This window comes from Peromyscus leucopus, chromosome 10, assembly GCF_004664715.2.
Source record: "Peromyscus leucopus breed LL Stock chromosome 10, UCI_PerLeu_2.1, whole genome shotgun sequence".
NCBI classification, from domain to species: domain Eukaryota; kingdom Metazoa; phylum Chordata; class Mammalia; order Rodentia; family Cricetidae; genus Peromyscus; species Peromyscus leucopus.
Window position 1 is genome coordinate 22486254 of NC_051071.1, and position 144179 is coordinate 22630432.

General features: G+C 45.0%; 1 protein-coding gene and 1 long non-coding RNA gene across 21 annotated transcripts; one reads left to right on the forward strand and one right to left on the reverse strand.

Moving 5' to 3' along the window:
* Positions 1–17555: 17555 nt before the first annotated feature.
* Ikzf1 (IKAROS family zinc finger 1) lies at positions 17556–113735 on the reverse strand. Of its 20 annotated transcripts, none has more exons than XM_037208981.1 (9): positions 113531–113735; positions 98078–98131; positions 89479–89598; positions 55518–55577; positions 45436–45696; positions 39875–40042; positions 35276–35401; positions 31669–31803; positions 17556–20801 (listed from the first exon to the last, which is right to left on the reverse strand). In XM_037208981.1, the coding sequence occupies exons 2-9, from the start codon at positions 98115–98117 to the stop codon at positions 20098–20100; spliced, it is 1614 nt and encodes a 537-aa protein (XP_037064876.1). In that variant the 5' UTR covers positions 98118–98131; positions 113531–113735; the 3' UTR covers positions 17556–20097. The 20 variants fall into 20 exon arrangements, with proteins under 20 accessions (XP_037064876.1, XP_037064870.1, XP_037064868.1 ...); XM_037208975.1 differs by having other exon boundaries at positions 113508–113735; XM_037208973.1 differs by lacking the exon at positions 113531–113735 and adding an exon at positions 112934–112981 and having other exon boundaries at positions 31699–31803.
* On the forward strand, positions 22725–28822 carry LOC114702516. Its single transcript, XR_005092321.1, has 4 exons — positions 22725–22981; positions 23380–23578; positions 25007–25176; positions 26667–28822. It is a non-coding gene; the product is annotated as an uncharacterized LOC114702516 (long non-coding RNA).
* Positions 113736–144179: the final 30444 nt, after the last annotated feature.

Consider the following 144179-nt stretch of genomic DNA (forward strand, 5'->3'; position numbering starts at 1 on the left):
CCAATTCTGACCGGAAGAGGTCAGGGCTGCTGAGATTTGGGGCAGCAAGAGGGCTCTGGGCTTCAGAGTGTCCCCTTGGCCGCCTAGCATTAAGAGTTTATACAAGAATTGGTTTCAGTAGACACAGTTGTTGAGTTCTTAAGGTAATTTCAAAATCAACCCACAAGTAAAGGACGCTGACAAGAACACTTTTACCAAGGGGTAACCCTGTGCCGGCCCCTGACTGTCTGGTGGACACTGCGCTCTCCCAACCTTTAAGGTTCTGTGGAAACCGGTGCTCAGTGAAATCGGCTTCCTGGTCTTGCCTGTCGTTGCCACCAGGGGGCGAGCGCCTCTCAGATTTTCTCCGCGGCGCAGCCAAGGCTATGGAGTGATTCTATATATCCTTTTGTGGGAAAAAGTTTTGAGTTTGGTACCCTCGCAAGGAATTCCAACTCAGATGTTAGAGCATTTCTGCTCATTGATTTGCTAAAAAATCTCAGGTTTGGGGATTTCTTCGTATTTTAACAGTGAGTTTAGATGCTTTAAAACTCAAATAACAACTTTAAAAAATAACTTTGTCCTTTCAAAATTCTATACATTTAAATAATGCATTTTGATTAGATGCACCCACCGTTACCTCTCTCCTACTCCCCCTGGTGGCCTTCACCCCATCATCCTCTCAGCTTCATGTACTCCTTTTTGTTACTGTTATATTTTGATAGCTCCTGAATCCACTCAGTGCTGTCCAAATGCAAATGGGTGTGGGTCATGTCTGTAGGTGCTCCCACTTCGGCAGCCATCAACTGCTAATAGCGCCTCTGCTAATGTGGGACGTCGGGGGTGTTGCCCTCATTCATGCTGGAAATTTTTTTTTATTATTAAGTAATTTTCTATTCATTTTACATACCAACCACAGATGCCCCTCTACTCCCTCCTCGACCCTCCAGCCTTCCCCCCCAACCCGCTCCCCATTCCCACCTCCAAGGCAAGGCCTCTCATGGAGTGTCAGTTGAGGCAGGTCCAAGCCCCTCCCCCTGCACCAAGGCTGTATAAGGTGTCCAACCATAGGCACTGGGCTCCAGAAAGCCCTCTTGTGCACTAAGGACGGATCCTGATCCCCCTGCCAGGGGTCCCTTATCATGTTGGAATTTTTACTGGCTTGATTTTGTGTAGGTCTTGCACAGGAAACCATAGCTGCTGTGAGTTGGTGTGTTTGGCAGCCATGGCATGTCCAGAAGCCAAAATTTCACAGCTCTCCTCACCCATCAGCTCTTACATTCTTTCTGCCCACTCTTTTGTGATGGTCCCCGAGCCTTGGATGGAGGAGGCTAATATAGGATCCATCCACAGCTGAGCCTAAGAGTTACCTATCCATGGCACTTTGATGAGACATGAGAGTCGGCATTAACCACTATTCACTGCAAAAAGAAACGAAAGTTGAGAGCAATACAGATTTCTGGGTTCAGAACTGTAGTAGCATCTTAGTTGATCTTTCCTTTAATGAGTGTGACTTGGCCCTCCTTATCTCATCTGACTAGATTTGGTCTGAAGTCATTCTGTCAAATATTAGAAAGCTGTTTCTTAGTTCTATTTGCTTGGAATTCCCTTTTCCATTCCTTTACTCTAAGGTACTGTCTTTTTATCTTTTTAGACAGGGTTCCTGTGTATCCCTAGCTATCCTATAACCTCTTTGTAGACCACGCTGGCCTTGAACTCAGAGATCAACCTTTCTCTGCTTCCCAAGTGCTGGGATTAAAGGCATGCACTACCACATTCAGCTTGGTAATGTTTTTACTTGATGGTGAGGTGGGTTTATTGAACTAAAGTTTTCCTTCCAATATCCTCTGTAGAGTTGGTTTGGTGGTTATGTATTCCTTTAATATGTTTTTATAATGGAAAATCTTTTTACAGTATATTCTTTAATTAGTTTGCAAACTAGTGGACTTTCATAAGGTTTCTTCATACATCCTTCTCTCATCTCCTCCATTCTCCTCATCCCCACTTAAAACTTTAACCTGGAGTATCCCTGTTATGTTACCTTTGGCCTATTATCCCTTCTGATTTTATTTTATTTTTTCTTTTAGAAACAAGGTCTCACTAAGGAGCTCTAGCTGGCCAAAAACTCATAGAGATCCGTCTGCCTCTCCCTCCCAAGTGCTGGGACTAAAGGTGTGTGCCACCATACAGGGCCTAATTGTATTTTCTACTTAGATCTTAAGATCACAGGTTTCCATCCAGCTTTTACATTCAATTTCATTTTGGCAAACTTTTAGTGCCTGGCGGCACAGGCCTGTAACTGCAGTGTCTTGGTGGGCTGAGGCAGGAGGACTGCTTCAATGCTGATGATGCAGAGCACATGTTCAAAGCCCAGATGCCATCCCTAACACCACGCACCTTGTATTTACTGCGTGTGAGATTTCCATCTGGGGTGCTTTTCCTGAGGTTGTTTCTATAAATGTGAAAAGTGCTTTGAATCCGGTCCAAGTGAACTGTTCTCTTCCAGGTCAAGGGGACACAAAGGGATTGTGCAGATTTGGGAAGGAGGGAGTGGCCAGCTAATTCAGCAAACACAAGTTCAAGGTTTCTCTGTCGTCACAGTCCTCAGCACACAGACAAACTTCACTCATGATGATGCTCGACAAGACTGCCTTACCCTGCCGGATGTTTCATGAGCACTTCCTTCACACCTCAAGAGGTGGAAGGGTCCTGTTTTCCTGTAGCCTGAGTGTATTTGGTGTGCTTTTACCCATGAAAGAAGCAAGGGTCTCATTAGCTACATGGGCGCTCTCTGCAGCCCATGGGCTCTCGAGGCACAGGCTTGGGTTAGAGAGCAGGCTTTACTGATGCGGTCTGAGTAACTAGATTGGTTTGACTTTCTCAGATTCCTTTGCTGCAGGACCCCGAGAAACCGGCGCCATTCGGGGATGCAGGATGTTGTAGTCTTGAGCCTTAAGATGGAACCTTCTAGAGCCCCTTCCTGCCCACCTCTGTAGCCCAGTGGAGCCAGAATGCTCTGTGAAGGACCTGCTGATTGAAGTCAGTGTGACTTGCTCTTGATTTTTGTCTTCTAGCAGAGCTGACGGGACAGCTGAAGCTTCTGGGACAGAGGGAGACTGGAAATGCAAATGCCTCTGGGAGGCCGGTGGAGTCCACAGAGTTTGAATGTGTGGAAATAGTGGCTTTCACAAGGAACATTTCTCTAGCTGCAGAGGAAATTAGGCAAGCAGTTTATGTAGGAGAAGCAGAAGCAAGTGGAAAGTGATTTGCCTTCTTTTCCTCTTTCTCTCCTGGGAGGAGGATGATCCTGCAAGAACTGGCCAGGAGGGTGTAGCCCGTTCTTCCCTATTTCTGGAGATCGCACCCTCTGCCTGCTGCCCATCAGAGTTTCTGTTTTGCAGGTTGCTAGCTTATGGGAGGGGCTGGAGGTCACAGGAACCCACCAGGGCTCAGACTTCCAGGGAGTGCAGCACTCTGAGCTGTCGCAGGGCCACCTCCATCATCAGCACTTTGAACTGGATCAGGCTGAACACCCTGACAAAAGCACAGGGCCTTAAGTGAATGCCATTTTCCTCCCAGGCCGAGTGAAGGGTCTGTTCACAAACCACGCAAGTTGCTGCAGTCTTTGAACAGTGCAGGTATCCATTAGGATGCACACAGTAGCCCAGGATGGCTTGCTGGGAATCTCACTGAGAGGGCATGGAAACTCAGTTTCCGGGAGGAAACTCAGGCTTTACAGGTACAGGTACCTCCTGCACCACGCACGGTGCAAGACACTGGGGAACCCCAAGGAGCAAGGCAAATAGCTACCTGTCAGCATTGCCTCATAGAGCTTGCTGCATGGATGGGAGCGCTCCTTGTTTGTGTGATCCAGTGTGGATGGCAGCCAGAGCCATGGCCAAATCCAGCTTATTGAATACCCAGAATGTTTGCAACCAAGAGGCTGAATTTTCTGTTTTAATTAATTTTAATTAAGTTTAAATAGCCACAGATGGTTTGTGTCTGTGGCACAGCATTGTTATAACAGAATCTCTATGTGGGAAGGAAATAAATATTCTTTCCTGTCATTCTGGCATCCCATGTTACAGTGGTTGGATGGATAGCATCTATATCTTCCAGCATGTAGTCAAGAAATAGGATTGCTGTTTGCTTCTGCCAGGCATGAGTTTCTAGGCTCTTTTTATTTTATCTTTCTGTGGCCTCAGAACACCCCCAAGGGGCATGTATGTACCTTGCATGTACTAGTGACTAATTGTTAGGGTGAGAATCTTTCACCTCCCCCCACTTTGATGCTTAACACAATCCTGCTGACATTATCATGTGTCAGGCTGCCCACTGGGTCCTTGGGGTGGTGAAAGGTGGGGCTTCCACTGCATGGGGGAGCTCAGGTGTGATCCTCTTCTCTCTGAGGAACAAGGTGTAATAACTCCCTTGTCATTGAGTTATTGTCATCATTGCCACGAAAATGTTACAGTTCTCTCTGGGCCTGTCCCTTGCAAATGTTCCTGCTGTGACTGCATCATTGTCCACAGGGAAGGGTTCGGATCCTTTAGATAATAAGAGGGCAGGTTCATCCCTGGGCGAGGCTGTGTAAGGAAGGCAGGGCGCTGAGAAAGGCTGTGTGACCACTGCCGGCAGTGGTCCGGCAGCTGGCTTTTTCTCATCCTGGATATTAGGGCAAAATCTGTCTAGGATTGGGTGTGATTTTGTTTGCAGCCACACTTTTTATTACATTATATTAAAAATAACAGAAAAACTGATTCTAGGACATGATTTAGTAAACACTTATAGCAATTTTATTCTGTGTGAAGTTGAAAAGTGTAATTCCTTACAGGATACAGGGAAGAATTCTGGAGGGCTTTAGTCCCATTCAACTTTGAAAACTAAAGCATGTTTTGGCTTGTGTTGGCACATAATTCTTGTACCGATTGATGGGGCACAGAGTGACCTTCTAGTACGTATATAAAGTAAGTGTGTAAGGGTCAGATTAGGCCTCAGACATTTGTCACACCTGTGCTGGGAACTTTCAGACTGCTCTTTACTGGCTCTTCTGAAATGGTCACTTTTATTTGTGTGATTTTTACAGTGTGTTGTCATGTGCAGGAGATGACTAACTTTATCCTAAGGGTAGATAAAAGGTTTGTGTGATTTATCGCAGGATCTCTCAAAGAAATTCTCCTTAAATTTCTGAACCTCACTTCACCCAGGAAGATGAATTCTTGACATCTTATCCTGTGTATCATTTGATACTAAAAATAGTCACTATGGTCTGACAAGTACAGAACCACTGAAGTTTTCCTGTGTTGTTTTTCTACCCCAAATACAGCATCTACTCCATCTGAACAATCAGTGTTATTTTGCTTTCTGTTGCTATGACAAGTGTCAGGACTAAAAGCAGCTTGAGGAGAGGAAAGGGTTTATTTGGCTCACACATCCTCACCACAGGCGACTGTTAAGAGAAGTTAGGGCAAGAACTCAAAGAAGGAATCTGGAGGCAGGGACCGAAGTAATGGCCATGGAGGAACATTACTCACTGGCTTGCTCTTTGTGGCTAACGCAGATCCCTTTTTTAAAAAAGCTAATCCAGGACCACATGCCCAGGGGTGCTACCATCCACAGTCGATTGAGGCCTTCTCACATCAACCCATTAATCAAGAAAATGCCCCATAGACTTGCTTTCAGGCCAACCTGATGGAGGCATTCCATTAATTGAGGTGCCCTCTTCTCAGATAACTTCGGTTTGTGTCAAGTTGGAAGAAAAAAAAAAAAAAAAACAACAAAAAACCAATCAGCATGCCCACCTTTGCTTCTCAGAACATATCCTCCTTCATCTGTTAGAACTCAGACACACAGCATTGAGCATGTCACCCAATCTCATGTCACAGGTACGATGGGGCACTGCTTCTCATGTAGAAACACAGCCATAGTTCTTTACCATGTTTTTGTTTCGCCAGAACAGTCTGTTCTCACCTGCTGCAACTTCCTCATACACAGTATTGTAAGTAGGCTTGGCACCACCCAAGTGAAACAGTTTTGTGATTCGAAATAATTAATTCTATGTTGGAGAGTCTGCATATTTTCACAATTAAACCTGAATCCTAACGAGAGGCATCATGTTTAAGGAGTGTAAACTGGAAAACAGGAAATTGATTAACTCAAATGATACTCTTTCTCCTCTAATTAAAAGTAACTCTAGAGATATCATTAATACCTTATACCACCTCAGTGCTGATATACTGGTTTTTTGTTTTTTGTTTTTCTTTTTGGTTACTGTAAAGGACATTATCCTGCCAATCAAGGATGCCTATTTTGGGAAAATAACTTGTCCCATCTGAGCCTTAGCAGTCTGCATTTGTAAGTGGGCACAATAAATCATTATAGATAGGTTCTAGCCTGGTGCAACTCAACAAATGCTAGTGTTTCTCTTTCTTTTTTATTCTCATCTCTAAGCATGTCTAGGGACATGTCTAAGTGTAGAATAGAAAACATGTAGCAATGATATGTTGGTGCTTCTTGTGGTCAGCTCAGATATTTAGAACTTCATCTGTTTTGAGCTAGTCAGTCCCTAGGTCAGGTCTTCAGTTTCAATGTCCAGCCCAGATATAGGCAGAAGTCATAGGTTGCTCTGCCTCTTATTCCCTGTCATAAAGAGAACAAGCCTTAGGAGCCTTCCCAGTGGCTATAATCTCAGCTTTGAACTATCCCAGCTTTCTCACTATGGGTTGACAAATGGGCCCCAGAAAGCAGGAGACAATTATGTCTTCAACCTCTTGAGAACAGAGATGCCAAGTAGCCCACAGATAGAGTAGGTTAAGAGTCACCTGGCCTTACCCCAACACTGGTCAAGCCATTCTGTGAACAGAGCCTGTCTTCATTGTTGATTCAGGGCCTGGTGCTCCCCGAAGGGAGCAGCCATGCTGAGGACCTTCAAGTCTTGAGGGCAGTAGTGTAGGACTATGCCAGACTTGGAAGATAGGGTCAGCCTGCAGTGGGTCTGTCATGGATCAAGGCTCTTCCTCTAAGGCCCTGTTTACCTAAATTGTTTCCTGCCTGCAGTGACATGCATGTTGAAAACATTTAAAAACTGTCACAGGGACTTTTCAGACTAAATACGTTTGAGGAAAGCTGCATTAAGTAAGTCATAGTCCATTTTCCTCAGGCTTTCACAGAGACATTGTGGATCCCCACGAGGGGACAAGAGTGCATGACTTTTCCTGAGACTTTTGGCCTCATTCCTCTTTTTTGTATTGTGCGTTATGAGCTTTAGGAAATGTGGCTTAAGGGTGACTCCCTGTGACCTTGACCAAGGCACTCTTCTTCCCTGGCCTTAGTTTCACTACCTGAAACCAGGGATCACACCCATTTCCACCCTTACTCCAGGGGCTGTGCCACCCAGAACAGCCCAGCAGCTGCGGTACAGGCCAGGGCCTTATCTTTGGCTGGAATGCTGAGAGATGCTTCTGCAGCTGAGCAGTAGCTGCCTCTTCTGGTCTTGCTCAGTACCACGGAGGCCAGCAGGCCTGGCAAGCATACCCACTCCAGGCTTACGACCTGGCTTACTTGAGCACAGTAATCCAGGTCCAAGCCGCACAGGCCCCTCTGCCTAAAATTTCCTCACTATCTTTCTTTGTCCAAGTCATTCTTATTTTTCAGATTAAGTACATCCTTAGTGATTTCCAGGCTTCTGAATCTGTCACTTCTTTTTAAGGAAAAGATTTGAGCTGGCAGTGGTGGCACACATCTTTAATCCCAGTACTCAGGAGGCAGAGACGGGCAGATCTATCTCTGTGGGTTCAAGGCTAGCCTGGTCTACAGATTGAGTTCCAGGACAGCCAAGGCTACACAAAAGAAACCCTGTCTTGAAAAACTGAAAGAGAGAGAGGGAGAGAGAGAGAGAGAGAGAGAGAGAGAGAGAGAGAGAGAGAGAGAGAGAGAATTTGAAGATTACATTTACTTTCTTTGTTTCTTGTGTATGTGTGTGTGTGTGTGTGTGTATGTATGTGTGTGTCTGTCAAAGGACAACTTTCAAGAGCTGTTGTCTTCTATTAAGTAGTTCCCTCCATCTTGCTGGCCTATACTTTTTATAGAAGACATAAGAAATAGTTTTTGCATTTTGTTTTCTGTTGTGTGTTTTGAGGCTTTGTTGCTAGGCATATAGATGTTCAGGATTGTTAGATTTTCTAGGAGTACTGACTGTTTGTTCATTATGTGATGCTCTTCCTAACTCCCAATAACTGGCTTTACTCTGGAGTCAGCTCTGTATGACATTACCATAGTGACTCCGGCTTTCCATTTATGTTTTCAAATTAACATCTTACTTCTTTCTCTCTTTTTGAGAGTTCATGCTTTTAATAACAAATAGAAGGTACAGCAAAAATGAGCATGCTAACATGATGGGGCTGAATTAACTCTGTCCTCAAAGGTCTAATACATTTCTATGATGTTCTGCAGCTTCTGATGTTCTGATGTATAGGCTTTTATTAGTTTAAGGTCAACAATTTTCTTTAAAATTTTTTTTGAACATTCCCCTTTTTATCATTTATTCACAACTATATACATATAAATATAATACGTACTTTGATCATATTTCCCTCATTATCCGCCTGTCCTCACTCTCCAAACCCTGTCTTCCCAACAAGCCCCTCTTCTCCTATTTTCATGTCCTTGTTCTGTGTGTGCAGGAGCCACTGCATTTCATTAGGGTTGCTCGCAGAGACATGGGTGGGGATTATGTCCCCACTGTGGAACGTGGCTCCCCCTCTCCTAGCAATCATTAATTGCCTATGGCTCCTCAGGGAGAGATGGGGCCTGAGGAGGCTCTCCCAGCCCCAAAATGTTAGGTTGAGGGGCCCAGTCAGGAGCAGGTCTTGTGCAGGTTTAGCACAGCTTCTGTAAGTTTGTGGGTGCAACAAGCCCGTCATTCCAGAAGAGAGTTCCATGGCACTTCTCTCCATCCTCGGGTTCTCTTTGTGCCTCCTCTTCTAGGGTGTTCACTGAGGGGTGATTTAGATGTTCCACTTAAGGCCCAGAATGCAACAGTCAATAATTTCTAGTGGTTTGACCAGTAATGAATTTCTGCCTTTATTTCCACCCACTGCAAAATGAAGTCTCTGATTGAGACTGAAAGCAGCACTACTCTGTAGGTATAAACAAAATCTGTGGGTATAAACACATCCATTTGGTAAAATACAAGTTCTTTACTAGTTCTTCACTAGGGCCTATTACCTCCTTAGCCATTGGCTGTTGACCAGGCATCTACCCCCTCTAGTGGAGGAGGCCTCAAATCCAACCAGAAAATAATTGATTATCACCATAACAATCATGTCACTATTCAGTTGGCACATCTTGCTTGGCAGGTTGCAGCACATGGGTCCACAGCTGGGTAAAACCATTGGTGACTTTTCTTACCTAACATTCTATATAGTACTCTCCAGCACTATGAAAATAGCCCACGGGGAGGAAGCTGTCACCTGAGTTCTCCCTTAATTCCTCTGTGTCCTATAGACAAATTATGTTGTGTCTTTAGCAATAGGGTCTTACCGTCTAGTTCTTGTGGGTAATCAAAAGCAATGGGATTAACCTATATTGTTTTGGGGGGGCCTTTGGGGCCTCCCTAGCAATTCATAGAGAAGAACCTTACTCCTGGCACTGGGATTTTCATGTAACAATTGATGGCTTCTGGGAGCAGTGTATGCTCCATACTTTTATTCAATCAAAAATCTTTTCCTTCCTTCCTTCCTTCCTTCCTTCCTTCCTCCTTCTCCTCCTTTTTTTTTTTTTTTTTTTTTTTTTTTTTTTTTACTTTTAACCTGTATGTTATGTCTAAAGTGAAGGTCCTATGGACAATCTGTAGACAAGTCTTAGTTGGTATTCATTCTAATAGTGTCTTTTATTTATTATTATTATTATTATTATTATTTTGAGACAGGGCCTCACTATGTGGCTCTAGCTGTCCTGAAACTCACTCTAGACCAGGTTGGCCTTAAACTCACAGAGATGCACCTGCCTCTGCCTCTCAAGTGCTGGGATTAAAAGCATATGCCACTGTGCCCAGCTAGTGTCTGTCTTTTTTTTTTTTTTTTTTTTTTTTTTTAAAGATTTATTTATTTATTTTGTATACAGCATATATGACTGCAGGCCAGAAGAGGGCACCAGATCTCGTTACGGATGGTTGTGAACCACCATGTGGTTGCTGGGAATTGAACTCAGGACCTCTGGAAGAGCAGTCAGTGCTCTTAACCTCTGAGCCATCTCTCCAGCCCCTAGTGTCTGTCTTTTAATTGATGTTTTGTTTACTGGCACTTAACATGATTGTTGATATAGGTTGATTAGCTTTTCCTACATATGCCACTATTTTCTTATTATGCCCTTTATTTGTTCCTTTTTCTTTTTGTCTTCCTTTCTATTTGGCACTTCTGGTTTTGATTATCTTCTATGCCTCCATTATTCATTCTTTTTGCTGCCTGTTTTTCAAAAGTTGGCTGAGATGCACTTGGTCTGTGGATTCTGACTGGTTGCTGGCTTCTGTCTGTGCAGTGTTGAAGCTGATTCTGAACACCTAACTCAGCCTGCAGTCATTGGCAAAACTTTGGCATTGATCTGTTGTCCTCTTGCATCTCCATCACTGGCCTTGGGTCCTGAGATGTCAACAGCCTGCTGGGTTGTTCAGAGTCAGTGGGAGGAAACTCACCCATGCTGTAGGACCTCATTATACCACTGTACTCTGGTAGGAATAACAATTGCTTAAGTTAGAAAGCCAATCCTTGAGTTACAGCTGCTCCCCTATACCTACTGCTCCAATACCTAGCTTCTTATTTTCAAGGGGCTGCTCTGCCTCATGGCCCTTCTCTCTGCTTTTCTCATGCAAGGCCACTGCCCACTTCAGGATGAGTCCTTGGATGAAAGCCTGAATGCCAGGACAAGGAGAGGCCTCTTCTGGAGACTCCAGGGCAAGTGCTGCTGCATTCACCCCTCTCCAAAGATGAGAAGGAGCTTCCAAAAGAAAAGTCAGGAGCTAGGGTCCAGATCATCACCTTATGCAGGACCCGTCTTGGAGCCAGGGAGTCTAGGACACTGGGAAGACCCACATCACTAGATACCATTATTATGAAGTGGGTATCTGGGAAGCCTGCAACCAGCTCAGCTCCCTCCTTCTAACCTCACAGTCTGATGGGGAGAGTCCAGCACTTAACACCCAGTACCAGGAATGCTCAAACTCCAACTTACTTAGAAACAGACTGGGTCTTGAGGAAGCTTAAAACACTGGGTGCTGTGACTTCTGTTTTAGCAGCCAGTGCAGTGTGGGAAAAGTAGGGGGTCAAGCAGAGCTCTTGTAGTGGGACTGTGTGGGAATTAGGTGTGGTTTAGTAGACATCTGAAGAGATGGCTTGGGAACAGGACTGTCATGATGGAGAGAATGGGTTTTCCCTGCAGAAGAGCCACCTTGCACTTCATGGTCCCTGAGATTGTGATGTTGAACTCATAAGAAGGTCTGCTTTACTTTTGTATTCTGTGATATTCTAAATTAAATTAAATGTTTAAAAAATGGAGGCAAGACAAGCCCATTTGAAATCATTTGCATCCACAGTCACAAGCTAAATCAGCAGGAGCAACATGAAAGGCTTTCATTTTAGTGCGGAGCTGAAGCGTCTGTGTGTGCTGATCAATCATCAAGGCCACTTGATGGTCTGCTTTTGGGACCAACCAACCTGGAAGAGATGCAAGCTCTCAAGGTCTAACCTCCTGTCCCAGGCTATGCATGCCTCACATTGCCCTGTCCTTATTATCTGTAGAGAGTGTAGGTTTATGACTCCCTCTCACAGATTTTGATATAAAACACAGTGGCTACTTAGGGGTATGTATGTGGTGGGGGGCAGTTTTAACACAATCTAGCCATCTTGTTGCTGGCTTAGGGAATGTGTCTCAGGGTAGTCTTTCCTTTTGCTAGCATCTGAACAGATCTATAAATGCTTTAGAATATCTGTCACCTCAAGATTTGGTAATAATATCAGTGGATATATAAATGTACAACTGCCTTCCTGTGAGGTGTTATAAAATTAGTATTAAAAGCTAGCTTATGATGCTTGCAGAAGTGGGAATTTATGGGGGCAGTAGGGAGTCCCTGGAAGGGCTAGAGAAGGGCTGTACCCCATCTGTGGGTGGGGATGAGGGTGGTACCATGAAAGGAGGAGGCCTGAAAGGGGAATGAAACTGGGGAGCCCTGAAACCACACACCCTTCTTACTCTGGGACTGGTCCACCCTCTGCCCACAGACAGCCACAGGGATAATGTCAATGAGGAAGCTCAGGCAGGCTCCAGGGAAGCAGCAGAGTGAGGTAGCATTGGTCAAGTATACAGCAAAGAGGCAAATGACCACTAATGCTGTTTGTGGGTCTGGAATATCACATGCTTGTGCCCAAGGTAAGAGCATTTGGGTGTCCCCACTTGGCATGTGCATGGGAGGGACCGAGGGAGTGTCAAAAGCTCACTTTGGGCACAAGGGAGTGGCAGAGTGGAGAGAGAAAAGGCTTGGTACTGACTCCTGAAGTTAGATAACAGTAAAGATAAAACAACACCCCTAAACCTTTGGACAAGTCACGCACTCTACCTCATATCTAGTTAGTTTGAGAAAACATGGGAAAGAAGAAGTGAAATTTGTGAACTATACTGAGATCCATGCAGTTTACTTCAGGGGACAGTTTTGGTACCAAATTATCCCTATTATGCAAATTTCCTCCCCTCATGGCTGGTTCCCGGTTGTGCCTGGGGACCATGGTAGGCACATCTGCTTCCCTTGGTGCCGATTCACTAGTCTCCAGGGCCTACATGCTCTGTCCTCGGCCACGTGCCTGCTGATAAAGGAAGCACAGGCCAGGGGCTCATGGCTGTACAAGGGCCCATCCGACTTGTTCTTTGAGGTGGAGCTTGAAGCATCCTGCCAGAAGCAGCCCTCTCCCCAGACACTTGCAGAGTCTGTAGTCGTTGGAGAGGGAGTCAGAGGTCAAAGGATGTCTACTTCACTCCTGCTCTCGGCCTGTCAAAAGCAGAAAAAGCCAGGAGACATCCACATCCAGTGAGGCTCTCTCTCTCTTTTTTTTTTTTAAATCTGGCCGAGAACTTGGCACCAGCTGAGAGTTGGTACCATGTTGCTGGAGCCCTTGTCTTCTCTGTTAGGTGCCCTCTTGAGGTTGGAGCCTATCTCTGCCCACATGATCTCTAGATCATGTAGATATACATGAAGGTAGATATACACTATCTACCTTCAGTGTCATTTGGGGCATCCTAGACATCTGGGTCAGAGGCCTTCCTCAGCTGCTGCATTCCCCATTTGCTCTTCTTCAGACTTGTAATTTATAATTTGGTCTCTCTTTTTTTTTTTTAAGATGAAAACTGGGGATGCCTGCTCAACTGGCTTTCCTTCCTTCATGGATGATTATTTTCATTTCCTTTGCCTCCTCTTTCTGTTCCTCTCCCCAGTCCCAGAGCTGTTTTCTATTCCCTAGGAACATCCCCAGCACCGTTCACAGCCTCCATTACAGTCTGGGGTGGGCAGTGCTGCCCAGACACACCCCTGTGCACTGGAGTCTAGAGATGATCCACAGCTGTCATGATTCAACAAGACCTGGCTATTTCTGCCTCTGCCCATGTTCTTTCCTGCTGTCGGCTCTGTGAGTCAGGATCCCGGCCCTATGCCACTTGCCCTGTTGCTCTGGGGAAGGTCTCAGGGATAGTGACTCAGTGAGGGCAAGACTGAGAAACAGATGTAACATGTAACCTGGGGCGAATATGGTGAGGACCAGGCTGAGGGCTGCTTTGAAGGCACGTTTCTAGATACAGGTGTTCTCCCTCTCTGGGAGTAGCACTGTGGCTCAAGAGCATCAGATTTTTACCCATTTTTCCTAAAAGGAACATCCCAGATGAAGCAGGAGCCAGGTGGAGAAGGGACCAGGGTCAGGGCCAAGGCCTACAGCCGTATCTGCCTCTGCCCAGCACCTTCTTTCTGTAAGAATTGAGCTCCCAGGTGAGCCCTGGTATGTTGTCTTTCATCTGTCCAGTAGGACATGACCCTGCACCTCCCAGGGCAATTGTGAAGACTGGGGTAATGAGAACTTATCAGTGCAGCTGGGGTTCCAAGGGAGGAGAGGCTTGCTGCTTCCTGACTACAGCTATCTGGTCTCTGAGATGGAGATACAGATGGACTGCTGGCTTGCTTGGTTGTCATGGAGATGAAATAAAATATGAGGGAGAGGACAGTGTATATAAATGTCAGACAAAGTAGGCATATTTGAATGACCCAGCCCTTTTCTCACATTTTTTTCAGACACTAATGACTTGAGCCTCACAACCCTCCAGCCTTCAGTGATGAGGCAAGGGGCCTCAGAAAGCCTGGGCCACGTGTCCACTGTCACACACCTTTAGCCTGCAGTGCAGACATTCAAACACAGGCTTGGTTGCCTCCTGAATCCTGTTCTTAACGACCAGACCATGCTCTTGGGGGCATGCCCAGAGGGATGCCTTCTAAGAAAAAGCCCACCTCAGCTTTCCAGCTGAGGAAACCATATTCCACGTTGAAACTTGAGTAGAATCACTAGCGTTCTATGGGTAGGGACAGTAACTTGGTCAGGTCCCCATTTTCACAAATCACTTTGGAAACCCCCTAAAGGTCGGACTGCAGTAAGCAGACTCAGGAGGCAGGAGGACAGTCACAGAGACCAGATTGTTTTACACAGAATTATTCGGGGAACCCATGATAGCTGGCACGTGGCCTTCTGTCCCTGTCAGATACACAAGCAAAGCTCTCCACTAGGGGAATGCTGAGGTGCCGAGGGTAGGCTACGTGAGTCTCCCATCCTGCCTGCTCTTGAAGGATGGTCACAATTTGATGCCTGGCTTTTTGTGAGTAGCAGAATAGACATTTTGATTTCTCACCTGGTTCTTTCTGTGTCTAAGCTTTTTCAAACCCATGTGGGAAGACATTGTTCCTCTATCCAGACAACTGTGGATCCAGGCTCAGGAGAGTCAAGGCTATAACTGGTCCTCAGTGACCTAGGATTGACTGGTTATCTGCTTAGCATGCTGGAGGGCTGGCCCCATACCTCATGGCTGGGGAAAGGTGGATTGTCCTGTGAATTCCTCCAGCTCCAGAATGTTCAGTAAGTGACCCCTAGAAGCTGCAACTGAACAATACAGGGAGGTGGATAGGGTGGTATCTGAGATGCTTCTGAGAGACCAGTTCTAGGACACATGGGAGTCTTGATACCCAGCAGGGCTGTGGTTGATGAATTTGGAGCTGGACCTCTTGTGTGCTAATCCCAGAACTGTTTTGCTAAGGGGCGGGGGTTACTAGTGGACAAGAGAAGCCAAAGGGATTGGGTGCTGGTCTAGGGGCCATGGGAATCCCTTTTGGTTTCGTGAGAGGTGATATGTGTGCTGGGTGGAGGAGAGTGGCCTGGGAAAAGACAGAAGAGGAGGATGTATGTGGCAACATCAACATTTGACCCCACCTCTGCATGGGTCTGTGCCAGCTGCTTGCTGTTTTAGATTCTGGTGCAGAGGAAGAGCCAGAAGTTTCCAGAATGATGGAGGAACATGGAGTTCCCACTTTGGTTGTCTGAGAACTTCCTCTGAGTCTCACTAATTGCTCAATGCTGTATCTCTTTTGCTCCTAGCTCTGTGTCTTAGTTGAAGCCATGGGAAAAGGCAACATTCAGAAAGAGCCAAAGTTTTTTTGTTTCTTTCTTTTTATGAAACAGGGTGTTAGGTATCAAAGGCTCCCTTTAATCCCTATGGAGTCAAAGAACACCTTCAACTTCCGATCCTCCTGCCTCTACCTCCAGAATACTGGGAGTATAGGTATGTGTCACCACATCCAGTTTATGGGGACTGAACCCCAAGATTTTGTGCATGCTAGGGGAGCACTCTACTAGCTGAAGCATATCCCCCCAGTGCACAGAATTTTGTGTCTTGAGAATCTGAAGAGGTTTGAAGAATGCAGGGAGGATTCAACCAGGGAGTCATGATATCTACATCATTTTATGCTGATCGACAATATGAATGAGAAACACTGGAAATGGGGTCAGGGGCCTTGGCTCCCCAACCCCTCAATGCTGATTTCAGGCTCACACCAAAAATAGAGTCCAGTGTTTGCATTTACATGCTCCTTAGAAGTGAAGCCTGTAGCAGTTTCCTAGCAAGCTCTTCAGAAGAGAAGCAGGTGAATGAATAAGAAAGCCTTGTTCCACAGGGCCAGAAAGTCAGGCTGAGAAGGGTTCTTGTGCTTATTTCAAATGGAAGGGACGTGAGAGCTGTCATTCTATCTCGGGTTTTGGATGCCCCTCTTTTAACACCACCTTCACGTGACGCTGGGCTCCAGGAGGCTTACCAGTGACTCTCACCTCCTGGTCTCTACAGCAGCCTCCCGCATGGGCGGGGCTTCATTTATGCTTGCGTGGGCTTCACTGGATAGGGTCAGACAGAGTGTTTGTAGAATTTATTTGTTCTCTCACTACAGAAGAAGCACAAAATGTGTACAAAAGGATACTCCACGCTTCCAGTGGAAATCACTTGTTCACAGCTAGACAGAGAGTGTTTAACATCACGATGGAGCCAGGGCTGCAGAGGTGACTCCATTGTCTCACAGGTCTCTGCATGCGCCTGCCAGCAAGGAAGTAAAGGGCTGCAGCTGCAGTGGTACATGGAGATTTGACCTCAACAGTCACCACACACAACATTAGAAAAAAGTGTATTAGAAAGGACTTGGAACAATATTGCATATTAATATCTGGTCACACTTGTTCACAGTGAGTGCTGTCGCTCCAGATGCACGTGTGCTTCTTGATTTTTGATGCCTGTACATCTCAAGTCTAATTGTGGCTCACTTTAAAGTAAAAAAGAGAGAAAGAAAGAAAAAAAAAAACCTGGATGTTAAATGTGGGAGATTTGGGTTTTAGAGTTTATCCATTCTTATTGCTGGAACTGAAGAAGAGAAAAACAGATGATACGTCATGATATGTCTACACAAATTCAGTTCATTTCAAGTTTGTTTTGGCAAGATGAGGTTACAAGAGTCAAAAACAAACAAAAGAAGAAAAGAGCGCAAAATATGACACAAGCATAAAACACCCCCCTCCCCGTCTCCATAACAAGTGCCTCTGCTTCTCAATGAAGACTCTAATGGTTTATTATGTGGTTGATTCTAAACTGGAAACAGAGTGTGCTGGTATCTGAAGCAACTGGTGCTGGGACATGTCCTGGGTGATAATGCAGTGGTAACACAGTGATGCTCATCGGGACACACACACATACACACACACACACACACACACACACACACACACACACACACATTAATCACAGAAGGGACCTGGGACAGGAAGCTGGGGTAATAGGGAGGAGAGGGAATGAGAAATGGTGATTGCTAGCTGTCACTAACAGGTCAGCCTGCTCTTAGGAACCCTCCTGCCTCTGATGGCTACTTAAAAGACAACACGAAGGCATGGAGTCTCAGCACACTTCGTCGTCACACAGCAATACTGAAGACACACACCATACAACAGAACAAACCACAGAACAAAAAGTGAGGTCATGCAAAACCCTACTTTACCAGCTAAAGAAAAACATCATCAACTTTGGATACAGAATATAGCCACCTTCAAACATAATTTAATTACTTGTGGACATAATATGAAACCTTATCTTAAATACAATAGTTTCAAAAAAAATGCTGTTACAATATAAAACCACAACAAAAGGTGTGCAAATAGACATTTATATCAGCTAAAAAAGGCAGTGAGAGGGAGGGCAAAGCATTCTAGAAAACAGCTCCTGAAGCCACTATTTACAGTTCTGCTTTAACATCTGAATGCTGGTGGCGGGAGGCGGGGGGCTTGGAGCCGTCTCCTTTGGACCAGCTGACCCTGTAGCTCTCATGGATAAGGACAAGAGTGAGCAGGAGCTGCCAGCCAGCAAACTGGAGGCTTGGAAGGTTGTCATCCGGAGTATATGAATTTGGGTAAGGCCAGCCTTTCTCTGCATATTGAACAAAAGCTCTTCACAGCTCTAGTTCCTCAAATTCTCCCTTTACTCAGTGTAAATCATTATAGTTGCAATTTTATTTTCACTTTCAAAATGCCACATTGTTCTGGAAGCAAAGAAACCCACACTTAAGAGTGATACCTTCTCGAGCTTCACTCTGGCAACTGAACTCGGAAGCTCTGGAGGAACTGTATTCTCAAATGCGCATAGAGAATTCACCTACTTTCCAAAGAAACAAGCGCAGCTGGAAGCAGCTGACCAGGAAAGGCTTCAAGGGCTTTTTGTTTCCCACACTTTCCACCAGTTTAAGATTTAGATCCGTGGTTTGCCCCCATGGAACACCTGGGAGATAGTTTTGGATATCAACTAGGATGCTCCTGGCATCAACTGGACGCCGGGGATACTGCTAAGTAAGCTGCAATTCCGAGAACAGTCCCCACCAGTGATGATGAGCCCCGTGTGTCAGGAGGGCTGTGACTAAGAACCCCTGCTTTACCCTAAGAGCTGCTATAGACAGTCTCCCCTCCAGTTCTTTGGAATCACCTCAGATTTTCTGTGATTTACAGACAGTGCTGTAAACATGGACAGTTCTATGCTTTTGTTTCGTTGAGGTGGTGGAGGGTAATGACCCTAATACTGACCCTTAAGAGAGGCCCATCCTGTTGAGAATCTCCAGCTAACTGACTTAGCTTCAGTGTGGCATTCCTGTCTTGCTGGACCAGATCTCACCTCTACCACCTCACCTGCCTCTTTCCTGTGATATCTGGTGGGCATTCCTCTCTGGGAACCTGCACTGGTCACATTGTGGCCCCAAACATTCCAATATCTTAATACCTCTACCTGATAAAGGATGCATGGTCCCTGGCCTGTTTATGTGAAAACACATGCTGCTTGGTATTGTGCCGAAGAGCTTCAGAATATTTAAAAAATTTTGTTTAAAAGCAAGGATATTCTGTGTTTTAGCCACTGAGATGCTGGGCTCATATTTCCTAAAAATGGTCATTCTGAAGAATGATTTTACAGGCTTTCAAACAAAAACAACATACAGTGTGAGTAGGGAAAGATATTTATCTGACTAAGATAGCCAGGTCCATAGCTATGATCAGAACAGGGATTCAATTGGAATGAAGGGATATGGTTGGACTTGGGTGGGATACGTCCTGATAGGTGCAAACCAGTCCAGGGAGGAATAGAAACCCAGACAACCGAGAGTGGGGCTTGAAAGAAAGCTTTGGCTTCTGGGGAATTTTACAGTATGAGAAGTTTAAGGTCTCAGTTTCAGGATCGGAGTCTAAAATGTAACGATGAGCTTTGGGACATTAATGGCACGGGAGTGGCGAAGGAACAGGGCTACCCAAAAGTGCCCACAGGAGCACTGAGCTCATCTCACTGGGTGTCAAGCCCCAGGAGGCTGGGTGTGATCAGAAGAGGACTCTGCCAGGCTCTCCAGTCCCTTCCCTTCTTTCTCAGAGGAGTCCCTCCGCACAACTTAATCCAGACACCATGTTTCCATGCAGTATATGACTGAATAGCATCTTTCAAAGTTCAGTCTTTGGCCCTGGTCTTCACACGGCTGCATTCTTGCTCCTCCCCAGCTGCCTTATGTCTGGTCCTGTGCCACCCTGCGGAGCTCCCTGAGATGGCCCCACCCCAGTGGCTATGGTGTTTTGGGGGATTTGGAGAATCCATTGGGCATAAACTCTGCTTAGGGCAAGGTTCACCTTGCTCCTTCTTGGATAATTCTTTTATTCAATTCTCTGAAAATTCAGGCTGTATTTTTTGGGGTGGGTGGGTGGGTGGGTGGGTGCGTTGGATCAGAAAGCCATTGGTCACAGAAATCTCAGCTAGCCATCAACAAAACCGTCTAGAAGGGTGGATGTCCTGAATGCTCCCGATGCAAAGCAATCCTGTCTCTAACATTAAAACCTTGTCGTCATCTACCGCAAATCAAATCCCAAACAACCAACAACTCAAAGGGACAAATGCTGCCTGCAAGTCTACACCAAACATTGTCCACTGTGGGTCCAGCTGCCAGGAGGGAGGCATAGGCAGCTGTATTTGTGCTTCTGTGGGGCCTGGCTGGATTTAGTTCAGGTGGTAGCGATGCTCTCCCCGGGTGATATGGGATGAGAACTCGTACCTGTCCCGGCTGTGATAACCACACATGTTACACTCAAAAGGCTCCCGGAAGCCATGGCAGCCCATGTGGATGGTGTACATGACGTGATCCAGGAAGAGCACGCGGCAGTGTTCGCACTTGTAGACCTTCAGCTGCTCGCCACTCGTGCTGACCACGCGGATGGCATCCTGGGAGTTCTCTGAGGCCGCCCTCAGCACCTCATAGGCCCGCTGCTCCTCCTTGAGGGCCAGCCCGTTGTGCACGTGTGGGGTGATGTGGTTGGTCAGGTAGATGAGGCCACTGCGCTGCTCCTCTGCGTTGCTCTCGGTGTCCGTGGAGTCTTGGCAGCTGTTGCTCGGGGAGGCCTCCCGCTCCGATGACACAGACTTGGCCTTGGACAGCAGCAGCAAGTTCTCCACGGCGCTGTCCTGCGCCGAGTGGTTGGACCGTGGGGGGCCATCTGCGGGGGGCTTGTGCAGCTGGTACATGGAGCTGATGACAGGCACCACCTCAGAGCTGCCAGGGGGTGTCTGCACCAGCGGGCGCAGGGACTCAGCCCCCAGGTAGTTGATGGCATTGTTGATGGCCTGGTCCATCACATGGGATGTCATCATCTCGTCCTTCTCATAGCTGGCACTGTCATAGGGCATGTCTGACAGGCACTTGTCTCCTGTGGGAAGTAGGTGACCATTAGTAAAATCTATACCCAGGGGGTTGGAAGGTGTCCCTACTGTCACAGCGGACAGGACACATTTGCCCAGGCACAGGGTGGAAAAAGGGAACATCCTGCCCAGGGTCGTACTATAACATGTGCTTTGAGAAATCCTATTTACCCATGAATAAGGAAACTAAAGGTTGTCCATGTCAGCTTGAACTGTGCATGTTTCATTAAGTAAGGTAAAATTAACACTATTATATTGAATTTAAGTATTTTAAAAGAGTTTTCTAAATGTATACTATTTAATTTATCCTAAAATTATTTAATTAAAACACACAGCCATGAATTAATTCATGTAATAAATTTAAGATACTATATTACATTTATCATTTTAATATAGAAAAACTTGTACTCAAAAACATGATTACATATTACTTATAATAAACTAAATATTTCTTAGTAAATATTTCAAAAGTAGATGAACTCCAGTGCATGATGAAAGCAGAATGGATACATTAACACAACTGTATGCACCCTCGCTTCATAGTTAGCAGTAGTGAATGATCTTAGCAGAAACTGGAAGCGGGAAACAGAGAAAATCCATTGGAGTAGACTGGGAGGTGGGCACCATTCACTTACTATTACAAAAATGCCTAATACTAAAGATGAACGAAACTGAGAATTCAGTGGTGACTTGTTGTGGGATAGAGTGCTTGTTTAACTCTGTAAAGATATGTTACTTTTGCTTATGCTGCATTTGTTTAATTATGTAAAGATGTGTTTCTGTTTTACCTTGCCTGCCTAAGGCACCTGATTGGTCTAATAAAAAGCTGAATGGCCAATAGTTGGGCAGGGGAAGGATAGATGGTGCTGGCAGGCAGAGAGAAAGACCCCAGCTGGGGGCCGGCCAGCCAGCCAGCCACGGAGGAAGCAAAAAAGCAGGATGGACAGTACATAGATGAGGTAAACGAGCTTCTGGGCAGCACATAGATTAATAGAAATGGGTTAATTTAAGTTAAAAAAGCTAGCAAGAAACAAGCCTAAGCTAAGGCTGAGCATTCATAATTAATAGTAAGTCTCCATGTCTTTATTAGGGAGCTAGTTGGTGGCCCAAAGAAAACCCCAACTATAAGTGGCACCCAAACATAGGGCATGCATTTTTACATAGGGCCTGGGAAAGCTGGAAAAAAAAAAAGAAACCAACATGGCTTCCTAGTAGCCTGGTGCTCGTAGTGTAAGGTGACCTGTACAGCAAGCACTTGAGCAGCTGGCGTGTTAACCAGAAACAACAGCTAAGTAAAAATGCCCACCATAATGTGGGCACCACTTCTTAGAGCTGAGGTGATTAAATGCAGCTCCCAGTTAAACTCAACTCTTGGTCAGGCCTGCAGGGCATAAAGCTCAGCTCTCACAGACCCGAGTGGGGTGGAGCCAGCTGTTAGTGCAAAGTCGAGCAGGTTGGGCTCATATGGTCAAAGAACACTACAGGTACACAGTAAAGCAGGTCCAGACAGGAAAAAAAAAACAACCCAAAACTCTCATTAGGTTACAGTTACAACTCTAGTTTGAAAATGTGCATCGGTGCTTAAGAAAGAAAAGAAAATGGGTGTAGATGGTCATAGGAAAAAATAAATAGTTTGAAAATAGTACAGTCTTTAAAGAGAGAGTGAAGTAATATAAAGGAAAAAAGTCATGTAAAGATGGGAAATACACAGGGAGTCTGTGGATCCTGTCTGGTGTTGTGCTGACTTTGAATTTTTTGAATGCTAATGAGTGAACAATAGCTGCTGAGAGACATAGGATTGTAACAGGGACTGCTGAATTAAAACAGCCTAGATACTTTAGGGATGTCTTAACTTAAAAATGGAATTCAGAAAACGAGGTTATGCTTTTGTTTCCACAGGAAATGAAAGGCTGTGGATTCCTTCAATGTTAGTAGAGATCAGGTTTGATTGGGGAGACCTCCTGAAAATTTTGATAATAAAGAAATAAACCAAGAAAAAATACAAGACGGGTGATGTATATGCTAGTCCTTCTGCATGGGAACAGCTCTGAGACTGGACAACAACTGTTACAACTAGTTTTTCCATAATGTGACCATTGTCTCGGTTTTCTCAGGGTGCCTTGGAGATACTGTTGCCTCCAGACAACGGGGAGCGGTCTAGAGAACACAACACCCACACTCCCAAGAGGTGGGTGATTATTGGTCATTTGGTGGGTTTTGGATATTTATCATCATTTAGGAGTGATATAGGAATATAGGATAAAAAGACAACTATTAACCTCAAATATTTTACAATGGTATGGATTTTGGTATATTGGTACAAATTTAAACTTGTTTTTGTTATGCTGTATGTATATTTCTATTCTTATCTGGGGTGTTGTGCTTATATAGCTCATTTAAAAATGTAATGTATAATTAAGAAATGCAGATTAGTAGTTAGTCATCTATAGTAACCAAATTTGTAGCTATATTAGGTATGTTTTCAAGGTTAAACAGATATATTTTAGATAGGTGACCTTCAAATGCTTCAGAAACCTACAGATATGGCATTTAAGATGTTTACTAACCTAAGGCTTTTCATGACAGTGAGACATGTCTACTCCTGGCAGCACCAATCTACTTCATAAAAGAATGATGGGCATCCAAGAACCTCCATACAGAGTTTGCTTTCATTGTGGCAAGGTAGCCATTTGGGCAAGAAACTGTCTTTGCTTCGACAGCTGACCATCCAAACTGGACATGCAGGACACAAAGGAAAGAGACTGCCCAACTGTGTCAGGACAAGGTAGGACAGTCCTTTAAGATTCTTGTTTTGTAGAAAAGTCTGCCAGATACTCTAGGCCTGTAGGCTGAAGATGGATGCCACAGTGTTGCAGAGGAACCTTGGGTGACTGTCCAGGCAGCCAGATGTCTCTGTTGTTTTTATATTTTTGGAAGTTGCTTGCTCTGCACTTCCTGTTTACTCAGGTAATAGCATATCCTTCTGGGGTCTTTGCAGGAGTTGAAGACTAGATAGTTATAGTTACAGTTTTCCTTAGTTATGAGAAGGTAAATGAGGTATAGAGCTTTGGACTCATCAAGATAAGATAGATAACAGAGTGATTTCTCCTAATTTGGCAAATGCAAAAAGACTGGATATTGTAAATGTAATTCTTACTTAATAACTATTCTTATTGTATATAGTTTTACTATGTTAAAGTCAAAACCTTTCTTCTTATTTAGAAAAAAAAGGGGGAAATGTTGTAGAATATTTGCTTAACCAGGCAAAGATGTGTTACATTTGTTTATGCTGCATTTGTTTAACTATGTAAAGATGTGTTGCATTTGCATTAATTAAATACAATTAACCTGGGCGGAGAGGGACAGGGTTAGCAACTAGTGGACAGGAAGTAGCAGGGAGGAGGAGAGCCTGGGTTGTTTAGTTGGGGCAGTGTGGAGGGAGAGAGGCTTCTGGGGACACCAGCTAAGAGAGAAAGTTAGCCAGGTGCTACTCTGTCTGAGCTCGCACCTTTTCACCCTAGCCTTTGAATCTGGAGCTTTATTAGAACGATAGAGATTTAGTTAAAGCTACCTTTAGTGGCAGCAACAGAGCCATTGTCCGGGGGAACAGAATTGCCCCCAGGCTATGGCCTGAGCAGATGGGCTGACAGTAGTTTAAAGGGCAGCCACCACATAAAACAGCTAGCTCTCACCTTAGCTTTTAAACTACATGAACTCTACTACAATCTGGACCTTTGATGTTCCCAAAGGCCCATGTTTTCAGGTCTTGTCCAACCTGTGGCCCATAAGCCAGATGTATCCCAGTATATCTATGAATGTGCCTGAATCCATTTGTAGATAATAATGTCTTATCACAATGTCGAAGAAGCTTGGTGACTACCCAGGGACATGCTGTTGGGAGTTCTGGACTCTTTAGGGAAGAAGGGCTGAAAGGGAAGACCTTAGATTTTGGGTGACTATATTCTCAAAGGAGATACTGAGACTCTGACCCTCTTATATTTTCCTCTTGCTTCATAACCACACGGCAAACTTTTTTTTTTTTTTTTTTTTTTTTTTTTTTTTTTTTTTTTTTCAGTTTTTCGAGACAGAGTTTCTCTGTGCAGTTCTGGTGCCTGTCCTGGATCTGGCTCCGTAGACCAGGCTGGCCTCGACCTCACAGAGATCCACCTGGCTCAAACATTTCTTATGACCTACTTATGCTTCCCTGCCACAGGTCCAGAACAACAGGGCCAGTCTTGGAGAGGAACCTTTCAAAGCTGCAAATTCAACTTCTTTTTTAACAAGTTGAACATCTCAGGTATTTTTCTTCAGTGATGGAAAATCTGGCTAACACAAACCTCCATCCGCGGTACCAGTGGGAGACGAGATTAGATCTGGCTTCGGGTAATTAGTTTTGGAGTAAATGTTCTAATAATGAAATAAAATGAATTTCTTTAAAGATTTATCATCTAGCTGGGCAGTGGTGGCACAAGCCTTTAATTCCAGCACTCAGGAGGCAGAGACAGGTTGATTTCTGAGACTTTGAGGCCAGCCTGGTCTACAGAGTGAGTTCCAGAGCAGCCAGGACAACAGAGAGAAATCTTGTCTTGATAAACCAAAAAAAAAAAAAGTTTTATCTGCTAAATGTTAAGTCTAATATGAACTCATGACTCAGACAGCAAATTCATTCAAGCAATTGTTTACGTTCCTCTTGGCAGGCAGGGATAGCCATTTGTGGACCTTCTCAGTGATGGTAAATGAGAACACACGAGGCAGCCTACAGAAGCAGATGCAATCTTTACATTTCACCTCGAACCCTGCCTCCCTCCTCTTCAACACATCTGGCTCGACAGTGGGACCAAAAGGAAAGGCAGTGAGGACTGTCCCTATCCTTGGATGCACACAGCTCACAAGAGACACACACTCAATAGTCATGGCAGACTCCATCCCCATCTGAGAAATCCCACGAGCACAGGAAGGCTTGCCTCCAGAGTGTCAGACAGGCGTCTCACCTCATAAAGAGCCAGATGGGGGCATGAGCGTCTGTGTCCATGGCTGGGGGCAGCAGCAGTAAAGGTGCTGAGGGTAAAGGGAGCCTGGAGCTTTGGTAGGACAATGTGGAGGTCTAGGGGCCAGAGCTCCAGGAGCATGGGCAAGGTCCAAATGGAAGCCAGGATCATATCCTGGAACCTTAGCAAACTGGATTTGTTTAAATAAAAAGGGGAACTGGTGAGGGGTCTGAAGAAAGTGACCTACCCAGCCACAGTGAGACTGAAGAGGTACAAAGATGAGGGTGTACCTGAAGGCAGCTGATGAGGGTGGTGGCAGAAGATGATCCCAATGTCTTTCACACCGACATTGAGGTCATCACCTTCCCCAAACTCTTTATTTACAGTAGGACAAACTATTCCACAATTCATAACTCTACCCATAGTCCTTGAAAAAACATTAGCAACCATTAAATAGTAGGCCAGGATTGTAACAGTTGTGTAGCTTGGTCTACTTGAGGGACTCTAAGCAGAGTGAGAGCGGGGTCTGTCCCTGATGCTTTGGCAGGCTCTTGGGAACCTACTCCTCATACTAGGTTGCCTTGCCCAGCCTTAATACAAAGGGAGGAGCTTAGTCCTACCTCAACTTGACATGCCATGCTTTGTTGACACCCATGGGAGGCCTGCCCCTTTCTGAACAGAAACAGAGGAGGAGTAGATGGGCAGAGGCAGAGAGGAGGTGGGGGGGGGGGGGGGGAGGGTGTAGGGAATGGGAGAAGAGGAGGGAGGGGAAACTTTGGTCAGGATATAAAATAAATGAACAAATTTAATTCATTAAAAAAAAAAAGGTAGCCCAGGAATGTATCCCACATGTTTCGGTATCTTTCTTTGCGTTGTGTTTCTTAGTTACTCCGTGTGTACCACATGACTCCTTGGTTTCATTGATTACATCATCAGAGCAGCACATCCTCTGACACTGGCACAGAATGGTCCTCAGACTAAAGAAAGCAAACGTGTATATGGCCAGTTATATCTTCTCAGAGACTGGACGGAACAAAAGCCCTGTGTGGTGGATGGTAGAGACAACGAAGGGATGTCTCTCTCCATTCCCAGGGAGGTAATTACGTAGCATTCCTAAAACCAAAGATTTTGTTCCTGTAATTTTTTTTTTTTTTTTAATCAAGGTGCTAACCTATCTGGCTACACGGACAGAAGGAGCTTGTTCTCGCTGCCCTTGCATCTCGCTAGCTGCCGGAGCCTAGCCCTGGAGGAGGGTGTGGGCCCGGGGCCCAGTTCTGCTAGCTGTCGAAGTGTGTGTTCTCGCACCAAAGGTGGTGCTTTCCTGTTTCTCCCCAGAGTCGTGGTTCTGTGGTTTTCTAAGCAACCATTGAAGCCTGCTGTTTCAAGAACTGAGTTTCAACAACAAGTGGGTTTTGCAAAGAAAGCAACATAGATTCTAGATGAGCATGGAGTGACAAATCTACCTGTAGAGTTTCTCTACCCATATGTGAAAAATGGAAAGCGACGAAAGTCCCCAGTGCCTCAAAGAAATCTATTATCTATCTGTCTATCTATCTATCTATCTATCTATCTATCTATCTATCTATCTATCTATCTATCTATCATCTATCATCTGTCTGTCTGTCATCTACTACTATTTTACATTCGTCTATTTATGAGCAAGGAAAGAACAGAAAGTTCTTGAAGGAGTTGCAAGACAAAGCTTTGGGTAATGTCACTTCTAGAAACAGGTGGGGTCAGTAACATTTTCAGCATGCCCCCCAACCCTCACGCTGACAGGGAAACAGTTAAATAGGCTGATTTTTTTTCCCCTTTTGTGATCATGGAGCTGAAAGCTCCTCTGGCAGGAAGTACGTGACCTTAGCATGTGGGCTGGCTCCCCTGCCTGGAAGCCAAGGCCTTGATGAGCTGTACTGCAGGGGAAGTGAAGCCCTGAGATGTCCCCTGTGGAGACAGGAGGCACCATCTGCTGGTTTAGGGCTTTAACCAAATCGGAAAAATTCAAGAGAGCTCTCAAAGGGAAACATTTTAAGACAAAAGCCACACTTTGCCTCACTTGAACTCCCCCAACACCATCTTTGGCATTCTTTCAGGATTTAAAAAAGTCGTAGTTCTCATAGGAAAAAGTCTCAGATAAAATGGGAAGAACATTGAAATGTCAATCAAGCCCCATTAGACCAAGTACAATGAGCAGGCTGAACAGAAATGTCATGGTTACAGTGAAAATATTTTTTGGCAAGAAAGGAAGTAAGACAAATCAGTAAGTCCATCCTAGGGGAAAAAAAACTTAACTCCAGGAAGAGAGGAAATGCAGCACAATTATTTCATGATATGGAGTAAAAAAATTTTTTTTAGTTTTAGCTATTTTAATTTTTGGAATATGCAACCAGTCAGATTTAGAAAATATTCAAAGACAATACTGAAAAAAAAAAGACAACAGAATAGAGGAAGACTTCAGATCCCAGGAAACAAAATGAAAATCAATCCAATAAACACTTATTTCGTGAGTTAGAAGTAGCCAACACTAGAATAAAAATGACTAGAACTGGATTTCTGACAACACAGTGTTCAAGGAAAAAGAACCGTGTGGGGAGAAAGGTAAAAGCATATTAAAGAAAAGAAAACCAGGCTGAACTTAGCATCCCAGCACCATCCAACAAACAATGTTATAAGCAATGAATGGGGCATGCTCTGTCAATCGGAGAAGGAAGAGCGGCCCAAGGCCACACACTCCAGCGGGACTCCTCAGGGACAAAGGTGACAGGCAGACATCCTCAAACTCAAAGCAACGGTGGGGATGGGATGTCTACAGAAGGATGCCTGAATGTAAAGTCTCCTCGATGAAAGGATTCATCAAAATACACAGAAATGATACTGAGACGCCTTGGTCGGACTCTTCAACCTGTTAAAATACATGGTGGTGAATATCTAAACTATGTAAGAACAATGATTATTGACTAGAATGTGAATACTCTAGAGATGTACAGTGCAAAAGCAAAAAATAAAAATGATTCATAGCTCTTAATGTCTTTTACAATAAATACTTTTATTCTGAGAGTAATTCTTTTTAAAAAGTAGAATCCCCTCTGGGAATGAATATTTATTTGAGGATTGGTTCCACCTCTTAAAGTTTAAGACATGTTTAATATGCCATGGTCATTTGAGTCTGTTTCCTGTACATTAGCGATGTATAGGAACAGGTTAAGCACACAAACAGATACATCCATCCCCAGGAAAAACAGTTGGAATCTTTCTGAGGCAGCATCTTTGGAAGCTTCCAAAGGCATTTACTTCACATCTCTATATTGTAATCCACCTATTATTAATCCTATCCACATGCATGGCCAGAAGATATTTAAAATGATGTTCATCTAATTTAGTACTGGTAATGTCTGGATGTTGGATTTGGCTAACAGAAAGATGTCAAATATTTTCATCAAAATTCACAGTAGCTAGCTATCATGTTAGTAACACAATAATATATTACCCTCAATGTGGAGAGGAGCCTTTGAAGGCCACCTCTTTCTGTTTAGAGATGGAGAAACTATGAGACAGTAGAAAGCCATCACAGGACAGTGAGAGGAAGGCAGGCAGGCATGTGAGACAGAGCAGGAAGGGGCACTGGTTAGGACATGAACTGCCAATCACCTCTGGGGAACACCAGCAGAACACAGCTGCTGGGAGCTCTTCCTGGCACACTCACTTCTGCTCTCCTGGTCCTCCCGTTCCCACAATGCCACTTCCTCCTGGGTTTAACCTCTCCCCTGGAGAGTGCTGTCTCATCTCAGCTTTGCTTCATCGATTCTGTTGTTCCCTCTCACCCAGAAGCGTGTGAATCAAGGCAATGCCCATCCACCCAGGACAGCCATGGTAAAATTTCAGATGCTCCATTTGGCTTGAAGTCCTCCCAACACTTTAGGCCATTAGTAAAGCAAGGGGTATTCTTCAGGTTCCTAATCAGAAAGAGGAAGTCACACCCTGCCTCCTGAGGTCAGTAGCTCTTCACAACCCTTGAACACACTTGCTGCTTCATCTCTGCCAGTTTCCCTGGGCAGTCCATGAAACTCTCTCCACAATTCCAGTTCTCAGTGCCCGCCACAAGGGGGAGATAGGGACCCTGCGCCTGATACTGTCTAAAGTCTCAGCCATCCAGCAAGAAGGATTCCCTCCTCTGATCAGGAAACCAAGTCTCCTCCCTTGTTTCGGTTCACAAGCTCACATTTGCACAGACAAGTCCACGAACAAAATTTCCAGTAAGTGGTTTCTGTTGTGTCTTCTAACAGTCTTTCTTCCCCTTCTTCTTCCCATGAGAAACCTCTATTTAATCAAGATAAAACTGGAGTCCTACTTGTACTTGTAAGAGGAAGGCTGTTGCCCAAGAACCTGATCTCTTTCTTTCTGGCTCAGTGTAGGTGCTCTGGTGCTCTGGTGTGTGTGTGTGTGTGTGTGTGTGTGTGTGTGTGTGTGTGTGTGTCACCATTTTTTTAAGTTCCATGTTTTCTCTAGCATAGTTTCCATGGGATATCCTTATCAGGGTGACATTCTTGAAAATAATTACACCAAACCCTGAACCCTTATTTTCCAGACTTGGTTTCGTCTTTTCTGCAAATGGCACACTAAGCAAGGAAACCCACAGTTTCCTTCATCAACCCCACCCTAACCTCCATTCCTTCCTCAGTAAAGCATCCTCCTCTTGATTGCTACCCATATTCCTGCCATCTCCTCTTTCCAGTTAATTCTGACCCATGCTGTATTTACATTCAAAGCTGCTGCTCCCACTGAGAACATACTCAAGATTTTTCTGTGATTCTGAATAAGACACATTGCACTTAATGGCAATCAAGACCATTAATACTATAGTCGAAGCTTCCTGGGACAACTTCACCCACTGCTTCCCCGTGGGTACTTGGACAAAATTGGGAACACACCTGTCCCTCCATCACATCCCACTGGCCCTGTTCCAGACCCCGCCAACAGCATAGTTTTTTTTTCTCCTCTCTGCCTAGACTCCATGACTCCTTCAGTGTCTGTCTGGAGAGGTGCTCAAGTCTTGACTCTTTCTCAAAGTCCATCTCAGCTTCACAAACACTACCTCTTCTTTCCTGGACATAGCTTTCCTCTCTTGACCATGATCGTAGCTGACCTGCACACTGAGGGCTTCTAAAAGTTTTCACAGCTGTAGGGGCCTTTTATGCTCACCATTGCTCTATGGGACACATAAAGCATGGAACCCAGCTTGGGAAGGTTGATTTATCTTCCCAAGGTCATAGAGTTAATGAACATCTCTGTTCTGACCTCAGGCCTATCTCTGAGGCTAGAGATTTCTACTGAGGCACCTGCCTCAACTTTGTCCGTGTCCTTACAGTGTCTGCCCCAGCTGGTGGGCAGGAAACACTTGTTTATGTCTACAGTAGGCAACAGAGGTTCAAGGAACAAGGGCTCACTCTGCATTATTCCTCAGTGTCAAGGACAGGTCAATGGTCAAAACAGCAATCTAGCTGCAATACTCCATCACTGGAACTTCTGAGGGGCCATTCTCTGTTCGGTTCCCATTAGCCCTCACAGAGGGGAGTGTTGCATAGGCTTCCTGGAAAAATGTGATTTGAAGCTCTGTGAGGGTTGATCTACCTGTCATCAGAGTGGCCACAGAAACACCACACCAAGGGCTCCAGATGCTATGAAATCCTATCTAATTCCTGGTGAAAGGTTTCTGAGTTTGAAGGAAATCATTAGAGAAAAACTTCAATATTTAAGAAATATTAATCTTATCACTTTCTTTTCAAAAAGGGAGATTTTTTTCTCTCCCTCTACTTTCAGATAATTTTCATTTGAGTCTAGAACACCCACATAGTTGTAAGTTAAGAGACAGCAAACATTTAACTCTTACCAAGAAATTTCTGAGGCATAGAGCTCTTACGTTTGGCGACGTTGCTTGCCAGTCTGTCCAGAACAAGGGACCTCTCTGCTCCTATCTTGCACAGATCTTCTGCCACTTCACTGTGGTTAGTTTCTTCCTTAATGACTGAAGTCAAAGACAGTTAGAAAAGCTAGTTTAGATATGCTTGCACTTCAAGATGCTGCTGTATCCAGTATCAACTTCACATTAGTAAAGTGCCAGCAAGAGCCTACTTCTCATCTTCCAGCAGACCCAGGGACTAACTACCTAACACCCCATCCTCCACCTATTCAACCCCACAGCAAGTTACTTGTCCACCATCCAAGGTTGGACAACAGAGAATTAACTGTGTCACTTGGGAGGGTCCTTTCTCAAGATTGCCTTAACCAACTCTAACAATAACCTTGAGAACCAAATATCATCAGGTCTAGAAACGATCGAAGGGTCTGAAGTCACAACTGTATAGGGAACAGTTCCCATCCACACAGCAAATTCCTAATCATCACACAGGGTAGGGAGCCTAGCAGTCATGAAGGGAAATGCAGAAATATGGGCTAGTTCAATCCATCTCTTTCTCTCTCTCTCTCTCTCTCTCTTTTTAAAGATTTATTTATTTATTGTGTATATAGTGTTCTGCCTTCATGTACCCTTTCATACCAGAAGAGGATGCCAGATCTCATTATAAATGGTTGCGAGCCACCACGTGGGTGCTGGGAATTGAACTCTGCACCTCTGGGAGGTCAGTCAATGCTCTGAACCTCTGAGCCACCTCTACAGCCCCGATCTCCTTCTCTATAACAACTCTTCCTATCCCTTAGTGAAGGTCCAAGCCTGTCTTCTGCATAATCTCACCCAGCTGCCTTCTAGTTTGCACGGGAGGGATTTCTGTACTGTAATTCCTTCATTCCCCAAAATGCACCCTACTATTTAAGGAGCTGAAAATGTAAAGTGATCAGCTCCTGCTTTTTAAATCAGCTCTTCCAACACTGTTTCTGTCCTGTGCATTTTCCTTCTCAGATAGCTCCTGTTGATTTACCCTAGGTTTACCCAGTTCTATGCTGGCTTATCTCCATGTTCTTCAAAAGAGTTCCTTGAGCCAGGGCTACATCTTCATGTAACTCTAGTCTTGCCAATCTTCTGATTTATTTTTTTCAGATAGATTTTATAATAAATGACTACCAAATGCTAACAAGATGCATAAAACAATTTTTGTGTTTTAACCATGCCTAGATTTGGGAGGGTGTTCATGGATGGACCAACTCTCTCTCCTTCTTTCATCTTCTACATTTCTTCCTTGCCCAGGACAACCAGGTAGCTTTCTGCCCCTTACCCTGTACTCTTCATGCCAACAGCATCCCTAGCATTTTATATCTTCACTGCCATTGTGAATGCCAATTTAAAACCTGCATTTCTAGTTGAATATGACTTCTGCATAGTCTTTTAGAGGTGGATTATAAATGCATCTTGTTAAATAGCTCAACGTTCAGCCCACAGTCTGATTAACTGGAGGAAGTACAGAAAGTCATAAAACCTAATTCTGAAAGTCATCATACATGTGCTCTATCAAGCTAATATGCTCATTTACATACATGTCTTTCCTTCTCCATGAACTAGGCTCAGTCACCAGCCCAGGCACCCCATCTCTCGGGTAAGACCATACCATACCTCTGAGCTCAACACTTTTTCTCTGTCTTTTGTGCACGTGAGGCCCAGGAGAAAGTTCTTTTTTCCCATGATGATATTAGCAGAGTGTAACAGGTGACCTCAATCATTTTACTAAAGAAAACTTTGTTCAGAAAAACAAACTTTTTCTTACATCTCTCGAGCTAGGCAGTTTTTACTTAATGGGCTCAATGTAAATAAGTCTGGGGAGTTAATGAAGTGACCTGAGGGACATGGAGGGTCAGGAGAGGGAGATGAACAAGAATGTACAGGTTTATTGGCAGGACTTACACTAAAGTTCATTTCTGGGACCTGTCAATGCCAAGGTTCTTAACCCAGCACTCACTCCGTGTCTACAAGGTAGGTGTTGGAGGGGTAAAATAAATATGGCCTTGGCAGCTCCAGTTTGGAACTGGAGTGGCCCACAAAGGCCCAAATGTTGGAGTCCTGGGCTCTAGGGTGATCCAAGTAAGAGGTCCTGGAACCCTTGAGGGTGGAGTCTTGGGGGAGGTCCTTAAGTCACTGGGATCTGTTCTCAAAGAGGAGCATGGGTGCCCAGCCTTTTCTTTCTCTCTTTTTTTCCTGGCTTGTGAGTATATCTCCCCCCCCACCACCCGTCCTCTGCCCCGCTCCCAGGCAGGGGATTTCAGTATACCCATGCTTCCAGCATGGTATGCCCAAAGCAAGGTAGCCGACCAACCATGGGCTGGAATCTTCAAAATTCCAGGGAGAGGTGTCTTCCTTTTATAACTGGTTGTCTCAGACACCCATTACAGCGATGGAAAGCTGGCTGCCACTGGCTCAGGGGTCTATGATCGTCTTGTGTATCTTAATGTGGCATAAGGCAGAGGCAGGAAGAACCCAGTGTGATTAAATGCTGGTGTCTGCCTCTGTGGCTGTGCTGAGGTCACATCGCTGCCTCTTGCTAGAGTCATTTCTCACTTCTTGAGAAAGAACTCGAGCATGAAGCCATCAATCACTTGGCCAGCAGTCAGGACACACCAGAAGTTCAGGGCGAAACTGATTCTCACAACAAGGTAGAGTTTAGTGTACATCCCGGCACTCTTCCCACAGCCTCAGTACCGATGACAGTCAGGGGTTTCCAGCAAGCTCTGCCCTCATCTGTCCAGTACGGACACCCAAAGTCACCCTAAGTTCCAGCCCATCACTTCTCCTTTGATGACCTCAATGAATAGCTAGTTTTTTTTTTCTTTTTTAAAAAGACTCACATCTTTTAAAAAAAAATTATTTATATTATGTATATGAGTTCTCTATCTGCGTGTATGCCTTTATGTCAGAAAATGGCATCAGATCCCACTATAGATAATTGTGAACCACCATGTGGTTGCTGGGAAATGTGGTTGCTGGGAATTGAACTCAGGACATCTGGAAGAGCAGTCAGTGCTTTTAACCACTGAGCCGTCTCTCCAGCCCAAGACTCACATCTTATTTGGACTTTTAAATGCAAAGAAGCAATCACTACACTATTCTAGCTTATTTTTAGTACCCCCCCCCCCCGTGTGTGTGTGTGTGTGTGTGTGTGTGTGTGTGTGTGTGTGTGTGTGTTGCTGGGGATCAAACTCAGGGCCTGCTGCATACTAGGCAAGCTCTGTATCACATATCTATTGCTCCAGCCAATTTCTCTTGGTTTAAAAATCACTCCCTCCCCCAAAAATGCCCCAAACCAAAAACACCCCATAACACAGAATCTTATTAGGGCTGCTACTGGTAAGGGAGGTCTTAGGACAGGCTACGTCTGGTCACTGAGAACACAGAAAGTAGAGGAACACAATGAGTTGTCCCTTGTGTAGCTGCAGTACTACTGGGCAAAAAGCTCCTCTTGGACAGCGTGGCCAGAAACCTGCCACCGAGCCCCGTCCTGACCCAGGTGCCGGGAGGGGAGGGGTCCAGCTCAGCAGGGAGCCTCCATGCTTACCTGGGTACATCGTGCCTGGAAGGCCCATGCTTTCCAAGTAGTTGTGGCAGCGCTCTTTATGTTCCTCTAAAGAGCTTCGCTGCTTATAGCTTCGGCCACAATATCCACATTTGTGAGGCTTACCAACTGCAGAAAACACAATTGAGTTTAAGACTCCAATTACATATTGGCCTTCTGGGTAATGGGAATGCATGCAATACAGTTATAACAAAAAAAAAAAAAGATTAAAAAAATGTACTCTCTGAGAGCTATGACTGTTATGGACTGAGTCAAAATGAATGAATTTAAAAAAGGTTAATGCCCAGGTGACTCATTGATGGCACCAAGAATTCATGACTCTAGTTGTCTCTTAACCCACCACTCTGACTACCAAACTCCTTTCTAAACCACTGAAGTGTGTCCTGTGATGGGAAAAAGTAAACCATCGCAGGGCCGCAGTGTGACAGAAACCTGAGGAGACTATAGAGATCACCTCCAGGGTGGGTCTCTGCCCAGGTTCGACCCTTCATTGGGACAACATCTAATGGAATAAAGTGATAATAAAGTTCAGGAGGCCAAATGAGGTCACTCAACGTCTCTAAGAAACCATGGCAGGAAAAGGCTTTCATGAAATGAATATTTCCAAATGGTATCTTTCTATATCATACAAATGTACTTTACATTTGTAGTACATACTATCTTACTTAAGAATATACAATATGAAAATACAAAATGAAAAGTGATATGGATAAACCAAACTGCATTTTCATGTACATGGAGAATATACACTGTATTTTGCATAGGAAAATGCATTGGAGCCTGTGGAAACTCTCTGTTTTATCCCCAGAGAACACTAGGATGATAAAACTCCCAGATCAGCCCTGTCCATTAAAACTCACTATAATGCTCTAAGTGTTCTCTTCATGTCTGTTCAGCGTGGCATTCACTGTGTTGTTCAATGTGGTAACTACCAGCTACATGGGACTATGGGACATTCCAAGTTTGGCTAGTGCCACAGAGGACAGGCATTTTAATTTTGTTTAATTTTAACTTACTAAAACTCAAGTGCCACATATGGCTAGTGGCTTCTATGTGGAACAATATTGTCCTATGTGAGTTTAGCCTTCCCTGTTTTTTTTTTTTCCTTTGAGTATTATTTCAGGTGAAGACTAGCAAAGGGTCCACATGACACCTATTTTTAAAGACTTCAGTAAAAACAAATTTTAGAGAAAATATTCTCCAATTACTTGATGAGGAATATAGATTTTTCACCCCCATGTCAACACTGCATTTCTCATGCTACAGGACTTAATATATTTCAAAGTATGATACAAAGCCATGCAAATAGGAATGCTTGGTAACTGGTTTACAGCTGAGGTTTCTTAGCTCTCTCTTTTCTATTCTTTTCTTTTCTTTTTTCTTTTTTTGGTTTTTCAAGACGGGGTTTCTCTGTGTAGCTTTGCGCCTTTCCTGGAACTCACTTGGTAGCCAGGCTGGCCTCGAACTCACAGAGATCCGCCTGCCTCTGCCTCCCGAGTGCTGGGATTAAAGGTGTGCACCACCACCGCCCGGCTTAGTTCTCTCTTTTCTAAGCGATCAGATGCTATGAAGAAGTTCTCATGGAAAACAAAGCTTCAGCTACCGAATTCCAAACAGATTTTTATTTTAAGTGTACAGATGTTTTTCCTGCGTGTATATCTGTGTACCACTTGCATGCCTAGTGCCTGCCTTCAAAGGCCATGAAAGGGAGTTAGATGCCCTGCAAATGGAGTTACGGATGATTATGAATTGCCATGTGGGTTCTGGGAATCAAATCTGGCTCCTCAGGAAGAGCAGTCAGTGTTCTTAACTGCTGAGCCAACTCTCCAGTCCTTATAGAATTTTTGTTGAGAGATAATGATGCACCCCAAACATTAGGAAATAATGATGAAGTATGGAATGAATGCTGCCCCAAATTACATATTTATATTCTATTTTTGTAGAAATTAATACAATGTAAATACCTACTCCATGCCCTTTCCTGAAAAGTTTATAACTTTAATGATTGCACCCTGTATAAATGGTATGGTGTCTGATTTGTCTCAGTGTTTTTTTTTTTTTTTTTCTCAGCTAGAACACAAAAAACAAACTGTCTCTAACAAAGCTTGGAGTTTCCAAAGAAGTACTAACCCCAATATCAGCACAAATTCCCTTACCATACTGGAGTCTAGAGCCTCAGTCCACTGTCAGATGCTAGGGAAAGCTATATGGTTGATCTCACCTTTTAATGGAATATGAGTATGGCCATTCACAGAGGAAGAAAATGTGTTACCCTTTGCTAGCCTTTGCAGACAAAGGCTGAAGTCTTGTAATCTAGTAAAGAAAGAAGGAGCAAACACAGTTCTTCTTTTCTCCCAGAACTGTGGCATCAAGGGCATTTTCAGACAATACAGTCATCAACACCCCAGGTCTATGATGGCTGTCTTTACTAGCTCATTGGTGATCCTGTGCCAGAGATAACCTGTCAGGAGCCCACCACCTGTTTTATGTAACTGCTCACATCATTAGCCCCACTGAGAGGAGGAAACCATTATGCCTCCAATGCAATGGGCAAGCATGGAAAGCAAAACACAATCCTGCAACAGTTTCACCAGATTTCATCTTGCCACCTTACAGCTTAAGAATGGCGATGTAGAAAAGATTTATATTGTAAACCAGGAATTAAAGGGTGATAATGCTGGTGTCAGCCTAAAAGTAAGTCTTTGCATTTCCGCTGGCTTGGGAAGCTGGGCTGCTGCCAATCTGAGAGCATGGTGCCTGTCAATTGTGCTTATGTGACTTTTCATAAATGATAGATGGGCAGCTGCTTTCTCTTAGTCACCTGCTAGCATGGCGTGGACTGTATGATCTTCACACCTGACACCTACACACAGGTCTGTACATCACCCCCTCCCTGGCACCACCCTCACTTGGTGGGGCGCACATACTCATCACTAATACATATAGACAATGTTACCCCATCTCAGGAAGCCATCAGTTCTTCTCATTTCTTGCAGAAAACCCATCCCAGGTCTGAGATAGTGTCTCATCTAGGACAGGGAAGCATTGATCCCCTGCCTTATCCCCTGAGAGCGCAGCTCCTCAGTGGAGGAGGGTAGCACCTTCTTGGCAGTGCCAAGAAACTCACCGCAACCATAGCTTTCTGCTATAAGCTTTTGTGAGTCTCCTGCATGGTCACTGTCAGTCAGGGAGGAGAGCAGACTAGAGGGGAGATGACTCTTGGCCTTGGCTCCTTCCCTTCTCTACAGCTGTCTGGTGAGTGCCCATCTGGAGGGGACCACTAACTAGAAAAACCAGTTCTGGCCAGCACCCATTAAAATGTGCACCATAGTCATGTTCCACTCTCACGTGTTTAGAGTTCTTCAAAAGTGAACTCAGTTTGGGCTGAACATGTTTTCCAGCCCTTCTGCGGTGGGGATCTCTCCCGATCCTCCTGCTGGGACAGACTGTCTTTTCTGTCTCCTCCTTTGGAACTCCTATGGTGTGCTCTACCATGCTACATGTGCATAGGATGCTGCTGAAGGGCTTAGGAAATGTGGGCCAAGAGATGGGTAATTTGCACCACGAACTGCATCTTTCCTGTTTGGGAAGAGGTTAGCCGTGGGAAGGATGTGGACTGAGGAGTTCCTGCCTGCGTAGCTACTGCCTTAAGGGTGCAGCCGCTGCTCAGAGAAACCACTGAGCAACGACAGAGTGATGGGTGGTTAAGACAGGGCATCCTTTGAGGGCAGGGACAAAGCCCAGCGACCTGGTGCTCCTAAAGCCAGTGTAGCACATGACACCATGCGACAGGGCGGAACAGGGGCAACCTGTGTACGTTACATCGTGTTGACTACCTTTCAAGCAAACATAATACACGTGCTGGACACAGTCTCTTTCTCTCAGACCTGGAGGCTTGTGGGGCTACTGAGTAAGAGGCAGAAGATGATATCATCTAATCAAAGACAAGTCTGTGTGACAGGCTGAGAAGGTTTTGACAGTTGTCCAGCATTTATTGTAGATTGTGTTCTGAGACTCCAGAGTGTCTGGGACATCCTGTCTTTTTTTTTTTTTTTTTTTTTTTTTTTTCTGCCTGGAGTTTGCTGAGAGCTCCAGACTGGCCAGTCCCATCAAAGCCTCTGCTGGTTTCTGGCATGGGAACTGCTCTCTGGCTAGGGCAGTGTGCCCTGGGTTGGTATACTCTGACCAACCTGTCTGTGCCCTCTTTGCAAGGAAAATTATGTCTATTGCTGCTATTCAACATATTCACACGAACCAGTGATACGTGTGTCGTAGCAATGAAACTAAAGAGATGTGTTTGGAAAGTTAAGGGCATGAGCAGTGCCCTTTAGAAAAATCCCACTTACCCGATGTGGTGGGAGGGAGAAGGCTTTTTTTTTCTGAAATGCACCAAGGAGGTGGGGCTTCCTTCTGTGTTCATTCCCCCACCCATTTCCTCTGGTTCAGTGGGGGAAAGCAGGTCATCCTGTAGAAGGCCAACACCCCCAGAGGGCCGTGACTGGGAACATGGAGCCTATGATCTAGGGCCCCTATACTGAGATGGCCAGGACCTGGCGTCCCTGCCATGCCCAGGAGACCTACCGGAGTGCGTCCTCAGGTGGCCGGTGAGGGCGTCCCTCCGGCGGCAGGCATAGTTGCAGAGGTGGCACTTGAAAGGCTTCTCGCCCGAGTGCAGCTTAATGTGGCGCAGCAGGTTGCCCTTCTGCGTGAAGGAGGCCCCGCACTGGTTGCACTGGAAAGGCCGTTCACCTGGGCGAGAAGGGAAGAGGGGAGCCTGGTGAGAACAGGAGCGAGGGCTGCTCAGGAAGGACGGACGCAAGAAAGTTGTTTCCCGTGGGCTTGGTGACTTCCACCGGCTGCAGGTTTGATAGAACACGAGGCTTTTAGACGCAACCTGCCAGCTGCTTAACGCTTCACTGGCTGGGTCAATTTGATCTGAAAATCTAATTTTTTTTTCCCTAAATCAGAATGGCACATCACAATGCAAATTCAAACTCATTTAAATAAAGTGACTGCAACATTTTGTGATGAGGAGTCACTCTTCCTGATCAGCAGTTTTGGAATAAACCAATATCCAATTTTGCGTGTTGTGGCATTTGGTGGGGTTTTTAATGTGGCTTTTTTCAAAGGGTCTTTAAAATATGCCACTGAAGCAGCAAAATAAAAAGGAAACTCATTAAAAATGCATTTCAGGATCACAAGTTCATTTCAGCGTTACATTCTTATATTTAAATGAAAGGCACTTCATTATAACAGTTATAATAACTTCTTTTCATTTACATTTTCCCTGTATTTTCCCTTTCAATTTCTTCTCCATTACCTGTCTGTCCCTAAGCAGGCAAATCAGGAGAGAGACAGCCAGAGAAAGTGTGAGGGTGAGAGGGAGATTGGAAAAAGATTGAATAAAATGAGAAGAACCAGGGCAGCTACGGCCTGTCCTCCGGAGGGGATCCCAGGCTCCTGCACTGGGAGCCGCCTGGAGACTTCCTCCTGTTCCCTTCTTCACAACGTGGAAACCCTTCATGTTCGTTTTTATGTCCAGACTGGACAAGTCCTATTTCAGGTACTGATTTCGCTGCCATTGGAGGAGTCTTACAAGGAGGCCACTCCGGTTGTGACTGAACTAGTCAAGCTAGCGCCCCTGCAGTGTCAAGAGCGGCAGCTTACGCCCTGGGTCTGGAGAAGGTGCTGGAACGACTGCTTAGGAAGAGGGAGTGTGTGACTGTCCTGCTGGGCAGTCACAGGTCTTAGTACTAACTCAGCCTTTAACTCTCGGGAAGATGACTTGTCGGGTTTCTCATAAAAGCTTCTTCTGAAGAACAGATGCTACATTTAAAAGACCATTATGGATGAAAACATGTGTCCCGAGACATGTTTCTCTTAAAAATACCTAATTAACATTTTCCCAACTGGGTAATGGAGAAGAGACTGTTTACCATGGTGACTGAGGAAGAGCTCAGGCTGTGCTATAAAACCCAGGCCAGGCGATGTTTTAAAGCTTATACTGGCGCTTGAATTTCCTAATTACCTCTTGAGTCTTTTTCAGTGGGCAGTGCAGACACAAAAATTAAAACTAATTTACAGTGGCATTTAACGAATTGTAGGCCAGTCAGAGGGGTCTTGATACTAATCAGTATGTATTCAGTGTTTCCCAAAATTCTTGTTTGGATTAGATTCAGCTGAACAGAACGATGCTGTTTAAAGTCAAAGAGATTGGAGAGGGATAATTGAAGTAGCTCACCAACTGTCACTAAGTCTGCCAGTCCCAAGTGCACACTCAGCTGACATTGTGTTCACAAAGTGCTCAACTCCAATTGGATGAATGGACCAATGTATGAAGAAGACCCAGCTCCAGAACGGGAACATGCCTAATCCCACAGCTCAGCTCTTACTCTGAGAGGGTAGGCCCTCAGGCTGTGTGGAAAAGCCCATGTCACAAAAATGTTCAGGAGACCTGGGCGGTGGTGGCGCCCACCTTTAATCCCAGCACTTGGGAGGCAGAGGCAGGCGAATCTCTGTGAGTTTGAGGACAGCCTGATCTACAGAGTGAGTTCCAGGACAGATCTACACAGAGAAACCCTGTCTCGAAAAACAAAAACAAAAACAAAAAACAAACAAAAAACTGTTCAGGAGACACATTGCCCTTCTAGAGAGACCGCCTTCTCACTCCAGTCCATGCATCTTCATAGGGACTGCTTGCCTGGTGTCTTAATCCCTGCCACAGGGCAAAGTAAGGCAGGCTTACTGTGAATCCACTGGTTTCTAACTGCTTGGGCATGAATGTATAGCCCATGGTGGGGAGTCTTGAAGACCACGTTCCCCAAATGGACCACACACTAGTCCACTCAACAGAGGTGTTACACATAAGGGAATGTGTCCAAAGAGCTGGCACAGCAAGACACAGTTCATGTCCCTCTCTGTTGCCAGTGATCATGGCCTGTTTCCCAAAGGACAACAGCCTGATACTGTATCTGAGTTCAAGTTTCTCTAAGCTTGTATCTACTTACATTTACCTGGGATGAGGAACTAGACATTGCACATTCTAAATTTAATTTTCATCCCACACTCTAGACTTTTCATAAAGAGGTGTTCTGCACAATGTTTGAGACCTTTTAGACAACTTACTTGGGTAAATAAATAATATCTTTGTGTGTGTGTGTGTGTGTTTTTAAACTGGTAGAACCTTGGAGGGCATGTCTGCAGAAGGTAGATACAAGAATAGATGTGCAGCTACCACGCCCGTGGCAGCGCCTGTTGGGCTGGGGACCACAGTGAGCCAGAGTCTTTTATTCTGCTCGGGTCACTCTTTACTGTTGAGAATAATAATGTTATGGGCGGGGCCCTCTACAACTTCCTGCCGCTTTCCTACCACCTCAGAACAATTCTCACACTCACCCTAAGATGCTGGTGGGGACACGGAGGCTGTGACACTTGAACCAGCTATGAAGCCAACTGGGCACCCGAGGGGAAGTGACACACTGGTGCCCACGAACCATGTAGGAAATGGCAGCAGTGGAGCTTGACTTAGGGAGAGGAGCAGAGCTGGAACTTCGCCCCTGCAGTCTCTGTTTACCAGAGAAGGGGAAGGGAAGCCATGGGTCCCGATGGTTGGGTCATGGGCAGTGGGAAGAGACACCCTGGTTTGTCCCCCGGGGCATCACAGCCTGCATAACTGAGAGGCCACACTGGTGGTTCTGCTCATTGTCTGTCCCTCAACAGAGTGTCCCCAGAGACTTATCATGCTCCAGGATCCACGTCCAGTGTTCTTGGGGCACTTCTTAGGAATGCCTGCTCTCCAAACTCTCCTGGGGGCTGAATTAGAACCTGTATTTTCTCAAGATTCTGAGTGACCCACAGCTTCTTTGAGGCTGGGGGTGTATTCTAACTACCTGCTGTAAATGTAGGAATGTAGAGCACAGACTGTTGCTGATACATTCTACCTGTCTATCCTGTCTAGTTATTCAAACCTAGTTGGCTACACAGTGTCTTTATTTCTACCTGTGGCTTTGTGTATTCCCATATACGAAGATAGACTGTGGAGTCAGCCATGAGCAAACTCGGAGTGTGTGTGTGTGTGTGGGATCTCTTCCTGTTTTTAAAATGAAGGACTAGGCAAGACTGATTCAGTGGGTGGTATGCACCTTTCTGGAAGTTATCTTTCCTATAATTGAAGAGCTTAGCATATGAGGTCTTAGTCACTATTTGTTGGGGAAAGTATGTAGCAAACATCAGGCACCCTCCCAGATCTGTGCCTGGCGGGTTTATTCATTACGTCTCCCCTCCCCCTGCCCCCCTCCCCCACCCGCTTTTAAATCAAGGCAGGCAGTCATATTTTGGCAATTTGGTATTCCAGAACTTGGTTCACTAATCAGGTATCTATCTAAGGGAATTTTCATTGCACAGCCTTAGATGAATTAGCGGGAAAGCGATTCACTTGAGGTTCGCTCCTCTTCAGGAATGTATTACTATAGGCCTTAGACTGGCTGAGTGTCCGTCACAGTAGTTTACCTCCATGTTAATTTCCACCGTATCACAGGAGGCAAGAGCAAGATTACCTTCACATTTGCTTTTCTTAGGACTGGGTGTGCCAGGTCTATTTCAATGGGTAATTTGAGGGCTAATGGGTCCCTTCAGAAAAGCCAAATTTGCCTAATTTTAAAGCTAAACTTTCATTGAAGACAAACCTCTACTAAAAAAAAATTCACCCTATATATAATTTCCACATATATTATACATGGAACTTATCATTTTTAGAAACTGCTTCTGTTCATATATCAAATCACAACCTTAGAAATACCTACATTCCTTGATGGCAGCATTTCTGCTCCATGCGTGTTCTAGCCCTTGATTACTTTTGGATAACACACACTTGCTGGGCCCCATGTAAGAAAAACACAAGGCTGTCATTTCAATCCCTCTTCCTCACCTTTCTGAGATGTCTTAGAAAACCTGCTGTCAGTAGTTTCTGTTTGTTTTTCTTCTCCCTCCTGGACACTGCAGTAGCAGATGCCAGCATTCTCATGCCCCGAGAAGCCAGGGCATAGATAGGGATGGCTTAGGGTGTCTAAGTTTTACACGTAAGCTTTCTGTGGCTGTGAGAGTTGGTGAACCCACCGGGTTATATCTGCCTCTCAAGAAACTTCCACGGAAGGAAGAGTAATGTTTCTCTTTAGTTCTAAAGAAACCTTATGGCATGCAAGACAAATGCACTGAAGGGCATTAATGTTTTATACGAAGCCTCTTTAGTGCCCTTAGTGATGGTGGTATGACAGTTATGTTGAAGAAGTAGCTGACTGTTCATAAACATGATTGTTTATGAGGTGGAACAGGGGTAGTGTAGCCAACTGAAGCTGGGCAGGCTTCCCACATTGCCAATGGCAGGGGTAGGCACAGCTCTTGAACACTGGAGAGTCCACATTTATTTATTCACTTTTGAACAGACTATTTCCTTCTCTTCCCCCAAAGCCTCCTGCAAACCTCCCACTAGAAGAAGAGTCTGACAGACAGTTCCTTCCGGCCAGCTGACCCAGAGATTCCGATTGCAGGGTGAACATCTCAAGCTGACCAGCACCCTTTCTGAAAATGCTTTTGGCCACTACTCACTAACACCTCTGAACAGAGAGCCCCGAGTATCAGCAAGACCAAAACAAGTATTTTACTTATAGTTTCTCAATGGGAAATTTGTCAGTTTTGGTCTGTCTCTAGCTTTTGATCTGATCTTGTGAAGGATGGACACTTTATACATGAAAGTCAACACTGTGGCTGAGATTTTTTCAGTGAGTATATATCAGGCCCTCAGAAGGTGGTACACATATGTTCTTAGCCTTCCCTTTTGTTTAAGGGGTTGATTAGCCACATGAGGAGGATACCTTTCAGATACTGCCCTAGAACAAGACAGCTGTGTCTCAGTACAGCTTGGGGGCCAATTATGTGCAACAGCTGCCTTGCTGGTCAATTGGAAGCACGCTTCAAGACCGCATTCCCCTCCCCACCCTCCTCTTGCACTTTGAACTTAGGGACTCGCGTGTGCTAGGCAGGTGCCCTCCTACTACGATGCATCCCCAGTGCTTGACAGTCCAATTTGCTCCTTCAGCACCCACGGGACCTCTGGAGAACTAAAGGAAAACTACGCCGGGCCTTACCAGTATGACTTCTTTTGTGAACCATGAGCACATTGGGCCCGATGCAAATGATCCCACAGATATCACACTTTAGTTTTCCGTTAGGAAGTCGAATGCCTCCAACTCCTGACAGAGCCGAGCTGCCTTGGTCCCTGTGGGAGCCATTCATTTTCTCTCCTGAGGCATCAAGCATTCGTAAATCCTCTGCACATTCTTCCCCATTCATTTCACAGGCACGCCCATTCTCTTCATCACTCTGAGTCTCTACTTTAACATTACTGGCTGAAAGAGATAACACAGGAGGCCCACTCAGTGGCATGGCAAAAAAAAAAGTCAGTCACAAGACAGCAACACAGCAGTAGCAAGTCATCAAATAGACAGTCGGGGCTTCCGAGCAGTTCGGAGCCTATACCTCAGGGCAGGGAGCCTGGCTTTGCACGCGCTGGGCCTCCAGAGAGCGTGAGTGGAAGCTGCGGGATCACTGGAGGTGCAGGGACAGAGGCAGGGCTGGACAGGGAGTATCTGGTGAAGCAGGAAGGTCTATTTATAGAGACGTGATACAGTGGGGGGGGGGGGCTGTGGGACCTTGGAGGTAGGTGGCAGGGAATCCTACGGGTTCACAATGAGAACCCCTGGCGGTAGGTAGGGACTGGATATCTGGTCACACAGTCAGCCTCCCTAGGGCTGGTGAGTATCAGCACAATTCGTAAGAAGTGGTTTTCAAGCCCGGAAAAAGCCCTCTTACGAGTATGCCCAATGAATTGAGAACGAATCTTTGCTGTTTGGAGCTCTGACCCCAGCTCCCATTTCCAAGTTCCATCGTCTTTGCACTTGACTTCCCTTTTATCTTACAGTGGCATACCTCCACCTGTGCCCTGGGGTAGCGGTGTCCTCCCTCTTACATCTCCTTCATTTGCTAAAGGGTTAGCTAGAACAGTCTTTGAATGTAACAGGGGAGAGTTTTTCAAACAGAAAGATGATTGTAGGTTAAACAAAGATAAAACCAGCTTTGGGTCCTGTATCCCTGCATACGTTCCGTAGTTTTATTATTCACCTATTTTTTTTTTAAAAAAAGAAAATATAACACATTGCCTATACATTCTCCTGAATCACTAACAGTACAGTGATGAATCCCACATGTAATGGCCAGTAGAAACCGTAGTGATGTCAGAAGTTATAATTTCTTACGATGTTTTTACAGGCTTGTAAGAGTTAGGGAGGTATGTTTTTTTCTGAGTAAAATAAGCAGTGTGGTGATTATCTAACATAATTAAGAAACACTTATTTTGGTTTTCTTTGGTGAGTATGCAGGAGTGCCTGCATATATGTATGCATACTATGAGCAGGCTGTGGGTCATCCCTGCCGAACCAGGGTTAACAGGCTGTTGTGAACCACCGAAGATCGGTACTTAGAAGTAAATCTGGGTTCTCTGCAAGAGCCTCAGGTACTATTATTAACCATTGATCCATCTCTCCAGCCCCTACTAACATAATTTTTGAACAGCATTTTCAGTCAAGAATTCTCAAAGTTTGGTCCTCAGAAAAGCAGCCAGGACACGGCCTACGAGAATGTCTGAAGTGTGTACTCTTGGATTCCCCAGCCCTGCTGGCTCCTAGATCCTGGGATGAATTCAGCCATGTGTTTGAACGGACTCTTGATGGATCCAAGGTCACTTTACACTGGAGACTATCCCGTTTAAGTAGCCCACCTGGTTCACAGACTGCTAGATGATCCTTTTTGCCAAAGTCCTCTTGACTGGGACATTTGAGGTCCAGACACCAAGAGAAAAATGGCTGCCTGGAGGCTGGGCTCCTTTACTTGAAGGTGCAGAGATCTAACATCACCTAACTTCTCTATGCCTTGATTATTCATCTACAAATGCAGGAACTATCATAGTCCTGGCCAGCCCGAGAGAACCGAGGCAAGTAACAGATAACTGGATTGGCACTGGGGCACAGCAAGCGCCCCCCTACTCCCCATACCCTGGTTCCAGAGCACCAGGCTCTGCCTGACCCCAACACTGTGTTTGGCACTTACCTTGTACGAGACCTCTGGTCATTTAATGGGCTTGCCATATAACCTCACAAGAACTCAACAAGGGCATGCCATCACCATTCCATATTTTGTAGGGGTTGAGGTACAGTTCAAAGACCTTGCTATGGTCCCACAGCTAGAGAGTGGTAGAGCTGGGAGGCAACGGCCGCCCAGCGGTCCCCAATGCCCACTAACTGCCAACATCATCCCATTAGCTCTTCGGAGAAAAGACTTACTGACAGATATGGAATGTGATGCACAAACCAGAACATGGGCTCCGAGGTCCTGGAAGTGAGAGTGTCCTCTGAGGCTGAACTCAGCCCATGCGTGACACCGAGAAATTCTGTAATGGGGAATTCTCAAACACACTTTTCCCTACAAGATTCTGATCTGAGACTTTGCAAATCAGCAGTCCTTCTTACTTCCCTCAGAGGCCAGATCCCATCTCTGTGGCAAGAGAGGAGCAGTTTGCTGCTCACACCATGGTGTGTAGTGACACCGAGCTCTGGAGTATCAGAAGTCTTATGTATCTCCTGGGGGTAGAGTCAAATCTACCAATGTCTGTATCCACCTTGCTGTGGGTTGGGTAAATACTTCCCCAAGGCTCATACATACATTAAAGGCTTGGTTCCCAGGGTGAGGACCTGCTCTGAGGCAGGACTTAGCAGGAGGTCCTTAGATGGCTGGTGGCATCCCCTCAGAAAGGACCGTGGGACTCCATTCTCCCAATGCTTTCTGTCTAATTGGCTTTGACATAGGCTCCTCATCACCACTGGCTGTTCTCACCAAAGTCCCCCCACCTTGGCCTGGAACCCCCAGAGTGGGAACTAAATACAAATTTCTCCATCAACTCCTTGTCTTGGGATTTCACTTAGTCATACAAAGCTGACTACAAAGTGTTCTATCAGACAAGGAAGACAGGCCTAGGCTAGAATGTGTGCCCTGTCTATCTACATAATGCCTTGGATTAGTTATGGAGCAAGAAGACCCTTACCAGACGCAGACACCACACTCAACTTCTCATCCTCCAGAAGTACAAGCTCAATTAACTTCTATTCTTTATATGTTCCCTAGCCTCTGGAATTTTTGTTACAACGACAGACCACAGACTACATCAAACGTGCTCTCTTGGGAGCATGATAAAGCTACAAAAATCTCAATCTCTGGTTATTTTGCAATTATTCACCTTCCCCCTTCCCCTGAAGTAAGACCAGGTAGTTAAAGACTCCCTGGAACATATCATAGCTTGTGGTGGTAAGTCCTTCCGCCATGACAGCCAAGACACAGGGGTGCATCAGTGTATAAATCAGAAGCACCCACAGCTGGACAAAAGCCACCCTGCAGAAGACACATGTTGGGATGATGCCCTTAGCATATTTCTGGCCCGGCTGGATTCCATGAAGGTAAAGGAGGCTAGTCAAAGGGAAGTGACCCTGTTTTCCCCAGGACACTGCATGCAGGGCACAGAAGCACATGCCAGTCATAAGCATTTTTTCTGCCTGAATAAAAAGAGTAGAGTTCCTGTGCAATCCTCTGGGGAACTCCGTGGCACATGTCACTAATGCCTATGTGGGTGCTTCCCAGAGAAGGTCAGGATGGCAGGCTTCATGGGTGGTGACCTTCAGGCTTCCAGGAAGAGCTCTACTCCAGCAGGCTGCTCAGGAGGGTGAGTGGAGAGTCAGGGAGGAAGCCGGTGAAGGATCACATGATGGATGCTGCTTGATAGGCCACTGGCTTCCTCAAAGCCACCGAGGGCCCACCTTAGTGTGACTAGGGCAACTGAGGGTAAGGCTTTGGTATTTCTACCCTACAAGATTGTGCTGCCACCAGCTGTGAGGGAACCAAAAGAGAAAGGCAGCTCAAAAGGCATGAGAGTTCTTCACAAGTTGTCCTGCAATCAGTGTGGGCACCAGATACAATCTGGGGAAGAAATAGATGGATGGCTACTAAGGACATATAGCAAGAATTTCAAACTTACTTGATCTGATTTATAGTGGAGTGGTAATACTTTCAATTATATATACACATATATAATTCAATATAATTCATATATACAACATGTAATTATATATCTAACTGTGTGAGTAGTGTATGTGTGTGTGTGTGTGTGTGTGTGTGAGAGAGAGAGAGAGAGAGAGAGAGAGAGAGAGAGGAGAGGGAGAGGGAGAGGGAGAGGGAGAGGGAGAGGGAGAGGGAGAGGGAGAGGGAGAGGGAGATCCACAGTATAGGAAGTATCATAATCAGAAATTTTTAGCATCAGAAAGATTGTGTTTCTGAGAAAGAAGATTCAGTGTCTGTAGATGCCTGCGGGTGTGGCCAAGGACCATAAGTCATGGAAACAAGGTAGAGGCTCACAACAGGCCCTACATATGTTCTGGCATAAGAATTCCATGGCAACCGCTGAGTGCTGTAGCTCTGGAAGCTTGGTGGTTGTGAGGAGTACATTGCTGGCCATGTTTTGAGTTGGGAAGTCTGTGATGTTTAAGGGAGACTGTGTGGCCAGAGAGAAGAGGCTTTGGTGAGATACAAGTTACACCGTCAGCATGAGGAATTTCAGATTTCTGCAGCGCGGGGGTGTTTCCTATACAAAGACGGGGAAGGCCCTCGTATCTCTGAGGATAAATGCAAAGCGGGTGCTAGCTTAAGTAGGAGAAATCTAGCAGATTTCTGCCCGGCCCAAAAGGCTGTCCATGGAAATGGGGGACTCCGTTTAGAACTAGTTAGCTGTGATGGTCCTTCAGTGAAGTGCTGCAGTCTCTCTGGATATAAAGAATAGACTTGTAACTATTCTGTAAACTCTATCCCTACTTCACTACTTGGAACAAGGAGGAACTTGATAAAGTGCTGTATTGAGCTTATTAAATAGAGATCACGAATGAAGTCCTGGGAGTGTTTTCCCCAGAGGGCTCTGGGTTAGCCTGCCCCATGCTCTTTCAGCAACTGATGAGGCCTGGTTTGAGTGTTTCCCCAATGTGGCTCATATCAACGTGGATATTTTCCAGCCCCTAGTAAAAGCTACTTTGTTACTCAGATGCCACTCACAAGGGGGAAACTTGAAAGTCTCATCATTGTTGTCTTTTAGAGGTATACCACCAGCAGCCCAGTGACCCCGTTGTCCTAAGAGAATGCTCCCCAACTGTGCCAAGTCCCCTAGCATTTAGGAAAAGGGTAGAATCAGTCCTGAGAAGCCAAGGAACTCAGGCCAACAGGATCCCAGAGGCCTGGCTTCGCCGCCATGTGTGCCGTACCCTTGTGAATAATTGAACATTTTTAATGCAGTGGTGTAACGCGCCCTGGCAGCTCGGCCTTACAGATGTTACACTTTGTTCACTGTCACTCCTCTCTCAGGACTCATCTTCAGAGTTATCGGACATGTAGAGTTTTAGAACTCAGAATGTGATTTTTATATTGGAAAAAAATTCTCAAGTTGTCCTTCACCTTGGGTTTGGGCCGGGCAAATGAAATGTTCAACATTTTAAATGAAGAATGGGATAGAGATAGTTAGCAAAATCCAACGGGATAAAAATGTTTAAGGTATGTTTTCTATTTATCTGTGGTAATTAAGTGAAGATTGGAGACGCCCGTGTATGTGCAGATCAGTGTTTGTGTGTCTGTGGAGCACTCCTGTAGTGCTAGCACTTGGGAGGCGGAGGCAAGAGGGGTTAGGAGTCCCAGGTCATCCTCCATTACCCGGGGAGCTTGAGGCTAGCCTGAGCTACATGACACCTTGTCTCAGAAAACAAAATAAAACAAATTGTGAGCATTAGCTAGACCAATTTCTATAACTTAATATCACTTAAAACATAGTTAAAATAATAGGGTTTCTATTTGATCAAGAATATTTTTAGAAATAATCATATTTGATGTTTTAGGCTTTCAAGTATAAGGAAGTCAGAGATAAGAGATATACAGAGAAAATCTGAAAGTTATATAAAAAAGAAGCAGTTTCAAGCATATTTTATTTATAGCTAAAAGAATCCTGTACAATAAAGCAATCTCTGGAGGCATCACCATCCCTGACTTCAAGCTCTACTATAGAGCTATAGTAATAAAAACAGCTTGTTGGTGGGAGTGCATAAAATCCAGCATGTGGACCAATGGAATCAAATTGAAGACCTGACATTAATCCACACATGTATGAACACCTGATTTTTGACAAAGAAGCCAAAACTGTACAATGGAAGAAAGAAAGCATCTTCAACAAATGATGCTGGCGTAACTGGATGTCAACGTGTAGAAGATTGTAAATAGATCCTTATCTGTCACCATGCACAAAACTTAAGTCCAAGTGGATCAAAGACCTCAACATAAATCCAGTTAATCTGAACCTGATAGAAGAGAAAGTAGGAAGTAGTCTTGAACACATTGGCACTGGAGATCACTTCCTAAATATAACACCAGTAGCACAGACACTGAGAGCAACAATTAATAAATGGGACCTCTTGAAACTGAGAACCTTTTGTAGGGCAAAGGACACAGTAAATAAGACAAAATGATAGTCTACAGAATGGGAAAAGATCTTCACCAACCCCATATCTGACAGAGGGCTGATCTCCAAAATATATAAAGAACTCAAGACATCAAAATACCTAACAATCCAATTAAAAAATGGGCTACAGAGCTAAACAGAGAATTCTCAACAGAAGAATCTTAAATGGCCGAAAGACATTTAAGGAAATGCTTAACATCCTTAGTCATCAGGGAAATGCAAATCAAAACGACTCTTCAATACCATCTTACACCTGTCAGAATGGCTAAGATAAAAAACACTGAGGACAGCTTATGTTGGAGAGGATGTGGAACAAGCAGAACACTCCTCTATTGTTGGTGGGAGTACAAACTTGTACAGCCACTTTGGAAATCAATATGGTGGTTTCTCAGAAAATTGGGAATCAATCTTCCTCAAGACCCAGCTATACCACTCTTGGGCATATACCCAATGATTTCTCAATCATACCACAAGGACACATGCTCAACTATGTTCATAGCAGCATTATTTGTAATAGCCAGAACCTGGAAACAACCTAGATGCCCCTCAACTGAAGAATGGATTAAGAAAATAATCATTTAATATGCAGGTAAATGGATGGAACTAGAAAATATCATCCTGAGTGAGGTAACCCAGACTCAGAAAGACAAACAAAGTATGTACTCACTCATAAGTGGATACTAGATGTAAAGCAAAGGGCAACCAGACTGCAACCCACAGCTCCAGGGAGGCTAGCTAGTAAGGGGGACCCTAGGAAGGGTGCATGGATGGCCCAGTGATGGAGAAATAGATGAGATCTACATGAGCAAACTGGGGGTGAGGGGGAGGTAATGGAGGGCAAGGAACATGGGATGAGAACATAGGGGAACGGGAGGTTCGAGCTGGAACAGGACAGAGTGGGAGAGCAAGGAAAGAAATTGTAAATGAAGACACCATGGGAATAGGGAGAAGCAGAGTGCCAGAGAAGTTCCCAGGAATCCACAAGGATGACTCCACCTTAGACTACTGGCAATGGTCGAGAGGGTGCCTGAGCTGGCCTACTCTCGTGATCAGATGGCTGAATACCCTAACTGTCATCATGGAGCTCTTACCCAGTGACTGAAGGAAGCAGATGCAGAGATCCGTGGCGGGGTGCCAGGTCAAGCTCCAGGAGTCCAATCAATGAGAGAGCAAGGGACATCGAGATCATGATGGGAAAATGTACAGAGACGGTCAGCCAAACTAGTGGAAACACATGAACTGTGGACCAATAGCTGAGGAGCCCCCATGGTACTAGACTAAGCTCTCTGGATAGGCGAGAAAGTTGTTTAGCTTGAACTGTTTAGGGGGCTCCCAGACAGTGGGATCAGGACCCATCCCTGGTGCATGAGCCGGCTTTTTGGAGCCTAGTGCCTATGGTGGGACACCTTGCAGCAGCCTTGGTGCAGGTAGGAGGGGCCTGGACCTGCCTTAACTGAATGTATCAGGCTCTGCTGACTCTCTATGGGAGATCTTGCCTTGGAGGAGGTGGGAATGGGGGGTGGTTTGGGAGGAAAGGCTGGGAGGGCGGGAGAAGGGAGGACAGGGGAATCTGTGGTTGGTATGTAAAATGAATAGAAAATCTAATAATAATAATAATAATAATAATAATAATAATAATAATAATAATAAATGAGAGAGAAAAAAGAAGCAGCCCTAAGCATGTTTTCATTTCTATCAGATATCTAGGGACCCAAAGTGGGATAAAGATGGCCAAGGAGGCAAAAGGTTATTTTAAAACTTCAAGAAGGGAGGTGCCTGGGAGCCCGTGGGTCAATTCTTCAGCATGACCACAAGGTGGCGATATTGGCCTAGAACAGTTTGGTTGCTGTTGGGTGGAGACTTGAGGATCAACCATCAGTTTGTTCCAGAAAGATACTTATTGCTTAGAGATACTGAGAGGATAAGGGAAGGAAAAAGAGACAGTACTACTATGAACTCATTTTTATAAGTATATAGACATGAAATACATGCAAACATCTGCTATGTCTCAGAAAATCTGCCACTATCATTTGTACATCCAGCACTTTCCCATCTGCCTGGACACTGGGCTACACTGGGCTTTGCCCTCTCCTCAGGGTTAATGACAACATGTCTTAGAATGTGCTGTCTTACTATTACGAGCAACCGACTTATCAAAACATTCCAAAAAATGTGATTGGTTGTCTCACGATTAACATGAGTTCCTGCCATGACACATTCACGTCTACTCACAGCTAAAAAATATTCATGGGTGCACACATGCCTTCACTGAAGAAATAAACCTGAAGTTCTCATCTTCAAGCTGAACTGAAGGAATATTAGTAGGAGGAACATCTCAGTAAGCTTCCTATATTCTGGGAGGGTAAGTTAATCTAGTCTCTGACCTTAAGCATAGGTAGATGGATACTGCCAAATCCTACGCTCCCCAAATAGCATCCACTGACAGGACATCAGAAACCCAACCTTACTGTTACTGACACTTCATATTAAAAATGTAGTCGTAATAGTACAATGTCAACAAGCTGCTCTAAGGGTGTGCTTTGGTGGTAGAACACTTGCTCGGGTTTGACCCGAAGCACTATGCACACACAAACTTCTGCTCAAAGTGGTGTCCACACAGTCTGTTTTCTGGTGCTGCATCATAATACTAAAAAAATTATTGATAAAATGTCTGGAAGCCTGAAAACCTAATGGGCTTAACAACTTGTAACATTTTTTTTTATTAATTTCACTTGTATTAAGAAAAAAAAAAAAGGTCTTCTCTATTCTTGAAACTATTCCTTATGGTTGCCCAAATATAATTATCATTTTCAACTCTCAATACATTGAAATATTAAATTACCATCTAGTTTTTGGTATAATAGCTAAGAGGAGAGCAGGTTAGCCTGCGTGCCTGCTAATGGGGTGCATGCTCATGCAGTGAGCCACCACAGAAGAATGGGCTGGAAACCCATGAGTTTTTTTTCTTCTCTGTTCTGAGGTTAGCACTCCAGAGCAAGAGAAGGAGAACGCACCCTTCCCCCCAGCCCCACCCCATCACACAAAATTGCACAATTTATCCGAAAAGATGTTGGTTTGTTTGATGCTGGCAGGAAGCATGGGCCACAAAGCTGTTGATCACAGCTTTAATCCTGACCCTGCTGAGCTGACTCTTAGTGACAGACCCACTGTGACTACATTAGCTCCTTCTTCATGATCGCTTCTCTTTCATGCTCTCTACACCTCTCACTATCAAAGCCTGACTGGTGAGCTGGGCCATGGGTGTGCCTAGCTCCAGGGAGGCAGAGGCAGGAAGGTCACTGCAAACTGGAGATGAGCCTTGGCATCACAGGACATTCTAGGCCAGCCAGGGATAATAAAGAGACCCTGTCTCACAACCACAACCAAAACCAACCCAACAACCCCTCACCCTTTACCTCTGTACTTTATTGTATCAATGACATGCCCAATGGTGAATAGTTAATGAACGGAATGGCAACCATTTGATGAGAGAACATGCAAACTGTGGTGTTCGTGTGATGGAACAGACCATGAAATGAACACATGCTACTGTTTTCTAGGAGCAAAGCATATACTTACGGGAGAAAGATTTGGGAATTATTGCATGAAAATCCCTAAAGCCATCAGCCCCATATGCAACTGCAATAGAGAAGGCAGAAAGAAAGCCAGGTTGTAATATCATCACAAAGTAAGAGTTCAGTGATATTCTCAAAAGCATCTTAGTATGTAAAACCACTAGCTAGCCACTAACTGGATCTTCAGACAGTAACAGAAGTCACCACTTAGAACAGGACTTCTGAACCTAAGGGTCACAACTCAGGGTCTCATCACATTGAACTACAGTGAACAAGCTCCAAAGGGCTCAACAGCTTGGAAGTATACCTTAAGACACTCTAGAGACATGAGAACCATTCAGTAGTGCTGGTCCACAATTTCAGCCACATCGCACTATCTCCGGGCAGAGTACACATCTCCACAAGAGCAGTGTGTTTCCTCCTAAGTAAACTGAACCTCAAATGCTTTTATTTATTTATTTATTTATTTATTTATTTATTTATTTATTTATTTAATGATCTTAGAAAGTATCCAAAATAAAAATAAAGTTTTCAATCAACATGTTGGATGGGAAAATCTGTTGCTCCAAAAGGAACTACTAGATTTCTGTAGGCATTCCTTGGCAGTTGCCTTCATAAATGGCACCAAATCTCCATGTTTGTGCTCTCTTTGCAGGCAGTTCCTGATGAGTTCTATTTCTGAGACTTGGTGTATTGTGTACATGTGTCTGTATGTGTGTATATACATGTACACACATCAGGTGGGTACACACACACACACACACACACACACACACACACACACACACCACGGTTTCTTTCTAAGAGTGGCAGTCAGAATTGTGCACACAATGTATCTGGCTAAATCAAACTTGTTGGATCAACTACTGACTTAGCAGGAAAAAGGCTGAAGAACTCCAGGAACTAGACACACTTATCAAACTTTGCTTAGACTATCTTTTCTCAAATTCGTTTAGCCACAGACCCTTCCATTTTCCCCTTGAAAAATTATATATGTGGATAGTGCACATGCAGCTGTGTTCACACATGTGGAGACGTCAATGTCTGATATCTTCCTCAACTGCTCTCTAAGTTATTATTATTATTGATAAGGCTTTTTGCTGAATTTGTAGCTTGCCGATTCAACTGCACTGGCTAATCAGAGACCTCAGAGAACCCCCCCCCTCCCGGCTCTCCCTCTGCCACTGCTGAGATACAGGTCTTTGTTGCCATGCCTGGATTTTACATAAGTGCTAAGATCCAAACTCAGCTTCTCATGCATTCACAGCAAGCACTGTACCACTGCGCTGCCTCCTCTCAGTCCTGTTCATGAAAACAATAAGATAACTGGGATAATGTACAAACGTAGTTAAGGAGATATTGTCAGATCTCTTCTGGGAAGGGACGCGTGCTTTTTATCTATTTGTTTTGTTTCTTGGTCTAAATCGCTAGAGTTAAAGTTAACATCATGCATCCCATCAAAGTCATTATAAATTAGTTTGTTGGTCAGTAAAATGGCTCAGAGGGTGAAGGCACTTGCTGCCAAGACTGAGGATGTGAGTTTGATACCTGAGTCCTGAATTCAGCCCCCTGCAAGTGGTCCTCTGTTCTGCTCCATACCCTCACCATAACACGATAATTACATTAACATATTTTTTTTCATAAATTGATGTGTCTAGGCAAACAGCAAAACCCCCATCTATACTGAAATCCAGTCTCTTATAGTAGGAACTCAGTGAGGGTTTTATAAAGGTCAGGTACACACAAGCCACTTTCCACAGGCAGCCCCAAGCCTCACTATGGGCCTTTGAGGTCGACGTCATCACTCTTTTGGTAGCAAGGGATCTTAGGCTCAAAGGAATTTATATGATTTGCCATTTTGGTATCTAACGTGTAAATATAAAAAATTTAAAATTTAAGGTCATGGCTAGTTATACGGCATTCAGAATTAAAAAGACACATTTTTGTAAGCAACCTTTTTTGGGTGTTTGTGAGGCACTGGGAAATGTGTGAATTATTGCAGCTGCACATACATTCACATGTGTAAGTGTGCATGCACATGCATATGCACACACTTGCCCATATAACAGAGTTCCCCAAATGACAACACATGGCCAACCAATAGCTTTCAGGGTGTTTCAGATACAGTCACCCTAGTTAAGTTGGCCGAACGGCCTTCACTGCTAAGCCTGGCATTCCTCATTCACACACAGAAGAGGTAAGCTCATGGGACGCCTAGGGTGCTGTGTCTTCTTGGAGCTGGCTGGCCATAATGCCATCTGACAACACTCCCAGGTTGTTCCCAGCAGCAGGCATATGAAACAGGACACAGCTACTGGCTGCTTGTTTTTTTTGGGGGGGTGGGGGGGTGGGGGGGTGGGGGGGTGGGGGGAGAGATCTGCAGGTACAGGTGCTCACTCTGCCCTGTGAAGTCCCTTCAGAAGCAGCTCATCCCATTATGGGTGGGACCTTGGAACCACTCAGTGATTTACTTCTGGCTTTTTCCTCATTTCTTAGACACTCTACCCCCAATTTTAAGCCACTGTTTTATGAAATGGCCACAATAAAAAGATATATTTTTAAGACAGGATTATACTATGAAGCCTCAGCTGTCTTGGAACTTGCTATGTAGATCAGACTGGCCTTAAACACACAGAGATACATCCGCCTCCACCTCCTGAGTGCTGGGATTAATGGCATCGGCCATCATCACTCTTGGCTGCATTGAGAACTTTTACAAGTATTTTAATATCACCAAGTACATTTTTTTTTAATCACACTTCTCTGCTAGGGATTTCTGATCACCAATTTCTTGCGATCACCACCACATAACACGCTGTAATCACCTCAGATTCTGAACCCTGTTTGACTTGCCACATCTGTGAACATTATGGAAAACAAGTTGACATTGCAGAGACCATACTTTTTGGTGTGCATTCGCTGTAATTATCGCTCCTGATGTTACACCCAAGGGGGAGGCTGAAAACCGTGAGATTTTCAGAATGAGAGAGGACACCTACTCCACTTTCAAGTCCAAGCAGGACGATGACAATCTTCTGGGGATGGCTCAGAAAAAGCTTAATTTTACATTTCACTCTTTAAGTCACGTTAAGCTTTCAGTTACAGGGAAGTCTTGAGTCTGCTATTAACACGTCTACAGTTCACAGTGACCTTGGCATTCCTTACAGATCTAAAGATGTGGTTGAGTCAGCATGAGTGACAGGGCTGTGGCTGCAAAGGGCACTCATTAGGTCTCCACAGACACCGTAGGTGTCCTTCAACAGGAGTGTGGGGGGAGCCAGGAGCAGGTCCTCTTCGAGAACCTATGCACTTTATAGATGGATACATTCATTCCTAAGCCTCCCTGCTGGCTAGGTGGCTCAGGGTGTTCTCATAGGAAGAGGAGACTTGCTGGCTGACATCACTTATAGAAGATGCTGTGGTTCCAGCCTCTCAAAGAGATGGCTGAAACACAGAGAAGCTCCATGCCCTGCCTACGGACACAGAGCAGAGGCGTGCTGGTGTGTGGTCTGACTCCTACTCAAGTGACGTCCACCGCTCACGCAGGTGCAGGGTCAGAACAGCTGTGAGGCTGTCACATCAGCTCTTCCTGTTCAGACTTTGAGGGTCCTGCTGTGTAGCCTAGGATGTCCTGAACGGCTGCAGGCATGAGAGTGTGGAAAGAGCAGGCACCAGCACTATACTGGGACCCAGGGAACAGAATGTACCTGGGCTTCCTTCTGCTCGCCACTCCTCTGCCCTCCAGATCCTGGACAGTTGTCTATCTCTAAATTCACCCTTTTCCCTGGGCCTGGCTTTCTTCCTACATCTCCACATGTGTTAATAAACAAGGTTCTAGTTAATCCAATCCACCAGAGACCCTCCGCTACTACCTGCAAAGTCCAGTGATCATCTCAGTTTTTCCGAGGAGTCTTATTACTCCTGCTGTTCCCCAATCACACCACACCCCCAGCCCATCCACGAAACTACCACCACCACCCCTGCCACGGCTCAGCCAAGGCTGTGGTCTGTGGCACCACCTGCCCATGCTCCCTGCTCACCATCACGCACCTGCCTGGCTTGTGTGTGCATTGTGGGCTGTGGCCGTCAGTCAGTCCCCCATCCCAACACATCTGTCCATGAGACTCAGGCCATCATCTTCCATACTGCTAAATCACATGATAGTTCAATCACATCTAACTTCCAGATGCCCCACCAGTCTACAGTGCTATGTGAGGGGAGAATTGGAAATCTGCTGAAATTCCTGTACCCCTGGCAACTGCTGTCAGAGAATCTCTTGGCAGGTCACACTATTCAATAAATAAAGGGATGAACTGTAAGAAGATGTTAAAACCATCAACAAGGTAACAACCAACGCTCACAAACTACCCATGTTGATAAATGCTGTAGTTTCTATTTAGCTTGGCACATCCTTGTCCCATAGCTAAGGCCCAGCCTTGATTGGCATGTCTTCCTGGCTTAAGTGACTTTGCAGGTTTTGGATGGAGATACCCAGGTCATTTCTTCCTGAGAACTGGGTTCCCCACTTTCCCAGCTCCCTGTCTTTGGTCCTCACAGGATGGAGTCTGCAGGGCCAGCTTGGTGGTCCTAGCCTGGAGATACTTCTTCAGAAGCCTGCCTCCTACCCTCTCTCTCTCTCTGACTAGGGCCTTTGGTCTTCATATGAGCCTATTCCAGGTCAACGCCCAGCTCTGAAAACTCATGTGGTCTGAGCACAGGAATGCTCAGAAAGAGGCCATGACCAACTAGCACACTGTGTCCCCTTGGCAGCATGCACAGGAGGCACAGAGTACCTATGACAGGATTGGACTAGAAAGTTCCCTACTTAATAACCACAATAGTTGGCTATTTTCAGAAATCCACTTCAACGAATTGAGAAGTGTCAGAGCACATGGCTGAAAGCATTGGGTTTCATATGCAGTTCCAGTACACATGTGTATGTAGAGCCAAGTCAATGGGGGGTGGGTGGGTGAAAGAATTTTTGACATTATTTTTAAAGTGTCATACATTACTGTGTTTACTGGCTTTCTAGTCAAATGGACCTCTTGGATTCCTTTGGTTTTGGATGTCCTTGAGCTCTGCAGAAAACAAAGGTGGCCATGATCTCATGGAGGAAGAGGCAGCTGACCATGAGTGGGTCAGTGGAGGCATCGATGCTGGGCTTTCCCTCCTGGCCGGAAAGTGCATCGTGCGCTGACTATCTGAGCTCACTTTCCTTATCCACCAAGTGGGAATCATCCCATCTGCTGTGTCAGGTTTGTGTGCTGATTCATGATAACACCCCAAGGGCCTGGCTGTCACACTGCAGAGACCAGTAGTTAGCCTTGTGCTCAGCACAAAGCCACAGGCTGGGAAGATAATGCCTTATCTTTTTGTCCACAAAGAATCCCACGGGCCTATGGCATTGGCTACACCCAACTACCGTTTGCCACCTTCCTCAAATGGGAACAGCGGTAGGAAGAGAGCTCGGCAGCCCACCCAAGACAATGGAGTCAGGGAGGAGGACATCAGGGCAAACACCATTTGTGTGTTCCAACCCCAAAATCCTTGCGGTGGCCTTCTGTGCCAATACTTGGACGGGGGACTACTCCCATCTAGGATAAGTTTGGGGTGGTCAGTCTCTGTGCTTAGGCTGTTGGGTAGATTGACACTGGGGTTGTTCCCCATGGCACTCTGTCTTGCTCCCAGTCCCACCTGCCAGATTTGCTTCCAGAGCCGACAATGTAGAGAACACAATGGAGTGGGCAGTGTCATCCTTGTTCTTGAGGTAGCACACCTGGATTTTACTTTCAGTGCGGAGGGCAGAACCCAGAGCCTTGAAGATGTGAGGCAAGTACTGTCCCCGTAAATTACACTCCAACCCCTGTCCTATTTTTGTTTATATTTTATTAATGCAGTATTAAATCGTCACAGTGAACCAATTAGGCTAGACAACGCTCCAGCTGATAAAACAATGTATGACTTAGAAAGAGAGAGATGGATTCCGAGTTCCCTCTAGAGAGCACAAGGAAAGAGCAGAGAGTGAAAACGATTGTTCTATTAATATATACAGGAGCATCTACAAGTCATCGTAAGGTACCATTTGCAGTCTCCCCCATGTTCTCTCCCCCTCTTCTTATGCACACAGTCCATGTCAGCTAGGTCAGGGGCCTGTGTCTCACAGACTCATGATTTGGAAGGTTGAATATGGTGGGCTGAAAAAAAATATTTTACGAATGTTTTAAGTTTCATGCTTTTTCTGTTTTGTTTTGTTTTTGTTTTTGTTTTGTTTTTTTGAGACAGGGTTTCTCCATTTAGTTCTGGTGCCTGTCCTGGATCTCACTCTGTAGACCAGGCTGGCCTCGAATTCACAGAGATCTACCTGGCTCTGCCTCTCAAGTGCTGGGATTAAAGATGTGTGCCACCGCCACCCAGCTCTGCATTTTTTTTTAAAGTCTTACATTTTAAGCAAAAACATTACTTGTTTAGTTGTGTGGTACTAAGTGTGCGGAAATGGCAAGAGGGCATGTCTGTGATTCAAGAAGAACATGTGAGCTAGAGAAAATTAAAACAACAATGAAAGCTTTTAAAAAAGATTTATTTTTTTATGTGCATTGGTATTTTGTCTGTGAGAGGGTGCCAGATTCCCTGGAACTGGAGTTACAGACAGTTGTGAGCTGCCATGTGGGCACTGGGAATTGAACCCAGGTCCTTTGGAAGGACAGCCAGTGCTCTTAATCACTGAGCCATCTCTCCAGCTCCAATAGTGAAAGCTTTAAACACAGAGCAAAGGAATATTCTTATGAGTAAGGTGAACACAGTGAAGGCAGAAGAAAGACAATTATTAGAAAGGTGCTTGTCTTGTGTCCCACAGTAGGGAGACATCATTTGAGGTCTTGTATCTGAGTTAAAAGTCGAGATATTTATTTCCCATTTCATCTGAAGTTCTGTGTAGTGAGAGACATCTTTGCTAGACTGCCTGAGCCAGTATGCTGATGAACCTTGTATGTGGGGAGAATTGCTGGATAACTACGCCACACATCAGAGCACTAATTACAAACGGCAGGAGGGATACCAGGAGGTTTCTGTGGTTATCTTCCAACACCCAGGCCATGGAAGGGCTGGGCAGACATAGCCAGAGGCACCCACCACAAGGTACAGAAGTGGCTGTGTTCACCAGAAAAGTGGAGAGGCAGGGGAGGAAGGTAGCCTCGAAGGGTCACACATGACAAGCCTAGTCATTATGGGAGTACTGAGGTATGGACCAACTAATGAGAATTTCCATCCACTGCAGGTATGGGCCGAGGAAAGAGGTTACACATGGACAGTAGACTGGCCTTCCCAGCAACGCACTTCCAAGAGCAACACGTTGAACTGTCTGCTAGTGCCAACTACCAGTTGGCAAAATGTAGGGCTGTAAACATGTGGACTGCTCCACTTGAGCTGGCTTCCTAAATATAGCTCAGAAGTGCACAGCCCTCACATTGGCGAGGTGTAGGATAAGGCAGTCCATAAAAATGAGGGGGGCACATGCAAAGTAAAGCTGAGACTCTAAGCCTCCAAAGAGCTCAGGAGAAGAGGACACCAAATGGGTTACCTCCTTATGGGCTCTGCTTACATTCATGGCCATTCCCTCCCATCCCCAGAACTGGCGATGTGTCAGCCCCGAAGATCCCAGAAGCCTAGGTCCAGCCTCAGGGAGGCCAGAGATAATGTAATCTCTCCCAGGACACACAGAGGGTGGATCCTCTGCCGTCCCTCCCTTCCAGAAGCCCAACGGGTCCCTGTCAGAATTCCAAGCAAAGAGTGACTCAGCAAAGAAGGCGGAGTGACGGGAAGGATGGCTGCCACTCTGTCGCCCTCTGGGCCACACGCCCAGGTGTTAGCTTGCAGGTCGTGCCTTTGGGTGGACGCTTGTCCGTGGAAAGGTACTTCTGCACACTCAGGTTGAGGAATCAGGGCGGGGGTGGCTAGCAGGCTTCTGACAATTCCACGCGCTGCAGGAAGCAACTGAGCCCTAATTCTGCTCTGGTTATTTCTCCATGTGCTCCTCCCAGGAAGCCTGTGTCTCAGGTGCCAGCTCAGTGAGGCGTGGAAAGGACACCTGTAAGAGCTGACCACGTGCACAGGGAAGGGAGCCTGGGCTCAGTGGCTGGGATGCAAGCATGCTCATGGGGATGGCTATACCTGGCCTGGCGCGCTAGAGTTGTGCATATACAGGAGTTGTCGCATGTGTGCGTGCATTCAGTACGTGAGTGGAGCGCATGAAGACCACAGAGGCAGCTCAGTTAGTGGCTGAGAACCCGTATTTACAGGGACATTTCCATACAGGGTGACAGCGATACAGATACAGAGACCCATCACCCCTGCTCTGAACGTGAGATCAGCTTACCCCCACTTTGTGACATTCCCCAGAATTCTAGCTCTGGGACACAGGAACCTGAAGCTATTCAGGAGATGAACTGGGCCTCTGCAATATTTAGAAGTCAAAGTGATGAATTCATACTCTGTCTCTTAACAGGAACAGGCCTGTAGAGCAGTGGTTCTCAACACGTGGGTCTAGACCCCGTTGGGGTTGAAAGGCCCTTTCATATCGGTCACATATCAGACATCCTGCATATCAGATATATTCACATTACAATTCATGACAGTAACAAAATTACAGCTATAAAGTAGCAATGAAAACAATTTTATGGCTGGGGGTCACCACAACACGAGGAACTAGGAAGGTGGAGAACCACTACTATAGAGGGTCCTGGCCAAGGGACTGGAGCTGGTGGCACAATTCCATGAGGGTTGTTAACTCCCACAATGAGAAGGCAGGGCTCATGGAGTGTTCAAACCCTTTACCAACCAGGGGCAACTTACTGCTACCTTCAGCATAACCAAGCCTTTGCATTACATGGTTCTTGTTGTAGGGAGGTCTTTCAGGCTTCCTCTCCATTTTCTTATTTTCCTTCCTCTCCTCTCTTTATTTCTCTTCTAGTCTCCCCTTATAAGAACTTAGCATGACAAATGCTAACCACATATTCTAGCTTGTTTGGCCATCACAGCAAAGCTCTCCGGTGTTAGCCATGAACATGGTCTCAGCGCCTGGCCTCCAAGCTTGGGAAGCTGCTATAGAAATGGGCCCACAGAGGCAAGCACTATTCAGGCCCCATCTCCATCCCATCATTTCTGTGGGACTGAAGAGTCACAAGACCTCACCAAGCTGCAGCTTCCTCTCAAGGAAACCCAGAAAAATGCCTGTCTCTTGGCTCCACACAGTCTGAGACACCAGAGAAGACACCTGGCCCTCAGGAAATGCTGGCTGCCCTTTGGTTCAGGTGCCAGTACCTTTCTCTGAGCTCAGCTCATTACTCAGAAACTCCTAGGTTACTGGCACTTTCATCAAAATGTCACATCTCTTGGGAAGAACCTTCAAATACCACATGTTTTTCCTAGTAGGGACCAGCAGTTTCTTATGATCAGGGCATCTCAAAAAGTCCTGTCCTTCTTATCATTAGCATTTCTTTGAAATGAGAGACTTTCTTTCTTCCTTTCCTGTTTTTCTCCTTTTATGATTCAGTAGCATTTATTGGGAAATGTATAGAAATGAGTAGTTCAAGTCATGTGTTCTTCCCAGTTAAAAATCAGATATATCACGCACGTAACATCTAGGTCAAGACTACTGGCTCCCCCATAGTCCTCAGAGAAGCCTGTGAGCTTTCTCTAGGTGAGGGAGCTGTGTTGAGCATCTACTGTGGATTTACTTCTTTAATCATTGAAGCAACCCTTAGGAAAATACCCCCCCCCCCCCGTGCATTTGCCAGAGAGAGAAGTAAGACTCAGAGACAACAGAGCTGCCCAAGGTCACCAGTGAGACTCAGCTTCCAAGTTCATGGGACTTCGAAACCCATTCCTCCCAGATTACTCCCTAAGTCCTGAAATTTTTTTTTTAATAAATTTTCTGCTTCTAGTAGTTTATGAAACAAGCCCTTTTCAATAAGCCAAACATCACTGGAGGAACGCAGGCATTCCAGAAGTATGCTCATAACTCCCAGGGGGTCACTTGAGAACTTGCAAGAGGAAGATGTGTCTCTGCCTCCAGAGTTTTTAGCTTGGCAGCACTACAGGAATATAGCAAACGCACCACCCACTGCCCAAGAGCCCCCATGGAGCACCAGCAGACATGGACCTTGGGCCCTGGTTTCCTAGGGGGCTTGTCAGAAATCATGAAAGGTAACTCAAGCCAAGGAGAAACTGGTAGTGGGCATGGAAGTGCTCCTCTGCCTGCTCAGAGTTATGGAGACAGTGTTCTTTGATCCAGGGGTGGAGGGATGGGAGGCTGGCCGCCATCCTAGGCCCTCTGGAAGCTGGAGTTCCCAGGCAACAAGAACTGTACAAGAACTGCCTGAGATGCTTGTTCAGTGGGTCACATAGGAACTGGCTTGGGGATGGAGAAGCCTCGGAGGAAGGAGGAGACCATCACACCCCACAGGCAGAAATAGGGAAGTTGGGAGCCAACAGGCATTTTGGAGGAAAAGCAGGATTATGAGGCAATGCTTGAGAGGCCCTGCCCCCCAAGGCAGATGCATGAACCCCAACTGCCATCCCAGAAAGGTATGGAATGGTCTACTTTGGCTACCACACTTCTGGGACGGCAGCTATGCAGCAGGAAGCCCTGGGCTTCCAGAGCCAAACTTTGCTATTCTGTCCTTATCCCTCCCTGCCTCTCCTACCCCATCAGCATCACTATCCCCAGGAGGTAGGGCTATGCTCAGTGATTGTGACACTGTGCTGTGTGTCATATTGTAACTGGGTTTCCACATCCTCCTGACCGTATGGTGAGAGCTCAAGAAGAGGAAGGAGGGTGCATATTGAAATATAGGAATACAGGAAAAGAGGAAGCTGCCCAAGACACCAGCCCAACTGAAATCAAAGAATTATGGAGAACTGACAGAAAGGGAAGTAAGAAGAGGGAATCATACCAGGGGCTTAGCAGAGAGCTCCGGGACACACACAATACGCAGACACGCAGACAGACACACGATTCCAGGTACATACCCAAACAAATACTGGAACACACCACCTACATATTCAGACACAAGGAGATTCAGACATAGATATAGATACAGGCACAGGAAAATAATATACCCGACACACACACACACACACACACACACACACACACACACACACACACAACACACACACACACACACTGAATAGGCATGTATGCACAAGCATGTATGTACAACAACAAACATGCCATTAGACATGTGCAGATGCAAAAATACACACGCACACATATAAGTATGCTCACACACAGGCATGTGCACCCCCACCACCACAACCTTTCTTGAACGTAAAGTGAGAGCTTGAACTCTCCATTCCTGGTCTCCATAGAAGAGTCTGATGACCACCTTAGTCTTGCTGGCTGAGAGGAAACGCTCATCTGTGCCGGGCATACCTGCCTCTACCTGCCAATCAATCCTAAACTCTAGGAACTTGTGATTCTTCAAGTAGACCACTCAAGCATCTTTCTCTTGTATTTAGAAAACCAGAGTAAAAACCACAATAAGATTTTCTTACATTATAATAAAAATCCAGTGCCAGGGCTAGGACAAAAGCAAGCAAGCAAACAACAACAAAAATAGACTAAAGAAACAGAAAACCTAGGTATATTTAGAAGGGCACAGTTAGAGACCTCTACAACTCACTCTTTGACTGAGGAGAACAGACAAAAAGAGACTATCCCAGAAAAATGAGAACAAAATTACAAATCAACACGTTTGTCTGTGGCGTTCTGTTTGTAGAGATAATCAGCAATGCCCCGTTGAGTCAAAGGCATCCCCCAGTGGAGTGTGGACACCACTTAGAAAAAAGTCCTTATCTAACATGGCCACAGGCTTGCAGCAGAGTCTGCAAAGCCTGCTGAGGAGGTTGGAAAACAGCCTGATGCAAATGGAAAGTTCCCTTTACCAGTCAGGGGTGAAAGTTCACACACTGCTGTCCTACAGGGTCCCTCAAGTCACTGTTCCAGAGAAGCATCAGCTACCCCAGAGCCACGGTCGGTCTAACAACAAACTGACACTCACAGAGACTTTCTGTGCCAGTGGCTCTGATGATTGTTTCTGTTGATTTATTGTCTTGTAATCTAGCACCTGAAACTTTGTAGGGACTCTCCACAAGAAAGCCTTAGGCCAACCGAGAAACAGTCGGAAGCTCCAGCCTCGGCCTCAGCTTAAGGCAGTGGGCAGTGCGTGCATGTCTGTGTGCTTTTTGTGTGTCTGTCCCGGGGAGGCCATGCACCGAGTGGGTGAGGGCTCTCCTGTGCTCCGTGCATTCTTCTTACAAGACATTCCTGCTAGACACCACCATGTTCAGCCCTTTGCCAGGTCCCAGAGCATGCACTAGACAAGGTGCCTCTCCACCTGTGTGGGACAGGTGTATTTGTGAGTGGGAGGGAACATTCAGATACCTCAGTCCTTCCCTGGAAAATGGAGGCCGGGGAAGATTTGCCTAACAGAGGCTGAGGGACTGGGCTATGCAGAAGAGGGGCCCAAGACCCGCTGAGTCCACCTTCCGGAGAAACCCAGGCCCATCCCCCACCTCTCAAGGCTTCTGATGGGCACTCTCCTGGTCAGTTGCTCTGGATGGTATTTTCTCTGTGTCACGTATCTCCACCATCATACTTTTGATGTTAAAGTATACACTGAAGCCAGCAACACCAGGTAAAAGAGCAGAAATGCTAGAGACTATGTAAGAAATCTGTGCCCGGAGGTTTCTGCCATTCTATCTCCCCCATAAGTTTTGATAAGTATTTTCATTTCTAAGTATTTTTTTTTTTTTGTACTGTGTATAAGACGCACATGGTGTAAAGGTGGCTGCCTGGGGTGCTGTGTCTCCTGCTTTTCTGGGACCCTCCCAGGCCACACTTAGAATAAGCAGCCCATGTCATCACCTCAAGCCCGGCATCCACTTTCTGGATGCATCAGACTGTGGAAAGGGCTGTGCTCACACATCTGCAGGTAGGGAAAGGAGGCTGCCCACCTCTGCCATGCCACCCTGAGGGTAAGGGTAAAGGAGCCAGGTAACCCAGAGCACTGGCTGCCACACACCCTTTACACTGGTTTTCTCTCCACCCTCTCCCCTTATGTTCCCAGGACTACCAGCTGCTCACAGCCCAAGAGAGCTGAGAAATGCGTACCTCAAACACACAACAGGTAGGTACAGCCCTTTAACTCCTGTGTGGCAGAGGGGCTCAGCAGAGCCCAGGAGCCGGTGCCCTCCAGGGAGGGCAGAAGCACCCTCCCCATACCCTAGCTCAGTGCCAGGCTGGGTCCCAGGATAAAAAGGTTCTGGGTGTGGGACAACAAGGCCTTCCCTGAAGAAGTCAGGCCAAAGCTGTGGAACATAGTCTGTCTTGGGTACAGAAATACTAAGTGGGTTGCTGATATTCTGTAACTAATAAATGAAATGAGAGTAATTTAGATATTGATGAAAATAATAATAGCAATATGATTGAAAGTTAATATTGGGGCAAAAGCCCTATCCAGTAGGCTCTTGGCCATCAGTCTGTCCCCACAGTCTCTGGGACTCCACAGACATCAGCTTAGGCAGGCGTGCTGGTTCTGCTGGCCTGGGTCTTCACGTGTGCTCTGGCATATTAACTGGATTTCCTTACTTGGTGCCATCTGTTCCCTGAATGTCCCAACTGTCATGTGGGTGGCTTCACTTGTGTCACCGCATGGAATCCTGTGCCATGTGGATGTCCCACCTGTGTCATGTCACAGAGATCACTTAACCCATATCACCAGGATATCCTCACCTGTGTCCCAGGGCCACTTAACCTGTGTCACCAGGGATTGCACTAGATCGTCAGCCATGCCATGCTAGGACACCCACGGTGGCCTGGAGAGGTGGCACAGGCTGAGGCAGCTTGTCATTGCAAGTGTTGGGAGGAATGGCTGAGGTCAGGCAAACCAGGCCCGTCAGTCCCAGTGCCTTGGAAATTGTGGATTCACAAGCTGCAAATGCCTTCTAGTGCAGTTACGGACACTTTCCCTGTAGCCTGCCCGCCCCCCCCCCGCAAGTCCCTGGGACTCCCATCCTTTTTTTGGTCTTGTGATTTTATGAAGAGATCTGACCGTGAAAGCAAGACCAGGACAGAGAGACACAGAGAGTCATACACCACCCATGAGCGCCAATTCGTTCTCCAACAATGAAGTTTAAACAACCTGAAAAAAAAATCTGAGGGGAAATGCGCATTGCGTGAAATTTGCAAAGTTCTACACTCCGCAGTGACAAAACATCCATGTCTACGTGACTGGTGCTGCCGAGCTATGTCAGGGAAGGGGTCCAAGTAAAACACATTCTTAACCAATATGAAGACACATGTGGCCATCAGCTAAGGAGAAGGTTGAGTCTCATGTCCACTTGGAGGCTTCTAGTTTAAGTGACAGAAATACAGTGGAAGCTTAACTAGAAAGAATCTGAAGAGAGAGCAGGGGTTGGAAGGAACAGCCTTGCGGCCTGACCTTTAAAATGCTAAGTTTAAAACGTGCCCTCGTCAGAAGACCAGCAGATCCACACCGGGCCCTGCCTCCATCACTCTGCTCACTGCTTGGTCATTCACACTCATCTGCACCAAGCAAAGACAAGGGGTCCAGGATGGCAAGGGAAGAAGAGCCAAACATCAGGACCAGCAAACCCCTGAACTACTACAGTTCATGCACTTACCCTGGGGAACCCCTGAGACACCCACTCTGAGGAGGAGGATCCCTGTTTTATGCACTGTCGCAGGGGAAAAGACACTTTCTTATCCTAGTCTTCAGGAGTTTAACAGAGGAAGAGACATAACTCAATGTGAGAACAGAGAAGACATTTCAGAGCCAGGGGCTCCAGAGGCAAAACAACCTCTCTTTAGTAGAGTGCAGGACCTGTGGGCTGACAAACATAAGCATGCTTTCTGCTCCTGGGGGTCTAACCATCTGAAATTTGAACAGAAGTGAAAACCTCAGCTCAATACCCCTGCTACATGGGAAGCAAAAGACACGCTTGCTGAAGGAGAGAATAAATGAATGAACAAGGTGTGGGAGTGTGGCCCAGTTGGATACCATGTGCCAAGCATGCACAGCTGCTGGGATCAATCATCATCATCATCATCATCATCATCACCATCATCATCACCATCATCATCAATGACACACATCTTTAAAGACTCTCGGGGCACAAGGTATCAAGCAGCTTCAATGAAAATTTTTTACACACAGCGGCTCAAGCACACTGGACATAGAATGGGGGTAAGATTAAGTAGTTTCGGGGCATTGGTCTTGAACGCCACCCCACCTCAATGACAGATGGAAAACACTGTCTGTGGTAGACTGGGGGCACGAGAGCTTGTGCGTCAGACATGGCACATCGCTGCTGCTGCGATGAGGAGCTCCAGGGCTGGCTGTGACGTTTCAGACACTAGGGGAAGAGCCAGCCCTGCCTCACCGATCTGTGCAAAGATAGTTTAGAATGGATGGCAGCTATGTGAACAATTCTCGAATGTCAGGTAGGGCCAGAGTTTGATGTTGACTTCCAGGGCCGTGCTACTGGGAGTGTAGATATGGAGCAAAGACAGAACAACCTGAGATTAAAACAGGAAATGGGTGAATTGAGTGCCTCTTCTGGGAAATGGTGAAATGAAATGTGTTTCAACTTTAAGGTGTAACCATGAAAGGCTGAGTTTAATCGAGGTTCTCAAGCTGTACGCTATGACACCCTTTTAAACATAAAAGCCTTATTAGTACTACGGTTCAACCCACTCTTCGAGTATCATAAAAATGACAACAGTGAAGCCCACAAACCGTTCACCATGTCACAAAGACTCCCCAATAAGGGGTACAACTCGTGAACAACTACAAGGTGGTGGCTGTTTCAGAGTTCTTCAACCTGAACTCACAAAGTTTATTATTAGTCGGTGTGGGCGATTTTATCCAGAGATGTTAGCACACAGATTAATTAAACAACTGGGGGATCCGTAATTGTGTCACACACACACACTCACACTTTGTTTCCTCAGCCCTTGGCTCCAGGCCAGCTCCTATAGCACCACCTGTGACTCACTGACACCCAGCACATGCAGGTGAAGCAGTTCCAGGGGCCAGCCTACCCAGCAAGGCCCTTTCTGCAGACTGGCAACAGAGCAGTTGTACAGATCATACCCAAGATCTACGTTTATGAGTAACCCATGCAAATGAGAGGGATCGAAAGAATAGAAATGATGGGAAATCTAACAGCACAAACATTTTCACACTTCGGTGACACATTTCTAACCGTTCAGGGGTGAGGCAGAGCTCTCTGTGGCCAAGGTTAGCAGCTCTGGGCAATGACCAGCAGCGCTCAGTGCCTGAGGGTCTGTGGTACAGCTGCAGGGCCCTTTGCCACAGATATCCTTTACCGAGCAGCGCAGAGAGGAGGGAGCTGCTTTTGCTTCAGGGGGCTAAGATTGCCAGGAGGATGCTAATGGAACGTGGGAAACCTTCTACAAAAGCCAAAGGGCTGGGCCAGTGGTGAGGAGGAAGGTCTGTAGATCTGTGTGAGGTACCAGGGACCCTACATATGTGTCCATCAAAACTGATTTCTCGCTGGGCATGGTGGCACACACCTTTAATCCCAGCACTCAGCTGAGAGGCAGAGGCAGGTGGATCTCTGTGAGTTCAAGGCCAGCCTGGTCTACAGAGTGAGTTCCAGGACAGCTAGAGCTGTTATACAGAGAAACCTTGTCTTGAAAAACCAAACCAAACCAAACCAAACCAAACCAAACCAAACCAAACCAAACCAAAACCAAACCAAACCAAACCAAACCAAACCAAACAAAACAAAAAAACCCAAACCTTGATTTCTCCCTTTACTTGTTGTGTGCATTGCAGTTAAAAAAAAAAAGTTCTGCCTCCTCAGAAAAACTCAGGTTATGGCTCATTCACTCCCCTCTCTGCCCCCACATTATATGGCTGGCAAGAATGTCCTGCATGAAATTAGACTAGATGGTAGGTACCTGGCCACAGAATGCCATTCAGCAAGTATTTGTTCTTTGGATGGCAATGAAGAATATGAACATGTACACTTAAAGGAAAAGGTGGTCACAGCCTAAAGAGGGTTCATAGTACTGGGAGATTCAAAGATAAGAAAACTGAGCTAAGCAAGCATGGTGTCTGGCAATTTGACACAGTGAGCACTCTTCCAGCCTGTGCTGGGTCCTTGGACACGTACCTGGAATCTCTCTGTCTATGCCCCAGAGGCAACGTCTCCTGCAGCAACCATATCCTACATGCCCCATGAATCACTTCTCCCTGCAGTTAGCTGTACATTGTTCAGGGTGTCACCTCTTCGCTTCTGTGAGTGGTTCACAGTCATCTTATGGAAAGATTGGGCAATATACACAACAACCCCTCACTGAAGCTGTTGCCTCCTATCTCAAGTTTATTTGACTCCACGTCTACCTACAGAAGCATTGCTGACCGTAACCATATCTGGTACCGTGGTCTGGTTGGTTTGTTCTCAAAAGAAAATGGTGGCCCAGCTCACTGTTCTGGTGAGGAGGGACCCTGCTTGCTGTGGGTGATACCCCTCGTCTTAAAACCACTTCACCCTTGTTCGAGCCTTCAGGCTATAGTGGAGAAGCAGCCCTTTAGAGAAGTGTGTCACCCCAAAGAATGTGCCACAAATGACTTTCTGAGCATGCTACCCACTGTTGCTCTCCTTTTGGAGGTGAGAATTTCACTAACAGCTTATTTATGGGGCATCTCTGACCAGCAAACGTTCTCCTATTGGAGAATGTTCCTTGTTGGGACTCATGTGGATCTGAAAAGACGGTATCTCTGGATGCCACAATTCACGACTTCTAACTTCTCTGACAAACTCAAACAATTTCTGTCAGCATTTAACAGTGTGAATGACAGATGGGAAACCAAGCAAAGAAGGGCATTCTCTTGGAAATGCTCCAGGCACACAGCAGGAGAATCTTGGGATTTGTGTTATCCTTTCTAATCTGAAAGCTAAATATTTACATCTTGATTATAGTAAAACATTCTGCCTTCCAAACCAGCTCCTGTTTCTTTGTGGAATGGTCAGCCTTCCTGACCTGAAGAATGAGGAGGGAACTCCACCAGCAACAAGGCGAGGCATTTAACACAAACCAGGAATGTTGTACCAACAGCCACAGACACATCTCCACACACCATTATTTCCAAGCATTCTTCCTCCCTGGCCCCCTTTCACTCAAACCTTCCAAGACATCTTTATGCATTTACAAACTGCTCTTGAATGATTTGACACATTATGTGGCATGGCACCAAACCTTTCAACTGACTCTCAGAAACCCTGAATGTTAGGAGAAATATCAATTTGCCAAAGTAAAAATGAAATTCAATACAAGACCTGATGGATAAAGCTCCTTGTGAAATAAGCTTCACCAGGATAAGAATTGAAAAGATGTTTTTACTCCTTTAGCTGAAGAATATGGGGGTGTTTGGGCCCCTTTAAAGAACTGTATTTTGAATGGATTGAAAGAATGACTTTAACTTTAAGCCTGGTCCATCAGTTTCCTCCTGCAGGTGTTTGTCTAGGGGAACAGGGATCAACGCAGAACTCTGAGCAGCTCAGCAATCCTAATTTCACCATTTCCATATTTTATCCACAGAGTATCACATGATCAAAACAGAAAAAAAAAACAAAACGCTGTTTCCAGACAGACATATTATGGAATAGAGACAATGAACCTCTTAAAGGCAGGAATCTTGTGTTACTCAACAAGGCCCATGCATCCTGCACAGACTGAGCTGAGACACTCTAGACCGAGCAGGATAATGAAAACGAGCAGATCTCATTGTTTGGCCAAATGTCAACAGTTTTGGGAGGCACAAGAGATACTTCTTCTGGGGAAAGCGATTATGAGCCGAGAGCCAACAGGGGACAAGGGACGTGGCTGTAAAACTCTCACATACTCTTGTGTGTGTACTCATGCAACACACCAAGAGTGAGGGAGGCAGCCCTCCTACTCAGCCTTGTGTCCTCAGAACAGTAAGAACATGTGCTCAAGAAGCCACGAGGTCACAGATTGTGGTTAGAGAACCTCATGGCTAGCTGTGGCATGCCGTCTGCAGGCACACTGACGTGAGAGAAGTGCACACAGGTAAACGTCTTCTAAAGAATGAGAACCATAAGCAAGGCCAGTGTACTGTAGTGTCCACACTTTGTGTTTATTATATTCCATACAAAGAATTAGATAGAAGAAGGGGGTATCTAGTGGGCCTCATGTATGCATGTCTCGTCTGCAATTGGAAGGGCTCCCACTGATGAGAAAACAGTGATGTTGCAGACAGAAGCAAGGGACTCCAGATGGACAGACTTAGTCCAATGCTTATTGTCTCACCTCCCATCCCCACCCCATGCTGCCAGCACCCATGGTGAGTAACCTGCCTGTTGACTGGTTTAAATGGACTGCTGAGTCCACATGGTGTCTGGGTGGCCTTTTATCCAGTGTGTTTTAAGGGAATTGGGACCTCCCGGCACAGCAGCAACATGACATTGCTCACAAGTTGTGCTTGTATTTGCCTTGCTCTGTGGGTACTGGGTGTGGGAGAAAGGCATTAAAGGCCAGTCATGTACATTCGGCCACATATATTCCCTATCTGTTTCATCCATGTTCAGACAGAAGCTATTATAGTAATGAATCACTTGATACCACGGACATTCTTGAAGAAGAAATGTATCCTGAGGTGGTTTCAACCCCACGTGATCATCAAAGTGTGTTAAGTACAGACACAGACAGCTATGATTCCACTAGCAGATACCATCAATGGGACTGTCACATACGTGGTCCACTGGTGACTCAAGTGTCATTTTCTAACATATGACAGCTTTTGCCAGGAGAATGATCACACTGCCGTCAGTGAATTCAATAAAAGTGGTTATGAAACTTCAGTAGACCTAGCTAACCATTTCCATAAATATATAAGTGGATTTTAAGTGTCCAAAATGAACAAAATAGTTTGTGGGACAGGCTATATTCTTCTACATTTTATTTCTCACTTTCCTTTTGTTTTTTCTTGTTTCTCTATCTCTGCACCTTTCCTCCTTTCCATCAAAGGTAAACACTGTGATCTCTTCTTACTTGGTGACTTCTGCCTAACAGGGTGCCTGGGAAGGAGCACACGCTTAACCCTGCATCTGTCTCAATAGCGCCTCCAGCTGTCTCTTGAGCCCTGAAATGTTGAGTCCACTCAGAACGCATTCCCCCTTCAGCTCCACATCTGAAGAGCAGCCAGCGGCAAGACACAGTGTACATTTAACTCTTTAAGGGACAGGTTGCTGTCCACCCGTGACTCTCAAGACACTCATTCCAGTGGTCGCAAGTAGGTGCAGTGGCAGTGTTCTGGAGACTACACAGTTTTGAGGAACATGGCAGTAATTATTCAGATTTCTCATTAGTTTTCACAAGCAAGTAGAATTAAACAAATCCACTTCTACTTGAAAATTTGCTACAATAAGGCTGGTTCCACAGTATGGAGTGGTCAACGTGCTCAGGAGCCCTGGTTTTTATACCTATGGATATGGCACAGTAAGCCTTCTGTGATACAGCCAGCTAGATTATTTCACCGCAATAGATCCTGAACCAGGGAATGCCTGACTAATTCACTTAACAAGAAGCAAAAAACTAAGAGCTAGTGGCCTTGAGACATGTGGCTTTGGCTCTGCTAGCTACCACCAATGGGCACCAAAGATGCTTCCGGTTACTCATGACAACGGGCCTGTATCTGATGGACCTGCCTGTGCCTCTGGAGCAGAGTGCTGAGGCTGGACCAACGCAACACAATCCATCTATCGGTTCTTAGATCCATTCAAGCAACCAAATTTTGATGACCACACATCTATGATTAAATGAAGGAATGGAGGGAAGAAGAAGGAGAAAGGAAGGAAGGGATGAAGGAATAAGGGAGGGAGGAGAGAGGGAAATCAGAAGTAGAAAGAGGGAGGGTAGGAGAAAAGGAGGGAAGCGAGGGAGAGTGAGGAGAAAGGAAGAAGGGTGAGCATTAGGGAGGGAAGGGGTAAGAGGAGAGGGAAAAAGGGAAGGGGGGAGAGAAGAAAGAAGAGGAAGAGTGAGAGGGAGGAAGAGAAAGGAAGTGGACAGGGAGGAAGAGAGAGAGAGAGAAAAGGGAAAGGAGGGGGAGGGAGGGAAGGAGGGAGGGAGAGAAGGGAGGGAGGGAGAATCATAAGACAATAACAATACAAAGCCACAATGACAGATCCTATCTCTGTGCTCTGGATCATGGTGTGCTCAGGAAACCCAGTCGCCACACGCACAGGGACACACCCTGTCTCCTGAACCGTAAGAAGAGCAATAGGCAGTGGCAGGGCAGACATCTGCAAGGCTGGGGGTGTCTACGCTGGGCCCAGGCGTGGGGGTGCAGTCTGAGGGGTGGCAACAGCCAGAGCCATCCACACCCCGGCCTTCAGAACAGCAGTGGGTGCTGAGGCAAACACACGGCTCACATTTTAAGGTTACGGGAAGGAAGCTGGCCTCCGTTTCTCCCTTGAGAACCCTTTTCCAACACCTCTTCCCCCCTGTCGCTTCATCAGGTTGCAGTGGCATTCTTTAGGAAGTAGCAAGAGGATTCGGGGGCCACCATTTCAGCAGAACCAGTTCCACAGCAGTCACGGTGTGTCTCGGGCTCAGCGTGGGGGGAGCTGTCCCCTGTGGTCCCTTTCCAGAGTGTGCTTTGCCTATGAAGCAACTGCCAGGCTTGGGAGATCCTTACACCAATAAATAGCTTTGCACCAAGACCACAGGAGAACACAGGAATAAAAGGAAGGGAAGGAAGCCAGGCAGTGGTGGCGCCAGCCTTTAATCCCAGCACTCAGGAGGCAGAGGCAGGTGGATCTCTGTGAGTTCGAGGCCAGCCTGGTCTACAGAGTGAGTTCCAGTTCAGCCAGGGCTACACAGAAAAAAACGCTGTCTCAAAAAACAAAACAACAAAACAAAACAAAACCCAAACAAAGGGATGGAAACACAAACTAGAAGTGTCCCCCCTCCCCTCACCTGGGAGTCAGCTGGGCTCAGGGAAACAGATGTGCTTCCCAGGTTCCTGCTGTTCTATGCCTACTGCTCTCTGGGTGGAAGCAAATGTCTACAGGGCTTACTGCTAAAATGCTGATGCCCAGAATGATTCACGAGTGCAAGTGGGACAGGACTTCGATTGAGCAAAAGTATGGAAGACATAGAACTAAGACTCAGCGTTAACCCCATGGTATTTTGCTATGATGTAGTTCTATGCTTTTCTCAGGAACTCTTAATCTCTGCCTGCCTGGGCTGGGGCTACAGCTCAGTGCTAGAGCACAGTACAGGGGCAAGGGAAATCAACCCCCTCCAACAGGCCGGCTTAGTTGGCTCCTGAGGGTAAGAAAAGCAGCCAATCCAAACTGAGATGTGATATAAGCATCAAATCCACACTGGGCTCAAACTGTCCAAGGGAAAAGTAAAAGTTCTCATTTTTAAAAAACCCTATTTAGAGTGAGTACATTTTTTTTTTTTTTCCTGAGATAGGGTTTCTCTGTGTAGCTTTGTGCTTTTCCTGAATCTCAGCTCTGTAGACCAGGCTGGCCTTGAACTCACGAAGATCCGCCTGCCTCTGCCTCCCAAGTGCTGGGATTAAAGGCGTACGCCACCACTGCCTGGCCATATTTGTAATACTATTTGGATATATTGACTAACTAGAATATAGTAACATTAATTTACCTGTGCTTTTATTTCCTTTTTTGAAAAATGAAAATTCCTTGCTCCAGGGAATTCAGAAGCACCTTTGCAGATTACTGCATTTCCAGTAAATAGCGCTACCCAAGGACAGTGACTCATGCATAGATGTGTTCCAGAGACACCGGCTACCACACATCCATGAGACTCCTGACCCCAGACAAGGGCTGCTCATAGTTGTGGGGGGAGCCTGTCAGTGTGTGAGGGGATAACAGAAAGTTTGGGCATGTGTGGTACGTAGGCACAGAGCAGGCTGAGAGCGGGGTTACTATTCAAGAGGCTTTCCACCAATAATAAAAGTAGTTACTGAAATACGAAAAATACACCGATAAACACAAACCCTTAATGGGTGTTTTCATACCCATAAGCACAGAGGCAAATGTAAAAACCAGTGTGAGGACCACAAGGAAGGAACAGTCCTCGAAAACCGTAAGCAAATGCACATGGCTTTCCAGCGACCAACGGCCATCTTCTCAGGATTAAAGCCACTGCGCTGAAGTCTCAGCACGCTCCACCCAACACTAATGTCACTAAAGGCTGTTTCAACTGTCACACCAGGATCAAACAAGTGGTCACCACACCAGGCAACAGTTAGTAGTCATTATTAAACATTATGGTGTAAATAGAAGCTGAGAGAAGTGCTCCAGGGGTCACTGCAGCTTCTCATTTTTATCGCAGCCAAGTTCAAGCGGAGTGTGGAGACGTTGTGAGAGCAGTCAACATTTTGCCAGGTTCTAAGAATAGTAATAACAATAATCATATAGCTGCCTGCAGGGCTGTCATAACAGTCCTTTTCTCATTTCAGCAGGGTTTCACTTCTAGGGTAACAGCCCTTCATTTGGAAAAAGTGGATGTCCACAATTGCCTGGGCCCTGCCGGGCAGCAGGAGCCAGCCTGGAAGCCGTCCATTGATCACCCGATCATAGTTCACACCCTGCTGGATGGGGAAGATGCCGGATATTCAGGGCTTCTTCACTGGAATCCTGGCCTGGTGACTTCCGTGGAAATCGACAGCCTGCAGCCACATCCCCTGTAGGGGAAGTACTTCTGGCAGCCAGCCTTGCAAAGACACACCTCAGTCCTGTGACCAGGGATGCCTGCCTTGACCTGACTCCAGACAGGGGTGGCACCAATGGCTGCTCTTCTTCTACCGGAGCAGTGAGTTCCAGCAAGGGTCAGGTGCTTCAAAGCCCCAAGAGTCCTGTGTCCCTCCACGGGAGGATGAGTTTTTGATCATTCTCCTCCACATTTGCATACTGCTAAGCCTTACTGAGAAAGTGGCTTCACAACCACCACAGGTGCAGGGGCCAGTGAGGGGAGTCACCTCTTGATCTGTGTACCAACTTCTGGGGTGCACATAACTGATGGATTCAACAGAAGTTCTGTGCTTAGTAAGAGGCCGAGGGCAGTTGCTGCGGGTGGCCCCATTTGTGATACCAACAGCAGAGAGCCACTGGGAGTCAACTCTTGCGAGGCAAATTTACCCTTTACTGGATAGCTATTGGAAAAAGAAAAAAAAAAAAGAAAGAAAGAAAGAAACCTCCCATACTTCATTGTAGCTGTCAAAATACAAAAATCGTATCAAGCCAGCTCTCAAATCCCAAACCAAACTAAAACAAAACAAAACAAAACAAAACAAAACAAAAAAGCCATAATTTGTAGCACTGGCCAAATGTGTGTGGTGTAAAGACTTCTAACCACGGTAGACTACAAGCTATCTGAAATCGGCTGATTCTGTCTGGCTCCAGGCTAGCTGGAGTACACTTTCTGAATTCTTTCCAAGTTTCTCTTATCCTAAGACAATTCCCAAGAAAAGGTTAAAATCACGAGCAGGTCTGTGATCCTTTGAGCATGTCTGGTGGAAGCCGGAGCTGGGACTGAGCCACGCAGGCCTGGGGGGAGGAAGAATGCGTCCTGCACTCTTCACCCCCCCACCCCCAGCAGGCATCTGCACCCTGCTCAACTGCTTCTCTGCAAACTTGAAGGGTGGTGGGTAGGGCTTGGTGTCTCTGGTTGAACCTTTCTACTTTTGCATAAAAGGAAGGGAAGCTTTTTTTTTTTTTTCTTCTGGGTTATATTTACACTTCCCAAATCAGAAAAATGTCCTAACCAGATAGGAGGACAGGTGGTAACTGGCAACCACAGCACAAAACCTGTTTTTTTTTTTTTTTTTTTTTTTTTTTTTTTTTTCCATTTCTTTCTGAAACCCCATGCAGGAGGAAAGTTAACGGAATGTCAGTTGACTGCTCTACATACAGAACCGCCAGTGCTTTCAACACACAGAGAACAAAGCAGAAAATAACAGAGACCAAAACCCGACACAGAAAGTAGCACTAGTCTTATCTTCTCCAGAGCCCTTTAATCTTGGACTCTTCTTCGTCTCCCTCAGTAAATTAGAGGAGCACAATGCGAATTTTGAATTTAAGTGGTCGGAGTAAGGTGAAGATAAGATGAATATTGGGTTTTAGTTATAGGAACAAACCACTTTCCACAGTCAGCCTGTACCTTTGGAAACACATGTGGGAAAATAAAACCAGGAGGAAGGGCTGCTGTTCATCCTACGATGGGATTCTGTTAGCTCTTGTGGTTCAGATTTTCTACAGTGTACTTTTAATTTCTATGTTGGGTTCTGGAACATTACTAACCACAATGAAAAGTCTTAGCCAGCTGAAGATGGCCTGTGTGAACTTGAAAGCTCTCGTGTGGGGAAGACACTGAGGGAAGTGTGGATGACATTTAAGTCAGTTTCTCACCTGGAAGCTTTATGGAGATGTGCGGCTGTCACAGTGACCTGGGTGGGGTAGCACCATTGGCGATGTGGCAGGGACAGCCTCCCACAAAGGCTCTGCCACTCTGCCCCAAACAGGAGTTAAGCCATTGTGAATGAATAATGAAGATGGTGAGCACCAGATCTTCTCAACTTCAAACCCTCCTGCCCGTGCTCTCCTCCCCTTTCTCCACCCTCAATAGGGCAGCACCATCATTCCATCCACACTGCCGGGACACTGCCCTTCTCTAGGGAAGAACAGGGTTAGGTGCTAACCCTAACCCTCAGGGGGGAAATCTAGGCCAACTCCACCTGTAGGGATGAGGTGTGAGGCTGGAAAGAAAATAAAGGGTCCAGGAAGCTCTTTTGGGTCAGACTTTCTGCAAAGAAATCCAAAGGGAGTGCTCAGGGCATCATGGGAACCACCCTGCTTGCCTCCCAGGACTCTGAGCTCAGTCTTTTCTTTTTCTCCAGTCTTTCCTACTTCCTAAAGTGAATTTAAATATTCTCACCCTAAAGCACCAACCTGGAAATCCTCCCTTTCAGCCAGCAACTTTCTCAGCTCCCTTTTCCCCCTCCTCTGATCTTTCCATCCTTCCCTGTGCCTCCCCCTACTCCCGCCCCCAATCCTGCTGCTCATCTGCCTGATTTCCTTGGCAGTCTGTCTGGTTTCTGCCTGCACCTTGTTGAGCTACTTTTGGAAAATGCACAAGGGGCCCAGACTCTCCTTGAAGGGCACTTCCTATGCACACTCCGACACTTCTCACCTTTGCTACATCTACTCTGTGGCTTCCATGCCATATTTCTTCTGAGAAACTTCACCTGAACCACTGGACGTGTTCTGTTTCTCTCTCTCTTTTTTCTTTTCTATACAATTAAAGGCTCCTGTTCCTACAAGGTTTCCAGTGTGTGCCCGAGGTTTCCCTCCATTGTCCTACCCGGCAGACTTTACCCAAAGATGGAACTTCTGCCTTTTCCATCCCCACATTCCAGCTAATTCCTTGGCTCAGAACCATCATTGGATTTTTATCTTAATCAACTTTGGATTCCTCGCTTGGCTCAGCAGAGTCACCGTTGTCCCAGTCACCTCAGTTGGTCACTAGACACAAGGACCTATACCAAGTCAGTAGATAAACACCATCTCTACCTGCTTTCTTCCCCACACTGCCTCCTGGCACGGGTTCAAACACCCTTCCAGGAGACCAGAAGACTTCCAAAGACTATCACGAGAACAAACTCCAACACGCAGATCAGCTGGGTCTCTCACCTGGGCCACCATGTTGGGAGGGGCCCCTTGGTAGCACACTGCTCACCCCCAGACCACCCAGACCAAGCTGCGGAGGTCCTCCCGAGCCTCTACTCTGTCCCTTCTAAGCATCCTTTCCTCTTTCCTCAACTCTTCCTCCAGTGAAAACAGGGCCAGTTCCCTCTCACACTCCTGCTCACACCAGCTGCTCCATGAACCTGAACCTCAGTCCAGTTAGGAAAAACTCTTCCTTGTAGATATTCTCTAAGAAAACCACGTTCTCGTGAGTTTATCATTGCATCACTGTACTACAGGCATCCCTCTCCAGCCTTTCTCTAAGCTGTCAAAGGGAATAGTTTTGGGATCTGGTGGGTTTCCCTCATCCCTGAAGGGCCAGACAACCCAAATGAAGCTGGGAGGTGACCCAAACAACATCCACACAAATACTAAACTGAATGAAGCAGAGGTTGGGGCAGGGCTCTGCTTTGCACCTAAGTGGCTCTGTTTTGGATCAGATATTAAAGACATTTCAGGGCACTGTGGCCACCAGTCTACAAATACAAGGAAGTGAAGGGGTGTAGAGTGGCTTTTTGTATACAGGAAGAGGCTAGCCCAAAGTATGAGGTCATGCTCTCCCCTGACCCTCCATTTGTCTACACATTTGTCTACACTCTCTCTCTACCGGGGCCTGACAGAGTTGGCTTAGGCTTCTTGTGACCCGGAATTCAGACAGGAAATTAGTGAAGTTCTTTCAGGGACCTTGAGTTGCCCTCTGTTGGGATCCAGGGTATAATTTCGTGTCAGGCTTAGTGTCAAGGCTTCTGCCCAAGTCATTTACTCATAGGGTCTCAGGCACAGGGTCTCCCAATTGAGATGACATATGATTTTTGTCATTAGCACAACATGAAGACATTAACAACACCCTGAGTGTTGGCTGGGTTGAACTCCATGCCAGGGTGTAACTTGCAGGCATTGCCTGGGTCAGGTGATCTCCTCATCTGCTAGGTGCACAGACGGTAGTCACTGCAGAGCTGAAGAACTAAGACACACCAGACCCAGGGGCTCCACCTGCTTGAAAGCAGCCAGCCGAGGGCCAGCATCTCCAGGAAAATAGCAGTGGTAAGATCCACACGTTTGGGCCAGTGAGATAGCTCATCAGGTAAAGGTGCTTGCAGTCAAGCGTGACTTCAATCCCTGGGATCCACTTGGTGGAAGGAGACAACTGACTCTTGCAAGCTGTCTTCTGGCCTTCCTACATGCTTCATGCCACATGCATATTGCAGCTCCACACACCCCAAAATAAGTGCAATAAATATTAAAAAAAAGCAACAGTCATACATTCATCTTATAACACACAGCACATATATACATCACCATCCATACCACAAACATCCACAACACACCTACACTACAAACATTGTGTACGACATACATACTATACAAATTGCACAAGCCATACCCATAAATACCACATACATATATCCCACAACAAGCCCCCTGCACACCACACACAAGTAATACATACCACACATATACATGCCACACACAAGCCATATACATACCCTACACATAAATACTACACACAAGACACAAACATACATATCACACATAAACTACACAAATCACACATGCCACACACAAGCCACACACAAGCCACACACATACGTACCACATATATACTTACCATACACATGCCACAAACATATACACCACATAAATAGCAGACACACTACTCACACATTGCTACACATCATACAAATACACATGAGACTACACACATCTCAGATATACACTATATACACACCACACATACTGTGTCATCATATACATACGACACACACACCACCCATATGCCACACACATATACACAGATATACATATATACCACACATAACATATACACATGCACCATATGTGTGTATACATAGCATATACAAACACATATATACACACAGTACATATATATATATACATATACATATTCCTCACATACCTCACACATACATACCATACACACCATAAATATTTATGTATCACCCACAAACACACATGCATAAAATATCACATGTCCATATTCACATATACTGTACCTATGTATAAATATATGCATATATACATGCAAAACATATATATGCAAATACCACACACAGGAACACATAAACAAGCACACACATATCTACCACACATAAATCACATCCATTCATCATACATACTATAACATAATCTCCACCTAACAGAAGCAAGCATGCATGAGCAGGTGTTGACAAACACATATCAGTTCGCATTTCCTCCAAGGGATACTCTTGAATTCTTGCTGCTTGGTCTGCCTGTGTGCACCCAGGCCCAACTCAAGATGGCAGGTGTTGCACAGAGTCACTTCGAAGTTCAGGCATGACCCCCTGTCAGGAAGATCACTGGGATTCCCACTGGCTGATAGATGAAGGGAGATGCAGAAGACGAAAGGCTTGGTTGACAGGCTGCAATTCTTATTCCTCTGCTGGAGGCAAGGCTGCAGCCACCCACCACCCCCGGAGCCAAACATGGAAAGAGAAAGAGGGTGGGAAAGTAGTTTTTATAATACTACTTAGAATCTTGTTTTTGAGAAATTCATGAAAAAGGGATACTTCCCGCCTGGTTGGGAGATGCCTATGGGGGTGGGCATGCCAGTGGCTCTTACAAGCATTCCATGGTAGAGATGGTAAGTTACATTATGAACAGAATTTCACAGATCTGCCCCATTGAAACCACAGCCCAGATCATTCAGCTCTGAAGAGGAGGAGCAAGGACAGGAAAAAGAAAGAGCAAAGTGCTCAAAAAGCCAACCTACATCCTCCAGTCATCCCCAGAGAAGAGAAACCAAGGCCGGCAGCAGCTCCCTGGAGAGGCTGGAGACGCTGCCTGCTAACACCTTCAGCCCCTGCACTTGCTGCAGCTGCTCAGATACTGCAAGATAATGCTTCTTCCAAGCTGAAGTGGGGCTATCGCTTCAGAAGAGATGCATTTCACCGATAAAAACAACTTCCTCTAGCTGCTGATTAGATAACGGGGCTCACATCCGTACTTGAAGCCAGCTGCCCACTCTCCAGCTAGGCCTGCTGTCTCGCTTCCAGTCCTGAAAAACTCCCTCCAGCCCCTCTTCCCTCTCCTGGGCCTAAGAGAATCCTCATAACTTCCACCCACCCGAGGACCACCCTCGCCTGCCTGAAGCTGACCACGGAGACAGGAGAAAGGCAAGGACCGTAGCGACAGACAGGGTGAATGAGCCTGGTGCAGTAGTATGTTTGAAATGCCACAGTGACACCCAGAGTTTGTATGCCAACTAAAGCCCAAGCTAAACGCCACCCCCCTCACAGGAGAGGACCCTGGCACCAGGGCTATCAGTGACAAAATATGTGACAATGTATTTTAAATGCCCTCGTGTACCACAGTACCATCTACGCTGCCTACACGCAATGAAAACTTGAAATGATTGCCTATAGTTTCTGCTTCAGCCCTGCCGTCATGGCTGAATCAGAAGTGAATTGAGAAGAAACAAACAACAAACAAACAGACACAAAAAAACCAAACAAAACCAGCCAAACAAAATAAAAACCAAGATCAAGACTTTGATACACTCCATTATTTCTCTCAGGCTTCCTAGAGGAACGGAAAAATGAAGATTTTATTTTGTACCTTTTTTCCCCTTCCATCCAAGCTAAGGAGAGCCAGAATTTGGTGCAGGCATTCAGTGAGAAGCTGTGCAGGGTCAGCCTCTCTCGGAGCTGGCAGGTGAATTATCAGGCTAAGATGCACTCGAAGGGTGATGCACAGCCTAGAACAGACCCTCTCAGAGTTTGCACCCATTTCCTTCTGTCTGGGATCCAATGTCAGGGGCCAAAGCATCCCCTGAAGCCTCGACTCAGGTTGATTTGGAGACACCCCGTTTCCTTGGGTATACCTGTGCTTCTGCTGCCATTTTCCCTGGACTGTAGGCTAAGCTCCACACTGGCCCTGCCTTCTCATGGCGTGTGTCTGTGCTTTTAGCCTAGAATCCCCCTCCCCTCTGCTCCGACTTCCCTGTGGTTGCATTCAACACAGAGGGGCACTCTGGATTCTCAGTTTGGCCACAGTCCTCGGCTTGCCAGGTAGGAAGGGTGACACAGCTCTGGTCCCTTCTAGGTCACAAGGGGCAAGAGCAAAGCCAAACCAGAAAACGCACCAGAAAGAAGGAAGAAGTATTACTGAGCCAAGGAAGGCAGTTACTTTTCTTTTACGAGTCGCCCATCTCTCTCTAGACATCAGCTTGGACACGGCCCCACAGGAAGACCTCTACGAGGCCCCACAGTTCTGTGTCAATGCACTGGCCCTGCACTCCCTCCAGCAAACAACTGAGACTCGGTAAACTCAGGGTTGCCTGAAGAGGTCAATGAGAGCTTCCTCAGCTTCAAATGGTTTCAGACACAACCACTTCAGAGAGCTGAGAGTTCTCTCATTTTTAAAGAGACCACTTCAGAAAGAACAAGCCACAGTGTCATTAAGTAGACCATTCTGATGACTAAATTGCTGCTTGCCAGAAAGTTCTCCTTTGGGTCTGACTTAAATTCTTCAAGCTGCACTCCAAACCCTTTGTTTCTTCTTATTCAGACTTTGAAGAAAATGGAGGCCCAATACTGGTGCTTGTCTTGCTCTGCATCTGGCTATCATTGTCCTAATATGTATACACAGATCTAGGGTGTTCTTACAGCATTATTAGAAAAAGCAGCAGTGTGTGAAATCCTGACTTTCAAGTCCTGGGAATGACCATTAACCAGCTGGGGGTTGGTTCCTAGCATTTCCTACTGCTCATTTTCTTACTTGGTCTGTTCTTGTCTCATCTGGAATAGCTCACAGTTGTCAACAGCAGGCCTGTCTCTCTCCCATTGAGTGACCCACCCTCCTCCACCCTCACTGCTGGTCAGCTCTGACCGTGCCTCCTTGGACTGTCCACTCTGATGGTTCACACCTGGATTTGAAGTCAGTCTTCCCTTTGATACTGTCTTATTTTAACACATTTCTCCTTTTTCTGGCTGTTTTTAATTTGTTTATTTTATGGATTCATCCCCCCCCCACCTCCCCAGACAAGGTTTCTCTGTGCATCCTGGCTGCCTTGGAACTCACTTTGTTGACCAGGTTGGCTTCGAACTCAAGAGATTCACCTGCTTCTGCCTCTCAAGAGCTGGGATTAAAGGTGTGCACCTCCACGTCGTGACTTATGGATTTGTCTTTAATTAATAAATTTGTTGCCTCTTCCTGCTGTCCTGTTGCATTCCCCTCTCTTACTACCGAAGCGACCCTGGACCCCTTTCTCCAGGACTGCAAACCTTGGCATGCACATGCACTTTGCCTACCTTCTCCTTTTTGTCTGCCACTAATGTCTTCCGCCACGAGAAGCTCTGCTCTGAGGGTCACAACCAGGGACCAGGAGTCTTGGATGTGTCCTTCTGAGACTTGGCCTCCTGCACGACCACATCCCTCTTACTGACTCCCTATCTCCATGGTGACTCTTGCTTCCTCCTGCCGCCCTTTGCTCCTGCCCCAGACTGTTGTGGCTCCTGGTCCCCTGTCCTTTTGACTCTTTAGTTCTCATGGGCCATCCCATGATACAGTGTGTCGAGGTATGGCTTCAACTTTATTTCCTTTAATCTGTGAATTCCTCTCCAAGTTATCTCCACACTATTCTATTTAATGTTATATTCTACAAGTTATGAAACTCACAGCCTGCAGCTTACAGGTGGAACTGGGGTTTTTTCCTTCAAGGGTCGCACAGGACAAGGTGGCCACCATGGGATGTGGCTGGGGGCATTTCTAGGGTGGATCCTCTCATCCCTTTCCCACATCCTATCTGTCCTCTGGGCTTTTTCTCTCTGCTTTCCTGATAAGTAACTCTTTGGCCTCTAGCTGCCCACAAGAACTCTTGCTCCCTTTGTTTGTGGGGCCCATTTCAAAGAGCACCCCTGTCTTCAGGGCCAAGTTAATTGCTATTGCCGAACCAGGCATAAAGATTTACCAGGGCCTTTTATTTTCCCAAGTTTGAAATTCCTATTTTCTTTTTTTTTTTTTTTTTTTTTTTTGGTTTTTAGAGACAGGGTTTCTCTGTGTAGTTTTGCGCCTTTCCTGGAGCTCACTTGGTAGCCCAAGCTGGCCTCGAACTCACAGAGATCCGCCTGGCTCTGCCTTCCGAGTGCTGGGATTAAAGGCGTGCGCCACCAACACCCGGCGAGAAATTCCTATTTTCTAAACTCCACCCTGAAAGGAAACTGTACTGAAAATTGCACTATGGTGATAGTCAGGGAGAGGAAGCTCTGGAAACGACAAGTCTAAGGGAATTCCCACACTGAGAGCGCCTGGTACTGAGTACTGTACTCAGGATGTAAGGGGCTCAGCCTGTGATGGCGCCAGCCAGCAGTGACAGCCAAGGCTGATCCCCACTCACACTCCATGGTCAAAGGGACAAGATGCCAACAGCATTTTGCTGGCACCCGTGACCTACTCATCTACAACAAGTGGAGAACACATGTCTTCCCTGCTCTCCAGGAACCAGCCTTGTTTTCAGTTCCCTAAAGCATGCCTACAGTATGATGATTCTGCAGAGGTTCCACAGCAGCTGTGGAATTTCAGGGCAAGCCCACCTCTTTCTCCATGAGAACCAAGTCAGCAGCCTGACTCTCTAGTAGGGGCTCTCCCGGTGTAGCATGGCCCAAGGACAATTTCTTCTGTTTCCCAGCACGAGCCTCTTGCTTTGTGATGAGAACCACAGGCAAGTGTTGTGAGCATCTGTTTATGCCTGGGTTACCTTGGAAAACAAACCCCTATCACCTAGGGTAGTTCTGGGCCTAAACAAAGGAGATCTATATGCTCCAACACTGGCTGAATCTCTTGATTTAAATTGACCTTTAAATTTATGTAAATGTGTTTCAAAAGGTACCCATGCTAGTAGTTCAGCACATAGTAACACCAAGACCGCTTGCAGAGGCAGAAAACCACCTTAAAAACACACCCATTAAAGACACATTAATTAAAACAGATTGCCCAAGTTAGGAAACCCTGAAGTACGTAAGTGACTGACCTCAGAGGACAGGAGGGAGCGATCACACCTACCTTACCCTACACAGCAGCCATTTCCTAACTGCGTGTATCTCACAGCCTGAGGGACACCACATTGACCCACTTACCCATGCCTCGCTCACTCTTGGAGTTCTGCTGTGCCCCGGAGGTGGTGGAGAGGTCTTCAGGGACAGGCATGGGTTCATCCCCTTCATCTGGAGTGTCACTGACAGGGGGGCTCTCCTTCCCTGCAGACACAAATCAGAGCTTGAGTTTCCGGCAGGCATTGTCAGCTGCCCTGCCGGGAGAGCCTCAGCGCCTGGGCTTCACCTGGATGGCAGGAGAGGGCAGCATGAAGGGGGGCATCTGCTCTGCATTACTCCTTCCCTGTTAGGACCAACATGGACTTCTCTTTCTAGGAATGAATATCACTGCCAAGCAATAAACAAACACCAGGGAACAAAAATTTACAAAAGGAAAACAACACCTGTAACCTTATCTATTCCTGGTGCTAAATTACTACCTAAGCATTGATACAGTAGAGACAATACGTGGCGATGTTAGTTTTCAAAGGAAACCAGCTTTTAGACAGTCTCAATACATTCTGGTGCTACAGACCTATTCCTACAATTTTATTTATAATGGGCACATGAGGGATTCCATTATTTTGCTGATTTTAACTCTCTCTGTATTTTTTTTTTATTTTTATACTTTTTAACAATATCAAGCTGAACAGCCTACCAGTCAATTTTTGAGCATATCCTTAAAGACATCATTATATACTCTTTGGAAGTGTTACTGATGGCACCTGTGTATCTGAGGCTTTTCAGATGCTTTGACAAACTCACAATCCACACAAAGACAAAAGTTTGTTACACTTCATGAAGTAGGGCCTTCCTCCCTCCCTCCCTCCTCCTTCCCTCCCTCCTCCTCCTCCCTCCCTCCTCCCTCCCTCCCTCTTCCTCCTTCCTTCCTTTTTTGTTATTATTTGACAATCCTATACATGTATATACAGCATTTTCGTCATTTTCACCCCCTGTTACCCTCTCATCCCCCTCTTTTTTTTTTGGTTTTTTTGAAACAGGGTATTTTCTGTGTAGTTTTGGAGCCTGTCCTGGATCTCGCTCTGTAGACCAGGCTGGCCTCAAACTCACAGAGATCTGCCTGGCTCTGCCTCCCAAGTGTTGGGATTAAAGGCGTGTGCTACTACTACTACTACTACTACTACTACTACTACTACTACTACTACTACTACCCAGCTCTCATCCCCCTCTTAATCCCACAAACTCCCTTCTCCCCTGCAGTCTTTGGCTGGATTAAAATGAAGTTTGTCTAGCTCTTTTAGGTATGGGGGAACTGAGATCAACAGTGAGAAGCTGTCATTGGGAGAAGATTCTCTTTTCTCACTGAGGCTGGAATTGCTTAGGCTTCACCTTTCTGTGGCTGATTTAAAGGGGTTAATAGACACAAACCACATTGGAGACACAGCTGGTGAAACCCTAAGCCTATGCTAACTGACCCACTGTGGCTACCTACAAAGACAGTCTTGCTTAAGAACCCGAAGGTAGGCTACCAGAGCACCAATACCCCAGATGTGTGCCTGCTGAGTTGGCAACTTGGCCCAACAGGCAAAATGACCGCCCCACAGACACTAACCCAGGCTTTTTGGAGCACATGCAAACCAACACGTCAAACAGTAAAATCTTCTGAGGCCATGACCAGACATGGTGTGAAGATTGGATCAACTCACGAGAACTGCACCAACATTTTAGGAGATGGGCAAAATCAGTAAAACAGTCTCAGTACACGAGACAAGCATTCCTGGAATCTTTAAAATAGAATCTGTACAGGCACCAAGGGCATGCTTTGGGGCTATGTTACAATCTCTAAGAAAGAGACATCACAACGTAATATCCCAGGTTAGCTGTGATTAGAGTAATTGGCATATTTTCAGGAAGAGCATTATTGGGTATATTTGGATGGCTGATAAAAGATAAATAGTTAAAGATGGGGTAAGATTACAATAATTTCCCAAAGAAAAGCAAAAGACCCAAGAGACTGACTGAAAATGCTCATGCTATGCTAGAGCATTAGTCGGGTGCATTAGTGGGTACTGTCTGCATCACCCTAAACAGAAGACCTTTAAAGTAACAGTGGCTGGATGTGTGGCACTGACTCTCATCTCTGCCATAAGTGAGGAAAAACTCTAACCAGGAGGATGCCGAATGCATATGAACCATTTGACAACTCTTACTTCCATACAGGATCATGGCCCAGAATAAAGGTTTTCAAAGTCTGAGGACTTTAGGGAGATATTCAAAGATAAGAACCACACAAGATTCTCATTAAACAGATCTTTCTAATGTAGAGACATTGCTCTGGAGAGAGGAGGAGGCTGGGTGAACAAAGGCCTATACCACCTGCCTTCTGAAAGGCCAATGAAAAACCTCCAAAGAGGGAAGGGAAGAGGGAAATGATGCAATTACATTACAACCTCAAAAGATAAATGAAATAATCATAAAAAGAACCTCCATCAGGTTGATAGTGGGGCCCCTGGCAAGAAAGTCACAGCTTAAGAAGCTGATGCACGCGTCGGCACACACAGAAACATGGAGCGTTGGGTCCCTGTGATTAACCAGCTGCTATTAATACTGAGTAGGAGAAAGACAAAGAGAATTGCTTTGACTTATTTTGTTATGATAATCTTTCCTATGATAACTTTGGTGTCATCCATGATGCTTCTAGGCCAATGGAGATGCCACACCAGAGCTGGGGGGAGGGCATGTGTGATAAAGATCAGGTATTTGCCAATAAAAGCACGCCACACTTTCAGCCCAATTCATGCTGAATTGTATATAACCCCCCCCAAACCCAATAAAAACACCCCTCTTAGTTACCCATTTTTAAAAGAGTGGCTAGTCCACCTTTGAATGAACAGTATCAACTACATCTTAAGGTTGATGTTCATAGTAACAGCTGTGCTTCTTAAGAATTACAAATGGCTCCAATTATTACACTAAAAGGCCAGCTCCACAGCATTCCCTCTCTCATATCTCAGTACTTTTCCTTCCTTATATGGAGGACAAGGAATAATGAAAACAGTAGGAATCATGATTCTAAAGTACTGAGGGTCAGACTGATCAATAGGAACTCTCAGAGTAGAAGAAACCACACAGGGAGATGAAGAATTACAGATCAGTCCCCATGTTTTGGGGGCATGGCGTACACAACCAGACCAGAAGGAACAAGACCAGACGTACTCACATGGCAGCCAAGAGCATGGCATTAATTCAACCCTGCCTCCCCTCGGCTCACTGATGGATGGTTTTTAAGAGCTCCTCTGATTTGCCTAAGAGGCCCCAGTGTGAGTTATGTTGCAGAGACATTCATCGCTCCAGGGGCTCTGTGCCCAAGGACCTTTGCATGCTTTTATTGATGGAAGGTCTTCCTGAGGAAAAGCTACCATTTCATGAAAGCCTTCCTGACGGGCAAAATCGTGGTGTATGTTACCTTTTGCCCCACTAATCATTTGAATCATTTCTTTAAAAAAGGAAGTGCTAGGTAAAGCCAACACAGCCCCATGATGAATACAATGATGGAGCTGGGTTACAGGTCCGAATAAAGCAACTGGAGAGCTGATGGAAAGGATAGATGGCCATCACTTTAGAACTCTCTCCTCAGGTACAGTGGGAGGCTAAAATTCATGATTTGGGTATAGTGCAGAGGGTCGTGGTGAAAATAAAGTGAATAATGAGTGTGAATGCTAACCTGTTAAGCTCATGGTGTCATTGAGTAACTCGTGGCACACTACAGAAGTATAGGCTATGGCTTGTCCCTTTGCCCTGCAGCAAAAGCAATGGGATGGAGAAAGTAAGACAGCAAATATTTAGTAAGCCATATGGCATGACTCTAAAGAGGCAAATACAATTTTCACTTACTTAGAAAGCAAAACTTCTGGCTAAATTATGAATACACCAGTTCGTACCTAATTTGCCTGTTGCCTATGTGTCAAGCATGTCTTTGAGAAGTTTCTGTGGTCAAATTAAAGAAACTGTGCCCTTAATCCAAAACTCAAGTAAATGATTTCTAAAGTAGATTATAATTTACCCAGCTATCCGGCAAAGCTCTGGGAATCTCTCCCAAAGGCATGTGCCTGTAATATACTAAGGGACCCAAGGGGGCATAATACCTGGGGTAAACAGATGTTCCCACTACAGAACCACCACTCTATAGAAGAGTACGATGTTTAGAGCCTAGAGCTGAAGTAGGCTCATACTGTCTGGCTCTTATGGAACTTCTTGTCAATTTCTTATCAGCTGAGTTTCAGCTTCCTATAATTTGGAGGTAACTGCACCCTCCTTCAGTGGGTTTTTATAAGGTGAAAATGAGACAATGCTTAGGGTAGTATTAACTAATTCAAAGTGCTCAATCAAGGTGATTTACTATGATTAACTGGGAAGGATACTTCCATTGTTATTTAATATATATGAGGCTCCTTTTCCTGCACAGATTATGCATGTCCACAGGGTGTACTCCTTGTGTGCACATTCCAACAAACACATTACAAACAGCATTAAGAAAATATCAAATACATAGTTCAGGTGATGGGGAACCAGAGGAGCCTCAGAGATTCACTGGCCAGAGTCCCTGCTACTATAGGAGACACACCTTGGTTTAGGAAGCAAGAACACTGGCTTGGGTCCCACAGCTGCAGTCAGAAATAAGTGTGGAGATGGCCTTTCAACTCCTTCAAGCTTCTCCCCATGAACTCTCTCTTTCTTTAGAAGGCAAACAAAAACCTAATCAATATGCATGAGTAATTTCAAAAGACTGATGAAGAAGAGACAAAAAGTTAGTGAGGAGGGCCCCGAAGGAAAAGGCAGCTTTCTTTAGATCCACACGAGTTCAACTCAAAAGTCTGAAGACTCCAGGCAAGGAGAGCTTTGATGCTCTAATTTGTAAACATGCTGAAGACATCGAGGGGTTCTTGGTGATTATTTTGTAACTTTATTGCATGGTCCCTGAGTGAGAACTCTGTAGATGACAGTGTGATGGGGCTGGACACACCTGCAAGTGACAGCCTATTCCTATCAGCGAGCTTTTCCCAGTTAGTGGACTCAAGTCAGTGAGCATGATCTGTAATGCCTGTCAACCTCTAGGATTGTCCCCAGCCCAGAGGTGGCATCAGCTGGAGCAGATTCTGTTTAGGATAAATGCTAGGGAAGAAGAATCCAAAGGGCTTGAAAAGAGGGGCTTTGCAGGGACTCTTTTTAAAGTATTGCACACGTTTGGGGAAATCCTATGAAACTGCTCATCTTTGAACATCTTATGAAAAAGAGAATGACTCAGTAATACATCCTTCCATTTCTTATGAAGAAAGTTGACTCCCAGGCTGGGGATATAGCTCAGTGATAGAGTGCCTGCCTAGCACAAGCAACCTCCTGGCTTCCATCCAGGATTGCCCACAGGGCTGCTAGAAAAAACAAAACAAAGAAAACAAGTCAACTCCTGTTTAGCTAAATGTGCATCTTATCGCCTAACTTTCCAATTTCTCCCCAGTCTTAGCAGACAAAGAAGTAAATATTGGTTTGAATTGGGAAAGTATCAGATTTAAAGAAGTGTAAAAGGAGTGTTTCATTCCTTCCTAAACATGACACACTCTATGGATGCTCTAACCATTGTTTGGAATGCTCGAGGCTGACCAGAACTCAGCAGCTCCATCAGGGTTGGAGAGAGAGTCATTCCTTTGCTATGAGCATACAGAGAAAATTTCAGACCAAATATTTTCAAATAAAAAGGAGAGCAAAGGAGTTTTCTTTTTTTCAAGTCATTTGTTATCCCTGTCCCAGCTTCCCTCTCCTTTAGGGCAGCCCACAATACACTAAGTATTCAGCATCATGTTAAGGGCAAGAAAAGGAAGTTCAAGAAAATAAGGCATTTAAAAGCCTTGGTATCAAAATGGAAAAGTGAGGATACTGACTATTCCTCCTAGTTAATATTTTAGAGGTGGTTTTCAAGGCTAAGGTGTATTTGTGTCTTTATTGTTTTTAATTTCTTATTATTGATACCCAATAATTGATCATGTTTATGTGGTACAGTGTGATGTTTGAGATTTCAGTCATGGATGCAGTGCATAACGCTCAGATTTCCTAGTGTGGGTAGCACACCCACCACCCCAGACTCTCCACTAGAGTGAGCAAATTCAGAATCCTGTCTTCTAGGTATACCACATTGCTGTCAATAGCAGTCATCATACCGTGCAAAAGTACCTGGAGTTTATTCCTCCTAGCTAACCATGGCTTTGTATCCAATGGTCAGCCTCTCTCTTCCTATACCCCTCTACCCTCCAGCCTCTGGCCGAAATCATTCTCTCCACTTCTTTTTTTTTTGAGAGAGATGTTCAAATATTATACAATCTGTCCCCAATTCACTTAACATACACACACTCTTTACTCACTGTACAGTGTTGAACAAACAATGGCATGTCTTTTATGGGATGAAACATGGAAAAGATCATACAAGTAAGTATAAAAATGCAACTCTAACACGGGCTGAAGACTTATATAAAGGTGTGGAGCCTTAGTGAGGGAATCTGTTTCCTTGTGTTGTATTCCTTTTTTTTTTTTTTTTTGTATTTACAAACATGCAATGGCCATGTTACCTCAATAAATTGTCATATTTTCTATGAGACACTGAAAATATCATGGTGTGTTCTGTCTGAAAGGTTTTTCCCTCTTCACTTTGATTTTTTGCTCACTTTTTAGCAATCAGGTCAAGTTCTTACCTTATCAACTAATTTTTTTAATTACACTGCTCTGTGTGGATATACATGAGCACAGACATGCACATGTGTGCATGCCATGGATTTTTAGTGCCTGGACTATTTCACTTAACTCGGTGCTCTTCTGGTCTATCCATGTTGTTCTAAATGACAGGATTCCAACCTTTATAACTAAGTAGTATTCCATCATGCACACATACCAACTTTATCTATTTACGCACTGGTGGACAGTTGGGTTGACTTAATCTCTAGCCTATTTTTTTGACACTAGGACATCAGAATGAAGGTGCCATGTGGTCTCACTCCCACCGAGTGCATTTTGTAAAATATAAATTCAGAAGTCATCTGAGGTCAAAGAAACTAAGAAAAGCAGAAGAACAGAACCAACAGGAGGGGCTCTTCCTGCCCTTGGAGTTTCTCACCATCCCTATTTTTGTGACATTCAGAGCAATCCAGCAGTAAGGGGTGAGTCCAGTGGGTGAGGTCTACCACCAGTAGAACCCACCATCCTCCTTTAATTTATGTTTAGCACAGACTTTTCCTGGGCTTTGGGGGATAGATAGGGATGCTAAATACAAAGCTGTGACAAGCTAAACAACTTTTTTCCCCCCATTTAACTGTTTTGCTTAAGAAGCATAAAAGAAAATAAAGCAAAACAACTCTGAAAAGCACAAGATAAAAGCAATGTCTTCTCCCCCTCAACATATCAATCTTTCTTTTAACATGCAGCTTCTGGGAGAAGTCCAGGTTAATACACACACTCCAGAATCACTGAAACTGTTCACACAAGCATGCAGAAGGTATGTGTGCACATGTGTGTGTAATTTATTTTCTTTTTTTCCACATGGAATCATACTTTTCATCTTCTCCATTTTCATATACCTTTCAGATTTCTTTCCTGAATATATATATATATATACATATATATATATATATGTATATATATATATATATATACCTGAATAGTCATATTCTCTTTGATTTGAGGAGCTAAGGGTACAGGTTTGTGCACATACTATAGATTTGATGTATTAATAACAATGCCACAGTGAGCATGCACTTAAATGTTATGTGCACTTGGTAAGGGGTGGAACTCAGGACATGCAGGTTCTCTAGTAAGCAGCATAGCACCACACACTCAGGGCAGGTCCCCTAGGAGCACCCGCTTGGATCAAAATGCACATTTACAAATAAGCACCCCTTCAAAATGAGGGGGTGGGCAGCTCAGCCAGGGCACAGATGGCAGACTGACCGGTGACACATGGAGGCCAGGCATCTGGACCGGGGAATTGCCTGGAGGCTCTGAAACAGACATACTGAATAAACCTCCAAGTCCAGGAAGCCTGCTTCCAGGTACTGTCCCGCTACAGAGCCAGGCAGGAATGAACCTCACATACTCATCATACAGGAACAGGGCGGGATCTGCAGGACGGCCCATCCTCAGTGCTACCCCACTGGACAGCCTGGGACCTGACTTGACTTTCTCCTAGCCATAGCATTCCATCTTCTAGGTCTTGGAAGGTGAGAAGACTAGGCAGCCATGTTTTTGCCTTCTTCACTGGGCAGGTGCTCAGACTCTGAACTGGGCCCTGCTGTTAGTTAGGTTTTCTCTTCATGCCACAGTCTTCTCCTCTTCCTGTCCTGTCTTTTATCTTCTAAATGCCATCTTTAGCATGCGCTTTAGCTGTTTGGTAGGTGAATCCATCATAATTTTCGCTGGAAGTACAGTATTTATCTATCCTTTTTGAGTTGCTGTCAGAGTTAGCACTATAACTAATTTCATTTGGGAGGCTTTTATATTCAGGTTCTCAAACTGGGATGCTTTGAAAGTTGAAGTAAACACTGACACACATGCCATCTGGTTTTTTTTTTTTTCCCTTTATGGCAGCCTTGCTAGCTCCCCTGTGCACAACTTCTGGACACACATGTATCACCCAAGGTCTCACCTGAAACTTGGGACATGTCTTGACCCTCGTCAGCATCCATTGTGTTCAGATTATCTGAGAAAGAGAAGAGAGAAATGGATTTAGTTTAAAGCAAAATTACAGAGAGAGAGAGAGAGAGAGAGAGAGAGAGAGAGAGAGAGAGAGAGAGAGAGAGAGAGAGAGAAAGCATTTATGCTATTTAACAACAACACTATCTAGCAAGAATAATGCATTTTCCTCTTCACATACTTGCTGGAGTATCAGACTAGCACAGACCTTGATCCTTTAAAAAACAGCATTACAAAGATTTATAAAAATATCATTACAAGCACAGGAGGACCAAATTTGTTATTTATTGTTAATTTCCTACTGCATAATAACCCAAAATGCAAACCGACTGCAACAAAATTAAGCAGAAAATTAAATGGCCCTGGGTCATTGTAGGCACAGAATTCATTCTCTTGGCTGATCCATAGTTATGTTCTTTCTAATTTACTGAGCATGCATCGATGAACCTTGAGTCAGCTTGGTGACACGCGTACAATCAGCAATCAAAAAACGAAGCAATTTGCTGAAGAATGTCTCATTTACCCAGGCAGGCTGCATATCTGAACAGCAACGCACTACCTCCATCAATAATGAATACACCTCCAGCCTGGCAGATGGGCAATACATGCTCTGTCCCTGTCTCCCACTCCTCAGCTCTAGCTTCAGTTTCCACCAACATTCTCTCACAGAGAGAAGTGACAGAACGAGCCAGGAGAGGGCCCAAACTCCTCCTGTTTTGCAGGCCCGTGGCTGGCTCCTCATCTTGGTTGGAACTGAAAACACCATAGGAAGAGGCTGCCCTTTAGCGGCCATGGCAAGTGCCCCATTGATGATACCACCAACTACCACAAATACCAGGGAGGGAGCCAGAGCCAGAGGGAGGGAAAAGAAGGCTGCAGGGCTTGGCTCGAAGGCCAGACTTCAGAGCACTCAGGTGCCCTTGGATGTTGCATTATAATATATATATATATATTATAATATATAATATATATATAATATTATGTTATTATATAACATCTAGTAGCTTGATAAGAAATCTATGTCCAGTAGAATTCTGTGGTGACTTCATTGAATCTGCTCACTGTGCTTTACTAGACAGCTGTCACTGCCAGCAGATTCAGGCTCTCTGCTGGGTTGAAGGCAAGTCCCTTTGTTTTTACCTGGGTACCACCGTTTCTCTGCTTCAGCTATGTGGACATGAGCCGAGGCCTCTTTCCACAGAGACCTGGAAACTGGTGGGGGATTCCAATCGTTTGGGAAAGTGTGTGGGCAGAGGCACACATGTAAATACTTTTTTTTTTTTTTTTTGGTTTTTCGAGACAGGGTTTCTCTGCGTAGCTTTGCGCCTTTCCTGGAGCTCACTTGGTAGCCCAGTAAATACTTTTATATAGCACAGAATCATATGTAAGATATGGTATAGAAACATGCAGCATATGCATATATTTGTGTATTGTATATATTATATATGTATACACATGTCATAGATCACTATATATGTAATTTATTTGATGTTTTCTATCTATATATTTAAAACTTGATGTATCTTTTTAACTTTAACATTTTATGGTATACATGGATGGGATATATGTATATATATATATATATATATATATTTTTTTTTTTTTTTCAAGAATACCATTAGTTGTAAGAAAAGTAGCACCCCCATTTTCTGGATGGAGAAGGGTTTCATCTGTTTCTGAAAGGCATTTCACTGGTCTTGGCTGTGAGAACTTCGAAGGCTGATACATGGCTTCAGAGAGCAGCCAAGACCACAGGGAGACAAAGGCCCCGTAGTACACATGTGTTTCAGACCCTTAGATCACTGAATGGAGACAAACCAGCCCTAGAGGCGATCACCAACCAGTGCAGGAGCTGCCAGAAGTTCTGGGCCCAGTACCACCTCCTGCAGCATAAAAAGGACTTGATTCTTCCCAAATTGTCAAAACAATTGAGAACTCAGAGGAGAGGCCTGTGTGGTGGGCTGGGCTGCACTCGTGAGAGCTGAGACCTTATTCCTGTGGCTTTCTGGCCATACCTGCACTGCCTTTTGAAGCTCATCACAAGCTCTGCCATGCCCCAGTGTTGGCAGGTAAAGCAGAACTCAATGACTTCAACACAAAATGTTTGAGATGTGAACTTTGAACTTTTTGTGACATGAATGAGTTTTTTGGTAAGAAACTTATGTAAGTTCCACCACTTAGGACTCATAATATTTTTAACCTTCAGCTTTTTTTTTTCTGTGTGTTTATTATGCTTTTCATAACAGGACACTAAACATATTTCAGAAGTATTTTTATTTAACTACTATATATCATTATATTTTATTGGATATGCATTAGAGGCTTGATTCACTAGAGGATAGCCTAGTATAATATACCAACTCACTCCCAATTCAAAGGAAAACAAATGTTTTATGAATACCTGCCCTCCTCTGAACAGTGTCTCATAGACAGAGCAAGCAGCTCTCAGGGAGTGGAGGACAGGGAAGTGAGGCCATTGGAAGTACTTGGAGCAAGTCTCCATGGGCACCGTGGCCTTAGTGGTGAATGTCAGGACCCCAGAAACACACCTCTGCTCATGGCTGCTTGGCTGGGTCACTTAATGACAGACCGACTGCCAGCCAGGACGCATGGACCCTTGTGACACAGTCTTCCTTACTTCAATTTTTATGAACATTTTCAACTCCACCCTCTCTGGACTTGTGACTATACAGTTGCCAGCAGCGTCCCTTAAAAAAAATTCAACCATCAATAACATTTTTAGATACGTAATAATTTTTAAGCTAAGGGCTGGAGTCTGCCTATACTGTGTCCTATGAATTCTCAGCCTGACTTGTCTGTCGTCACTGGAGGGTCTTCACACGCCACTCAAACTTCCCCAAACTAAAAATCTGTACATTTGGGGGGAAAGACTAAAGAAGTAATCTATCAATGGCAGACTGAGAGGGAAATACATTGGGCCTCTTTCAAGGCGAAGTTTACAAAGGACATCACGAAGTGTCCTGAAGAACTCTAACCCATCCCAGGGTACTATGCTGACCACCAGGAGCTGCTGACGAAACTGCTACTTCCTCCATGTGGAAGGAGCAATGCAGAGCATCTGAGGAGAAAAGGTGGGATTTAAAGGGCCAGAGAGATGTCGCAACAGATAAAGGTGATGCTGCCACGCCTGTCAATCTGAGCTCTAGTCCTAGGAGCCACACAGTAGAAAAAGAGACACAGGCTGTCCTCTGACCTCCACATGTATGTGCACACACAAAGAAATGAACATATTTTAACAACTTAAAACATAAAGAATTTAAGCTCGGTTATGTTATAGTCTCAGCTAAAATAAAAATAAAATAAAAAAGAGCTTTCATTCACTAAAAGGAGTTAATCACCAAGGAAACTAATGGCATGTGTTCCTAAACTTTGACCCGTCTGAAAAGTTAGCATCCTCAGGTCTGGGCAGGGGTGTCAGAAGGAATAAGTGTGTCACAGCAACGTGCTGTGATAGTCCACTTTGCATGGGAAAAGCAAGCAGTCTCAGGTAAGAGCCGACCCAATGGAGAGAACGCCACACTATCAGTAAACTAGCTCTCACCTGCACAGTTCTAAACATGAATGCTTTTATTGTTTCTTTGGAGCAAGCAGTTCTGAAACTTGCACAAGGGGAAATAGATGCAGAGATAAGTGCAGGCCAGCGTGACAGAGGCTGCCCAAGGCTGGCCCTTTAGGACAGTGAGCAGTGAAGCTTCCCTTATAACCCACCATCCCTCCAGATCTCTTTGCATTTCCTGTCTTCTTCAGTTAACTCTCTTCCCATCTCTATTTCTGTGTCTCCCTCTCCCTTCCCTCTGTCCCTCTCCCTTCCTGTCTGTCTCTTTTTTGTTCTGATTAAACAGGGACAAACAGGTTTCGTTTCCTTGATTCAGACAGAAGGAGTCAATGCACCACTAGTGTGAGAGAAAAGGCATGGAAGACGGAGAATGGGTGCCAGGTTTCAGACTGCATAGGAAGAACCACAGTGCTCTGGAGACTAGGCAGGAAGCACGGACTCAGAGCTTCTGCAGCCCATGGGAGTCTCCCTGGGAAACCAGGACCTTTCCTCTTGCCACAGAGGCCACTGCCACCAGGCTGGAACCTGGCTGGCTCCCGGGAGAAGCATCCAACAGCCCGGGCAATTGCTGCCTCCAGGTAAGCGGGCTGGCCAGGTGTTCCTTAGTGCTGGCCCATTTCTAACTTGCAAGGCCCAGAGGAGGGCTTACTAGCGCCCAGGAGCACAGGTGTCCCCAACGGGCGCTGGCAGATCTTCCTTCAGCAAGCAACTCTCCCCGTGGTGCCTGACATCATAGCCAAGTGTCTTTTCCAGAATTTTCTCACGCTGAGTGAGCCTAGATCTATTAAATCAAAATGGAAAACCAGATGCCAGTCAGAAACCACAAATGTCTTTCTTTTCAGGTTAGTCAAGCAGTCTGGCTATCAGAGAACTGCTAAGCACATGGCCTGCAAAGCCTCCTGCAGGCAGCAGCGACGGTCAGTAGAAATCAGCCTGTCACTCCGCCTGCGCTATTCTTCCACAAGCTTTGAGAATGTCTCCTGAAATTAAAAAAAACACTGCACACTAACTGCTGTGTTTGTTTTTAAGGCAAATGCCCTCCACGCTCCTGAAACTGCCTTGCTATCTCTCTGTGCAGTGATACGGCACCACAAGGATCCTTGAGGACCTGGTCTACAGCAGGAAATGGAAGAGCACAGGTTACCTTTTACGCAGCTCATTACAGGGGAGGTGTTTGAGAGGTGAACCTGTTAACCTTCCTGAGACTGTGAGACCCTCCTTGCCTTGCCCAGCATTTTACTGGGCAGCCTGGCTCAGAGTCCAGCACAGAGCTAGCATCCAATGCCTATTTGTCAGGGAGACCTGCTTTTTCATCTCCATTTCACAGAAGAGAAGACTGAGGCCGAGAGCAGAGTCACAAAGCATGAGTAGCCTGCCCAAGGCTACATCCAACTAACAGCAGAGCTGAGTTCTGAGGTCACTGGTGACAATATCTACTTCCTGCTCTTCCTGCTCTAAGAACTCCGTAAACATAACTCAGTGGCAACATGATCCAAATGTCTGACAGACAATGCAAGGTGCCCCTTATGTTTGGCCACAATATAAACTTGCCCTTTGCAATAGCCTGAAACCAAGACAGCTTCTTCAGAACAGAACTTCTGCAGCACAATCTGGTTGTGCAGTTACACACATGTGCCCAGTGGTTTTCTTTCTTGCTGGTGAAGCTGCTCCAGGGATACTTGGGACTAGCTACTTAAATAACTCAGCAGTACTTGCTCTGAAGACAGTTAAGTAATTGTGTGTGTGTGTGTGTGTGTGTGTGTGTGTGTGTGTGTGTGACTGTGGGGGTGGGATGGGGTGGGTCTAAGACTACAACCTATCAAAAATGCCTAGGTCACAGACCTCTATAATAAAACACATTATTTTGTGAGAGGCATGTTTTTTCATTTTCTGTTCACTGAAGGTTTTAATTTTTTGCAAATTTGTCGTATCACTGTGAATTATGCTGTGTTTTTCAAAAGGAATGCTCCAAAAGAAAGGCCAGCAATATGCAAATCTTTGTATCTAGTCAGAGACCTTCCAGGTTTGCGAAATGATTTTGACAAAGCAGGTTGGGAGAACATAAAAACTTCCGAGCACTCCTATTTCATCTCTGACTCTTTTCATCTTATCAAAAATTAGCTGCCAATCTACACATTTTTTTTTCGTGATTACTTCCCAGAGCTTTGCTAGTGCAAATAACAATGAAAAACAAGATTTAAACAGGAGCATAGGAATCCAATTTAGCGTTCGCCACGCCCCTCCTCCCACAGCCAGCTCAGCTGCGGAAGGCTCCAGTAGCGTGTTCTGTGAACCTTCTTCTCCAGGGCACATCGCTCAGATGTGCAGCCCTGGATGCGCATTTTTCCCTCTGTGGGCAGAAACTGATATGCAAAAGGAGAAGGGTCGAAGGGAAATGAGGAAGTCCTTCATAGATACAGCACGGGGCGAAGGGGATGCCTTAGGCAGGGAAGTGCTTGCCAGGCAAGCATGGGGGCCCGGGTGTAATATCAGAAACCCACAGAGAAAGCCTAGCGTGGCAACTGCGATTCCAGTGTTGGGAGGTGGGGACAAAGGGTCTGGGAGGCCAGGTGGCCAAGCCATCGAGCCAGTCAGGGACAGACTCTGGCCTGGAAACATGGCGGGAGAGACTGAGAGAGACAGTCTCCGTTTTGAGCTCTGGCCTTCACACACAGCTGTGCGTACACATATGAACATATGCGCACACACACATACACCTCTGAGAGACAGGAGAGAGGAGAGAGAGAGAGAGAGAGAGAGAGAGAGAGAGAGAGAGAGAGAGAGAGAGAGAGAAGAAAATAAAGAACACTTCCTAGTAAAAAGCCATGACCGAGCACCTGTTCTGTGACTTCCCACCATTTTCTATTACACTTGTAATCTCAGGACTTTCAAAGAGGCACACGAGTTTGAGAGTGTCTAGGCTACATATGAATCTATGAGTTTCAGGTTAGCCTGGGCAACGGTGAGGGTGAACCCCCAGGCTAGAGGAAGAAAGAGAAAAGGTGGTAGATCTTACACAAGAAAGACTAAAATGTAGACAATGGAATTGGGGACAAGAGGTCCACAAATGTCCTGACATGACAGTCAGTGTTCCCTTGGCTCTCCCCCGATCAGGCAAGCCATGCTCACACGACAAAACTGGGTTTCCTGTCTATCCAAAACATGGGCCACCTACTCACAGCAACGGAGGGGAGACATGCAGCCACAATTAACATGCTTTTTGATTTGGACCATCAACACTGGCCCCTGCTTAAGGAGCTTCCTCAGATGTAAGCAGCTTTCCCCACTTCACCACTTAAGGGAAAAGAGAGTCAGTTTAGAAACATTTTTGTCTCCTCCTGTGGAAGACTGTTATGCATGGCCAGGAGCAGTGTGAGAGAAGGGAAACGCAGCACCAACGAGATTTCTATCTTTAAAATACAGCAACGGCTTCCACAAGACTGATTCCGTACACAGATAATTCCCAAAGTGCTGATAGCTTGTAATTGCTATAAAGAGACAGCAGAGCCCTGTTCTCCCAAGTTCCTACTTGTTTATTTTAAAAGAGGTAAGTACAAACTTACAACATTTGTATTTTTTTATTTGGCAAAGGAATGTGGTGCTACAACAAATATAATATTTCATCGTGACTATTGGCAGTGAAATTGTATAGATATGCAAGTAAATCCTATCCAATGGACACTTGACTATCCAACTTTAGACTGTGTCTGATGGAGGGAAACACTTGTATACCCCTAACATTAAGAAAGATGCACCTCTGATGCTGGTGTTTCTACAGGGCGACTCTACTTTGGTTAAAAGGGGCCTGGGTCAGTTTATTTGGCTTTATTTTATCTAGGCCTAAAAAAAGTCAAACCATGAAGATCTTCATAGGAGTATCCCATTGTCCAGGAGTCCTTACATGTAGACTTACCAAACGTAACTGAAAAGGCACTCAGCCCTGGCTCATTCACTGATGATACTGGGATGTACTTCCTAGGTGCTAGCACATGTTGCTTTTCATTTTACTTATCTCAACAAAATGGGACACTGTTCCTGTTTAAGGTCAGGACTATCACTGAACTCATTGTGACACACACATTCTCTTTCTCTTTGAAACACCAAAGTCCATTTTGGCATACCTCAGACATAATAAGGAGTATCTAGTCTTTGCTCCAAAGAGGAGGACAAATTACTGATGTCCTGCTTGCTGTCACTCAATTAGGGTGGGCCACATGGATTCTGCGGCCATTTTCCCCAAAGTACTGGAATTGATGATAGTTTTACTGACAGCACCCGCAAAAACCATCCCCCATCATCTCTTAAAGTGAAGCAACTTTTTCATAAAAATTATTAAAGTGTTAATAAATAATTCGCTCTCATTTCAAAACTATGTCCACAGTATTGTAACTCAGATTCAAAAACTGAGTTCCCTCAATCACACCAGGATCTTTTAAAGGCTTTGGTGGTTTGGAAAGTTACCTTGCTCATCCAGCTTCTGGTGGGGTAAGCAAGCACTTGTTGTGTCAGCAGAGGGAAAACCAGTTATTTGGTAACAACTACAGGCAACAAACTGAACAATGACAGAAAAAAAAAAAACAAAAAAACCACCACTTGACTATCTGCACTGGCTTCCTAGCGAGATCCTAGGGAATGTCTACATTTTTTTTTTAATTTCATTGTACGATATGTCTCAGTAGCAGTGTCCCCTGACCCAGACAGGGAGCATCCTCAAGACATTCACACCCACACCACACACCAGGAACAAGATTGCGACCCATGTGTAATGTGCTCACCCAACCCAGGCTATGTGGATGGATTTTTTTTTTTTTCCCGAGACAGAGTTTCTCTGCGTAGTTTTGGTGCCTGTCCTGGATCTCGTGCTGTAGACCAGGCTGGCCTTGAACTCACAGAGATCCACCTGCCTAGGCCTCCTGAGTGCTGGGATTAAAGGCGTGCGTCACCACTGCCCGGCTTGGATGGATTTTATAATCCTTCACCTTCAGCCTACAAGGTCCTCATTGCAAACCCAGAAGGGTCATCAGCTGAACCCCATGGAACCATACAGCTTCCTCATTTGTATAGTTAGAAAAATCGGCGTGTCTATTTATAATCGGGCAGAAAAAGCCCTGGCCCTTTGGAGAGCCAAACATAGGGAAACTGAGTTTTAATGCCTGCTGGGACTGTTCTGCACCCTCCCAAGAGACAGGGACAATGAGTTTTCAATAGTTTAAGTCGTTTTCCGAAAAGTTCATTACTTTGAAAAAATACCATACACCTTTAATAAAAGTGAACATCCTTCAAATTCAGTCAAACAAACATACAACCTCCTGGTGGAAAAGAGCTAGAACTTTCCAAACCATGGTTTAAAAAGTAAGTAACGAACAACCTCTGCTTTAAGGACCCGAGACAATTAGCAGCTGATTTTCATTTGATGAAGTAAGATACACAGTTTTCCTGTTTTAACAACAGGTCTCTCTGAATATCACTTTAATTTTCTACTCTACACAAAACTCAGCACAAACAAGGGAGAAAAGGTCACTTTTTTTTTCAGCCTAAAAGTGAGGCTGGCACTAGGGGGTCGATGGCTTTCTCTAGTTTCCATTAAGAGCCCTGGGGCACATTTCAGAGTGCCTCAGGTAAGCTTAGAAAAGGTCAGCTCCTCACACTCACATCTCTTAAAGTTGCTAAATTCAACATTGTCCCCATTAGGTTGAAGGAACTATCTTAGGGAATTCTATGTGCTCCAAATCTACCAGTGAAAAACGCGATACAACAGAAAATAATCAAAACCTGCTTAGTGGGTTTTCACTGAATGCCTAGCTTTGGCAAAAGTTTGCTCCAAACTGCACTGTTCATCTTCCAACAGTTTGAGCACAACAGAAAATGACATAAAGCGCAGAATCAGTGTCTAGCCTAAAAAGCACAACACACACACACACACACACACACACACACACATACATCTACTTGATACATATAAAGACTTTGAAGAACACTCTTCGGTAATTGATTGTTTCAATAGTTTAGTCAAAATATCACCTACCACAGGGGGGAAAAAAAGAAAGAACGAGAAGGGGAAGAGAACGTGGGAAGGAAAGGAAAACAGACGACAGCTGGAGAGACAGTGCCGGGTTTCTCTTCAGACTCTGTAGTCCGTTACATCTAACTCTCCACCCATCATCTTAAACTTCTGTTTTGAAAATGGTGGCAAGTGTCAGGTTTGCTGCAGAGGTGAGCTGCTTTCCGAAGAAAAACGTATCACTGCACCCTTGACTGAGGAAATATGAAGAAAGCTCTTTTGCTCTAATTAGGGCCCATTTTAAGCAATTCATTAAGCCGCGGCCCCATGCCACAAGCCGTCAGGAGGTGGAGCACAGGGCTAACTTGAGAGCAGAACACACAGATGGAGCCTAATGATGCCTTCCATCACCCCAAGACAGAGAGCTGGGCAGGGGTGCCGGGGAGGGGCTCACCAAAAACCCCAGCAGGAGATGGAAAGAACACTGGCTAGTTCAAGCCAAGCAAGCACAAGGAGAAGCCAAACCATGTGACACTCACCAACAAGCTTGAGCCTCCCCAAGGCGAAGTAAGAGCTGCCTCTCTCTCCCACACAAATCCAGACTTGGTCTGAGTGCCCTCTGAGTAGCCACTTGGGAAGGACCCTGGTCCCTGGCTGGGCCTCAGATCCCTCTTCCTCTTCTTCCAAGGTCCCCCTGCTGCCTTCACACACCACTGGGGCTCAGAGAAAGGTGGAACCAGCTGCCAAGTATGCAAAGGAGGAGGGAAGCTAGTTTTCTCTCAGGGAAGCACACACAGGAAGGGACCTATGCTTCCTGTCCTAACCAAAATGAGTTCAGAAATCATTCGGATGTCTGATTTGTCAGACATAGGGTGGAAAGGGGGTGTTCTTTTAGTCAACAGGAATTGTGACTTCCCCCAGCAAGACATGGCCACGGGAGAAAAGCAGCCGGGACAGGGTTGCAAAAGAAGATCAATGGCCTACATGCCTGAGACTTGGACTTTCCGACATTTTTTTTTTTTTTAAACAGTTGATCACCATTGGCTGAAGACACACTGGCATCCACTTATTTACCACAGCCAAATATGAAAATGGGAAAATGCCAATGAAAATAATTTGCCAGTTGTCTTTAGATTGTGCCTCAGCCACCTGTGTCCCTTGGGGACTCTCATGAAGCATCAGTAGGCTAGCCCCAAACCAGGGCAAACATCCATTTCTTCCCTTAGAAAGTATTGGCAAATTGTGTTTTGCTGGCTGGTATGGTGCACTTATAACATGTAGTACTGCATGCAAACATGCTTACACATGTCTTAAGAATAACTGTTATATTATCATCCAGAGCTAAAGGCTGTATCAGAGAGATGGCACCGAGATTCTAAGAACAGGAACATATATTCCAGCAGTGGGACAAAGTAACTTGAGGGATGAAGCCATGCTTTACACTGAAAGGGAGGTGAAGAAGCAGTGGGTTATATTGAAGAACACCAGCGTGAGCATCGGATTAGCACCACAGTGAAATAGTTTTGCTACTGTTAATATGGTTTTATTTAGACCCAAGATTCTAACAAAACCCCACTTCCCCAAAGCTCCTCCCTCATCTGCATTTTTTTTGTGTGTGTTTAATGCTAATTCTTTGACACTCAACGACTCTAAAACCTCTAAAAAAAAATGCATGTGCCATTTTTGAGCAGAAACCAGGATCTCTTTCAAGATGTGAAATGGATTTCTGTTTCTCTCCCTGTATTCCCAGGGGGGATCACTTGTTGCATTTACATTTCATGTGTTTTCCTGTAAAATGCAATGCTCACACAGTGAACCTATGAAACGAAGCAGCCTGAGAGAGCTGCAAAAGAGAACAGTCTTGTTCCTACGTTTCTAGTCAGAGCACCAGCTTCGGCTAAAAGGAGGAACCACAGTATTCCTAAATATTTGCCCGTCTTAAAAACCAGCATGGGAAGCTGACTGTTCCCAAGGAACCCAGGGGCTCCTGGTTTGCCTCCTGAGGCTGAATCCACTTACATCGCTCTCCTTAGAACACAGCACATACCACCAATTTTATAGAGAGATTGTTTTGAAATGTCAAATATTAGAGAGGACAGACCGCTACTCACACTAGTCTTGACGAATCTTGACTAACCGCAGCAGCAGTCCATGAATGTGCAAAATTTGGCAACCACTCAAAATTACCTAATATTATAAAACTAACATTATCTATGCCCAAATTTGCCATTACAAAGAAACCATTTTTGTTTTATATTAAAAAAGTAAAAAATAAATAAGATGAAAGGAAATTTACCTCTCATGTCAGGCGTGTGTAAATGTTATAACTTCTTTCATTGACACTCTCAAGCCTGTCTCACTCCACACAGTGTGTGTGATGTGTGCATGTGCAGGCAGGTGTACATATGTACATGTGTAACTTATTTCCTGTATATATTAATATAAGCAATCCTGGTATGCCACACACGTACGCACACTCGCACGTACGCGCCCCGCACGCGTGTGCACGCGCACACGATCCACCTCGGATTTCAGAAGTTCTGACATTTTCATGAACAATGTGATGTTACATTAACTCAATACGAAACACACAAATTCGAAAAAAGGGAAAAACTTCCTCAAACCAAAGACACATTATCCTTACACTCAGCATCTAGTGAAGTAGAAAACGCGAGGGGCCTATGGCTCTCCTGGGCTTTAGAGCTTTTTTTTGGTCAATAAATTCACTGTGATCTTCATTTTTCAGCAATGGAAAGGCTGCAAGAAAACCACCATTTGCTTTCTCTTTAGGACACAGTACACAAACTTCTCAAGAGAGTCAAACAACCCACTCCCACACTTTTATTAGCAACCAGCGTCTGCATGGGAGGCTATTTTTGTTATGATGCTCCTAAATTTGGGGGTGGGGGGTGGATACTTGGAGTTTGGCCCAATTCATTGGTTAAAACACCAATAAATTAAACAAACAAGTTCTCTGGACTTTCTTAACTCTGGGTTTCAATTATCACCATTAACAACAACAACAAAAAACCAAAGCTATTAGACTTAAGACATTTTGGCCATCATCAGCTCTGGTGGATTCTAAGTCCGGGAAGCACATTTTTTTTTTTTCTCCGATAAAGAGGAACAAGCATGTATGTTTGTGGGGAAATATATGAAATTACACATGTTTTTTATAAAAACTAATTGTATAGTCTGTAAAATACTCCACTGTCTTTTATATGGATGTCCCCACTTTACATCCTCAACATGTTCTGTGCATTACAGGGTGCCGATCCAATGCAAGCAGATGAATCTTTTGTCATGGATATTTGTCCCCGTTTAAATTTTGAGTCACATCCCAAATAATCTGATTTGTCCCTGAAACCATTTTGACACATGCTACCATAATATGAATGATGTTTAAATTTTTACTTTAAAAATCTCCTAGAAAAAATTTGAATGAATTTAATTAATCTCATAGAACAAATGTCGTCAAACAAAGAAACTAAGGCAGGCAGGCTCTGGGATTTTCTTACAGATTCCATCCCCATCTGCATTCATAACCAAAAGGAACTAATCGTTAAAAGCATTTCAATGTCTATGAAAAATATTGTAAATTTTATGCATTTCTAACGTTTTAAATTTTCTTCTACAGGTAGGTTGGACCAGTAAAGAGCTATTTCCCTAACACCACTTTGGTTCCGGAAGTTTCAAACAAGGCAGCTCAAAGATGGGAAAACGTTGTCTGCAGCAGGGAGAGAAATTGCCCGTGGGTAACTTGAGCAAACCGCACGTTAAAATTCACTCTGTGTGGGCTCCAGCCCAAGAGAAAATGGAAACTGTTTCTGGCTCAGACCTTTTGAATTGGTACCTCTTTGGGTCACCGGATGACATATCCTGAGTTTCCAAATTAGAAGGAAATCAAAGGCTCATAACCTTGGGAATCACTAGTGATGCTTGGCAATTAAAAAAAAAAAACACTTCAAATAAATTGCAAGCGTCCTGAAGCCTATTTGATAACAGGGTCTGCCTTTGATAGTTGCATGACCTGGGGATCACACACTGCGATGAGCAAAGTACGTTTTCAATACCCAGATCATTTGTTTTGCACAAAGCAAACTCAGACTGGATCTTACCAGTAGAGCAAATAGTTCTCGCACCAAAAATAAGGAAAGTCTTTACTCACGACGTTGGAAATGTTTGTTTCTGTGATCTCGCTAGATCTGTCCACATAAGCCTAAACATGAGCAGGGCATGCTCTTCGTGGGACTCCAGGCTACTACTCAGAAGTGCCTCAGGCTGGCCTGATCTCTCACCTGCTTGCCCCAGCCTAGAAAGGCGGAGGAAGGCTTTAGTTAAAGCTCTCAGTCCTCAGAAAGGAAGAGATAGGCGTGAGCGACACCGACACTATGGATTTCGAATGACTTTCCTTTCTTTTCTACTTCTAATTAAAAAAAAAAAAATCCACCAGTTACCCCAAGTTTTCCTACTGAAATTCAATTTGAAAACACTCACGTGGATTTGTGCGCCGCGCTTTGGGGGGCCAAGACTGATCCTGGGGCGCGAAGAGCAGCCGGGGATCTGGGGCTCCTGCACCCCGCGGGACCTACTGGGTCTCCGCCTGCCACGGCCGAGTGTCCCGGGATGGGCTGCACTGCGCCGGGCTGCCGCTGTCGCCGGCCGGGGCGCGGCCGCGCAAGCACTTGTTAGAGTGCCCTCCTAAGTTGGCCGCGGAGCAATTCCCAGCTTTCTTTCACAATGACTTCCTCAAGTTGCTCACTCGCATTGTTCCCCATTTCTCGCCACACTCCCCGCCCCCCGCGGCTCCGACCGGGCTTGGAGCCCCGGGCAGCCCGGCCGTCCCGCGCTACAGCGCCGCCCGCGGGCAGCGCACCTGGCCGGGGCTCACCGCGCCGCCACCTGCGGCCGCCCGGAGCGCGCGCCCCTCGTCCCGCACGGTGGAAACTTTGGGGTGGCACACGCGACCCGCCTCCCGCTCTGCTTGTCCCGTAGCCCACCCGGCCCGCGCGTACACCTCGCGGCTTCGTGACACCGGCGGGGACGAGGAGCCGGGCAGATAGAGAGAGAGAGAGAAAGAGAGGCGCCGTCCCGTCACCGCACCCGCCGCCGGGTCCCGCAGCAGATCGCAACTCCGCGACCCGCCGGGCCGCGCGCACAAAGTTTGCAGTCGCGCGGGGTTCGGGCCCGGCCGCCGAGGGTCGCCGGGCCGCGGCGGGCACCGGCCGTACCTGCTGGCGCCGCCGGCGGCTGCAGCCCGCTCGCCCGCGCCGGGCCCGCTCGGCGCGCCGCCGCCACCCCCGCGCGCAGCGCGCCCGGGCCCTCCCCTCGCCGCCAAGCTTCCTCATTCCAGCGCAGCATCGCGCCGCTGCCCCGCGCGGGATGCCGCGGCCGGAGCTTTGCCCGCGGGTTAGCCCGGCTCAGGCGCGCCACTGCGGGACCCGCGCTCAACCCGCAGAGGTGCGGCACGTGCGGTCCCGCGGGGAGGGGGAGGGGCCTCGCGGCCGCAGCGCCACGCGCGGGACAGCCGGGCAGTCGCGACACAGGCGCGCTCGCCCAGTCGAGGGACTCGAGGGACACGGGACACTGTAAGGCACTTTTTTTGTTTTTTTCCCCTTCCTGGTGTCTAGGAGCACCCGCTGCCTGTGCAGAGAGAGCCAAGTTCCTGGAACTGGGACCCCTGGGCTCCCACGTTCGGGGCCAGACCCCAAAGTACTAATGCCCACCCTAGGGGGTGGGAAAAAGTTGATCCTGTGCGAGTGAGGGGAAGGTGCAGTTCATTTTCCCAGACAACCAATGGAATACCTCTCGCGTCTCTTCCCTCCCACCTGCTCACAGCAGAAGTTAGGATGGCGCCTTCCATCCTGGCCTGCGTGCACGCGCCAGCGGGCAGAGGTTGGAGCGAGATTATCCTGCACCGCGCTCCACGGCAGGCGGGCGCCTCAGACCTCTTCCTGGCGTGTCAGGCACGGAGTGCCTGCGTATGAACAGGACTGCAGCCTCCGACACGGCACCCTTCACACTCGCTACAAAGAGCCCATCTTCGTTCTGATTAGCTGGGCCACACCCGAAGGGGGCCAGGCAATCCTTAACCCTGAGCACAGAGGGAGGAACTTGAATCCCATAGACGCAGCAGTGTCCCTGCTGGGGGTCCTTGCCTCACCACGTTTCAAAGCCACTTAGTAAAGCACAAAATAAAACTCCGGAGCATCCTTGGGAGCTACAGTGTCTGGGAGGAAGACTGTGGGCCTCCTCGAAGGGGTAAGACACAGGCTTCCCAAGTGGCAAGAGGAGTGAGCCACAGGGGCAGAAAATGTGACTTCAGGGCAGTTGAGTGTGGCTGGGGACACAGCTGTCCAGGACGATTGTGGTCTGGCTGAGAAGGCTGCCGTGGCAGGACTCATGCTCCTCAATGACAGGCTTTGCCTCTGCTATCCTTGAGAGGAGTCCTTTCCACCCACCATGAGCCCAATCAACATATGCACCAAGTTTTCTTGGGCCACTTAGACAACATCTACTAGCCAGTTTGTTCCCACAGATGATCCTGAGCCAGTCAACTATTTGGTAGAAGCCCCGGGGAGGCCAAACTTGTAAACTGCTGTTGGGTCCTATTGCTAGCTCCCTGGTTTTCCTGTGTGATCTTTTGTGAGTGTTCCAAGCTATGGCTGTCTTCCTTACGCCTAGGAGCGTGTCGACTCTGGAGGAATCCTGTCAGGATTCTCTGGAGGTTATTACCATGAAGTGTGAGGTGCAAGGGGAAGTTAGGTGGTTGATCAGGAGGGGGTCTTGGACATCTCTAGTTCTTAGATGCTCAGGCTCTCTTAGACTTTAGGTATGTCTCTTTAAATGTGTGCCTGGTCCTCGGGAATGGACTCAGACACAGTGGTCCTGGCAAAGTGTCTTATCCTAACTACAAGTTCAGACACCCTGGGCTTTACAATATTATCTTATGACCTTCCGTCCTCTAAGCCAGTTTCCCTGTTATAACTTGGGGGTAATGATAAAATCTTCCCCAAGGGAATCATTTGAGAGTTAAGAAGGATCTATATGGAAGACTCTGCTGTAATGCCGGAGTAGCAGACGTATCAGTGACTGTTATTTATTATTCAGCCCATTAACCACCAATTCCCTCTGTGGTGGTGTGTGTGTGGGGGCATACTACCGAGTCAGGTTCTAACATCTACTTCCTGTTCACCCCTCCCCCCACAAGCAGGTAGGTGGAGCTGAAGTAACTGGTTGTAACTTGGGGTCTCTGGACTGATATGAAGAGACCAGAGGTCACTTAAAACACTGACGCCTTTAGAAACAAAACAAAAACCCAAGATACTTTTATGCCTGCCATTTTATTTATGAATTAATAACGTGCATTGCCATTTTCAAAATGTTAGAGAATTAGCACTTAATGTGTTCAGGAAAAATCACTGAGTTACCGGTTCTTCAGTTTGAGAGGGTTTTGTCGAGAGAATGAACACCTCCCATGGAGTCAACCTGAGGCTCCTTGTTCCCAGCTTAGGACTGTGAGGACTCCACTGGGGACTTTGTCACAGGGGCTGGAAGACACTTTACGGGAAAGTGAATTCTACAGAGTGGAAGGGTGCCTGGGTACTGTGAGTCAGCTAACAAGTTGTCAGTTTTCAGAAGTCACCTGAGCTCCCCCAACTTCAGGTTCTCTTCGGCAGTGGACCCCTTCCGTCTGCGGGGGTGTTGATGCTTAGGTGAGACTAGATGAAACAGGACAAGCTCTTCTTTTAAAAATTGTCCTCCCTCCCCTCCCCTCCCCTTCCCTCCCTCCCTCCCTCCCTCCCTCCCTCCCTCCTTCCTTCCTTCCTTCGAGACAGGGTCACATGTATCCCAGGCTGGCCTCAAACTCACTATGTAACAGAAGAAGACACTGAACTCCTGCCTCGACCTCCCTCCCAAGTGCTAGGATCACAGTCATGTGCTGCCATGTCCTCTAAGCCACTGTCAATACAAGTATAGTTTTCTTCAGTTTTAAAGAATCTGCTGAACAATCATCTAACAGATGTTCCTTTTCTTCCAGTCATCGGGAAACAACAAACACATTTTTCAAGTGATGGGAAAAATTTTCTAGTTTATCATTTTTCTATAAAGTTAACTCAAGAGAGCTTTGCTAATTCCATCTGATAAGGAACAAGTGAGCCTGGAACTGTATGAAACTATTATAGCAACGACCAATCCTCCAGTTTCTTTTTCCCAGTTTTCATGACTTCCAGCTTCCGCTTCTGTTTCTTTGGACACCAGTGGTGGCTGCTGGGGTGGATGACGTCCAGTTCCCATACTGGTTTCCTTCCTTTTACTCAGACCACAGGCTCCCACCTCCTGCCGAAGTGAAGGAACAGAGGACTAAGGGACAGGTGAGGGTCCCTTTGGCTGTAGCTGGCTGGCAAGCCTCCTCAGAAACTCCAGGAGAAGCCCCTCTGTGAGCTCCCTTGACAACCAGGACTCATTCACACCCACATCTCATCAAACGTGTGCCACATCTCACAATCACCTTCCATTTCTTTTGGATTTGTAAGATTTGGTCCTCAGATGTTAAAAATAATTTATTTTTAAAATCAGTATTATTTTCTTAGATTGAAAATTAAAGCCAGAAGCAGTGGTTTGGAGACGAGATTTTATAAACAACTTTCTGATGAAAGAAAAATCTGAAAAATGTTTTGAGTGGGTACAGATAAATAGATATTCCTCATATATATCTGAGAAAAGCCAGAAGGAAGATACCAGGCTTGTGGCAAACTCTGTTGACTTTGCTAGACAAGGAAGGTTTGGAATACTATTTTTGAAAATATAAATACGCAGACAATATGTAACAATTTATGTGTTCAGAAAGTACTTATTTATGATTTCAGGTGCTGTTTGGTACATCAAGCATCATAATAAAGCAGAAGATATGGTCTTGTTCCCTACAGGGCTCAAAATCTAGTGCAGCCGAAGGACAATGAGATCATTTTATTTCAGCCCCAAATGCGTCCTGATAAAATCCTCTTAGGACACAAAGGGTGGAACTCGGTGGTTACTAGAGCCACGGGACCTTCATGGACTCATGAGGGGAGGAGAGAGGGGAGAGGACACAGAGCAACAGGAGATGCTTTCTCCTCTACAGCTAGGCAGGGTCCCTTAAAAAGTCTCCTCTCAAAAAACAAAAACAAAAACAAACAACACCTCCCCAAATATCGACGGTAGCTTGTGATACCTTCCCTGAAGCTGACTCAGCTCTCTGATGGGTGTTCCCAGGCCTGACGCCCATAGCAGAAGCCGCACACTGTCCCAATTTTACATAACATTGAAGGTCAAAGAGGGTGGCTCCTCTGTTGTTGAGAAAAAGCAAAGACTGGCAGTTGAATGGCAGAAGCCTGAGCCAAAGTGTTGGGCTTCTCTATGCCTCAGTTTCATTTTTGTAAAATGAGAAACATAATCATGGTAACAATAGCAATAACAACCTCGCTCAGAAATGTTTGGGCATCTAGATGAGTCGACACGTCATAGATTTCTTGCAGTGGCTTCTAAGCACGAATACGTGTTTAATATTTTGTGGAATTTAGTTTTCAAGTGGTTGAGTTGTGATGCAAATCTTGTCTATTTTCTCAACCATCAGGCCATCTTCTTTTTCCAGTCACCTTTCAATCCAGGAGGCCCCTTCCTCTGGTTCCTTCCTGATTGCTCATCCCTGTGCAAAGTTTCTGTCTCCAGCTGCCTCTTCCTCTGTGGCAGCTCACACTTCCCCCTTTGGAGAAGCCTCTGAAGGTTCTTAAGATGTCACTCTAGCGGACAGAAGGTAAAGAAAGTAGCAGACTGTCTGGAAGATGTTCCCAGGTTCTCCCTTGGGACTAGCCTAGACTAAGTTGCAAGCATACCATTTTTTCCTTCCTTCCTTCCTCCCTCCCTCCCTCCCTCCCTCCCTCCCTCCCTCCCTCCCTCCCTCCTATTTTTATTTCCTGAGCAGAGCTAGAAAAATCTGTTGTGGGTGCCAAGTGTAGTTTGTCTGAGAGGCTACTTATTTCTTGCTGTATTTTAAAGTCCACTCACCCCAATTTTATACAAGCTTTTCAGATTATTTCAGTGAGTGAAGTATCTCAGGACTCTTGTGTTTATCTGCTTTTTTTTCCTCCTGTGTCACCTGCGACTTAGCCTCTTTCCCAAAATGATGGCATTTCTCAGATGGGACCTTGCTCAGGTCTCTTAGTTGTCAGGGCCTTGAAGGCTGCTTCAGCGTCAGAGTTTAATGTCTTCTCTGTCCTGTTGATACTAAATATTCACACCTGTGCTTCAGACCTCCTTCTAAAATCTAGCCTGGTATACCTCACTGTCTCTTAACACCTTCCCCTGGAATTTTAATGGGCATCTCATGTTTTCGGTATCACAAATGGATCCCTTCCTAACCTTCTTTTCAAGCCTTGCCTTCGTCCACCAGACATTGCTTAGTCACTTCATTTATTCTCTTTTCTACACCATCCAGTCTCTCCCGGTGTCAGGGCCAGGCAGTGCGATCTTCCAGCCTCCCTGCGGTCACACTTCACACCTCTATGCTGCTCCTCACAGAGGTCAGAGGTGTCTGGTAAGAAGCTGTGCTAGGTTGGAGAGCCTCTTTACTGAAGTGGGTGCCAGCTCTCTGAGTCAAAGCCCAGGCCTAGGAGAGCCTAGACACATCTTTGCTTCTCTCCCCTGGCCTCTCCTGTCCAGCTGCTCTCTGCTCTGTCTCCACTTCCTGTCACTTTGTCCAGGTTAGTTCTCAAACACTCCAGACGTGTTACTGTTCTGTCTTCTTGAATGTTATCATGGATATGCTTGCCTGCTTGCCCCCTCTCCTGGCTCGTCTTCCTCAGTTGCCACTGTCACACTGAGCACATCACTAGCTCTCTCTGACAATACAGCACATCTGATCCTTCTCTTTTCTCTGTTCTTTTCCACGGCACTTAGTGTTTCCTAATGTATTAATTAACATTTACTTTGTTTTCTTTAATGGAGAGAGAGAGAGAGAGAGAGAGAGAGAGAGAGAGAGAGAGAGAGAGAGAGAGAGAGAGAGGTTTCCTCTAACTTAGGAAACACATTGTGTTTGCACGTCATGACAGACTGGGCATGTTAGTTTTGTAATGTGCGTGTTTGTGCATGGTTGCTGGGCATGTTAGTTTTGTAATGTGCGTGTTTGTGCATGGTGGCTGTGTTTTCTTAATATTGCAGGAAAAGGGGGCTCCTTTCTCTTCCCTCCTCATGTCCTCTCTGGTCTCCAAGTTCAGGACATAGTGAGATTTCTTCTTGACTTTTTAAGTCTCTTAGAGGGTAAGGATTCAGCACAGAATATTACAAGTTTCTTTCGTTCTTTGATCCACAGAAAGGTTGACAACTTCATTTATACTGTTCTTACCTGTGCATTATTCTCTTCATTTTCTATTTGTTTTTAAATGAGAAAACAAAGATGATTTTTTTCTTAAGCACAACCTTTGGTATCATAATGACTTTCCCTACCTATGTTTTGGTTGTATTAGGAAAGTCTCTTAAGAAGACTGATAGGTTTTTATTTCTGTAGGAATTAATATACTTTATTCTTATAGTAAGGCCAAGAGTAAAGTTTTCTTTGTTTAAGCTTGTTGATTTAAAAATTACTCACAGATATCATGCATTCTGTGGCTACACACAGCCCAGTGGTAATGTGCTCCATTAATAGTTCCTCATAATATCCTTATTACTTGCAGATATGTTGTTCTAATGAAGAAAAAGAACTCATTTTCTATGATCTGCTTCTCAGATAGTAGCAACTGTATTTCCACTTCAGAGCTCAAATTCACAATTTTCTTGAGCTTTCTCACTGGTTTGCAATTAAGCCCAAGGGTTGACTTCTCATTTGAATATCCCTTATTTTCTATGATTATGTCTTATAAACACTTTCTGCCAGGCACAGTGTTTCCAGTAAGTTGTAACAAATGACCCTGAAGTCCAGGAGAAGGAATAGTTCTCATTTATAGGTGACTGCAAAGGCTGCCATTGAAAAGAGATTTACAGAGTGAAGATCCCATATTTCGCCATAATTTGAAATAAGGGACATGTAAATATCCACAAGAGAGTTCACCGTGGTTGGAGATACCTTTGTGGCCGTGAGTAGGTGGCAAGCCGAGTGAGTAACTTTTGGGTGGAACTGCAAATTTGGCTCCATTGCTTAAGATGAGGAGGACAGATGTGGACAACATCAGTTGTGTGGTGCTCAGAAACTACATACTGCTTTATCTACCTTTTTATTAGACTGTTTGCTGTTAGCTAAAGCAAAAGGCAGCTCCAACTTTCCAAGTGCTTCAGCCTGTGGAGAGCCCATTGCTCACCTCAGAGGGCAGCTTTTTTGGCCCCTTAGATTCCAATGCCATTAAGCCCATAAGACACAACGTTGCACCTAATGATTGATGTCATCCGAGTGGACTATTTGATGCAGCAGTTCTCACAGCAAATCCAAATGCAGCGGTCGATAATCACACACTTAGCTGCCGCCCTCTAGCACTGCAGTGTGCTTCAGAATCGCCATGGAAACGCTCTGGACCATCTCCCCTGCTACATATTTCTTCTCCATTCCTGGAGCTCCTGTTGATGTCAGTGAAAGCTCCCGGCGCCTAAGGTAGAATGTGGCAGCCTACATAGTACTCAGAGATTGATATTTGCAGGGCTTCTGAGCTAATCAGCAAAAAGCACTCATGAGTCTCCTCCCCAGGAAGTTGGACCACATTACTATTCTTATTTTGTGGATGAGGAAACTGAGGTGCAGGAGCCTCCCAAGTGATGACAGATTTTTTTTTTTTTTTTTTTAAATAGAGGAAATACAGTTACCTCTTAATGACCCCAAACTAACGCTTCACCGATGGCTGTCTCATAGGTAATAGTGAGCATTTTGCTTACTCATTGAAAATTGCATTGGGTAGAGACAGTCAGGTCAGTGGGAAATGCTGCCACTCCACTGACACAATTCTGTGTTTTAATCTGAATATATATATGTATATATATTATTTTAAGTTAAACTAATTGATGTACAAAGGCAAATGGTACTGAGCTCTTGCTCAGCTTCCCTTTGATCAAGGTAGACAGAGAAGAGCCCATTGGCCATTGCCCACGTGCTTGCCTAAATTGGCCTCCGTACACTCATAGTAGGGGGCAACAGTCTTCATTGAAGGATACAATGCATGCCTTGCTTCTCCACTTCTTGTGAGATAGGAGTGTGATAGAATTCTTTCCTAGGCATAATAAATTTAGGAGCCTCCCACAGTGGAACTGACAGCAAAGGCAAAAACTGTCAACCCGCCTCCCCCCGTGATGGGAAACTTCTCAAGGTTTTCCCAGCAGTGCATTAGGCAGCACTGTAAGAACCCACTGTTGTGCGCGTTTTGAGACTTTGTGCCTTCCATTAACCAATTCTCAGACAGAAGACCAGTGTCTTCATTTCCCATGTTGTTGAAGTACTTTACATAGACTTTAACCCAGTTGCTAAATTGCTTGAATTTGTTAAATGTACAAAAGGGCCTACTCCCCGTTGATGGAGGCAAAGTAGATGTTTGATTAAGTAGATAGCTAGATATGCTTTCCCCCCACCATCTGGATGTGTTAAGGGGGTATGCTTGAAACTTAGCACTCAGTTCATGCCTTTCAGAAGGGGAGGGAAGAGGGTATTTAACAAGGTTAATAATGACAGAAAGAGGAATTGACACCACAAAAGAAAAAGAATCATTCTAGCATTTCGTGACAGTTCAAAGACAGATGTCGTTGGCTAAGTGAGAATCTCGTAGACATGGGGGTAATATACACCTTATATGCATATGGATTAGTGAAAGCAGACTGTCAAGTCGGGGAGTGTAAGATTGTCAAATATGAGACATAGCTGCGGAAAACCTGGAAAACTACTTACTATTTATTTCTTCACTTAAAGACCCAATCCTGTTGTCTTTCCAGAGACAAAAGATCAAGTTCTTACAGGCTGAGTCAGGCCAAGGGTGGGATGGGACTGACACTTTGTTTGAGGGTCTTCTGAGTACATCAGGACTAGGGGTCTAGTCTCCTTTGAAATCTATTTTTCACCTGATCCTTATGCTCATATTTGCCCTTTGTTTCAGTAGATGTTACCTTTCAATAGGGCCATGTCTGATTGATGTCCCTGGTGCAGGAGTCCGGAATTGCAGCTTATGTGACCTCATGTTGAACCATTTATAGTTGAAGTCTTGGAGAATTAGTGTAACAATTGTAGTCAACATCACTGAGTTGATTTTAGGCTCTGCTATGACATAAGATGCCTTGAAGAGGCAATACTGGCCTTCCACTTTTGGGTGAAAGTTTTGGTACTACAACATGCTGCCAACCATATATGTTCTGGCTTGGTTTGATAGACAGACAAGTCAGGAGACCTGCTTGTGATGATTTTCTCTTCAACCTTGAGCAAATCATTCAGTTCACCTCACTAAGCAGTAGTGTCTCCATGAGAGATATTGTGTATAAATTCTCTCAACTGATATTTCTTTCATGTGTTAGTTTTGACCTAGGCAATGTGTTTCCATGAAGATGGTATGGAACTAAGAACAGTTTCTGGGAAAAGCTTGCTAGTATTTCCCATTCTGTCACTTAGTGCATCCTGTCTGTCTGTTTTTGTTGGTTTGTTTGCTTGTTTTTATGTTATTTCATCCTAAAAGGCTCAAAGCTCTGAGAGGTAGCTATGCTCAATCAGTCAAAATCTACTGTTCTCTCAAAAATGAATAGCCCCAATCAGTAAGTCTATCATTTATGAACTAATCATGAATAAACACTGTTATTGCTTAAATCTGAAATGCTTTCCTCTTCCAGGTTCATATTTTGGATGCATACTTATTTCCCTAGATGATGGTGCCATTCTGGGTTGGTATGGAAGCCTTATGAAGTACAACATAGCTGGTGAAAGTAGATCATTGGGGATGAACCTTTAAAGGTTAGAGCTGGGTCCTTGGTTCCAGTCTCTACTCCCTGTTTCCTGGGCTGCTATGATGTGAACAGTTTCTGCTACATGCTATGGCTATGTAAACTGAGCTGCTCCACTCTACCTTCCTTGATATGGTGGCTGAAATCTTCACCCTTTTAAGTTATTTCTGTCAGATAGTGTGATCATGGTGTTGCAAAAATATGGCTTCAGTTCAGTACTGTGTGAGTGATTTTGGGGAAGTCACAGATTCTCCTAACCTGAACCATTTGTAAAACACATGAATACCCAACTGACCTTTGTCTGTGCAGTGCCATGACAGAGAAGTTAGACATGTCTTGTTAGAGGCATGGTTTTCCTGGGAAAGTCCTCCTGAGTAAAAGAAGACAGACAGCTGGTGAAGGCAGCGTTCTGGGAAAACTGCTTGCTGCATAGGCAAAGGGAGATTTAATGAGAATGAGCTAATATGGCACTAAAATAAGTGTATTGATCTGGGGGAAATCCTGAAGTTGGCTGTGAGTTGGGTTGTTGTGGTAAGTGGGAAATGCATTGGGGAAAACCCGTAACTTCCCCCCATGCCTATGTAAATGCCCACAACATGGAAAATTATTAGGAAGAGCTTGTGATTTCAGCATGCGCTATCGTTTAGATTGGAAATACAGAGCTCTGAAGAAAGGCAGTGGAGGTAAGGATCATGACTGACTTCAGGTTCAGAAACTGTCCAATCATCTGATACTGCAGTTTGTGGAAAAGAGAGAAATGAAGGAATAAAAAACTTTGATAACAAATATTGTGGAAATGTGTCTAAGAACCTATGAATAGTGAATGAAGTCTCAGATGATAGTCCCTAGGGAAAAGAGTGTAGCAAGAGATTTTGAAGGGGCAGATGTTATGCAAGGGCCTTACAGGGGTAGGTGGTACTTTCTTGGTATTAAAGGTGGATAAGTTGGGAAAAGGATACATATGTAGCTGTCATGGTATAGTTATAGTTCTGGGTACATACTGATGGATCTAAAGGTAAAATGAGCTTTGCTTACAACAACAGTGGTAAAGAAGGTTTTACACATAGAGCCAAGTTGCAAAAATCTTTATAATTTTTGATGATAGGGTATTTCTATACATGGTTTTATTATATAATTATGCCTACTTTTGTGTATCAGTTAGAAGCTTTCTGAGTTAAACAGAAGAAAAATATTATTTAAAAGCAAATATTATTTTGATATTATATTTGCAATAAATATGAAAGGATACTATATTCCCTAATACACAAAATCTCTTAAAATTAATGAAAAAGAGGTAACCAAAAAATGAAGAAACAACATAATTTAAAAAGAAATACAATATAGAACTGAATACAAAGAAAACATCTAACCATTTGTAGAGGTTAAAATATGAAAAAAACTATGAGCTATAACTGTCACATACTAAAGACTGTCATTGAAGGTAGATATTGGATTCTACTGATAGCATTTACACGAGACATTAGTGGGCAGTCAGCAATACTCATCAGTATAAGTCAGTGTTGAAAGTACAAGATATTGTATTTGCCATTTGATGGAATATACTCAAAGAGATAAGTGATTGCATAAGGAAATCCTTTTATGTGTATGTTTAATACTGTTCATTAGAATAAAGTTCCCAGAAAAAAAAATGGAAAAAACCCTAAATGCTCACTATAGATAAGATAGTGGTTGATGTATATAATGAATATTATGAGGATTTCAAAATAAATCATGTATGTCTATTAATTGAGTGAAAATACAAGATGTAAGAGAGTTTTAAAGAAAAAGCAATGCCTCATATCTATATCTGAAGTCCATTCACTAACACACAAACATTTCTTGTGGGTAAGAAACTCGAGTGATTTATACTCTTCTGATAGTTTTTTTAAAAAAATGTTTCTTGACTGTACTACATTATCATTTATCAGTAATTCCCTTCAAGCTCTTGGAGAAACAGACCCAAGAAGAAATGTATACATACAGAGCAAGAGATCCACTATGGGACAATTGGCTCAGGCGATTATAGAAGCTAAGAAGTCTTGTGCTATTACACTCAGCAACTTGGAGGCCCAAGAAACTGGGTGGGGTGTTTCTAGTCCAAACACAAAGACCTCACCCAAATTGGAGTACCAAAATCTAATGTCAGGAAAAGATGGATGTCTCAACTCAAGCACAGAGAGAACAAGAAAATTTGTCCTTCCTCCTCTTTCTTTTTTCTTTAGACCCTCCATCACATTGGTGAAAGAGTTTGAGTCTAGATCTCAAGAGTTAATCTCCTCCAGAGTACCCCCACGTATATACCTAGAAAATATGGCGTACCAAGGTTTTCTCTACTCAGTCATATGGACACAGGGAATTAATCATCCCAGTAAGAATGCTCTCAACAAAGTCATGCACCTTAAAATGTACTTGAGATAACTTAATTCATTTTCTACAAACAAATAAAAATTTAACAACTCAAATTAGGTCAAGATTATGTTGGAAACTATTATATTATAATTGATTCATGTTTCGAAGGGAAATAAGATACATACCACACAATGATTGTAGAGACATTTATTGAAATTGAAGAGATGAATGAATTCAAGGGTACAAGATGCACATATTTCAATAAGTTGTTTAATTTTCAAAGAAATGGAAAGATAATGTTTCTTGGAAAATGGTAAATACAACCTGACACAGACAGCATTTACAAAGACAACATCACTATAGCTCCAAAAGTATCTATGATAAGCCTACCCCATACCTTGATTACTTACCTACAAGCTTTAACTAACACCCACAAAGGGCAGATGAAGTGGGGAAACCAGAGGAAAAGGTGGCGGTACACTTTGAATCACGTCAAATTAAATGCTCTAAATATGTGACATGAGGCCTGAGGCTGGTGCTCAGGTGCTCAACATTGTCTGTCATTGGGGGACTAGAAATTAAAGCATCGAGATAACACCACATGTCTGCACTAATATATTTATTAATTGCTCTTCTTATTGTGATAACATATCTGACAAGAAGCTCTGTAAGAGAAGAAGGGCTTATTTTGGCTTCCAGTATACGAAAGGATGAGCTTTTCTTTACATATTCTCAGCCAGAGTCAGAAAAGTGAAGTCTGCATATGTTGGATGTTAGTAGACTAGAGAAAGAGACCAGTTATTGTAAGTTGTTGAGAACCTACCTATATACAATGATCAACGCTCAGACATTTGACTCCTCCATCCCAACAACTCTAAATCCCTTAGCTAGAAGATTGTACCTCCAAGGATGACTGTGAAGTACTGCTACATACTTTAAGTGCTACCTTAAGAAGCAAGAGTCCAGTCAAGAGAGGGAAAAGGGATTATATAAGCAAGGAGGGCGGGTCAAGATCATGATGGGGAAATCTACAGAGACAACTGAACCAAGCTTATAGGAACTCACAAAGTATAGACTGACAGCTGTGAAACCTGCATAGGGCCAGACTAGGTGCTCTGCATACAGGAGACAGTTGTGTAGCTTGGTCTGTTTAAGGGGCCCCTGGCAGTGGGATCAGGATCTATCCCTAGTGCATGAGCTGGCTTTTTGGAACCCATTACCTATGATGGGACACCTTGCTCAGCCTTGATGCAGGGGGAGGGGCTTGGTCCTGCCTCAACTGAATGTACCAGGCTTTGCTGACTCCCCATGGGAGGCCTTACCCTTTTGGAGGAGGGTATGGGAGATAGATGGTGGGGGGAGAAGTATGGGGGGGACTGGCGGAGGGATGAGAGGGAGATCTGAGGTTGGTATGTAAAATGAATTTAAAAAATTTTAAATTAAAAAAAAAAAACTCTTCTAATTTGGGCATGTATCTTGCACACCTGTGAGGTTTGTTGAAAGAAATTGTTGATCCTTAGCACATTTCTCTGGCAGGTGGTCTGGATATGGCTTAACACCATTCACTCTACCAGTTCTCCTAGGTTGATGATGCAATGCCCATTTTGAGGGATCCAGTCTTTTGGGAAACTACTCAGAAAGAATTAGTGGGAAACCCTAATCAAAGCATCTGTCAATAGGAGTTTGGTGAGGTTGTGTGGGACTCTTCCTCCCCACTTAAAATTATCTAGGGGCGATGAATCTGCCTTTCTTGACCACACACAGCTAGTGTAACTGCTAAGTTCAGAAAAATGAGCTTCTCCCATAAAGATCTGAGAACTACAACTACTTCAAAAATAAAAACCACAACAACTGGACTGCAAATGCCACCTTAAAAATTGAATACTAATAAAAAGTTGCAAACAAAACAAAACAAAACAAAAACCCAGTAGCACACCTCCTTTCCTAGCATAAAGTGAGCTCTGGGCATCTCCTCCTCAGGAAATTCTAAGATGAGCTCTTCCTGCTCACTTTCCTCAGGAACTAGACACTGCATATGGCATGAAGATTCATCTTGTTTAAGTATTTCATGGGCCCTTTCAGTGTTTTATCTATTGCACAACATACTGCATTCCAGGGAGCCTTTCATCAGCTAAATACCCAACAAATGCTTAAAAGAAGGGGTGATGTAGTCTCTCTCCTGTTTTCAGATCACTACAGTGGTGAGGGCCTTGAGGAGCAGAGTAGCTGACCTCATGGTAACCAGGGAGAAAAGACAGGCTGTGTGTGAGCAGCCTTTTTCTTCTGTATTCCAAGACAGGCCCAAGCTTTTGGCATAGTGTTGGCCACACTCAGAGCAGGCCTTCTTACATAGTTAATCCTCATTGGAAACCCTTTACCATAAAGGTGTATCCAGAGATATGCTTTACTAACTCCTTAGGTGGTGTTTTTCTGTTTGTTTGTTGGTTGTTTTTTGTTTTTGTTTTTTTAAGAGAGGGTTTCTCCATATAACCTTCGGTGGCCCAGAACTCATTCTATAGACTAGACTGGCCTCAAACTCATAGAGATTGGCTTGCCTCTGCTTCCTGAGTGCTGGGGTTAAATGTATGTGCCACCACCAACCCACTCCTTTGGTGTTTTTAAACCTAATCATCGATGATTAATATTAATCATCACCACAAACCCTAAGGGGGTCTGAAAGCTGTTGGTTTCTCTGAAGGATATCCCACAGTACTACTGTGGACTTGGGAGGGAGATGGGGGAAGGATAAGAAACTGTAGATGGAACTGTAATGCACAGGTAACCAACTGTGGGAATCCAAGGATCGTTGAGAGACTACACAGCATATTGTTATATTGTTATGCCCTTCCCTCCACTGTGACTGAGAAAGAAAACTAGCTACTGACTCGTGTCTATGCTTCTCAATGCTTTTCAGGGAGTGTTAATAGTACTGCATTCCTCTTGCATAGTGTGTGTGTGTGTGTGTGTGTGTGTGTGTGTGTGTGTGTTTTCATGCAAAGGCTCATTGCTGGTCTAAGAACAGGAGGAGAACCCACACATTATCCTGCTACTGAATTTACCTCAAGAAGACTAACAATATTTTCACATAAAGAAAAAGTGCATGCTTTGAGGTCTGATTCTGACAGAGAACTGTCTTCCTCTCAATCTAGTTATTGGTGTCTGGAAATCCCCTAAGCTGGACATTTCCCCAATTAGGGATGAAAACTTAGAAAATGCAATGAAAATATTGATCAAACCTGAGTAGTCCCTGATAACCACTCTAGGTCTATGAGCTCCTGAGACCACTTTCATCAACGCCTGAGGTTTTGCATAGAGGCCCAGTGGAGGGTGCATTTTCCTGAGAAGAGCCATATGTTACTTTTAGGGGACTGTCAGGACAGGTCCGTGACAAAGCCAGTCAACTACCCTCTCTTGTCCCTATGAATGTTAGGAACCACTGGGTTAATGCTGATGAAGTAGTCACAGTACAATGTGAAGCACCCTTGGGGGCCAGTGAACAATGTCAGAAGTGGCTGATGCTTGAGGGGAATCAAGGAGCCCCAGAGAGGGAGGAAAGACTCCCATGAAAAGACTCCAAGAAAAACTACCATGGTACTTGGTACATTTGACTTTGAATGAAGCTCACTAGCTTTTTTAGTGAAGCCAGACGACAACTTCCTGTTCATGCTGTGTTTGGTCTGGGAGGCTGCATATATCTGTGGACTGTGCGGCAACATAGCTGCACACCAGTCCTGCTGACTGGGAGTACCACATCTGCTGCTGCTGCTGCTGCTGCTGCTGCTGCTGCTGCTGCTGCTGCTGAGGACACTCTTTCCTTCTCCTTCTTCCTTTCCTCCTTCTGTTCATCCCCTCCTTCACTCTTTTCTTTTCAATGTTCATTCCTAAACATTTTCCACTTCCTATCATTTATTTATCCATGTGCCAATTGTTTATTATTACATGCCAGGCCTGGGACCAGGTTGTGAGCATATGAAATGCTAAGTGATGATACCTTCACTCAAGAACACCAAAGTTTAGTGATGAAGACAGAACAGACATGGATTGATGCCATTCAGTTGATAATGTTGTGTAATGATTGTATTGAAAGCCCCAAGGAAGTCAGAGATTTCTTTAAGACTCATTTATGATTAAGATATTGAAATCTGGACATCAGGATAGCTTGGCATTCTGCCTGTCACCTGTCCCCCGGCATTAATGTATCTCTGCATTTCATATTTACAAAGCTGATAGGTAGTGCTTGCTTTCATGACTTTCAGATTTCCTTTCTACAAGTGATAGATGGAGGTTGGCTGTCCTGGCTGACTTGTGATTACCTAGTGATCAGCAACACACACTGGACATTGGTTTATTAGTAGCAAACCAGTGAAGGGGACTGTGGATCCACTAGTGAGCTAATGCACAGTTGCTGGTGTGTGGGATTAGTGGGACCCACTTGTGATCTCAGTCATGGACTATGAGTGCAGTCATTTGTTCACCAACAGGATGTTAGGCTGTGTTGACCACACCGTTGGAAGGGCAGGATTACTCAGAGCTTTCCTACCCAGTGAGGCATAGTCCTAACAAAAGTAAAGAATGCCAGGGAAGAATGTGGTGCCCAATCTCTCTTCTTCCTCCTCCTCCTCCTCAGAGAGGGGGAGGGAATGGAGATGGAAGAGAAGCTGAGGTGCCTGACTCAGTGAACATGTACTTTCTTGACCCTAGCTCTAAGGTTGAAGAAGGCACTGGGTACTTCCTGAGCCTCAGTACCGCAGGATGCCTCTCATTCCCTATTAGAAACCAAAAGTTCCACCGATGTGAAGCAGTGTGAGTCGGTTTTTCACAAACGATGACGTAGAACTTTTAAGTGAGTCATTCTTTCTACGGCTGACCCGTGTTCTTGACTTCCTTTGTGCCAATCATGGAGATTTTCTTAAGAAAACAGCATTTGCTTTTCATGGACAGGTGGAAACAAGGTGAGGGGACCTTTGTTCTTCTTTGGTATCCCTTGCTGCGCCGTATTGAATTGGAAGGGGTCAGTTCCTGCACTACAGTCTGGCCAGCCCTGTGGGTGTACTGCCTACTTCTGGGATCTATTTTTACTATACCTTTTGTGATTGGACCTTTGAAAAGCACCCCCTCCACAGTCCCCAGAGTCCCTACACTCCAGGGAGCTCCTCTGTACTGCTCTTGGGGAGTGAATGACTTGGAGAGAAGGACTCACATCAAGCAGGAAGTTGGAAAAAGTGAAATTGCATCTTGTTTCCCCATCCTTCCTTTGTCTCTGTCTCCCTGGCCAGGATTCATCCTGAGAGACTATTTTTACCCTCTTCCTGACCCAGCGAAACCTTGAGGTTCTGCAAATCTTACCAGAATTAGACTCCATTTGTGTTTTCTCTATAATCTCTTATTTCTGGGAAAAGGAGCCCACCACAAAGAACTGCATTTAGCCTGTTCTCATTTGTCTCCTTCACATGGAGGGGCCTCACCTCTTTTAGGGGGGCTCTATGTGGGGCCTCAAGCAGCCTCACCAGGGGAGAAACCTGTGACAATTTTGAAAAACCAAGGAAGGACACATCATTTCTTCCTAGGTCTCTGGAGGCACGGCATATATACTTTCTTTTCTTGTCTGTTTTCTTTTTTGGGGGCTTAACTTTGGGGACTTGAAAGCTGAGTGAAAAGTGGGTTGTGAATTGTGCCTTCTCACTGCAGTTCCAGAAGTGGTCTCGAAACTGCATCAGACCTTCATACAGTCTATACCTTCTGATGTCATCTGAGTAGGCCCATTACAGGCTCCCAAAGTGTTGAGGGAAAAACATCTCCCACACAGTATTTCCCACAATCAGCATACAGGGCGAGGAGAACCCAAGATGGAAGGGCCTGAGCATCATGGAAATCACAAGAAGGGGGTCATAGCAGTAGGAAGAGCAACTGCTGTTCTTTGCCAGTCTGAGTTTCTACACCATTTCAAGTCATTGTGTAGTTAACAGAGGCATTTGAGTGGAAGAGAAAAGCAATTTTTTGGGGGAAATATTTCTCCTGTATGCCCCCCTCCTCCTTTTTCTCAGAACATGCTGCTTTGTCTGAACTGAGAGTAAGACCTGGGGTCTATTTCTGGTTCTGCCAACTGACTCCTGGGTGACCTCAGTCACTTCCTCTCTTAGAGTGTTCAGGGTTCCTCTCTCCGAAAAGAACTTTAAAATATTCTTCCAACCAGAAATCTAGTCTAAGAACCCAGCATATATAACAGATGCAGATCTTGATTGCCATATGCAGAACCTCCCTAGAACTGACTTAGTCAGGGTCAATAAAGTTCAAGTAGAATATTCCCTCTTCATTTTCTTCTGGCAAAGATGTGGCTAAGCGTGGCAGGCTTCTCTGCATGCCGTCTCTGACCTCAGTGAAGTCTGTGGGTGAGCAGCTGCTTCCATCCAAAGCTAGCAAAGAAAGATCCTGGAGAGCAAGGCTCTGGGCTACACTCACATTAGAAGTAAAAGTTGGCTCTGGGAAAATGTCACCGAGATAAAATCTAAGGGTATTTATTAGGTTTGTGTGTCAATTGCACATGTGGAAGCCAGTAAAATAATAGGAATAAGGTGTGTGCACGTATAGATGTATGTATATTTTTGAATTCTGTAGCAAGGAAAAACTGAATCCCAAAAGAGGTAAGAAAAAAAGAGTAAAAAAAAGAAAATTGAAAGGACAAATAGAAAACACAAGACCAGATACTAGAAATTCATCAGAGTATATCAGGATCTGAAATCAATTCCAACAATTCATTTTTCCGATTGAGACTGAATTGGATTTCCAGCACGAGCAATTTCCAAGAAATTAAGAACAGAGCTGAAAATATATGGCAGCTAAATAGAGAATAAAACAGAGACAGGCAGACAAGGGCAGGCACATTCTTACTAGCAAAGAAGACTAAGGTAAAAGAGATTGTGAGAGAACAATGTGGCTAAAATAGTCAGAAAAATATGGTATTTTCAAACCTTTAAACTTCACAATGGAGAAACATAAAAGCACATAGAGGCCTAGACAGAAGAGTAAACCAAACCACCAGCATCCACCGCAATGGGAAGATGCACTATGTTCATGGATAGACGGCTAGGCTGGTTTAAAGATGCCAAGTTAAAAAAACCCCAACTTTGGGAATTCAACTTAATCTCAAATAAAAATTCACCTTTTCACCAAAATTGACGGTGTGGTTTTTATTGTTTTGTGAAATAGCTCCAAGGGTTAAGAATAGCTAAGCAAAGAAATTGACCACTGGAATAGAAAAGCAGGTGCCCCAAGCCAACTCACAAATCTGTGAAAATTACTTCATAATTGAGCTAGAATTGTAACTGAGAAGAAAGGAAAAAATTCACTTTGTCATAATTGGAGACTAATTTGTTATCCACATAAGGAAAGAAATGAAAATTAACCCTCTCTTTAATCATTTCCTCTACAATCAAATCATTAAAGGTAAAATTGTGCACTACTAAACTTTTGTTTTAGAAGAAAATATATCCTGCAAGTGAGATTGTTTAAATTAATAATAAAGCAAATAACAAAATAACCAAAAGCTTCAGCAGGCACCTATAAAAGAGAATATGACTTATAAAAGAGAAAAATGACTTATAAACATATGAAAAGATCCCCAATCTCAGTGACTAGGGAAATGCAAAATTAAAACCACATTATCCTATCACCAGATTGGTAAGAATTAGAATATTCAAGACTATTCATAGGAGCACTCTTTGTAATAACAAAAGCTTTAAGAAACCAGGAGGTCCATGGGGAAGTGAGTATTTTATGCAGTGTGATGTGTGCTTACAAAGGGATGCCACATAGCAGGTAAAAAGGTCTAACTATGTGCTACACATCAGTGTAGAGGAATGCATCAATTAATTCTTGAATGAAAGAAGCAAACTACAAAGAACAAAAAAATTGTTTTTCTTTTTTGTGGGATCATATCAAAAGACATAAAACCCTTCAGAATATATTATCGACAAGTTACTGGAAAATGGGAAGCAATAACTTTTCTAAGAAAACATAGAGCAATGACCCCAGATTCAGGATGGTTATTAATCTGAGCAGGGACAGAATGATGAGGTTAGGGACCTGACTATCTTAGTTTTCCTAAGATGTAAGTCAATTCACAGCTGTTGAAAGATTGGATGTTATGTTTTGTCAATGTTTTATATTATTGCATTACTCAATATTTAAGAAAATATAATTTTATGGTCAGGTTTTCAATTCCAAACATTTGTAGCTTAAAATATCATTTAAAAAACTTCCTAATACAAATACATAATTTTCCCCCCACCTAATCATTTTCCTACTGATATAAGATTAAGAATATTGTTTCCCAATATGGAACATTCTCATGTTAAATAATTTTAAAGTTCACCTTAGTGGGTGATTTTTTTTTTCAGAGAAACGAAGTGTCCTTATTTATCAAAAACAAGTGCCTCCCTGCTTTTTACTTGCCCTGTGAAAGAAAGGATTAGATGCTAAGTTCATTAGTTTGGTTGAAGACTAGCTCAGAAAGCAGGTAGCTAACCCCATGTGTGTGAGAAAAAGAGAGGACCTCCTTTTCTATGGAGACATGCAAGAGGGAAGATGGAGGGCTAGAAGGGAGAGAGAGTAGCGAGTCACTGTGAGGCTGACTCATATTCTCAAGTGCTGGCCTATTTGAAGGTACAGAGGACTTGTCTGCCTTTAGTAGTGAAATTTTTAGTTTGGCTAAATTTACCTCTCACTCCTTACCCTAATGCACTTCCTCCCTTATATACGAAATTCTCTTTTATGCAAATTTGGTATGACTTTTTTCTCTACAAAATTCACAAATTAATGATGAGGACAACTATAAAATATGAGACTGAGGAGTTGGATATATAAAGGGATGAGAAAGAAAAGCAAGGGATGAATGATGTTCTTTCTCAATCCTTCTCTGCCAGCAAGTCAGGGTAAGGCACCAGTGAATCTCAGGCAGATGGCTACTATCACTCTTCTGATGGTTAGTGAACGTTTGTTGATTATTAAATTTGCTGACCATCTAATAAGGAAACAATTTGTTCAATTTTGAACAGGTTATAAATGAGTTCTTTTACTAGGGATAACTCTATTCTTAAAAAAATATATTATTGTAAAGATGGCCAAAGCTGCCATTTAAATACAGATGTAATATGTAATGGATCACAGAAGCCAAGAGCACAATATTCAAGTGATTTCATAACACTTTAGTTTAGGAATAAGATCTCTATTACACATGCCTGGAATTATAGTATACTGCTTTACTGCTTTCCAACAAGAAGACTTCTAAATTCCCAATTTAAAGCTGATACATTTAAGCACATGAATTAGTCAGAGTGGGTATTGGTGTAAGAGAATAAATTGGACCAGAGACGTAGCCATTGTAGTAGTGGTGTGCAAACCTGATTGCTGGGTTATTAAAAATTCTGGGCTAATGTTCTGGAAAGAATGAATTTGCTGTTATAAAAGTCTCCCTGCCTCATGATGCCTGTGCAGCTGAAACACCATGTCTAAATTTAGCACATGCTTGAACAAGGAGATTAATTGAATTAAGAAGTATTTATTAAAGAAGAAATAAATAGCTCTTACCAATTAATGGGATCAATCAGTCCGACCACTAAAGAGAGCCAGGGAGGTCTGCCAGTGGTGTGGGCTTTGCAGATATGGAGCCGGATAGGCTGGGTTCCAGAGCCTGTGGACCCATTCATGAGCTGTATAAATTTAGTGAGGGAGTAAATGAAGTGTAAAGAGAGTAATTGAGCCATCGTAAGATCAGATTAGAGAAACGCATCACCTCTTGGCTTACCTCTCTCTGTCTTCCCTCACCTCCTAGCCATTTATTTCACTTATATATTCCTCTATATTGACTATTAAATCTGTTTTTTTTTAAATGCGCAATGACCAATAGCTGCCATATATTAACATTTGCCACAGTTTGTCACTATCTGGACAGCAGCAATATGTGGATAATGGTTTCCTTCCGGTTAAAACAGTTGTGTCCCATTTAGACATTCTGGAGATGCACAAAAGCCTCACAGTCACTTCCTGAAAATGTCAATCTGACAATCAACAGATAGATGTATACTTTCCCCCAACATCAGTACTACTTTCTAGAAAGTTGTTATTTCTGCATTTTGCAGGAATTGAGCGAACACCCATTGCCACTTGTCACTTATACAAGTTTGGTACATCTAATATATCAATTTCCTGCTTCATATACTATGAACAAAGCAAAGAAAGTTTGCCTCAGTTTTTTTGATGACCATCATTAGGATAACTGGACTGATGGAACATAGGCTAAGCCAGGAGGAACTCCAGGAGCTACATGGTCACTTCACCGGGACAACCACTGCATTTTCATCAGAACTTGGTAACATCTTCCCTGTGTCTGTGGATGTGCCTGGAGTACTCACAGGATGGATGTTGCCTAGTCCTAGTTCAGGCTATTTGAATAGCCTGTTGCCCAGGCTATTCAAATAGTATTTTCTGTTTACCACCTACGTAGAAGACACAGTATGAGTAGCTATTTATGCATCTCTGAATTTTTTTTTAACACCTTCTGCAAAAGCACTTCCTCTGTGTAAATGGGTAAAACCGAAGCCTCTCATGCTGGTCATTTGTAAAGTCAGAACTTTAAGTCATGGCATACTTACTTTCCATTCTTCCATGGCCTGTCTCCCTTTGCCCACTCAGCCCAGCAGAAGACAATACCATTGCCTTCCTAGCTGGCTGTTAATAGGAAGGATACTTAACGAGCAGGCCCTCCTGACTCTTGCTCTCATAACTGACTCTTGGTCTTGCTGCTCCTAGGAGACTAAGGGACAGTGGTTAAGAACTCGGAGTCATGTTTGGATTAGAATCCTGCCTCTTCCTCTTACTGTACTTTCCTGGACAGATTTTTTTTTAAAGCCTCTCTGATTTTTAGTTTTTATCATATGTAAAATGGAGTAATGGTATCTCACCATATGATTGCTGAGAGTACTAAATGAACTAAAATTTGCAAGGCATTTAAATGCATGCATGTCACTCAAACCTAAGTCAGTGGAATTGTGATGGTACAATGGGCATGTAAAGGTACTAGAATGGCACCTGGCTTATGTCACGCTCTCAACTGAGCATGCTATTCTCTAAGAACTTAATATGTTCATCCTGCACAGTTATTCTTGTGTGTTTTTTTTTTTTCTGATTTCAGTGTCTTTGAATTTCTTGGCATGACAAGAAGAGTAAGTTTTTGAAAGTCTCTTGGAAAGGCCATAGTTCTTTAGAGTGGAACTATTTGGACCCCTGTGACTTTTAGGACTCTTCATTTGATGCATTTTCAAGGACTGTATCCTAAAGCTGTATACATATGTGCACATGTGTTTATTCCATAGCAGGTCTCTAATAAACATTTACTGGATAGTAGCCAATTCTGAACTGAAGACTAAGAGGCTGCCACAGGGCTGCTTGTGGGCGGGAGGAATCACCAGGACCATCACTGCCTGGCTCTGCACTTTTGGAGGACTGCCTGCCTTTCTTCAGTGTGCAACAGTTTGTGGCTACATGAATACTCCCGGTTTGCAGCCAAGGGGATTGCCAGAGAGGGGTGAATATTCCCATCCACTTCAATGCAAGCATACCATGGAACAAGGCATCACATAGGAACCATTCCACAGCAACTTTGCAGACAGGCAGACAAAAGAGAATGCCTGGTGTAATGGTCCTTTTCCCAAGTAGGAGGAAAGGTTGTATTGGACACAAGACAATCACAGAAGTATAACCAAGTAGCAAATAATTTAACCCAACACTTACTATTTCCCTCCACATTAGAAAATGGAAATCCTACAATGTTTCTATGTAGATAGTATATAGTGTAGGAAGTGGTGCTTAGTTGAAATTAGGTAGAGAATGCTGCTCTCTTGTTTTCCTGATTCTTGTTACAAAAGTAGAGAAAAGCTTGATACAAACGTGAGTCTGAACAGTTTTCATTAAGCATCAGAATGTGTGGTCCACGTAGGCTGCATCTCGTGCTGTACTGTACCCAGTTTGCATTACTGCTGATGACAAAAACTGAGGTTACTCTTCTGCTCACACATAAGAAAACGACTACCGAATCTGCAGGGTATGTCTGACGCTGGCCTTTGGTTGGAACCCTGCTAATGCTCAAAAGGGTGTGCAGCTGAAGAGATGACACGGGAGTGGTGGTGGTTTGTGGGTTTTTTTTTATGTTTTATTTATTTATTTATTTTTGCTAGTGTCTTGATTACCAGGGTTTTCTGTGTCCTTGGAGTGCTCTATCCTATCCAGCTCTCCTGCATCACAAGGGGCATTCTTCTTTTGTGGAAATTTTCATCCCAACTTAAAAGGAATCCCAGCATCTGTTGCTATATGCAGTTGTATTTAATGGTGTCACCCACTCCTGTATCTATATAGCTTTGGTGGCTGCTAAATTCAAGGGAACTGTTTTCCCACAGGGTAGTCTTTTTAGAACATTCTGGCAGCTTTCTTGAGACTATGGTTTTCTCCCTTCTTCCTGAAGGCATCAGTACGCTGGATTTAGTGTGAGGGGAAACAGGGTTCTCACCATGGCACATTCTGCCCCATTGTGAATATGGTTCTCCATCCCACATTGGCTGGGTCCACCCCCACCCTCAGTAACTGCAGACCTCTGAGGTTTTGCTGTTTAACTCTTTCACATCCACGGACGGTACGACTTAGACCATGTCTTACTAAGTGAACGAAATGTAAAGAACCCAGCTCAGGACCTCTACTGATGAATTTATTCTAGAAGCAAGCACTTTGAAGATAATTTCAGGATTCCAAGTGTGAATGTGGGCTGTTTACACACAAGGCATACTCCTAGGAGTCAATTCTGCAATGGTTTCAGGTTGGCCTTTTTAATAGCAGAGGCTGGACAGTGGCAATACTTCCTTTACTTAATTCTATGTTCATTTTTAGCACACGCACAGACAGCCCAGTTCGTTATACATTTATTACTCTGTAATGCACTTGGCAACACACACAAGATTCCCATAGCTGTCCATAACGGGGAGCTCACACTGTTGAACCAGACCCTGCCTCATCCCCTCTGCAGTCCCATTAAGTTAAAGAGTAAATTATTAATAATGCGGACTAAAATCAAAGCCCTAAGTGACACAAACAGAATTAACCAACACTGGGAAAACAGAAGCGTTTGAAACATCGGAGAAACATTTGCTCCCACAGAAGAACGTGTCTCGACAGTTATCATAAGGTATTACTATGGGCCATCATGTGAGGAGTCAATTCCTGCAGAAACTGAAGGAGGAGAGAAGGGAGTCTGCAGGATTCATCAATGGCTGTGGAGTTTCAAAAGCAGACAGTGGTATTCGTGCAATGATTTGTAAAAAAAAAAAAATGCTGCTTTCTGGCCTCTTTATTCTTTTAAAAAATAACAGGGAAAAGCCTGTTAAAAAATTAAGTTAAAAGATTTTGGATTTGGTCCTTAAAAAAAAATACAGTCCAGATTCGGGGACCAAAACTTCCTTCTTAAAATAACTAGTAGGTCTTGGATTCCTTGTAAGATTACAGTTCTTTTCCAAACCTTATTTACAACGGTCAGCAGAGTACAAAGAACCCACAGGAGCCCAGGGGACCCTAGCGGCCCAGTTGCAGCTGGTGACCCAGTCATTCCAGAGAGAAGGCAGGGTCTCCAAGAGGCTGCCCAGCTTTGCAAATCAGTCCGTAGCCTGGTCTAGATTCGTAAGAAGATCGGGTCAGAAAGGGCTCGGGCTTTTAGACAGGCTTAGCCCTCCTGTCCCTCTTTCAGGCGCTAGTGTCCTGCCACCAGAGGAGGGAGAATATTTTTCTTGAAACTCCAGCTTCAAGGAAAGCTTGTCTTCCAAAGGCTTTCATGAGCTGTCCTTGGCTCTGCTTGGGTCCTGTCCTGTGCTCTCACCCATTACTATGGTTGGAGTACCATGAGTCCACAATGAGCATCAGCCTGTGGGACATTGCGACATCTGACAGTGGAGTTAGCTCGGCTCAGAGGAGGTTTGTGAAAGAAACTCACAGAGACGGATGCTCCGTAGCAGCAATGTCCTGTATAGGAAACTAAGCATGTCAAAAGGAGAAATACGTCAAGTTACTCGGAACCTGCTTAAGCTCTGAGATTGACAGAGAGGGTTCTGATAGGGAAGAAGGCAGCATCCTAATAGGCCGTGGGAACTCTGTCCACCATGGGCCACCATCTCACACAGGCCAGTCTGGCTTGAAGCTTCCCTCCTTCCCACCTCGCCAAGCCCTTGAAGCTAGTATCCCTGCTCGTTCCCGAATTTCTAGTGAAGGTCCCAGGCTGATCCCTATCTTGCTCTGGGGAGTAGTGCTTGCTTGTGCAGCTGCCTGCTCAGTCTCCTGAGCATCTGCTGCACGTGCAGTGCAGTTTGCACCGTGCTAAGCCACACTTGCCTGGCTGAGTGGCCCTGCTAACTGTCCTTCCAGTAGGTGGGAATTTCACTTCCTTATTTCCGGGCATAAATAATCGCAGATGCAAAATCGGGGCCTTATTTTAGTTACAGGCGTTGAGAATGTGACTCAAACATTCAACAATATTTTTAATCCTGTTTTTTTTTGAGTATGAGGTAGCCTGAACAACTTGCTGGTCAAGGCTCTGGATTTAGCAAGCCACACACATGTCAAAGAGGTGACAGGTGGGAGGTGAGGTTTCGGTGTTGCGGGCAACTTGTGATTTACCTTTCCTCCTGATATTCTGTGCCTTATGAAGAAGAACCAGTCTCAAACATACCACTGCACCAAGGATTTAGGAGTCATTGCTCCATCAACAATGTCATATCCTGGGGTTCATGCATTACTTGGCTACATCTGCTTGGCAAAGTTGGCTCCATAACTTTCAGGGCCCCATGGAAAATGTAGAGCTAACTCTTCCTTCAAAAAGCACGTAGGAAGCACGTTTCTCTTTCTTTTTAGGTTTCTTCTTCCCTTGTCAAAGCATTTTTACTGGCTACTTCATGCTGCATCCCGTAGGAGATAGTACATACACATACAAGCATTTAACCCTGCCCCAACCCTATATAGGTTCAAGCCATTCCCATGTCCTAGGTCCCCTACCTGCTGGGTAGAGTGCTGAAAGAAAAACTCAGCCAGGAAAGGTGGTCATGTCTGAGCTCAATGCAAGCTTCATTGATCCACTCGACTTCCCTGACAAAGCTCAGATTTAACACAAAATGAGTTCAAGACTGTAACACAGAACACGATAGAGCCTGGGACACATGGGCAGGTCCAGGAAGGCTGCCATGCTGGCAGGCTTAGTAGATGGCTAGAGGAAAGGAAAAGTAGAGTGTCTTGAGTCTCCCAACATGCAAAACCTCTGGTCTTTGTGAGTTATAGTGTTCGGACCCTTGGTTTTCTCATCTACACCACCTGTGTAGCACTAAGTGATGGGGGATCCATGAGCACAGAGTCCTTGGGAAGTATGTAGGGCTTCCTTGGGAAAGGTGATGACTGGTCAGAGAAAGTGGAGGTTTCTGGAATTGCAGCTGACATGACTCTAGGCTCTGAGGCCTGTGATTAGGTGGCCTGGGTATGGTCAGCGAGGACCCACAGGCAGATCTGAAGGTGGCAGCTGTAGAGTCTGTCACTGGGCCCAGCTGACTGCCTCTGATTTGGAATCTTCTTCTTCTAATTGTTCTACAATTAGGTGGCTGAGGTAAACCAGGGCCTTTATGACCTCAAACTGACAAGCAGGGCCTGCGTCCCTCTAATGACCAGACTCTGCTCAGCACTAGAGGTAGAGGACAGACACTGCTGGTATGGCTTTGTCTTCCAGAGCCTCTGTTCATGACAAGAAACAGGTTATTTCCTGCACATCATAGGACACAAAATTCTAGCACACAGCCCTTGGACATTTCTATCAAAACAGTTGCTTATGATTGAACAGGAAGACAGGAGGCCAAACCGTGCTTGGGTCAGGGTAAACAGTGCTCTTTCCTGGTTCCAGTTGAGTCATGTAAAAGAAGGGTGACTAATGAGACACTAAATGGTGTACATGTTTTAAGGACACACAGGACAGGGGCTCTCAGAACCGCAGGAGCCTGTGGTTTCTGAAATACTGGTGGGTGGCTTCCTGTAGCTGCAAGGCATGCTGGGGAGATGAGATAGAACAGGCTCCACCTCACCACCTTCTCTACCCAGGTTCTGGCAGTTTAGCCCCTGTAGTCTGGCCTGGTCTGCTGCTCCTATGCAGTTAGAGCGAGGGAGCTGACCAGCTATGGGCAAAGCTAGTAATAGATGCTGGTCCACATGGCCAGAAGTGCAGAAGCCCATAGAAACGTGTCTCAGGCCAGCTTCTGGGGCAGAGATCTGAAGCCATTCACTTCAGCTTGTGCCTGTAGACAGTGACTTTAATGTTATGTAAATGCAACTCCTAATTCCTAATGGTCCGGAAATGTGTGTGTCAGGGCTGTAGCAGCTCAGATTGTGGATGATCCAGATGATGGAAACAGGCTGTGGGGTGTGTGTGTGTGTTTAAAGGAAAGCTTGCAATTATCAGCTTTTTTTTTTTAACTACAAGATTTAAATAGGACAAGACAAGATGATGAGAACCGAGGGGCAGGACAGATGTTGTCTGAGGAAGAAGCCACTGTGAGGCCTCACTGGGAGAAGGGGCGGGTGGAGTCTCTGGAGGGCAATGGACACTCTGGGTTTCAAGGCACAAAGTGATACCCACCTAGTCAGAATCACGTATCTAAACAGAAATTCCAGGAAATCGGTGTGAAATATGTGTCTAGGAAGATGAGCACAATGTGACAAAAGTTGGCCAGAGAGCCGCATGTGTGGGCGGCAGCGGCAGAGTGCAGTAACAAGGGCCGGCAGCAAACATGCTAGGAGCGGGCTGAAGGAGCCTGCAAGGCTGTGAAGGCCCCACCTGCCCGCTTTGCCTTCCCACAGGAAGCCTGTGGCTCCGCATGAGTCTAGCTGTATGGTAGCTGTGCAACCAAATGTCCTGCCCCTGCTCTCCTCACGTCCTCCACCTGTCTTTCTGGGGGCAGTTAGGATCCCCGTTAGTGTGATGAAATTTGCCATCTCTTGAGGCAGAGGTAGCCTCGGAGACCAGAGAGTGGAAGGACTGGTTCTTTTAGATGATCCAAATAACCAACGTGTGTACTTGGACCCAATTCTGTGCTCCCAGAAGACTCTGTAATTTTTTTTTTTTAACTCACATAGAAAAATCGTTCATGTTTTTTGGGTGTTATGTGATGTTTTGTTACATGCATACACTTGTAGTGATCGAATAGGTCACACCAAACGTTTGTATTTCATTGCCTTGCCTACCAAGACATTAGAGCCAGATTTAGCTGTTTTTTTTTTTTTTTCTTTCTTTTCTCATCAGGAGTGTTGAAGAAAGAACCACATGGCCAAGTTTGTAGAGAAGGATTATAATGCTGGGACTCTTCAGGATGAGTAAGGAGGATGGGAAAGTTCAAGATCTGGGGCTACAGAGTGAGGTCAAGGCCACTTGGAGCAATTTAGTGATAGTATGTTTTGACATAATTGGTAAAAATAAGGCTGGAGATGTAGTTCAGCGGTAGGGCTCTTTTCCAGCATGTGCAAGGCCCTACGTTTAACCCTCAGCACCACACACTAAATCAATCACAGTGGGATATTTTTGTTTTGTTTTGTTTTTCGAGACAGGGTTTCTCTGTGTAGCTTTGCGCCTTTCCTGGGACTTACTTGGTAGCCTAGGCTGGCCTCGAACTCACAGAGATCCACCTGGCTCTGCCTCCCGAGTGCTGGGTACAGTGGGATATTAATGACAACATCTTTGCATCATTCTAAAGCATATGGTCAGGGAAGCGTATTTTTCCTCAGAAGGCACAGAATTCACTATTCCTAGATCATATGACGAGTGCAATCTGGAGATGGTCCTTCTTTGCAGTGACTTAACTAAGGATGCTCAGAGCCAAAGGATTTAAGGCAACTCCATGCTTCTTGGCACTTTACCTTTCCCACAGAAATCCTCAACCAAGTGTTTTTCCCCTCCCATCCTCCCCATCCTTTATATTTCATGGTTACTGAATTTATTATTAATATGCCTGGTTTTAAAATTGTGAGCCAAATTGTAAGTGATTTTGGAGTTGGGAGAATTATTGGCAACTAAGCATAGAAGATGTCAACAGTTGGGTTCCTCAGTCATTTCTGCTGGCTTCCCACTCACACACTGTGGAAGTGGGTGTGACTGCCTTTCCCAAGACATGCAGATAGCCTTTTCAGCTTAATAAATCAGTTCTGTGGTACAGTCAGCGGTTCCAGCTGTGGAAATTCCACAAGGTATGAGAAAAAGGAAATAAATTTTGCTCTTAAACAGGTTTCAAGCCATGAATGAGTCATGAGTTACATTGGTGTCCTTTTGCCTTCCTCAACCCCCCCCCCACCTACATACACATACACACTCACACATACATACACACACTCATCTACACACACATACACACACATTCACACACACACTCAGGCACATGTTTACACACACACATACACACACACTCACTTCCTGTTATTCCTAGAGGCTGTCAAACCTGGAGTTACCTGGATCTCTCCCTTACTCCCCATGTTCAAGGGCTGACCAGGTCCAGAGGCAGAAGTCACCGGTATAAGCTCTGTTGCCATTGTTCTACTTCCTGTAGTTTCACAGGCTGCTCTTTGTGGCATCTCCCAAGTGGAGCTAGCTCCTCCTTCTGCTGTACACCAGTGCTTCTGGGCCTGGGGATTGCTTTGCCTGTCCCATAGGCCTTCATCCCTATGTACTTGCCAGTACTTGCCATCTATTCATTAATAAATGTCACCGAAGACACCTCATCCCTGTCCACTCAGCCCATGCTTGTCACCAGCCACTCCACCTGACCTTCCTGGCCCTGTTATCCAGGATTCTCTCATGTGGACTATATTGGTCAACTACAACTTTGGTACTATTTCTTTCTTAATTGTCCATCCTCCTATAATTTAGATTCTAGGAGAAAAAATGATCATAGCTATCTAGCTCCTTTGATGTATTTCTTAAGTGCTACCTGAGAGTAAGTAGGAGAGCCAATGAATAAGACAACACTCATTTGACTAGCTCTGGTAGCCAGGGCCTCAGCATTCTTCCTCTGGGCCCTCCCAAGGACTTTCATTCCCTTATCTGATTCCTCCCTAATTCTCTTACATGAGAACCTATCTAACTCT

Coding starts and splice junctions, on each gene's coding strand:
- Ikzf1 (XM_037208975.1), bottom strand. CDS start 113,565: ATGGAAGGCGCCATCCTAACTTCTGCTGTGAGCAGGTGGGAGGGAAGA. Junction 40,043..45,435: donor TCACAAAAGAAGTCATACTG/GTAAGGCCCGGC, acceptor CTTCTCGCCCAG/GTGAACGGCCTTTCCAGTGC. Junction 35,402..39,874: donor CCACCTGAGGACGCACTCCG/GTAGGTCTCCTG, acceptor TGTTTTCTGCAG/TTGGTAAGCCTCACAAATGT.